This window comes from Ambystoma mexicanum, chromosome 5q (genome assembly GCF_040938575.1).
Source record: "Ambystoma mexicanum isolate Mex_15411 chromosome 5q, UKY_AmexF1_1, whole genome shotgun sequence".
In the NCBI taxonomy this organism is placed as follows: Eukaryota; Metazoa; Chordata; class Amphibia; order Caudata; family Ambystomatidae; genus Ambystoma; species Ambystoma mexicanum.
Genome location: NC_090933.1, coordinates 575,855,732 through 575,999,910, shown reverse-complemented (window position 1 = coordinate 575,999,910; position 144,179 = coordinate 575,855,732).

Genomic DNA, 144,179 nt, shown 5'->3' with positions numbered 1-144,179 from the left:
CCCTGCAAAGACATAATAACAAAGAAATGGAAACAGGCATTAGCACCATGGCACACAATGAGGGCTGAGAAGCAAGAGAACCAGTACTTGATTGACACATGTCCCACATGACTAAGACCCTCCCATGCATGCACCCTGACTGCGTATGAAGGGCAGGCAAATGGCACACACTGATGACACAAAGATGGAAGATGAACACATTTCCTACATGCTGCCTGGCAGTGGCATCACAGATTGGCCTGTGATTGCCAGGTGACACACACATGCCATCACACAGATGGCATGTACCATTGCTATTGAGGCAAGATGGAGAGGAGGGCAGCACTTATTCATTCAGTCCAGTTCCCGCATGTAATAGCTTTTCTAAATCAAACAGGTCTGATTTTCACCTGGAGCTGGCAGTCCTAAATGGTCCAATTGCACAGGGACATGTGTGAACATATGATATCCAGGTAACAAAGTCACTCCACTTTACCATAGCCATGCCAGACATGTGACTAGAGGACTGAGAAATGCCTAGTATAAGTGGTTGAATGCAAATAATCTGTCTGAATGAACAGAGAAAAATAAGCAACAATGTTGTGGCAAGGTGACACTTCAAGGGCAACTGGCGTGCTGTTTGGCTAGATGTCTACTGTTGGCAGAAGGGATACTGCAATGGCCAAATGCAGCTGCGCAGGATGTATTGCATGAAGCACATGGCTGACCCATACGACTCAGGCGCACACACTCTCACCTGGCACACAAACAGAAGCCCTCACACACACACCATGCACATGGATGACACACACATGCATGTGCACTCACCGGACAATGCCTCATAATCAGGCAGATCTCCCACGCCTTGGATCTGTTCCTCCGTGACGTAGGTCCCAGCGACTGACTCATGTGGAGTGAGTTCCATGTCTACTACTGGAGACCCACCTCCAGTCACTAGAGTTGCGGCATGACTTGAGGCCAGCTTCTTCTTTGCCCTGCGCTTTAGGTCATTCCAGCGCTTATAGCAATCATTGGCTGTGCGCCTCACGATTCCAAGGGCACTTACGATGTCCGCAACGGTCTGCCAGTGTGCCTGGCGTTGTGCAGGTGTGGTCTTGGATCCTGCAACAATGACCATCTCGTTATCATGTCCGGACACATACTCGACAAGTGCATTCAGTTCGTCATCCGTGAAGCTGGGCTTCCTGGACGGGCCGGACTGTGTAGCCGTGTCTGGGGCATCAGCCTGTGCCGGAAGAGCACTCTTCCTCTTCCGCTTGGAAGGTGGTGGTGATCCTGAGTGTCCTGCGCCGCTCTGGACACTAGGGGCAGGAGCCCTGGTGGGCTCTGTATCAGGTGTGTGGGATTGCACACTCAGCATGGGAGTTGGTGCAGGCATTGGCTCAAGTGTAATGGTGTCAGGGGGAATGTCAGCAGGATGGACTAGGACCAACACTGTCCTGCATGGGTGTGTGAGAGCTGGGGTGGATGGAGCCGCAGCTGCCCCTGCAGCCTCTCCGCCCTGCCTACTTGGGGCAGCAGATGACCTTGCTGCCCCAGATCCACGTGGCATGATGGCATCAACGTGCACCAGCGCACGTGTCGTAGCCCTGCTGACCTGGAAGTCAGCCATGGAGTCAGCCAGGTCTGGTGCCACAATGGGCTGGTCCAACAAGGGCTGAGCATGGATGGTGTCAGCCACATCAGCCTCAACGGGAGGGGGGGAGGGTGGGGAGATTATGGGTGCCCTTGACTGGTCCTCCACACATGGGGGGACAGGCTCACCCTGCAAGTTACGATCACGTCCCCTACCGGATCCACCACGGCCACCACTTGTGGCTCTTCCACCTTTGCCACCCTTATGGAATCCTCGCCTCCCAGCCATGGCACTGATATTAATGTGCGTATGGGAGTGGCTGTAGACTATTGTCCTGGGCAATTGGGGGTCAAAGGGGTTGGGTACCAGATGGTAATTTTACCCTAGTGCTCTAGCAAGGCTGAATGTAACCCCTGGGGAAAGATGACGGGTCACGCAATGCACAGGAGGCCCAAAAAAGGGAGATGACGTGCACGCAACCCCTCCTAGACCACGTGTGCAGAAAGAAAAACCTGCACTACGCTGTGGCACCCAGTAACACAAGAATGAACGTATGCGTGTCACACGCAGCCTAGAATGACCTCTGAAGGGGTAGGCTACACACGGGGCAAGCACAGATGTTAGATACGTGCGTGACTCACCATCTGCCAGGTAAAAGAGCGTGAAAAATGAGCGCGTTTGGTTGGCAACACCCCCGCCAAAAGAAGATATGTACGCTGTCTGAGGAGACAGGACAACAGTAGAAGGGAACACTGTTTGAGGGAACAGGCCCAGGTAAACCAGTACAAAAGAAAAAATAGAAAAAGCTGTCAGAGGTAACAGGGAGTACGAACTTGAAACGACGTGAAGTAAATCGCGTGTGAAACGACAAGAAGTACATAATTCACCCACTCGCTCGCCACGAAAAGCACGTACAAGGAATTGGTGTTCTACACGTACCTTATATGCAGGCCCACACGTACAGCGTCACTTACGCGGCGTGTACATGCTAGGCCCATTCCGTCCAATTACACGCTTTGTCACTTCTGCGTGTAGGTCCATTTGCACCAATTACACGCTTTGACACTTCTGCGTGAAGGTCCATTTGCACCAATTACACGCTTTGACACTTCTGCGTGTAGGGCTATTTCCACCAATAACACGCTTTGACACTCGGACGTGTCACGCAACTTTTTCCTACGTGTGCACGTGACTTCATAGACGCGCATACGCTAGTGACGCGTTTACGCGCTAAGGGCCTTTCATTGATTTACACGCAGACGTGTGGGATTTTCACGTGCAAAATCACTCCGTATCAAGCTGTCCACGCATTCACACACGAAAGACCACGCTCCTGCCCAGGAGGCCAAATTACTGCCCCCCAGAGCCCTGAGCACGCTCCCACCTGCCATCTGCTGCTGCCTGACTGCCTGCTGCCCACGTGCCCTGCCATTTGCTGCCTGCACATCAGCCAGGGGTGCTGTTGCTGTGACCACCCCTGCTGGAACCAAAGGCTCCCGACTGCTTTTCCTTCGCCCCACAGCCCAGCCCCAGGACCCAGTTGCCCACCCACTCCTGCCTCTGGGGTTGCCATGTCGGGCACTACAACATCTGGCACCAGTGGCAACCCCCGGCCAAGGAGGCAGAGGGGCACCAGCTTCAGTGCCAGGGAAGTTGGTGTTCTGGTGGAGCATGTCCTGGGGCAGTATGATGCCCTCTTCGGAAGGTTGCGCGCCGACAAGGAAGGACGGACTCGGATCTGGATGGACATCGTGACTGCCATCAACGCGGAGGAGGTGGCAGTCCGCGACTACGAACGTGTCAGGAAGCGCTGGGAGGACTTCAGGTCCAGGACCCTGAACAAGGCCCGGAGCCTCATGATGGCAGCAGATGCTAAGGGGCGGACGGGGCCACTTGTCGGAAGATCAGATGAGTGTCCTGGAACGCATATCCCCAGCGCTCCACATCCAGGTCCTTGAGAAGCAGACTCGTCTGGAGTCGAGCGGTAAGTGTACATGCATACTGATTGTAAGCTGTGCGTGTGGTGGTGTGCCAGGAGTGTGCAGGTTGAACATGTATTTTTATGTGGCCAAGTAGGGGGGTTGTACAGGGCTGTGAGGGTGACACATGCGAGGGGTCTCATGTGTGACACATGGATGGTGCTTGTGTGTGTGGGCTTGCATGGCACAGGATGTGGAGGAATGATTGTCAGGTGTGACATGGGTGTCGATCGAGACACTGCGACAGTTGGCGGAGGTGTACACATGCATGCAGGTTTGGTGTTGTGTGTGCATGTGTAGTGTACTCCCTATGTTGCATGTGATGTGTGGATGACCTTTGGCTGCCCATGCTGTTGTATGTGAATGGATGGTGCTGGCTGTTGCATTATGGCTGTGGTATGGCTCATGTGTGCAAGTTGAAATGACATGTGTGTTGGGGAATGTGATGCCATGTGTGAGGTTTACCAATGCCACTCATGTATAACTGTCATGTGTGTATGAGTCCATTTTACTGTGCCCTGATGCCTGTGTTTTCTTTCTCCCTGTCTGCAGCGTCAACTGATGAAGAGGGCGGAGAAGGTGCTGTGGAGCACAGCGGCAGGGGTCGCACCACCAGCCGAAGACGCAAGGCACGGATCCCCTCCCAAGTTGTGATCTCGTCGGGGAGTGAGGAGTCTGGTGCGGCGTCCCAGGCCGCAGCTGGCGAGGGGAGGTCCAAGAGGCGGAGGTCGGAGTTGGACTCCTCGGCAGCAGAAGGGGCAGCTGGGAACCCACAGGGCCCAACGGGGGAAGATGGCACGGAGTCATCCAGGTTGGTGCGGTGTTTGGTGGAGGGTGCCCCTGCACTGCTGGGGGGTGGGGGTGGTGGGAGACATGGGTGGGGGCCTGGTGGAGGCTGCCCCTGGTGGCTGGGGGGGTGGGGGTGGTGGGAGACATGAGTTGGGCATGAGTGGGGGCCTGGTGGAGGCTGCCCCTGCACTGCTGGGGGGTAGGGGTGATGGGAGACATGAGTGGGGGCCTGGTGGAGGCTGCCCCTGCACTGCTGGTGGGTGGGGGTGGTGGGAGACATGGGTGGGGGCCTGGTGGAGGCTGCCCCTGGTGGCTGGGGGGTGGGGGTGGTGGGAGACATGGGTGGGGGCCTGGTGGAGGCTGCCCCTGCACTGCTGGTGGGTGGGGGTGGTGGGAGACATGGGTGGGGGCCTGGTGGAGGCTGCCCCTGGTGGCTGGGGGGGGTGGGGGTGGTGGGAGACATGAGTTGGGCATGAGTGGGGGCCTGGTGGAGGCTGCCCCTGCACTGCTGGTGGGTGGGGGTGGTGGGAGACATGGGTGGGGGCCTGGTGGAGGCTGCCCCTACACTGCTGGTGGGTGGGGGTGGTGGGAGACATGGGTGGGGGCCTGGTGAAGGCTGCCCCTGGTGGCTGGGGGGTGAGGGTGGTGGGAGACATGAGTTGGAAATGAGTGGGGGCCTGGTGGAGGGTGCCCCTGACTGCTGGGGGGTGGGGGTGGTGGTAGACATGAGTGGGGGCCTGGTGGAGGCTGCCCCTGGTGGCCGGGGGTGGGGGTGGTGGGAGACATGGGTGGGGGCCTGGTGGTGGGTGCCCCTGGTGGCTGGGGGGTGGGGGTGGTGGGAGACATGGGTGGGGGCCTGGTGGAGGCTGCCCCTGGTGGCTGGGGGGTAGGGGTGGTGGGAGACATGGGTGGGGGCCTGGTGGTGGGTGCCCCTGGTGGCTGGGGGGTGGGGGTGGTGGGAGACATGGGTGGGGGCCTGGTGGAGGATGCCCCTGCACTGCTGGGGGGTGGGGGTGGTGGGAGACATGGGTTGGACATGGGTGGGGGACTGCTGGCAGGTGCCCCACAGTGCTGGGGGGTGGGGGTGGTAGGAGACATGGGTGGGGGCCTGGTGGTGGGTGCCCCTGGTGGCTGGGGGGTGGGGGTGGTGGGAGACATGGGTGGGGGCCTGGTGGAGGCTGCCCCTGCACTGCTGGTGGGTGGGGGTGGTGGGAGACATGGGTGGGGGCCTGGTGGAGGGTGCCCCTGGTGGCTGGGGGGTGGGGGTGGTGGGAGACATGGGTGGGGGCCTGGTGGAGGCTGCCCCTGGTGGCTGGGGTGTAGGGGTGGTGGGAGACATGGGTGGGGGCCTGGTGGAGGCTGCCCCTGCACTGCTGGTGGGTGGGGGTGGTGGGAGACATGGGTGGGGGCCTGGTGGAGGCTGCCCCTGGTGGCTGGGGGGTGGGGGTGGTAGGAGACATGGGTGGGGGCCTGGTGGTGGGTGCCCCACAGTGCTGGTGGGTGGGGGTGGTAGGAGACATGGGTGGGGGCCTGGTGGTGGGTGCCCCTGGTGGCTGGGGGGTGGGGGTGCTGGGAGACATGGGTGGGGGCCTGGTGGAGGCTGCCCCTGCACTGCTGGTGGGTGGGGGTGGTGGGAGACATGGGTGGGGGCCTGGTGGAGGCTGCCCCTGCACTGCTGGTGGGTGGGGGTGGTGGGAGACATGGGTGGGGGCCTGGTGGAGACTGCCCCTGGTGGCTGCGGGGTGGGGGTGGTGGGAGACATGGGTGGGGGCCTGGTGGAGGCTGCCCCTGCACTGCTGGTGGGTGGGGGTGGTGGGAGACATGGGTGGGGGCCTGGTGGAGGCTGCCCCTGGTGGCTGGGGGGTGGGGGTGGTGGGAGACATGGGTGGGGGCCTGGTGGAGGGTGCCCCTGGTGGCTGGGGGGTGGGGGTGGTGGGAGACATGGGTTGGACATAGGTGGGGGCCTGCTGGCAGGTGCCCCACAGCGCTGGGGGGTGGGGGTGGTAGGAGACATGGGTGTGGGCCTGGTGGTGGGTGCCCCTGGTGGCTGGGGGGTGGTGGTGGTGGGAGACATGGGTGGGGGCCTCGTGGAGGCTGCCCCTGGTGGCTGAGGGGGTGGGGGTGGTGGGAGACAAGAGTTGGGCATGAGTGGGGGCCTGGTGGAGGCTGCCCCTGGTGGCCGGGGGGTGGGGGTGGTGGGAGACATGGGTGGGGGCCTGGTGGAGGCTGCCCCTGGTGGCTGGGGGGGGTGGGGGTGGTGGGAGACATGAGTTGGGCATGAGTGGGGGCCTGGTGGAGGCTGCCCTTCCACTGCTGGTGGGTGGGGGTGGTGGGAGACATGGGTGGGGGCCTGGTGGAGGCTGCCCCTACACTGCTGGTGGGTGGGGGTGGTGGGAGACATGGGTTGGACATGGGTGGGGGCCTGCTGGCAGGTGCCCCACATTGCTGGCGGGTGGGAGTGGTAGGAGACATGGGTGGGGGCCTGGTGGTGGGTGCCCCTGGTGGCTGGGGGGTGGGGGTGCTGGGAGACATGGGTGGGGGCCTGGTAGAGGCTGCCCTTGGTGCCTGGGGGGTGGGGGTGGTGGGAGACATGGGTGGGGGCCTGGTGGTGGGTGCCCCTGGTGGCTGGGGGGTGGGGGTGGTGGGAGACATGGGTGGGGGCCTGGTGGAGGATGCCCCTGCACTGCTGGGGGGTGGGGGTGGTGGGAGACATGGGTTGGACATGGGTGGGGGCCTGCTGGCAGGTGCCCCACAGTGCTGGGGGGTGGGGGTGGTAGGAGACATGGGTGGGGGCCTGGTGGTGGGTGCCCCTGGTGGCTGGGGGGTGGGGGTGGTGGGAGACATGGGTGGGGGCCTGGTGGAGGCTGCCCCTACACTTCTGGTGGGTGGGGGTGGTGGGAGACATGGGTGGGGGCCTGGTGGAGGCTGCCCCTGGTGGCTGTTGGGTGGGGGTGGTGGGAGACATGGGTGGGGGCCTGGTGGTGGGTGCCCCTGGTGGCTGGGGGGTGGGGGTGGTGGGAGACATGGGTGGGGGCCTGGTGGAGGATGCCCCTGCACTGCTGGGGGGTGGGGGTGGTGGGAGACATGGGTTGGACATGGGTGGGGGCCTGCTGGCAGGTGCCCTACAGTGCTGGGGGGTGGGGGTGGTAGGAGACATGGGTGGGGGCCTGGTGGTGGGTGCCCCTTGTGGCTGGGGGGTGGGGGTGCTGGGAGACATGGGTGGGGGCCTGGTGGAGGCTGCCCCTGCACTGCTGGTGGGTGGGGGTGCTGGGAGACATGGGTGGGGGCCTGGTGGAGGGTGCCCCTGGTGGCTGGGGGTGGGGGTGGTGGGAGACATGGGTGGGGGCCTGGTGGAGGCTGCCCCTGGTGGCTGGGGGTGGGGGTGGTGGGAGACATGGGTGGGGGCCTGGTGGAGGCTGCCCCTGCACTGCTGGTGGGTGGGGGTGGTGGGAGACATGGGTGGGGGCCTGGTGGAGGCTGCCCCTGGTGGCTGGGGGGTGGGGGTGGTAGGAGACATGGGTGGGGGCCTGGTGGTGGGTGCCCCTGGTGGCTGTGGGGTGGGGGTGGTAGGAGACATGGGTGGGGGCCTGGTGGTGGGTGCCCCTGGTGGCTGGGGGGTGGGGGTGCTGGGAGACATGGGTGGGGGCCTGGTGGAGGCTGCCCCTGCACTGCTGGTGGGTGGGGGTGGTGGGAGACATGGGTGGGGCCTGGTGGAGGGTGCCCCTGGTGGCTGGGGGGTGGGGGTGGTGGGAGACATGGGTGGGGGCCTGGTGGAGGCTGCCCCTGGTGGCTGGGGGGTGGGAGACATGGGTGGGGGCCTGGTGGAGGCTGCCCCTGCACTGCTGGTGGGTGGGGGTGGTGGGAGACATGGGTGGGGGCCTGGTGGAGGGTGCCCCTGGTGGCTGTGGGGTGGGGGTGGTGGGAGACATGGGTTGGACATAGGTGGGGGCCTGCTGGCAGGTGCCCCACAGCGCTGGGGGGTGGGGGTGGTAGGAGACATGGGTGGGGGCCTGGTGGTGGGTGCCCCTGGTGGCTGGGGGGTGGGGGTGCAGGGGGACATGAGCAGGTGTGCAGGGTAGTCCCCTGTTTTGTGGGCTGCCTGCAGGGGCCGTGGAGGGTGTACAGGGAACACCTGTGAGGACACACCCAGCCTAATCGCGTGTGATAATTCCCACGCACCCCTGTAATACACGTACCCAGCAAAATGGCGTGTGATAATTCCCACGCACCCCTGTAATTTACGTACCCTGCCAAATCGCGTGTGAAAATTCCCGCGTACCCCTATATTACACGTGCCCTGGCTAATCGCATGTAAGACTTCACGCGTACCCCTGTAATACACGTTCCCTGGTCAATCGCATGTTGAACTTCCCGCGTACCCCTGTAATACACGTACCCTGGCTAATCGCGTGTAAAACTTCCCGCGTACTCCTGATATGAAGGTTGCCCGCTTTGCGTTCCTTGTTTGGCAGCCCTGTAAACTGGTCCAGGGTTAGCGCAGCCCTTTGCGATGATTTAGCGATGTTGATGGCTTTTCCTTGCGCGAGGGCGTTCTTGGGGGCGTTACTGGTGCTGCTGCAGGCTCGCTGCGATACTCTGCGCCACGGCTGGTTTGGGAGCATGAAATCCATGAATACGCTGTGCGCGGAAATCTGTTTTAGCGCACGTGCCTGGCGCACACAATCGCACGCGGACACTCTGCGCCAGCCGCTTGCGACACTTTTCTGCGAAATTCTATGAATTACCCTGTTAGTCTTGCTGTGGCTTGGTCACACATGGGTAGTGCAATTCCATGTACATCTAGTTTGTCTGTGGCGCTAATTTCCATAATTGGTTGCATTTCTTTGCTTAACATTATTTAATTGAATTTGAAACAGCTTGCAAGAGTTGGCATTAAGGCCATACAATTGACATTTTTGTGGGCTAAGTGTTCCATAACATCTGAAGCACATGCATTATCACCATAAATTGCATGAATGTGGCGGGTTTTCAATATTGCTTCTGCTTCTCTAGAAAGTATACCAACTCTGATACTTTTTAAGATGTTGGCATAAGTGAGATCTGCAGATTGGCGCATGTTTTCTGTTAATTCTCTGTATTGGAAATGTTGCCAAAGGTTGACATTTCCAATGCTGCCAACAGTTTTACGGCAGAGTTTGTGTCCTAATGTTTTAAAAATAGGCTCACCTTTTACAGGTGTCAATTGAAGAAGATCTCCGAAAACAATGATGTGTTTTCCTGCAAAGAGCTCTTCATAGTTTGTTTTGAGTACTTCTTGTAATCTGAGGTGAATCAAAGCCAACATTAGGTTGGACACCATGCTCTCTTCATCTATTAGTAGCATTTTTATTTGTTTTAATACTCTGCGTACTTCCATTGCAGCTTCTGCAGAAAGTTTGTAATAATCTAACTTGTTTTGGTGTTCTACTGGCAGGAGTAGTAATCGGTGTAAAGTGACACCACCTATGTTGTAGGCAGCTAAACCTGTGGGGGCAGTGACAACAGCTGACAGTTTGTTGTTTGTCAATTGTTGAAGGAACTTACTGATGATTTTGATTAGGAATGTTTTGCCAGAACCAGCTTCACCACTGACATACAATAGTATAGGTTTGTAATTTTGGCAGGTGCATTCTTTGTTTTCATGTTGCACACCATGTGCAATTTCTTTTGTTATTTCTTCAAAAATGCCACGTTGCTCTTTGTTTAGTTTTGATTGGGGTGTAGTTAAGTCTTCTTTATCATGGTGTTTTCTACTTCTATCATAGCTAATTCTGCCTCATTTGTTATTAGTGGTTCTCCCAGTGGTTCTTGGTTTCCTGTGACAGAAGGTTGACTACTGTCAGGAGTGTCCTTTTCTAGTTGGGCCTGGAGTTCCTCTTCATGTTGCTGTTCATTGTGCAACATTGTTTTGTTCTGTGCAAAGTTTACATCAGTTATACTGCTTTCATTGGCTTTGAAAGCGTCTTCATATGAGTCATAGGTATCTAGTATTTCTTCTTCTTTTCTCCATGGTTTGAAGAGTTGTAGCAGGGACATGTAATATATTTCTTTATGTTGAGGAGTCTTTAATGACAATTTGATATGATTAATTAAATTTGGTTTGGTGAGTTTTACTAAGCTGCCATCCCAGTTTGTCACTTTGTATTTACGGTTTTGCTCATCAGGTTTTATATTATTTTTGTATGTGTAGTTTTGGGCTATGTGGTATAGACACATGGTTTCCAAAGTGGTACTCCTGTTTGGGTAGTATGTGTCCAATAAATTGTTTTTTAAAATGTCTTGGCTGTTGGGATCATGTTTGTGTCATGATGCCTGCCCCCGGGAAACCAGATCAGGCCCAGCAACCCCGAAGGCAGGCATCATGCCATTTTGAGCACGCCCAAGGACCCCAGCTAGGGGCTGTTTGGGTGCAGTCCTGGCGCCTATGGCACCAGGCTCATAAACATAGAGTCAGTCCTGGCGCCATGGGGGTAGTAGCCCTTAAAGGATCAATGGTGACGCCACAGAACGCAACACATGACATTAAAAGAAACAATTCACATTTCAAGCACTTCATACTCATAGTAGAAAACCCACCTGATGCAGACCATGCTGCATACTTACCTGATGCAGACCATGCTGCATACTTACCTGGTGCAGACCATGCTGCAAAAGGCCTCAAGCCAAATGAGGCTTAGGAGGGACTATTTTACCTGAGGGACTACTTTTTACTCGGATGGGGCTATGGAAGGATACTAACCTGGGACTTCTTCCAAGGCTATTTAAACCACCCCCGAACAGCAGCACACGCTTCGTGTTATTCTGCATCCAGCAGCGTAACGCTCACCGTGCCTGCAGCAGCTTCCAGTCTTCTGCCACGCCCGCTTCAAGCCCTGAGCTCCTAGAAATAAGAAGAAAGAAGGAGAAGAGGTTAGAACAGGAGCATCACAGTAATCCTTACCTGAATCCTTGATCCATCACGCACTCGAGCTGGAAGCAAGAAGTCACACGTGCGTCACCTCGCATCTCGCGGCGCTGCGCTGAATTCACCGGCCTTCTCTGCATCTCCGCATTCCATCGCGATCTTCAGCATCTCCCGGCCGCTCGCCGACACCTAGGGAGACAAGAACAACAAGGTGAGCTAAGGGAATATAAAAGGACAAGTATGCAAGCTACCCCCCAAAGACTTACCTGATTACCACAGGGGGTGCTTAGCTCATCTCGGGTCGGCACAGCTTACACAGCATCTTCGCCGTACCCCGGCCCCTAAGGGGAAACAAAAGGACAATAAGGCAAGCTACTCCCCCAAGACTTACCTGATTTACCACAGGGGGTAATTAGCTCATCTCGGGTCGGCGCAGCTTACACTGCATCTTCGCCGTACCCCAGCCCCTAAGGGGAAAACAAAGGACAATAGGGGAAAACCACAATAGACTTACCTAAATCTTACCGGTTGCCACGTGGAACTCTTCGTGACGGCAAACCGGCAACCTGCAAGGAATCGGATAGAGTGAAGATCAGACATTTTGAACTCTTTCTACCTACCGTCTCACGGCGCCTTGCCTGGATTCTTAGAGTCAATACCGCTCTGGAACTCGCCAATTCCTCCACACCAGTGAAGTAACTGGTCATCTACGCGCCCCTGCGTTCGATGCAGGATGGAGAGCTCATCCTTCCAAACCATCAGGTGAGACTAAAGAGGAGATATCAAGAGTGATCTGTGGGAAGACAACGGGGGGTGGGGAAGGTGGATTAATGCTCAATTCCACGGGTGGTTAATCCCCTTTCTCCTTTGCAGAAGGATATTCCTGCGAGCCAGACAAACTAGGCTGAGTGGGCCAGTCCAGTCAGTCATCTCGGCGCTATGCGTCACGCTGGTGGAAACAACAGCGGCCCAGTTCCGATCGATGCCCCCGTGGGAGCCAGGTGAGCGTAACAGAATGCAAAGCCTACCCACAAAAAACCACCTGGGCATCATGGAGACTTCTGAAACTGATCAGTTGGCCCAATTATTAGGGGAATTAAGGGCCGAAGTGCACTCCCCCCGCCAAGAAACTAATGCCCTCAGAAGAGAACTAATTGTATCAAAAGAACAAACAGATGATTTGGCCAGACAACTATTGCAAGCCCAGGCTGGGCAAACACCTCTACCAGGACTCGGGGCAAGCCCAGCTCCTGTACCATCGAGTAACCCAGTGCACATAAACCTACCTGGAACCGTTCCATTGGCTCCGCCCGAACGTTTTGCCGAGACCCTAAAAGGTTCGCCGTATTTATGAATCAATGCCGCTTGCACTTTTTATGCAGACCTGGAGCCTTCCCAAATGATCAAGCCAAGGTAGCCTTTGTACTGTCATATCTCAGCGGCAGTGCAGCGGATTGGTCTATTCCACTAGTCAATCAGGATGACCCAATTCTTCGGATTTCCAGGGTTTTCAAACAAGCATGGAAAGACTATTCGCCCGACACTCCCAAGGACAGGCCCTGGATGACAAACTTTTATCCTTGCGGCAGGGGAATCAGGACCTTCTATCTTATATTGCAACCTTTAACAGATTAATAATGGAAACTGGGTAGCCTGAAGTTAAGCAAATCACATTATTCCATCAAGGGCTTCGGGGAGAACTCAAAGATGTCTTAGCCTAAATCGTGAACCCACCCCAAGACTGTGCAGAATACATAGACTTGGTGGTCCAGTTAGATCATAGACTTCAAAACAGAAAGGCTGATCGAGCCAAATTTGAAGATAGGGTGTTGGTTAAAACCCACGCTAGTCCCAAGGGAGCAGATGCCCCAGAACCCATGCAAATCGGAGGGGTTAGAGGACCCTTAACCCAAATGGAAAGAGAAAGAAGACGGCTAATGCAATTATGTCTATGTTGCGGAACTACCTGTCATTTTCTATGGAATTGCTCAGTAAAACCACCCAAGAAAACTATAGGAGCAGCAGATGAAAACCATTTGGGGACTGACTCGGGAAATGACCACGCCCGACAAGCGTAGAGGTCCGCTTGCCGAGCTTAAAGAAGGACACTCAGACCTCGCATTTCACCATACCCATGGTCCTTGTAGATCCGGAGCAGCCGTCACACATTCACGGGGTAAAAGCATACATTGATAGCGGAGCCATAGGGAACTATATGGACTATGAATTGGCTTCCAGGATGAATCTACCTCTCACCCGAAGGACCACCTCTGATGTCATCACCACAGGAGATGGAACGGAAATTGCCTCTGGGCCCGTAACTCATTCCACCACTGAGATGACATTGCTGGGTCAGGATGGGCACCGAGAGGCTATGGTGTTTGATTTAATCAAGGCCGCACAGTTTCAAGTAATACTGGGGATACCTTGGTTGGAAAAACATAATCCCTGTATTGATTGGCGAGAGAAGAGGATATCCTTCCCAGAATGTGCGCACACCTGTTATCCAAAGAAAACTTTAAACGCAGTCCTGGCCCCAGTAACTCCATCCGCCGTGCAACTACCTGCTGAATACCAAGATTTTCAGGTCGTCTTCCAAAAGGAACAGGCAAGCACTTTACCCCCTCACAGATCGTATGATTGTCAAATAGATCTCATACCCGGCGCACAACCTCCTTGCAGCAGGATCTATGCCCTTACGGAGCCTGAAAACCTTCACCTGCGCCAATACTTAGACGAATACCTTGCTAATGGCTTCATTCGCCCGTCCAAGTCCCCTGCATCTTCAGCTTTGTTCTTCGTGCCAAAAAAGGAAGGTGACCTCAGAACATGCATAGACTACCGCGCTCTGAACCAGATAACCATTAAGAATCGATACCCATTACCTTTGATCCCTGAACTACTAGACCAGGTAAAGGACGCTTGCATATACACTAAACTAGACCTTCGGGGGGCATATCATCTGGTACGTGTCAAAGAGGGCGATGAATGGAAGGCTGCTTTTCGCACCAAGTACGGGTTATTTGAGTATGAAGTGATGCCTTTCGGACTATGTAATGCACCAGCAGCCTTCCAATTCTTCATGAATGATGTCCTCCGAGAACCTATCGACGTTTGTGTTGTCGTTTACATCAATGATATCCTAGTATACTCCTTGTCAGAATCTGATCATGTAAAACATGTCCGAGCAGTTCTGGAAAAGTTACGCCAGCACAAACTATATGCTAAACTGGAAAAGTGCACCTTTCACACTACCGAAGTGGAATTCCTAGGGTTTATTCTGACCCCAAAAGGAATCAGGATGGATACGCGTAAGGTGGACGCTATTCTTAAATGGCCTTCACCAAGCTCAGTCAAAGGAGTACAAAGTATGCTTGGCTTTGCCAATTTCTACTGCAGGTTTATCCCAGACTTTTCTCACGTTGTACATCCTATTACAACGCTTCTGCGAAAAAACAAACGCTTTGTGTGGACAAAAGAAGCCGAAAACGCCTTCCAGGAGTTAAAAGCAAAATTCACATCTGCCCCTATTTTAAGACACCCACGTCCAGAACTTCCATACATAGTGGAAACAGATGCATCTAGTCTAGCCATGGGAGCTGTCCTCTCTCAAAAGGATCCCGAAACTAACCAGCTTCACCCAGTGGCATTCTGATCTAGAAAGTTTTCGGCTCCCGAATTAAACTATGCCATTACCGACAAGGAGCTGCTAGCCATCAAGTCCTCCTTCAAGGCTTGGCGGCATTACCTACTGGGTGCCAGACATACCACTACGGTCATCACCGATCACCGAAACTTGCAATATCTGAAGACAGCCAATGCCCAATCTTCGCGCCAACTCCGTTGGGCATTGTTTTTCGCTGAGTTTGATTTTGTGATAACCTATTGACCAGGTTGTAAGAACGGAAAAGCAGACGCCTTGTCCCGAATTGGGATGGGAGAAACGGACACAACCCAAGAACCCGTACCCATAATACCTGCACAGAGAGTTCTCGGTCTGACAACAGTACAGACACTGGAGGACATTCAAGAGAAGATCCAGCAACTCTTTGATCCAAGTGCCTTACAGGACTGGGCAAAGAAAGGCTTGGAGAACTCTATCACCAATGATTTACCTTATTACCAAGGCCGGCTTTTTCTGCCACAAAAGGAACTACAAGAATTAGTCATTTCCCGTTACCATGATACCTTACTGGAAGGACATCCAGGTATTGCAAAAACTAAAGCTAAAATTAAGAAACAATTCTGGTGGCCCACCTGGCGAAAAGACATTAAATTGTTTGTCATGTCTTGTGGCATTTGCGCCCAAAATAAAAGTCAAAAGAAAAGACCCGCTGGACTATTACAACCTTTGGACATCCCACCAACTCCTTGGCATACTTTGTCATTAGACTTTATCACGGATCTACCCCCGTGCAATGGCTTTTTCACCATTTTAGTTATTGTGGACCTTTTTTCCAAAATGGCCCACTTTATTCCTTTAAAAGGGATACCTTCAGCTTTAGTCCTGGCCAAAGAGTTCCTTGAAAACATTGTTCGCCTGCACAGCTTTCCATCCGTGTTGATTTCGGACCGGGGTAGTCAATTCATTTCGCATTTTTGGAGAAAATGTTGCCAACTGGTGCAGATAGATGTTAGGCTTTCCACCAGTCACCACCCTCAGATCGACGGTCAAACAGAGAGGACCAACCAGACTCTTGAGCAGTACTTGCGTTGTATGCTACATCAGTCTGAGGGTACTTGGAAAGACATTCTTTGGATTTCCGAGTATGCGTACAATAATTCTGTACACTCGGGAACTGGACAAATGGACACCATCCTCGAACCTCGGACCTTGATTCGCCCCAACACTTAGAGATGCCTGCGGTGGACCATCTCCACGCTGTTATTACACAAGCCTTTAAAGAAGCAACTGCACATTTGTGAAAGGCTAAGGAAAAATACAAGAAAGATGCGGATCTGCACAGGAGTGAAGCACCGCAATACCAGATAGGGGACCAAGTATGGTTGGCCACTAAGCACATTCCCACTCAAGGGAACACGGACCTTTAACCTTAGGTATTTAGGACCTTACTCCACCAAGGCCATCATTAACCCTGTGGCTATCAAGTTGGACCTACCTGCTCATATGCGGATTCATCCCGTCTTTCACGTGTCCCTTTTGAAGCCAGTACAACCAGGAACAAGACTAACCAAACCACCAGATCCCGTCCTCATAGATGGAGAGCCCGAATTTGAGGTTAAAAACATCTTGGACGCAAAAAGAGTGAGATCAAAACTCTTTTATCTAATCGACTGGAAAGGTTACGGACCACAGGAAAGGTCTTGGGAACCTAGTGACCACGTGCATGCACCGCAATTGGTGAAGAAATTCCACCGAGAATTTCCAAACAAACCAAAGCCAAGGGGAAGAATGACTTTAGGAGGGGCCTTGAGGGGGAGTGATGTCATGATGCCTGTCCCCGGGAAACCAGATCAGGCCCAGCAACCCCGAAGGCATGCATCATGCCATTTTGAGCGCACCCAAGGACCCCAGCTAGGGGCTGTTTGGGTGCAGTCCTGGCGTCTATGGCGCCAGGCTCATAAACATAGAGTCAGTCCTGGCGCCATGGGCGCCAGGCTCATAGTAGAAAACCCACCTGATGCAGACCATGCTGCATACTTACCTGATGCAGACCATGCTGCATACTTACCTGGTGCAGATCATGCTGCAAAAGGCCTCAAGCCAAATGAGGCTTAGGAGGGACTATTTTACCTGAGGGACTACTTTTTACTCGGGTGGGGCTATGGAAGGATACTTACCTGGGACTTCTTCCAAGGCTATTTAAACCACGCCCGAACAGCAGCACACGCTCCGCGTTATTCTGCATCCAGCAGCGTAACGCTCACCGTGCCTGCAGTAGCTTTTTTTGTCTTTTGTAGGTACTCCATTTACCAAGATAATTAAAGATTGTTGCATTGGACGATGCACTCCTAGGGTGTGCACATTTTCTTTTAGATCTAATGATAAATACACTACTTTTCCATGAATACCTTTCACTAATTCAGAGGGAGGTAATTTTGCAGTTTTTGGTTGAAGGCGTATTATTGCTTGAAATTAATGAACTGTTTGAATTTTGATGCTCTCATATAAATTAAGTTGTTGAAGGAGTTTTGGTAGTGGATGTAATTCCAAGTTATTTGAGATAGCACGTGAAGGAGTTTGGTTGTTGTCAAGTTTGGTAGTGCAGTAACTGCAAAGTATTATGGGGTCAGTTATTTGTTTTCTGCTATAAGGTAGATAGCTAATTCAAACCATTTAGAATCTTCATTGTCTTCTATTTTGTATGAAAGGTCTATAGTTTTTGTGTTACTTTTATAACACGTTCTGCGGCAACATACACACACGTGGTTTGGTACTTCAGCTGAAGTGCTTAGAAATTTTAGTATTTCTTTTTTGTATGTGTGTAGTGAAAGGTTGCCATGTGCAGTTTTGTTACGAAGTTGGTTGACAGCTAATTCATCTTGTAAGTGGGTTTCATTTCCAAAATATTTTTTCTGTATATACTCAATTTCTTCTAGTAGGTCTTTTGGTGTACCATGTAGAAGAATGTTATTTAATTTGGCTACTGCTAAAGCAGTACTTTTTGCATAATACAGTTTATAAACTAGATTACTTATACTTGCATGATGCGTTGATATCCTTTTGATATCATGGAAGGTTGTTTTGCAAGTAGCTCCTGATATGCAGGCCAACGAATGTTGATTGAGGAATAGGCGTAAAGATTTGAACATTTTTTTGGGAATGTTACACATTGACGTGCATGGCCATGTGTAAATGAGATGTTCTGATTCAGTCGAATGGAGGGGTAAATCTAAGTTTTCAGGGCATATTTTTGTAAGGAGTACTTCTTGTTCCATTATGGTATTATTAACTTTTCATAACCTCGACCACTGCTATGTATGGCAATTGTATTTGTTTGCTTTTGTTTGTACGCTTCTTCATTAAAGTATGGTTCTGTGCTTGTAGTGTGACTCCATTCACCTCCACACATATTTAAGAAGTTATTTCTGTTCACATTTCGTTTATTGAGAAGTCTTTTTTGAAATTTAGTTATTAGTTTTGTTAGTGGTTTAATTCTGTTTAACACAACAATAAATACGTTTCTTTTGAGAAGAATTGCACTGTCTATCAACGCTTCTAAGATTACTTTCCTACGATAGGTTTGAAGTGTTGAACCTGGTTTATCTCCTGTTTTTATCAGATTTTGAAGGACTTTGTGATGGAACATTTTGGCTAATATACTTTTCTTGGTATCCTTACTTTGTACTATATCAAGATTTATAGAAGACGTTTTATTTGTAGTGATATTTGATTTTCTGTTAATAGTTTTTTGGGTCGTTTTACTTTGTGATAGAGGAGGCAAAGTTTTTGCACTAGAAACTTCTTCTGTTTCACAACATGACTGTATTAGCTGTTGTGTTTCAATGTTTTTTACAAATTCTGCTATAGATGGGTGTTTATGTTGGAGACTTTTCTTTTCATTTGCTCTACTTCTGCGTCCCTTTCTACGGAGTTGCTTTTTGGTGGGCATTCTTTAGCGTCTGTTGAAAAAAATACAGAAGGTATGGGTTGGGGTTTTCTGCAATGCATGTGTGTTGTGTGCATGATTGTTTGAGTAAGATGATAAAGATGTATGTAATGTTGTGTGATTGTGAATTGGGAAGTTGAACTACTAGGGATGGGTATTCTTCAATTAATGTGTTACTAAACTGGGGTTCAGATGACATATTACGCTGTCCGTATTATTCGCTGGCAAGTTGAAAGTGTCCTAAGAACACTCACGGTGTCCTGAAATGTTCGTAAATAAACAAAATGGGGGTATCCTGAGGACGCTGTCCGTATTGTTTGCTGAGAACTTGAAAATGTTCTAAGAACACTAGCGGTGTCCTGAAATGTTCGTAAATAAACAAAATGGGGGTGTCCTGAGGACACTGTCCGTATTATTCGCTGGCAAGTTGAAAGTGTTCTAAGAACACTCGCGGTGTCCTGAAATGTTCGTAAATAAATAAAATGGAGGTGTCCTGAGGACGCTGTTCGTATTGCTCGCTGGCAAGTTGAAAGTGTTCTAAGAACACTCGCGGTGTCCTGAAATGTTCGTACATAAACAAAATGAGGGTGTCCTGAGGACGCTGTCCGTATTGTTCGCTGGCAAGTTGAAAGTGTTCTAAGAACACTCGCAGTGTCCTGAAATGTTCGTCAATAAACAAAATGGGGGTGTTCTGAGGACGCTGTCCGTATTGTTCGCTGGCAAGTTGAAAGTGTTCTAAGAACTCTCGCGGTGTCCTGAAATGTTGGTAAATAAACAAAATGGGGGTGTCCTGAGGCCACTGTCCGTATTGTTCGCTGAGAACTTGAAAATCTTCTAAGAACACTCGCGGTGTCCTGAAATGTTCGTAAATAAACAAAATAAGGGTGTCCTGAGGACGCTGTCCGTATTGTTCGCTGGCAAGTTGAAAGTGTTCTAAGAACACTCGCAGTGTCCTGGAATGTTCGTAAATAAATAAAATGGAGGTGTCCTGAGGACGCTGTCCGTATTGTTCGCTGGCAACTTGAAAGTGTTCTAAGAACACTCGCGGTGTCCTGAAATGTTCGTAAATAAACAAAATGAGGGTGTTCTGAGGACACTGTCCGTATTGTTCGCTTGCAAGTTGAAAGTGTTCTAAGAACACTCGCAGTGTCCTGAAATGTTCATCAATAAACAAAATGGGGGTGTCCTGAGGACGCTGTCCGTATTGTTCGCTGGTAAGTTGAAATTGTTCTAAGAACACGCGCAGTGTTCTGAATGTTGTTAAAAAAAATGGGGGTGTCCTGAGAATGCGGTTTCCTGAAATGTTCATAAATAAATAAAATGGGGGTGTCCTTACAACGATATGTCTGTCCGTTTTGTTCGTCGATAAGTTGATAGTGTTCTAAGAACACTCGCGGTGTCCTGAAATGCTCGTAAATAAACAAAATGGGGGTGTCCTGAGGACGCTGTCCGTATTGTTCGCTGGCAACTTGAAAGTGTTCTAAGAGCACTCGCAGTGTCCTGAAATGTTCGAAAATAAACAATATGGGGGTATCCTGAGGACGCTGTCCGTATTGTTCGCTGGCAACTTGAAAGTGTTCTAAGAACACTTGCGGTGTCCAGAAATGTTCGTAAATAAACAAAATGGGGGTGTCCTGAGGACACTGTCCGTATTATTCGCTGGCAAGTTGAAAGTGTTCTAAGAACACTCGCAGTGTCCTGGAATGTTCGTAAATAAATAAAATGGAGGTGTCCTGAGGACGCTGTCCGTATTGTTCGCTGGCAACTTGAAAGTGTTCTAAGAACACTCGCGGTGTCCTGAAATGTTCGTAAATAAACAAAATGAGGGTGTCCTGAGGACACTGTCCGTATTGTTCGCTGGCAAGTTGAAAGTGTTCTAAGAACACTCGCGGTGTCCTGAAATGTTCATCAATAAACAAAATGGGGGTGTCCTGAGGACGCTGTCCGTATTGTTCGCTGGCAAGTTGAAAGTGTTCTAAGAACACACGCGATGTCCTGAAATGTTCGTAAATAAACAAAATGGGGGTGTCCTGAGGACACTGTCCGTACTGTTCGCTGGCAAGTTGAAAGTGTTCTAAGAGCACTCGCGGTGTCCTGAAATGTTCGTAAATAAACAAAATGGGGGTGTCCTCAGGACGCTGTCCGTATTATTCGCTGGCAAGTTGAAAGTGTCCTAAGAACACTCACGGTGTCCTGAAATGTTCGTAAATAAACAAAATGGGGGTATCCTGAGGACACTGTCCGTATTGTTTGCTGAGAACTTGAAAATGTTCTAAGAACACTAGCGGTGTCCTGAAATGTTCGTAAATAAACAAAATGGGGGTGTCCTGAGGACACTGTCCGTATTATTCGCTGGCAAGTTGAAAGTGTTCTAAGAACACTCGCGGTGTCCTGAAATGTTCGTAAATAAATAAAATGGAGGTGTCCTGAGGACGCTGTTCGTATTGCTCGCTGGCAAGTTGAAAGTGTTCTAAGAACACTCGCGGTGTCCTGAAATGTTCGTACATAACAAAATGAGGGTGTCCGGAGGACGCTGTCCGTATTGTTCGCTGGCAAGTTGAAAGTGTTCTAAGAACACTCGCAGTGTCCTGAAATGTTCGTCAATAAACAAAATGGGGGTGTCCTGAGGACGCTGTCCGTATTGTTCGCTGGCAAGTTGAAAGTGTTCTAAGAACTCTCGCGGTGTCCTGAAATGTTGGTAAATAAACAAAATGGGGGTGTCCTGAGGCCACTGTCCGTATTGTTCGCTGAGAACTTGAAAATCTTCTAAGAACACTCGCGGTGTCCTGAAATGTTCGTAAATAAACAAAATAAGGGTGTCCTGAGGACGCTGTCCGTATTGTTCGCTGGCAAGTTGAAAGTGTTCTAAGAACACTCGCGGTGTCCTGAAATGTTCTTCAATAAACAAAATGGGGGTGTCCTGAGGACGCTGTCCGTATTGTTCGCTGGCAAGTTGAAAGTGTTCTAAGAACACTTGCGGTGTCCTGAAATGTTCGTAAATAAACAAAATGGGGGTGTCCTGAGGACGCTGTCCGTATTGTTCGCTGGCAACTTGAGAGTGTTCTAAGAGCACTCGCGGTGTCCTGAAATGTTCGTAAATAAACAAAATGGGGGTGTCCTGAGGACGCTGTCCGTATTGTTCGCTGAGAACTTGAAAATATTCTAAGAACACTTGCGGTGTCCTGAAATGTTCGTAAATAAACAAAATGGGGGTGTCCTGAGGACACTGTCCGTATTGTTCGCTGGCAAGTTGAAAGTGTTCTAAGAACACTCGCGGTGTCCTGAAATGTTCATCAATAAACAAAATGGGGGTGTCCTGAGGACGCTGTCCGTATTGTTCGCTGGTAAGTTGAAATTGTTCTAAGAACACGTGCAGTGTTCTGAATGTTGTTAAAAAAAATGGGGGTGTCCTGAGAATGCGGTTTCCTGAAATGTTCGTAAATAAATAAAATGGGGGTGTCCTTACAACGATATGTCTGTCCGTTTTGTTCGTCGATAAGTTGATAGTGTTCTAAGAACACTCGCGGTGTCCTGAAATGCTCGTAAATAAACAAAATGGGGGTGTCCTGAGGACGCTGTCCGTATTGTTCGCTGGCAACTTGAAAGTGTTCTAAGAGCACTCGCAATGTCCTGAAATGTTCGAAAATAAACAACATGGGGGTATCCTGAGGACGCTGTCCGTATTGTTCGCTGGCAAGTTGAAAGTGTTCTAAGAACACTTGCGGTGTCCTGAAATGTTCGTAAATAAACAAAATGGGGGTGTCCTGAGGACACTGTCCGTATTATTCGCTGGCATGTTGAAAGTGTTCTAAGAACACTCGCAGTGTCCTGGAATGTTCGTAAATAAATAAAATGGAGGTGTCCTGAGGACGCTGTCCGTATTGTTCGCTGGCAACTTGAAAGTGTTCTAAGAACACTCGCGGTGTCCTGAAATGTTCGTAAATAAACAAAATGAGGGTGTCCTGAGGACACTGTCCGTATTGTTCGCTGGCAAGTTGAAAGTGTTCTAAGAACACTCGCGGTGTCCTGAAATGTTCATCAATAAACAAAATGGGGGTGTCCTGAGGACGCTGTCCGTATTGTTCGCTGGCAAGTTGAAAGTGTTCTAAGAACACACGCGATGTCCTGAAATGTTCGTAAATAAACAAAATGGGGGTGTCCTGAGGACACTGTCCGTACTGTTCGCTGGCAAGTTGAAAGTGTTCTAAGAGCACTCGCGGTGTCCTGAAATGTTCGTAAATAAACAAAATGGGGGTGTCCTCAGGACGCTGTCCGTATTATTCGCTGGCAAGTTGAAAGTGTCCTAAGAACACTCACGGTGTCCTGAAATGTTCGTAAATAAACAAAATGGGGGTATCCTGAGGACGCTGTCCGTATTGTTCGCTGAGAACTTGAAAATGTTCTAAGAACACTAGCGGTGTCCTGAAATGTTCCTAAATAAACAAAATGGGGGTGTCCTGAGGACACTGTCCGTATTATTCGCTGGCAAGTTGAAAGTGTTCTAAGAACACTCGCGGTGTCCTGAAATGTTCGTAAATAAATAAAATGGAGGTGTCCTGAGGACGCTGTTCGTATTGCTCGCTGGCAAGTTGAAAGTGTTCTAAGAACACTCGCGGTGTCCTGAAATGTTCGTACATAAACAAAATGAGGGTGTCCGGAGGACGCTGTCCGTATTGTTCGCTGGCAAGTTGAAAGTGTTCTAAGAACACTCGCAGTGTCCTGAAATGTTCGTCAATAAACAAAATGGGGGTGTCCTGAGGACGCTGTCCGTATTGTTCGCTGGCAAGTTGAAAGTGTTCTAAGAACTCTCGCGGTGTCCTGAAATGTTGGTAAATAAACAAAATGGGGGTGTCCTGAGGCCACTGTCCGTATTGTTCGCAGAGAACTTGAAAATCTTCTAAGAACACTCGCGGTGTCCTGAAATGTTCATAAATAAACAAAATAAGGGTGTCCTGAGGACGCTGTCCGTATTGTTTGCTGGCAAGTTGAAAGTGTTCTAAGAACACTCGCGGTGTCCTGAAATGTTCTTCAATAAACAAAATGGGGGTGTCCTGAGGACGCTGTCCGTATTGTTCGCTGGCAAGTTGAAAGTGTTCTAAGAACACTTGCGGTGTCCTGAAATGTTCGTAAATAAACAAAATGGGGGTGTCCGGAGGACGCTGTCCGTATTGTTCGCTGGCAACTTGAGAGTGTTCTAAGAGCACTCGCGGTGTCCTGAAATGTTCGTAAATAAACAAAATGGGGGTGTCCTGAGGACGCTGTCCGTATTGTTCGCTGAGAACTTGAAAATATTCTAAGAACACTTGCGGTGTCCTGAAATGTTCGTAAATAAACAAAATGGGGGTGTCCTGAGGACACTGTCCGTATTATTCGCTGGCAAGTTGAAAGTGTTCTAAGAACACTCCCGGTGTCCTGAAATGTTCGTAAATAAATAAAATGGAGGTGTCCTGAGGACGCTGTCCGTATTGTTCGCTGGCAAGTTGAAAGTGTTCTAAGAACACTCGCGGTGTCCTGAAATGTTTGTCAATAAACAAAATGGGGGTGTCCTGAGGACGCTGTCCGTATTGTTCGCTGGCAACTTGAAAGTGTTCTAAGAGCACTCGCAGTGTCCTGAAATGTTCGTAAATAAACAAAATGGGGGTGTCCTGAGGACACTGTCCGTATTGTTCGCTGGCAAGTTGAAAGTGTTCTAAGAACACTCGCGGTGTCCTGAAATGTTCATCAATAAACAAAATGGGGGTGTCCTGAGGACGCTGTCCGTATTGTTCGCTGGTAAGTTGAAATTGTTCTAAGAACACGTGCAGTGTTCTGAATGTTGTTAAAAAAAATGGGGGTGTCCTGAGAATGCGGTTTCCTGAAATGTTCGTAAATAAATAAAATGGGGGTGTCCTTACAACGATATGTCTGTCCGTTTTGTTCGTCGATAAGTTGATAGTGTTCTAAGAACACTCGCGGTGTCCTGAAATGCTCGTAAATAAACAAAATGGGGGTGTCCTGAGGACGCTGTCCGTATTGTTCGCTGGCAACTTGAAAGTGTTCTAAGAGCACTCGCAATGTCCTGAAATGTTCGAAAATAAACAACATGGGGGTATCCTGAGGACGCTGTCCGTATTGTTCGCTGGCAAGTTGAAAGTGTTCTAAGAACACTTGCGGTGTCCTGAAATGTTCGTAAATAAACAAAATGGGGGTGTCCTGAGGACACTGTCCGTATTATTCGCTGGCATGTTGAAAGTGTTCTAAGAACACTCGCAGTGTCCTGGAATGTTCGTAAATAAATAAAATGGAGGTGTCCTGAGGACGCTGTCCGTATTGTTCGCTGGCAACTTGAAAGTGTTCTAAGAACACTCGCGGTGTCCTGAAATGTTCGTAAATAAACAAAATGAGGGTGTCCTGAGGACACTGTCCGTATTGTTCGCTGGCAAGTTGAAAGTGTTCTAAGAACACTCGCGGTGTCCTGAAATGTTCATCAATAAACAAAATGGGGGTGTCCTGAGGACGCTGTCCGTATTGTTCGCTGGCAAGTTGAAAGTGTTCTAAGAACACACGCGATGTCCTGAAATGTTCGTAAATAAACAAAATGGGGGTGTCCTGAGGACACTGTCCGTACTGTTCGCTGGCAAGTTGAAAGTGTTCTAAGAGCACTCGCGGTGTCCTGAAATGTTCGTAAATAAACAAAATGGGGGTGTCCTCAGGACGCTGTCCGTATTATTCGCTGGCAAGTTGAAAGTGTCCTAAGAACACTCACGGTGTCCTGAAATGTTCGTAAATAAACAAAATGGGGGTATCCTGAGGACGCTGTCCGTATTGTTCGCTGAGAACTTGAAAATGTTCTAAGAACACTAGCGGTGTCCTGAAATGTTCCTAAATAAACAAAATGGGGGTGTCCTGAGGACACTGTCCGTATTATTCGCTGGCAAGTTGAAAGTGTTCTAAGAACACTCGCGGTGTCCTGAAATGTTCGTAAATAAATAAAATGGAGGTGTCCTGAGGACGCTGTTCGTATTGCTCGCTGGCAAGTTGAAAGTGTTCTAAGAACACTCGCGGTGTCCTGAAATGTTCGTACATAAACAAAATGAGGGTGTCCGGAGGACGCTGTCCGTATTGTTCGCTGGCAAGTTGAAAGTGTTCTAAGAACACTCGCAGTGTCCTGAAATGTTCGTCAATAAACAAAATGGGGGTGTCCTGAGGACGCTGTCCGTATTGTTCGCTGGCAAGTTGAAAGTGTTCTAAGAACTCTCGCGGTGTCCTGAAATGTTGGTAAATAAACAAAATGGGGGTGTCCTGAGGCCACTGTCCGTATTGTTCGCAGAGAACTTGAAAATCTTCTAAGAACACTCGCGGTGTCCTGAAATGTTCATAAATAAACAAAATAAGGGTGTCCTGAGGACGCTGTCCGTATTGTTTGCTGGCAAGTTGAAAGTGTTCTAAGAACACTCGCGGTGTCCTGAAATGTTCTTCAATAAACAAAATGGGGGTGTCCTGAGGACGCTGTCCGTATTGTTCGCTGGCAAGTTGAAAGTGTTCTAAGAACACTTGCGGTGTCCTGAAATGTTCGTAAATAAACAAAATGGGGGTGTCCGGAGGACGCTGTCCGTATTGTTCGCTGGCAACTTGAGAGTGTTCTAAGAGCACTCGCGGTGTCCTGAAATGTTCGTAAATAAACAAAATGGGGGTGTCCTGAGGACGCTGTCCGTATTGTTCGCTGAGAACTTGAAAATATTCTAAGAACACTTGCGGTGTCCTGAAATGTTCGTAAATAAACAAAATGGGGGTGTCCTGAGGACACTGTCCGTATTATTCGCTGGCAAGTTGAAAGTGTTCTAAGAACACTCCCGGTGTCCTGAAATGTTCGTAAATAAATAAAATGGAGGTGTCCTGAGGACGCTGTCCGTATTGTTCGCTGGCAAGTTGAAAGTGTTCTAAGAACACTCGCGGTGTCCTGAAATGTTTGTCAATAAACAAAATGGGGGTGTCCTGAGGACGCTGTCCGTATTGTTCGCTGGCAAGTTGAAAGTGTTCTAAGAACTCTCGCGGTGTCCTGAAATGTTCGTAAATAAACAAAATGAGGGTGTCCTGAGGACGCTGTCCGTATTGTTCTCTGGCAAGTTGAAAGTGTTCTAAGAACACTCCCGGTGTCCTGAAATGTTCGTAAATAAACAAAATGAGGGTGTCCTGAGGACGCTGTCCGTATTGTTCTCTGGCAAGTTGAAAGTGTTCTAAGAACACTCGCGGTGTCCTGAAATGTTTGTCAATAAACAAAATGGGGGTGTCCTGAGGACGCTGTCCGTATTGTTCGCTGGCAAGTTGAAAGTGTTCTAAGAACACTCGCGGTGTCCTGAAATGTTCGTAAATAAACACAATGGGGGTGTCCTGAGGACGCTGTCCGTATTGTTCGCTGGCAACTTGAAAGTGTTCTAAGAGCACTCGCGGTGTCCTGAAATGTTCGTAAATAAACAAAATGGGGGTGTCCTGAGGACGCTGTCCGTATTATTCGCTGGCAAGTTGAAAGTGTTCTAAGAACACTCGCGGTGTCCTGAAATGTTCGTAAATAAACAAAATGGGGCTATCTTGAGGACGCTGTCCGTATTGTTCGCTGAGAACTTGAAAATGTTCTAAGAACACTTGCGGTGTCCTGAAATGTTCGTAAATAAACAAAATGGGGGTGTCCTGAGGACACTGTCCGTATTATTCGCTGGCAAGTTGAAAGTGTTCTAAGAACACTCGCGGTGTCCTGAAATGTTCGTAAATAAATAAAATGGAGGTGTCCTGAGGACGCTGTCCGTATTGTTCGCTGGCAAGTTGAAAGTGTTCTAAGAACACTCGCGGTGTCCTGAAATGTTCGTAAATAAACAAAATGAGGGTGTCCTGAGGACGCTGTCCGTATTGTTCGCTGGCAACTTGAAAGTGTTCTAAGAACACTCGCGGTGTCCTGAAATGTTCGTAAATAAACAAAATGGGGGTGTCCTGAGGCCACTGTCCGTATTGTTCGCTGAGAACTTGAAAATGTTCTAAGAACACTTGCAGTGTCCTGAAATGTTCGTGAATAACCAAGATGGGGGTGTCCTGAGGACACTGTCCGTATTGTTCGCTGGCAAGTTGATAGTGTTCTAAGAACACTCACGGTGTCCTGAAATGTTCATAAATAAACCAAAAGGGTGTGTCCTGAGGACGCTGTCCGCATTGTTCTCAAGCAAGCTGAAAGTGTTCTAAGAACAATTGCGTTGTTCTGAAATGTTCGTAAATAAACAAAATGGGGGTGTCCTGAGGACGCTGTCCGTATTGTTCGGTGGCAAATTGAAAGTGTGCTAAGAACACTCATTATGTCCGCGGACATTAAAAGTTCCAAAAGGCATTGTTAAAATGTTTGACTTTATGGGTGTGATATGCTGCTTTGGTTGTGGCCAGGGCATAGATTCTTGGGAGCATGGCCATATATTATTCCACCTCACAGTATAGAAACATTTATGCCGACAAATAGATCAGCATAACACAACAATGGCAACTTAATTGATCTCATTTCCCATTGTGTGTCACAGCCCAACTTATATAAGTTTCTGTCCTCTGTGTTATGCTGATCTATTTGTTGGCATAAATGTTTCTATACTGTGAGGTGGAATGTTTTTAACATGTATATGACTATTTTATGTATATATGTTTTTTAAACAATTTTTGTATTACTTGTGCTGAATTAGAGATTAATATATTAAAAATGATATTTTTTGACAATACTGTTTTATGTTCATTGAGAATACATAATGCAGCCTATATTGGTTTAGCGGCTGTTATTTAATATTGCTTTCTGAAGAGATATGTTCATTGTTTGATATAGTTTGTTGTATATTCCTTCCTTTTGTTGAAATACATGTTATACATCCTCACTTAGTAGGAGGGATTATCACCAGAGCGTGGGGTTACCCCTGTAGAAGGGTATCAGTGTATTTCATACAACATGAACTCCATCTGCAAAGGAGACGGCCTTGTGAAGACATGAGGAAGGAACCTGCAAATTAGGAGGAAGACATGGATGCACAAGCACATATCAATACACCATGCAGTGTACAATACAACAACAATACCCACTAGGGATGTACACACAGTATTGACTACAGACTGCCCACACAGCTCATGGGAGCCCAATGTCACTGTGTAAGTCACAGTCACTTGGTCACACCCTTTGCAAGCCCAATGAAACGGGAAGCAGGAGGGGTGTGTGTGTCACAAACCCAAGCATCTAACCCAAACTCAGGACAAGCCTGCATGTGCCCAGACGGAATACGGTGGATGCCCACGGGAGCCACACAAGGCAACACACTGTAGAAAAAAAAATAAAAAATGGCCATGTGGGGGGAGAGGGTGTGAGGCCACCCAGGAGGTTCGAGGACAGGGTGCACACCAACACCCACCTGCGTGGCCTGCACGGCTATAGGATTGTGGGAGAACTGCTGTTGCTCTCTTCACCCTCTGCTGCTGCATCAGGAGGTGGTGGCACTATGGGAGGCAGCCCACGCAAAACCTTGGTATGGTCCTCCATGGCAGCAAGCATGAGGGTCTGGAAGGTCTGATTCTAGAGGATTAAAGTGCGGAGATCCCCATGCAGCACATCACGGGTTGCCTGCACTTCTGCACGCATGGCCTCGCGGGATGCCCGGATCTCCTCACGTGTTCCCTGCAGCTCAGCTGAGGGCGAACGTGTGAGCTGCTCCAGCTGCTGTTCTGCCCTAACTTTTCGGGAAGCCTCAAGTTCAAGCAGACTCTGCCTGAGGGTATGGAGTTCCACCATCAGGGCTTCCCTGTGGCCCTGTGACTCTATTGGTATGGATTCACGCAGAGTCTCCAGTGCCGCCCGTCGGTCCCTGTTGGACACCAACATGTCTTCCCTGTGTGATTGGCAAATGGAGTCTGTTGCCTGCTGTTGTTGCTCCATCTGCCTTTCAGGGGGGATAATGGAAGTGACCACCCCCTCCATTGCCTGAGTCATCATTTCTACTGATGCTGCCTGTTGGGTTGCCATACCGTACATGGAGTTTTCCCAAACAGTATTGCCTGGTGGCGCACACGGCCACCGCGGCGGCGGGCACCACACCTGTTCGAGTCAAGGCGATCTGCACCTTGCTGTGCTGGCACTGCCTGAGGCTGCAGGACTGCATTCCCCCTCTGATCTGCTGGCCCAGGAACAGGATCAGATGATGTGGAGTGTGACCCTGCATCCATAACCGCCAAAGGCGGACCTACCAACACTGACATCCCCATAGAGGGTTCTACCCCTGGTGCAGATGGGTTGGACAGAACAGAACCCTGCCCGAAGCACTCAGCTGCGACAGCACATAAGTCTCATCATCTGACTCAGCACCTGAATAGAGGTCTTGGGAGCTGCACCCAGAGGCACCCCTCGACAGTATAGTCTGCAGTACCAAAGTGTTTTCACCCACCACGTCCCCCACTGGTGCCTGGTCGTGGCTGAGAATCCTCCTGGGTCTCGACCATCTCCAGAACCTCACCAGCATCAAGTGCATCGTCACCTGCAAAAACATGAAATACAAGAAATGGAAACAGGCATGAGCAGCATAGCACACACATAGGCCTGACAAGACAGAGATCCTGTACATGGTTTACACTTGTCCCACATGATTATAACCCTGGCATACATGCACTGTCAATGATTTTGAAGGGGAGTTAAAAAGGCAGACAATGAGTACACCTAGATGGAAAAGCAACACATTCGCAGCATGTCGTGTAGCACTGGCATCACACATCAGCCTGTGAGTGGCATGTCCAATACACATACATGATACATGCCAGCACACAGATGTCATGTAGCATAGCCATGCTAAATTAGACAACTACAGCGATATGTCAGTGAATGAGTACTGTCACACATCCATGTCACATGGACATGATGAGAAGATGAATGCAAAATAGTGTTGCACAATATACATGTGCCACACACTGCAACACATCCAGTGTACAATTAGACAGTGATTGTAGGCAGATGTACACATCAATGGTTGGTCACTTCAACATGACAGGAAACAACTATCATGTTCCACATTCAAACAGGCCCTAAAAATAAATTTCAGCAGGCCAATACTCAATCAGCCTCAATGGTCTAATCATTCACATAACAAGGCAACAAATGAGGGCCAATGTGGGGTGTAATCAATGACAGAAGCATGTCACATATGTGGCATTGGGGCTGGAAAATGTGTTGCAAAAATTGGAGAATTGAAACAATCAGCCTGAATGAACACTGAAAAATTCAGAACAAAGTTGTAGCAAGATGACTGTTCAAGGGCAACTGAAGTAATGTGGCGCTAATTGGCTACTGTGGGCAGAAGGGATACTGTCATACCCAAATCCAAGGCCGGTGAATGTTTTGGAGGAAGCACATGGGTAACCCATACCACTCAGGAGTACACACCCTCACCTGGCACTCAATCAGAACCTGTCACCCAAACATCATACACATGGATTACACACACATGCATGGGCACTCACGGGACAATGCGTCGTAATCTGCTAGGTCTCCCATGCCTTGGATCTGTTCCTCTGTGGAGAGGGTTCCAGCAACGGACTCACCGCCAGTCACCAGAGTAGAGGCATGATTTGAGGCCAGCTTGTTATTTGAATGGTTTAATTATTCACATAACCAGGTAACTAAAGTGGCACAATGTGGGGTGTAAACAATGACAGAAGCATGTCACATATGTGGCATTAGGGATGAAAAAAGCATATGAAAAATGGGATAATCTAAATAATCAGCCTGAATGAACACAGAAAAAATCAGAACAATGTTGTTGCAAGATGATAGTTCAAGTGCAACAGCAGTAATGTGGGGCTAATTGGCTACTGTGGGCAGAAGGGATACTGTCATACCCAAATCAAAGGCACGTGAATGTATTGGAGGAAGCACATGGGTGACCCATAACACTCAGGAGTACACACCCTCACCTGGCACTCAATCAGAACCCATCACCCAAACAACATACACATGGATTACACACATATGCATGGGCACTCACCGGACAATGCCTCGTAATCAAGTAGCTCTCCCACGCCTTGGATCTGTTCCTCTGTGACAAAGGTCCCAGCAACAGACTCATGTTCAGTGAGTTCGTTGTCCTCTGGTGGAGACCCACCGCCAGTCACCAGAGTAGCGGCATGATTTAAGGCCAGCTTGTTCTTCGCTCTGTGTTTCAGGTCATTCCACTGCTTGTAGCAATCATCAGCTGTACGCCTCACAAATCCAAGGGCACTTATGCGGTCCGTGATGGTCTGCCAGTGTGCCCTACGTTGACCAGGTGTGGTCTTGCACCCTGCAGTCACCACCATTCCGTGGCTATGTGCTGACACATAGGTCACAAGTGCATCAAGTTCGGGGACATTAACGCTAAGCTTCCTTGACGTGCCGGACTGTGTAGCCGTGTCTGGGGTCTCAGCCTGTAGTGCCAGAGCACCCTTCTTCCACTTTTTCAAAGGTGGAGCAGAGCTGAGTGGCTTGCGCCGCTCTGGTCAGTAGGGGCTGAAGCGCAGGTGGACTGGGTTCTGGGAGTGTGTGAAGGCACAATGACCATAGGTCTTGGTGCAGGCATTGGCTGAAGTGTGATGTTGGCAGGGGCAACGTCAGTTTGATGGATAAGGGCCAACACTGTCCCTGCAGCCTCCCCACCCTGCCTACTTGGGGCAGCAGAAGACATTGCTGCCCCAGATCCACGTGGTCTGGTGACACCAACTTGCACCGGCACACGTGGCTTAGACTTGCTGACCTGGAATTCAGCCTGGGAGTCATCCTGTGCTGGGTCAGGTGTCACAATGGGCCGGTCCAACAAGGGCTGAGCTGGGATGGTGTCAGCCACGTTTCCCTCAATGATGAGGGGGGAGCATGGGTGTCCCTGATTGGTCCTCCAACCATGAGGGTCTAGGGGCACCCTGCAAATCCTGGCCACGTCCCTTACCACGCCCACCATGCCCACCTTTTGGAGGTCGGCCACCTTTGCCTCCCTTACGGCTTGATTGCCTCCCAACCATGGCACTGATGTTGTTGTGCGTATGGGAGTTGTAGTAAACAATTGTCCTGGGCAATTGGGGGTGAAAGGGGTAGGGTACTAGATGGAATTCGTACCCTAGTGCTCTAGCAAGGCTGTCTGTGACCCCTGGGGGAAGATGACGGTTCACGCAACCCACAGGCACCTCAAAAACAAAAAGTAACGTGCACGCAACCCCTCGTAGACCACGTGCATGGAAAAATAAACCCGCACTGCGCTGTGGCACCCAGAAACACAAAAATTAGCGTACGCATGTTACACGCAGCCTACAATGACCTCTGAAGGGGTACGCAACAAACGGGGCAAGCACAGTTGGTAAATGCGTGCGCGACTCACCATCTGCCTGGAACAAGAATGTGAAAAAAAGCATGTGTGCGCGTTGGCAACACCCCCGCCAAAAGAAGAATTGTACGCTGTCTGAGGAGACAGGACAAAAGAAGAAGTGAACGCTGTTTGAGGAAACAGGCCCAAAAAAATAAAAAGAACGACGTCAGAGGTAACAGGGAGCATGAACTTGAAACGCTGTGAAGTAATCGCGTGTGAACTGACAGGGAGTACAGAATTCACCCACTCGCTCTCCATGAAAAGCACGCACAAGGAAATGGGGTCCTAAACGTACCTTTTAAAGCGACCCACACGTACAGCGTCACTTAAGTGTGTACGCGCTAAGGCCCTTTCCTCCAATTACATGAGCTGACACTGGGACGTGCAGTTTTTGGATATGTACGATGAACATGCACCCGTGTTGATGGAAACGCCCGCGCGCGTCACGTCACTTACGCGCGAAGGCCCTTTCCACGGATTACACGCATTCACACGCAGACGTGCAGTTTTTTCACGTGCGCTGAACCACTATGCCCACGTCACGAGGGAAACGCCCGCGCACGTAATGTCACAGAAGCGCTTACGCGCTAAGGGCCTTTGGTCCAATGGAATCGCGTACGTGTGCTGGCGCTTTTACGCGCTAAGGGCCTTTCCTCCAATTACACGCTGACGTGCAATTTTTTCACATGCCAAATCACTCCGTATCAAGCTGGCCACGCAACAACACACGGAAGACTACACTCCTGCCCAGAAGGCCGAATTAATGCCCCCAGAGCCCCGAGCACGCTCCCACCTGCCATCTGCTGCTGCCTGACTGCCTGTTGCCCACGTGCCCTGCTATTTGCTGCTTGCACGTCAGCCAGGGGTGCAGTTGATGTGACCACCCCTGCTGGAACCGAAGACTCCCGACTAGGATACCATCGGTCCACAGCCCAGCCCCAGGACCCAGTTGCCCACACACTACTGCCTCTGGGGTTGCCATGTCAGGCACAACACCATCTGGCACCACTGGCAACCCCCAGCCAGAGAGGCAGAGGGCCCCCAGCTTCACTGCCAGGGAAGTTGGTGTCCTGGTGGAGCAAGTCCTGGGGCAGTATGATGCCCTCTTTGGAAGTTTGCGCGCCGACTATGAAGGACGGACCAGGATCTGGATGGACATTGTGACTGCCATCAACGCGGAGGGGGTGGCAGTCCGCGACTTACAACATGTCAAGAAGCACTGGGAGGACTTCAGGTCCAGGATCCTCAACAAGGTCCGGCGCCTCTTGAAGGCAGCGGATGCCAAGGGGCGCCGGGGCCACCTGTCTGACCACCAAATGAGGGTCCTGGAACACATATGCCCAGCGCTCCACGTCCAGGTCCTTGAGAGGCAGACCTGTCTGGAGTCGAGCGGTAAGTGTACATGCATACTGATTGGACGCTGTGCATGTCATGGTGTGCCAGTAGTGTGCAGGTTGCACATGTGTTTATGCAGGGCCATGTAGGGATGTGTATGTAGAGGGACGTGAGGCTGACAAATGTGAGTCCTCTCAGGTGTGAGACACATCGATGGTGTATGTGTTGGTAAGCAGTCAGGCCAAATGCAGATGTGGGAGCGCACATTTATGAATTTCTGTGTATGTACGTTGGCATGGTTGTGGTACACCCATGGATGGTGGTTCCAGCTGCATGTATCTGCACTGTGTACATGTGCATGTGTGTGTATTTGACAAGTGTGCAACTGTGATGCAACATGGATGCATGTGACACTGATATGTAGAAGGCTGAATGCCAGATGTGACATGGAAAGCGATCTCATCACTGTGACAGTTGGTAGAGATGTACACATGTATGTAAGTCTGGTGGCATGTGTGCATCTCTTGTGCACTCCCCGTGTTTCATGTGATGTAAGGCTCACCTTCGGCTGCTCATGCTGTTGTATGTGTATGGATGGTGCTACCTGGTGCAATATTGCTGTGGAATTGCTCATGTGTGTGAGTTGAAATGACATGTGTGTTGGGGATTGTGATGCCATATCTGAAGTGTGACACTGCCACTCATGTGCAACTGTCATGTGTGTATCAGTCCATTTTACAGTGCCCTGATGCATGTGTCCTATCTCTCCCTGTCTGCAGCGTCAACTGATGAAGAGGGCGGAGAGGGTGCTGTGGAGAAAGGTGGCAGGGATCGCGCCGCCAGACGGAGACGCAAGGCCTGGCTCCCCTCCCAGGTTGTCATCTCATCAGGGAATGAGGAGTCCGGTGCCGCGTCCCAGGCCGCGGCTGCTGAGGGTTGGTCCAAGAGGCGGAGGTCGGAGTTTGACTCCTCGGCAGCAGAAGGGGCAGCTGAGACCCCACAGGGTCTGACGGAGGAAGATGGCACGAGTCATCCAGGTTGGTGGGGGTTTGGTGGAGGAGGAGGCTGTGAAAGGGACAAACATGGGGTCTGGAAGTGGGGATTCCACTGGTGCTAGTGGTACAGTGCAGGGGCAGGGACAGGAGGCAGCACAGGCCGCCGCGGAGGTGGCTGTGTATAATCCTGTCCCCAATCCTGTGACTGCATCATCCTGCACCAGCAAGGATGCCTACGTCCAGACCCATTTTCAGGGAGGGGATCCGCTTACAACAACTGGCCTTCCTCTCCCTGCGGACGTGGCTATCCGGGACCGGGTTGAGCCTGTCCTGAGTGGGATGGTGTTGCGTCAATGGGGCATGCAAGGTGACCTGCAGTGTTTTCATGACGACACTGCACGTCATCTCGAATGCCTCGTTGACCACGTTGACCTACTGGGATGGGTCAACAGGGCCGGATTCCTCTGTTTGCTGGACCTTGTTCCGACCCCCTCCTCACCTGAACCCCCTATGCGTCAGTCGTCCTCCATGCCATCTTCCCACCCATGTATCACCAAGGTACCCTGTAGATTTGCCTCTGACCCTGCGGACAGGCTGGTGGACACATCCCTGCCACAGTCGGGAGTCGGATGTCGAGCAGAGGTGGCCACCTCAACAACTGCACCCCAGCCAGAGGAGGACGTGCAGGCAGCAAGAGCAGGGGCACAGGCACAGCAGCAGCAGCAACAAGGAGGGAGCCATGATGGCTCGGGGCCTTCAACATCCGAGGGGCAGGCATTGGCCAGAGGGCAGGAGGACCCAGGATTGGAAGTGTCTTCCATGTGGCAGCGGTTGGGCCACGCCATAGATGCGGAGCGGCAGCGGGCAGAAGAGGCACGGCTCACGATGGTCAGGGCGGAGAACTCCATGAGGAGGGCACTGAGGCGGGCCGAGTGCCCCGAGGCAATTCACAGGGAGTTGGAGGTGAACATGTCATCGTCCCTGCGAACCCTCGGGTCATGGAAGAGGACTGCCTCCAGGACATCGAGCGGGAGTTCGATGATGCCCTGGCCCGGGACATCGAAAAGTGAGCCGTCGGACTAGCCCACTGCCATTGTAAATAGTTTTTAGAGATAGGTTTCCTTTTCCTTTTCCTTTGATTTGTGGTGAATGGACTATGCCACACACATCTGTATATATTTATTTTATTAGGTAGTTTCTTAGGTAGGTTTAATTTCTTTCGTTGGCTCATGGACCCTTGACAATGGATTGTACATAGTTGGACAATGGATTTATTTTGAACTTTTTCTTTTGATTTCACCATGGATCAATGGATTTTTCTTTTTACGTTTCCTTTGGATTTGCGTTGGTGGAGGGAGAGTTTTGACTATTTTTCTTTCGGATTACTTTGGATTCGTTGTACTTTTGCACATGCTTTTCATTTCATGTTTGCTATTTTGTTATGCTTTCATTTAATTGTTTTATTTTTGTACATAATACATTTTCATATTTTAGTTCAATGTGTGGGATTCGCTCATTGGGTTAATGCATGTGAAAATGTGGGTTTACACAATCAATGTCAACCAGTGTGTGTGTGTGACGGACATGTGTTGATGTACATACATGCCATTTGGTTTGTTTCAGGTAATGGGCATTTGAATGTGGGGTGTATGTTATGCTTGGTTGGTTATTTGGGCAGGGGTGGCGTGCCATGGGATTTTGTTGGCCATGAGGGCCATGATTGTGGGTTATGTTGACATGTTGAGGGGGGAATGAGTGGGGGCCTGCTGGCAGGTGGCCCTCACTGCTGGGGGCTGGGGTTGCTGGAGGACATGAGTGGGACATGAGTGGGGGCCTGCTGGCAGGTGCCCCTCACTGAAGGGGGGTGGGGGTGCAGGGGGACATGAGTGGGGGCCTGCTGGCAGGTGCCCCTAACTTATGGGGGGTGGGGCTGCTCGGGGACATGAGTGGGGGCCTGCTGGCAGGTGCCCCTCACTGATGGGGGTGCTGGGGGACATGAGTGGGACATGAGTGGGGGTCTGCTGGCAGGTGCCCCTCACTGATGGGGGGTGGGGGTGCAGGGGGACATGAGTGGGGGCCTGCTGGCAGGTGCCCCTCACTGATGGGGGGTGGGGCTGCTGGGGGAAATGAGTGGGGGCCTGCTTTTAGGTGCCTATCACTGGTGGGGGGTGGGGTGTAGGGGGACATGAGTGGGGGCCTGCTGGCAGGTGCCACTCACTGATGGGGGGTGGGATTCTGGGGGACATGAGTGGGGCCTGCTGGCAGGTGCCCCTCACTGATGGGGGTGGGAGTGCTGGGGGACATGAGTGGGGGCCTGCTGGCAGGTGCCCCTCACTGATGGGGGGTGGCGGTCCAGGGGGACATGTGTGGGGGCCTGCTGGCAGGTGCCCTTCACTGATGGGGGTGAGGGTGCTGGGGGACATGAGTTGGTGATCATTAGTGCAACGTGATACGTGGCCTGGCTGGGGGGCATGGCCATGGTGGACGGGCTGCTTGCGCGACATGTCCAGGGGTGCAGGGTAGGCCCCTGTGGTGTGGGCTGCCTACAGGGGCCGTGGAGGGGGTAGAGGGGACACCTGGGAGGACCCACACTGCCAATTCACATGTAGGACTCCCCGCGCACCACACTGGATACACGTAACCCGCTCTGACAGGGCCAATGGCATGTGAAAGTTCCCATGCACCCCAGTAATACACGTACCCCGCTCGCACAAGGGCAATAGCATGTGAAAGTTCCTGCGCACCCCACTAACACACGTACCCCGCTCACACAGGGCCAATTGCGTGTGAAAGTTCCCGCGCACCCCAGTAATACACGTACCCCGCTCGCACAGGGCCAATCGCGTGTGAAAGTACCGGCGCACCCCAGTAACACACGTACCCTGCATGCACAGGGCCAATCGCGTGTGAAATTTCCTGTGCACCCCAGTAACACACGTACTCCGCTCGCACGGGGTCAATCGCGTGTGAAAGTTCCCGCGCACCCCAGTAACACATGTAACCCGCTCGCACAGGGCCAATCGCATGTGAAAGTACCCGTGTACCCCAGTAACACACGTACCCCGCTCGCACAGGGCCAATCGCGTGTGAAAGTTCCTGCGCACCCCAGTAACACACGTACTCCGCTCGCACAGGGCCAACGCGTGGGAAACTCCCCGCGCTGGTGTGTACATGTATTCGGAGGGGTGCGCGGCGAGTTTTACTGGCGTTTTTGTGATTCGGGGCCTGTGCGCCATGTACGGGATTTGAGCGCTGTGCATGGCACACAGGGAGGGGTTGGGGGCGTAACTGGCTCTGCTGCAGGGTCGCTGTGACACTCTGCACCACGGCTGGTTTTGGAGGCTAAAAACCATGAATACGCTGTGCGCGGAAATGGATTTTAGCGCACACGGCTGGCGCAGAAAGTTGCACGCGCTCTATGAATTACCCTGTATACGTGTTGTCAGGATTGTTTGTTGCGTTTCTATGAAGTACTAACATTTGCAGACACAATTGGTCTGTACAGTGTAAGTAAATGTTGTCAACAATTGGTGGCAATTGAAATAGAATATTCATTGCTACATTTGCATAGCAACTTACTCCAACTATAATTTGAGAGTTTAAATGGACCAGGTAGTTCTGTATCTGATTGATTTTTTTTAGTTTGTCTTCCTTCTTTGACAAAGTACCTGGTTTACTTTCCCTAATTGGTTCTTTTATGTTTTATGGTACTTGATGAAGTTTTAGTTTCTTTTACTCTCTTTGGAGGATTTGCAGTGACATCCTGTTGCATTTCTGTTTGATTTAGTTTTCTTTTACAACGTTTTACTTTTTGTGGAACAGAATATGTATTTAGATGGGGGGTGTATAGTTAGCGAAGTCTATTGTATTCTAAAATGCAAGGAATATCAGCGTTTACTTTACTTGCATCTGAGTTGATTAGAAACAGACCGTCAAGTGTACATAAGCATGATAGTGCTACGTAGCTCATGCCTTCTTTAAAGACTGTGTTACCAATGTCTATCATTGCTTTGTCTAGGGTAAGACCTTGTGATTTATGAATGGTGACTGCATATGCAAGAGTTAGAGAAAATTGTTCTCTGTGTACATACATGTCTTTGAAGAGAAGGAATCGAGCTGTTGAGTGTCCTATTCTTTTTACTTCTGAAAGTCTGTCAAAGAGAATATTGACAAAGTGAATTTTGTTGTCACGTGGGTATGTTTGAAAGCCAACAACTGTACCCAGTGCTCCATTAACTAGTCCTTGGTCTACGTCAAGGTTACGTTTAAGCATTACTCTGCAATTTAAGGATAATTTTAATATCTTTTCCAACCCAGCTGTGTTGGAGATTGAATTTTCTAAACTATTTAGTTTTGTTGTGGCTTGCTCACACATGGGTAGTGTCATATCATGTACATCTAGTTTGTCGGTGGCGCTAATTTCCATTATTGGTTGCATTTCTTTATTTAACATTATTTAATTGAATTTGAAACAACTTGCAAGAGTTGGCATTAAGGCCATACAATTGACATTTTTATGGGCTAATTGTTCCATAACATCTGTAGCAAATGCATTATCGCCATAATGTGCATGAATGTGCCGGGTTTTCAATATTGCTTGTGCTTCTTTAGATAGTATACTAACTCTAATACTTTTTAAGATGTTGGCATAAGTGAGATCTGCAGATTGCCGTATGTTTTCTGTTAATTCTCTGTATTGGAAATGTTGCCTAAGGTTGACATTTCCAATGCTGCCAGCAGTTTTACGGCAGAGTTTGTGTCCTCATGTTTTAAAAATAGGCTCACCTTTTACTGGTGTCAATTGAAGAAGATCTCCAAAAACAATAATGTGTTTTCCTGCAAAGAGCTCTTCGTAGTTTGTTTTGAGTACTTCTTGTAATCTGAGGTGAATCAAAGCCAACATTAGGTTGGACACCATGCTCACTTCATCTATTAGTAGCATTTTCATTTGTTTTAACCCTTTCAGTGCCATGGGTATTTCTCCCTACTGCCAGGGCCTTTTTTGGTGATTTTGGTATGTGGCCATTCAATGGCTTGTAACTTTTTTGTTACATGAGATATCTTGGCCAAATTTGGCTCCTTTTTTTCCCACATGTAGGCGGTCATAACACCACCCAGGAATCCCAGGTTGCTGTAGGGGGGTGAGAGAAAATAAGCAAAAAGTGCTAAAATTTGGGGTTTTTTCAAAAAATGCCAATAAAATGATGTACAAAGAAGCCTGTGGTTTTTTCCTTGTAAGAGCTAGGAACAAATGGGTTGCTGTGCTGAGTTCCCCAATTTCGCGGCTTTCAGGAACAGGTTGAGTGGAAATGGAAAAAAAAATATTTTGATGTGGTTATCAACCGTTTTGTGAGAGGTAGGCGATTTTTGCCATTTTTGCCAATTGGACATGCATGGACGGAATGGAAGAAAAGGGCAGGAAAGCCAAATTGGAGGACAGCAAGGCATATATTTCTGAAAAGTAAACAAAATTCCAAGTTTAGGAAGGGGTGATTTGCATAGGTCAGGCAACAACTATGTAGGGGAAACTGCCATCGAATGGGGGAAAAGCGGGAAAATGACTGAAAAAAAGGTATGTGTTGGACATGGTTGGCTTGGTACGGCAATGGCTTCTATGAATTTTGAGAAAAGCAATGCTCAGCTACATTCCCCTGACTCTTGCAGTTAGGAGAGCATACAATTTTTGTAGTGTTTTTACAAAACAAGCAAGACCACAAGCCAAACACTGAGCCATGGTACACAGGAGTTTTATGCTCACGGCCTGACCAGACGCACTTAGCATGTGTAAATTGGGAAAACCAATGTGGTGAGGAACGGCAGCCATACATTTTTTGGCTAAAGCAGCGACTAAATGTAGGTCACATTTGGGAAAAGAAAGGGTTGTGAGACAAAGAGCACCAGCAAATGGGTCAAAACGTTATGAAAAAAAGGAACCCCATGCATTTCCGAAAAGAGGACACCCGTGGGAATCCGCAGAGGTATGATTTGCGCACATCGCCCCAGAATTTATTACCCAGACAGCCCTGCAAAGTCCGAAATGTGGGGAAAAAAATGTTTTTCCGCACATTTTGCTCGACACACCCATCGAAACGCCCCCAACAACACATGGCCTACCGTCCCGCGTTCCCACAGGTGTCCCGATGAAAACGTCCCCACATGTGTGGGTGCACCTACCTGGCCGCCAAGGAGAAAGCCTAAAACACAAGTAACCCCAAGTCTGTTTTCAGAGCGAAATCTCAGACATTCTGCCGACCGGCACAACGTACAGATATGGGCCTCGGGTGTCCAAGCCACCGAGGAAAACAGGGAACCCCATGCATTTCCGAAAATAGGACATCCGTGGGAATCCACAGAGGAATGATTTGCGCACATCGCCCCAGATTTTATTACCCAGACAGCCCCGCAAAGTCCGAAATGTCGGGAAAAAAATGCTTTTTCCGCACATTTTGCTCAACGCGCCCATTGAAACACGCATCCAACAACACATGGCCTACCGTCACACGTTCCCACAGCTGTCCCGATGAAAACGGTACCTCACATGTGTGGGTGCACCTACCTGGCCGCTAAGGGGAAAGCCTAAAACACAAGTAACCCCAAGTCTGTTTTCAGAGCGAAATCTCAGACATTCTGCCGACCGTCACAACGTACAGATATGGGCCTCGGGTGTCCAAGCCACCGAGGAAAACAGGGAACCCCATGCATTTCCGAAAAGAGGACACCCGTGGGAATACGCAGAGGTATGATTTGCGCACATAGCCCCAGAATTTATTACCCAGACAGCCCTGCAAAGTCCGAAATGTTGGGAAAAAAACGCTTTTTCCGCACATTTCGCTTGACGCACCCATCGAAACACGCCCCCAACAACACATGGCCTACCGTCACGCATTCCCACAGGTGTTCCGATGAAAACAGTACCTCACATGTGTGGGTGCACCTACCTGCCCGCCAAGGGGAAAGCCTAAAACACAAGTAACCCCAAGTCTGTTTTCAGAGGGAAATCTCATACATTCTGCCGACCGGCACAACGTACAGATCTGGGCCTCGGGTGTCCAAGCCACCAAGGAAAACAGGGAGCCCCATGCATTTCCGAAAAGAGGACACCCATGGGAATCCGCAGAGGTATGATTTGCGCACATCGCCCCAGAATTTATAACCCAGACACCCCCGCAAAGTCCGAAATCTGGGGAAAAAAACGCATTTTCCGCACATTTAGCTCGGCACACCCATCAAAACACACCCCTAACATCACATGGCCTACTGTCCCATGTTCTCACAGGTGTCCCGATGAAAACGGTACCCCACATGTGTGGGTGCACCTACCTGGCTGCCAAGGGGAAAGCCTAAAACACAAGTAACCCCAAGTCTGTTTTCAGAGCGAAATCTCAGACATTCTGCCGACCGGCACAATGTACAGATATGGGCCTCGGGTGTCCAAGCCACCAAGGAAAACGGGTAACCCCATGCATTTCCAAAAAGAGGACACCCGTGGGAATCCGCAGAGGTATGATATGCGCACATTGCCCCAGAATTTATTACCCAGACAGCCCTGCAAAGTCCAAAATGTGGGGAAAAAAACGTTTTTTCCACACATTTTGCTCGACGCAACCATCGAAACACGCCCCCAACAACACCTACCGTCACGTGTTCCCACAGGTGTCCCAATGAAAACAGTACCTCACATGTGTGGGTGCACCTACCTGCCGCCAAGGGGAAAGCCTAAAACACAAGTAACCCCAAGTCTGTTTTCAGAGCGAAATCTCAGACATTCTGCCGACCGGCACAACGTACAGATTTGACCCTCGGGTGTCCAAGCCACCGAGGAAAACAGGGAACCCCATGCATTTCTGAAAAGAGGACACCCGTGGGAATCCGTAGAGGTATGATTTGCGCACATCGCCCCAGAATTTTTTACCCAGACAGCCCCGCAAAGACCGAAATGTCGGGAAAAAAACACTTTTTCCGCACATTTCACTCGACGCACCCATCAAAACACGCCCCCAACAACACATGGCCTACCGTCACGCGTTCCCACAGGTGTCCCAATGAAAACAGTACCTCACATGTGTGGGTGCACCTACCTGGCCGCCAAGGGGAAAGCCTAAAACACAAGTAACCCCAAGTCTGTTTTCAGAGCGAAATCTCAGACATTCTGCCGACCGGCACAACGTACAGATATGGGCCTCGGGTGTCCAAGCCACCAAGGAAAACAGGGAAACCCATGCATTTCCGAAAAGAGGACACCCGTGGGAATCCACAGAGGTATGATTTGCGCACATCGCCCCAGAATGTTTTACCCAGACAGCCCCGCAAAGTCTGAAATGTGGGGAAAAAAATGCTTTTTCCGCACATTTTGCTCGACACACCCATCGAAACAAGACCCCAACAATACATGGCCTACCGTCACACGTTCCCACAGGTGTCCCGATGAAAACGGTACCTCACATGTGTGGGTGCACCTACCTGGCCACCAAGGGGAAAGCCTAAAACACAAGTAACCCCAAGTCTGTTTTCAGAGCGAAATCTCAGACATACTGCCGACCGGTACAACGTACAGATATGGCCCTCGGGTGTCCAAGCCACCGAGGAAAACAGGGAACCCCATGCATTTTGGAAAAGAGGACACCCGTGGGAATACGCAGAGGTATGATTTGCGCACATCGCCCCAGATTTTATTACCCAGACAGCCCTGCAAAGTCCAAAATGTTGGGAAAAAAATGCCTTTTCTGCACATTTTGCTCATCGCACCCATCGAAACACGCCCCCAACAACACATGGCCTACCGTCACGCGTTCCCACAGGTGTACCGATGAAAACGGTACCTCACATGTGTGGGTGCACCTACCTGGCCGCCAAGGGGAAAGCCTAAAACACAAGTAACACCAAGTCTGTTTTCAGAGGGAAATCTCAGACATTCTGCCGACCGGCACAACATACAGATATGGGCCTCGGGTGTCCAAGTCACCGAGGAAAACAGGGAACCCCATGCATTTCCGAAAAGAGGACACCCGTGTCGAATCCGCAGAGGTATGATTTGCACACATCGCCACAGAATTCATTACCCAGACAGCCCTGCAAAGTCCGAAATGTGGGGAAAAAAATGCTTTTTCCGCACATTTCGCTCGACGCACCCATCGAAACACACCCCCAACAACACATGGCCTACCGTCACGCGTTCCCACAGGTGTCCCGATGAAAACGGTACCTCACATGTGTGGGTGCACCTAAATGGATGCCAAGGGGAAAGCCTAAAACACAAGTAACCCCAAGTCTGTTTTCAGAGCGAAATCTCAGACATTCTGCCGACCGGCACAATGTACAGATATGGGACTCGGGTGTCCAAGCCACCAAGGAAAACGGGGAACCCCATGCATTTCCGAAAAGAGGACACCCGTGGGAATCCGCAGAGGTATGATTTGTGCACATCGCCACAGAATTCATTACCCAGACAGCCCTGCAAAGTCCGAAATGTGGGGAAAAAAATGCTTTTTCCGCACATTTCGCTCGACGCACCCATCGAAACACACCCCCAACAACACATGGCCTACCGTCACGCGTTCCCACAGGTGTCCCGATGAAAACGGTACCTCACATGTTTGGGTGCACCTACCTGGACACCAAGGGGAAAGCCTAAAACACAAGTAACCCCAAGTCTGTTTTCAGAGCGAAATCTCAGACATACTGCCGACCGGCACAACGTACAGATATGGCCCTCGGGTGTCAAAGCCACCGAGGAAAACAGGGAACCCCATGCATTTCAGAAAAGAGGACAACCGTGGGAATACGCAGAGGTATGATTTGCGCACATCGCCCCAGATTTTATTACCCAGACAGCCCTGCAAAGTCCGAAATGTCGGGAAAAAACGCCTTTTCTGCACATTTTGCTCAACGCACCCATCGAAACACGCCCCCAACAACACATGGCCTACCGTCACGCGTTCCCAAGGGTGTAAAGATGAAAACGGTACCTCACATGTGTGGGTGCACCTACCTGGCCGCCAAGGGGAAAGCCTAAAACACAAGTAACCCCAAGTCTGTTTTCAGAGGGAAATCTCAGACATTCTGCCGACCGGCACAACATACAGATATGGGCCTCGGGTGTCCAAGTTAACGAGGAAAACAGGGAACCCCATGCATTTCCGAAAAGAGGACACCCGTGGGAATCCGCAGAGGTATGATTTGCACACATCGCCACAGAATTCATTACCCAGACAGCCCTGCAAAGTCCGAAATGTGGGGAAAAAATGCTTTTTCCGCACATTTCGCTCGACGCACCCATCGAAACACACCCCCAACAACACATGGCCTACCGTCACGCGTTCCCACAGGTGTCCCGATGAAAACGGTACCTCACATGTGTGGGTGCACCTACCTGGATGCCAAAGGGAAAGCCTAAAACACAAGTAACCCCAAGTCTGTTTTCAGAGCGACATCTCAGACATTCTGCCGACCGGCACAATGTACAGATATGGGACTCGGGTGTCCAAGCCACCAAGGAAAACGGGGAACCCCATGCATTTCCGAAAAGAGGACACCCGTGGGAATCCGCAGAGGTATGATTTGTGCACATCGCTCCAGAATTTATTACCCAGACAGCCCCGCAAAGTCCGAAATGTGGGGAAAAAAATGCTTCTTCCGCACATTTCGCTCGACGCACCCATCGAAACATGCCCCCAACAACACATGGCCTACCGTCACGCGTTCCCACAGGTGTCCCGATGAAAACGGTACCTCACATGCGTGGGTGCACCTACCTGGCTGGCAAGGGGCAAGCCGAAAACGCAAGCAACCCCCAATCTGTTTGTAGAGGGGAATCTCAGCCATTCTGCCGACCGGCACAACATACAGATATGGGCCTCGGGTGTCCAAGCCACAAAGGAAAACAGGGAACCCCATGCATTTCCGAAAAGAGGACACCCGTGGGAATCCGGAGAGGTATGATTTGCGCACATCGCCCCAGAATTTATTACCCAGACACCCCCGCAAAGTCCGAAATGTGGGGAAAAAAATGCATTTTCCGCACATTTCGCTCGGCGCACCCATCGAAACACGCCCCCAACAACACATGGCCTACCGTCACGCATTCCCACAGGTGTCCCGATGAAAATGGTACCTCACATGTTTGGGTGCACCTACCTGGCTGGCAAGGGGCAAGCCGAAAACGCAAGCAGCCCCTAGTCTGTTTGCAGAGGGGAATCTCAGCCATTCTGCCGACCGGCACAACATACAGATATGGGCCTCGGGTGTCCAAGCCACCAAGGAAAACAGAGTACCCCATGCATTTCCGAAAAGAGGACACCTGTGGGAATCCCCAGAGGTATGATTTGCGCACATCGCCCCAGAATTTATTACCCAGACACCCCTGCAAAGTCCGAAATGTGGGGAAAAAAACGCATTTTCTGCACATTTCGCTCGACACACCCATCGAAACACGCCCCAAACAACACATGGCCTGCCGTCACGCTTTCCCACAGGTGTCTCGATGAAAACGTACCTCACATGTGTGGGTGCACCTACCTGGCCGCCAAGGGGAAAGCCTAAAACACAAGTAACCTCAAGTCTGTTTTCAGAGGGAAATCTCAGACCTTCTGCCAACCGGCACAACGTACAGGTATGGGCCTCGGGTGTCCAAGCCACCGAGGGAAACCGGGAACCCCATGCATGTCTGAAAAGAGGACACCCGTGGGAATCCGCAGAGGTATGATTTGCGCACATCGCCCCAGAATTTATTACCCAGACAGCCCTGCAAAGTCCGAAATGTGGGGAAAAAAATGCTTCTTCCGCACATTTTGCTCGACGCACCCATCGAAACACGCCCCCAACAACACATGGCCTACCGTCACGCGTTCCCACAGGTGTCCCGATAAAAACGGTACCTCACATGTTTGGGTGCACCTACCTGGCTGGCAAGGGGCAAGCCGAAAACGCAAGCAGTCCCCAGTCTTTTTGCAGAGGGGAATCTTAGCCATTCTGCCGACCAGCACAACATACAGATATGGGCGTCGGGTGTCCAAGCCACCAAGGAAAACAGGGAACCCCATGCATTTCCGAAAAGAGGACACCCGTGGGAATCCGCAGAGGTATGATTTGCGCACATCGCCCCAGAATTTATTACCCAGACACCCCCGCAAAGTCCGAAATGTGGGGAAAAAACGCATTTTCTGCACATTTCGCTCGACGCACCCATCGAAACACGCCCGCAACAACACATGGCCTACCGTCACGCATTCCCACAGGTGTCTCGATAAAAACGGTACCTCACATGTGTGGGTGCACCTACCTGTCCGCCAAGGGGAAAGCCTAAAACACAAATAACCCCAAGTCTGTTTTCAGAGGGAAATCTCAGACCTTCTGCCGACAGGCACAATGTACAGATATGGGCCTCGGGTGTCCAAGCCACCGAGGAAAACAGGGAACCCATGCATTTCTGAAAAGAGGACACCCGTGGAAATCCGCAGAGGTATGATTTGTGCACATCGCCCCAGAATTTATTACCCAGACAGCCCTGCAAAGTCCGAAATGTGGGGAAATAAATGCTTCTTCCGCACATTTCGCTCGACGCACCCATCGAAACACGCCCCCACAAAACACATGGCCTACCGTCACGCGTTCCCACAGGTGTCCCGATCAAAATGGTACCTCACATGTGTGGGTGCACCTACCTGACCGCCAAGGGGAAAGCCTAAAACACAAGTAACCCCAAGTCTGTTTTCAGAGGGAAATCTCATGCATTCTGCTGACCGGCACAACGTACAGATCTGGGCCTCGGGTGTCCAAGCCACCAAGGAAAACAGGGAGCCCCATGCATTTCCGAAAAGAGGACACCCTTGGGAATCCGCAGAGGTATGATTTGCGCACATCGCCCCAGAATTTATAACCCAGACACCCACGCAAAGTCCGAAATGTGGGGAAAAAAACGCATTTTCCGCACATTTAGCTCGGCACACCCATCAAAACACGCCCCTAACAACACATGGCCTACCGTCCCATGTTCCCACAGGTGTCCCGATGAAAACGGTACCCCACATGTGTGGGTGCACCTACCTGGCTGCCAAGGGGAAAGCCTAAAACACAAGTAACCCCAAGTCTGTTTTCAGAGCGAAATCTCTGACATTCTGCCGACCGGCACAATGTACAGATATGGGCCTCGGGTGTCCGAGCCACCAAGGAAAACGGGAACCCCATGCATTTCCAAAAAGAGGACACCCGTGGGAATCCGCAGAGGTATGATATGCGCACATTGCCCCAGAATTTATTACCCAGACAGCCCTGCAAAGTCCAAAATGTGGGGAAAAAAACGTTTTTTCCGCACATTTTGCTCGACGCAACCATGGAAACACGCCCCCAACAACACCTACCGTCACGCGTTCCCACAGGTGTCCCGATGAAAACAGTACCTCACATGTGTGGGTGCACCTACCTGCCGCCAAGGGGAAAGCCTAAAACACAAGTAACCCCAAGTCTGTTTTCAGATCGAAATCTCAGACATTCTGCCGACCGGCACACCATACAGATATGACCCTCGGGTGTCCAAGCCACCGAGGAAAACAGGGAACCCCATGCATTTCTGAAAAGAGGACACCCGTGGGAATCCGCAGAGGTATGATTTGCGCACATCGCCCCAGAATTTTTTACCCAGACAGCCCCGCAAAGTCCAAAATGTCTGGAAAAAACACTTTTTCCGCACATTTTGCTCGACGCACCCATCAAAACACGCCCCCAACAACACATGGCCTACCGTCACGCGTTCCCACAGGTGTCCCAATGAAAACGGTACCTCACATGTGTGGGTGCACCTACCTGGCCGCCAAGGGGAAAGCCTAAAACACAAGTAACCCCAAGTCTGTTTTCAGAGCGAAATCTCAGACATTCTGCCGACCGGCACAACGTACAGATATGGTCCTCGGGTGTCCAAGCCACCAAGGAAAACAGGGAAACCCATGCATTTCCGAAAAGAGGACACCCGTGGGAATCCACAGAGGTATGATTTGCACACATCGCCCCAGAATGTTTTACCCAGACAGCCCCGCAAAGTCTGAAATGTGGGGAAAAAAACGCTTTTTCCGCACATTTTGCTCGACACACCCACCGAAACAAGACCCCAACAACACATGGCCTACCGTTACGCATTCCCACAGGTGTCCCGATGAAAACGGTACCTCACATGTGTGGGTGCACCTACCTGGCTGCCAAGGGGAAAGCCTAAAACACAAGTAACCCCAGGTCTGTTTTCGGAGCGAAATCTCAGACATTCTGCCGACCGGCACAATGTACAGATATGGGCCTCGGGTGTCCAAGCCACCGAGGAAAACAGGGAACCCCATGCATTTCCGAAAAGAGGACACCCGTGGGAATACGCAGAGGTATGATTTGCGCCCATCGCCCCAGATTTTATTACCCAGATAGCCCTGCAAAGTCCGAAATGTCAGGAAAAAAAGGCCTTTTCTGCACATTTTGCTTGACGCACCCATCGAAACACGCCCCCAACAACACATGGCCTACCGTCACGCGTTCCCACAGGTGTCCCGATGAAAACGGTACCTCACATGTGTGGGTGCACCTACCTGGCTGCCAAGGGGAAAGCCTAAAACACAAGTAACCCCAAGTCTGTTTTCGGAGCGAAATCTCAGACATTCTGCCGACCGGCACAATGTACAGATATGGGCCTCGGGTGTCCAAGCCACCAAGGAAAACATGGAACCCCATGCATTTCCGAAAAGAGGACACCCGTGGGAATCTGCAGAGGTATGATTTGCGCACATCGCCCCAGAATTTATTACCCAGACAGCCCTGCAAAGTCCGAAATGTGGGGAAAAAAACGCTTTTTCTGCACATTTCGCCCGACGCACCCATCGAAACACGCCCCCAACAACACATGGCCTACCGTCACGCGTTCCCACAGGTGTCCCGATGAAAACGGTACCTCACATGTGTGGGTGCACCTACCTGGCTGGCAAGGGGCAAGCCGAAAACGCAAGCAGCCCCCAGTCTGATTAGAGAGGGGAATCTCAGCCATTCTGCTGACCAGCACAACGTACAGATATGGGCCTCGGGTGTCCAAGCCACCAAGGAAAATGGGGAACCCCGTGCATTTCCGAAAAGAGGACACCCGTAGGAATCCGCAGAGGTATGATTTGCGCACATCGCCCCAGAATGTATTACCCAGACACCCCCGCAAAGTCCGAAATGTGGGGAAAAAAATGCATTTTCCGCACATTTCGCTCGACGCACCCATCAAAACCGCCCCCAACAACACATGGCCTACCGTCACGCATTCCCACAGGGGTCCCGATGAAAACAGTACCTCACATGTGTGGGTGCACCTACCTGGCCGCCAAGGGGAAAGCCTAAAACACAAGTAACCACAAGTCTGTTTTCAGAGGGAAATCTCAGACATTCTGCCGACCGGCACAACGTACAGATATGGGCCTCGGGTGTCCAAGCCACCGAGGAAAACAGGGAACCCCATGCATTTCCAAAAAGAGGACACCCGTGGGAATCCACAGAGGTATGATTTGCGCACATTGCCACAGTATTTATTACCCAGACAGCCCTGCAAAGTCCGAAATGTGGGGAAAAAATGCTTTTTCCGCACATTTCGCTCGACGCACCCATCGAAACACGCCCCCAACAACACATGGCCTACCGTCACGCGTTCCCACTGGTGTCCCGATGAAAATGGTACCTCACATGCGTGGGTGCACCTACCTGGCTGGCAAGGGGCATGCGGAAAACGCAAACAACCCCCAGTCTGTTTGCAGAGGGGAATCTCAGCCATTCTGCCGACCGGCACAACATACAGATATGGGCCTCGGGTGTCCAAGCCACCAAGGAAAACAGGGAACCCCATGCATTTCCGAAAAGAGGACACCCGTGGGAATCCACAGAGGTATGATTTGCGCACATCGCCCCAGAATTTATTACCCAGACACCCCCTCAAAGTCTGAAATGTGGGGAAAAAAATGCATTTTCCGCACATTTCGCTCGGCGCACCCATCGAAACACGCCCCCAACAACACATGGCCTACCGTCACGCATTCCCACAGGTGTCCCGATGAAAACGGTACCTCACATGTGTGGGTGCACCTACCTGGCTGGCAAGGGGCAAGCCGAAAACGCAAGCAACCCCCAGTCTGTTTGCAGAGGGGAATCTCAGCCATTCTGCCGACCGGCACAACATACAGATATGGGCCTCGGGTGTCCAAGCCACCATGGAAAACAGGGAACCCATGCATTTCCGAAAAGAGGACACCCGTGGGAATCCGCAGAGGTATGATTTGCGCACATCGCCCCAGAATTTATTACCCAGACAGCCCTGCAAAGTCCGAAATGTGGGGAAAAAAATGCATTTTCCGCACATTTCGCTCGACGCACCCATCAAAACTCGCCCCCAACAACACATGGCCTACCGTCACTCATTCCCACAGGGGTCCCGATGAAAACGGTACCTCACATGTGTGGGTGCACCTACCTGGCCGCCAAGGGAAAAGCCTAAAACACAAGTAACCCCAAGTCTGTTTTCAGAGGGAAATCTCAGACATTCTGCCAACCGGCACAACGTACAGACATGGACCTCGGGTGTCCAAGCCACCGAGGAAAACAGGGAACCCCATGCATTTCCGAAAAGAGGACACCCGTGGGAATCCACAGAGGTATGATTTGCGCACATCGCCCCAGAATTTATTACCCAGATGCCCCCGTAAAGGCCGAAATATGGGGGAAAAAAAGCATTTTCCGCACATTTCGCTCGGCGCACCCATGGAAACACGCCCCCAACAACACATGGCCTACCGTCACGCGTTCCCACAGGTGTCCCGATGAAAACGGTACCTCACATGTGTGGGTGCACCTACCTGGCTGGCAAGGGGCAAGCCGAAAATGCAAGCAACCCCCAGTCTGTTTGCAGAGGGGAATCTCAGCCATTCTGCTGACCGGCACAACATACAGATATGGGCCTCGGGTGTCCAAGCCACCAAGGAAAACAGGGAACCCCTTGCATTTCCAAAAAGAGGACACCCGTGGGAATCCGCAGAGGTATGATTTGCGCACATCGCCCCAGAATTTATTACCCAGACACCCCCGCAAAGTCTGAAATGTGGGTAAAAAAAAGCATTTTCCGCACATTTCGGTCGGCGCACCCATCGAAACACGCCCCCAACAACACATGGCCTACCGTCACGCGTTCCCACAGGTGTCCCGATGAAAACGGTACCTCACATGTTTGGGTGCACCTACCTGGCTGGCAAGGGGCAAGCCGAAAACGCAAGCAGTCCCCAGTCTTTTTGCAGAGGGGAATCTCAGCCATTCTGCCGACCAGCACAACATACAGATATGGGCCTCGGGTGTCCAAGCCACCAAGGAAAACAGGGAACCCCATGCATTTCCGAAAAGAGGACACCCGTGGGAATCCGCAGAGGTATGATTTGCGCACATCGCCCCAGAATTTATTACCCAGACACCCCCGCAAAGTCCGAAATGTGGGGAAAAAACGCATTTTCTGCACATTTCGCTCAACGCACCCATCGAAACACGCCCGCAACAACACATGGCCTACCGTCACGCATTCCCACAGGTGTCTCGATAAAAACGGTACCTCACATGTGTGGGTGCACCTACCTGTCCGCCAAGGGGAAAGCCTAAAACACAAGTAACCCCAAGTCTGTTTTCAGAGGGAAATCTCAGACCTTCTGCCGACAGGCACAATGTACAGATATGGGCCTCGGGTGTCCAAGCCACCGAGGAAAACAGGGAACCCATGCATGTCTGAAAAGAGGACACCCGTGGAAATCCGCAGAGGTATGATTTGTGCACATCGCCCCAGAATTTATTACCCAGACAGCCCTGCAAAGTCCGAAATGTGGGGAAATAAATGCTTCTTCCGCACATTTCGCTCGACGCACCCATCGAAACACGCCCCCAACAACACATGGCCTACCGTCACGCGTTCCCACATGTGTCCCAATCAAAACGGTACCTCACATGTGTGGGTGCACCTACCTGACCGCCAAGGGGAAAGCCTAAAACACAAGTAACCCCAAGTCTGTTTTCAGAGGGAAATCTCATGCATTCTGCTGACCGGCACAACGTACAGATCTGGGCCTCGGGTGTCCAAGCCACCAAGGAAAACAGGGAGCCCCATGCATTTCCGAAAAGAGGACACCCTTGGGAATCCGCAGAGGTATGATTTGCGCACATCGCCCCAGAATTTATAACCCAGACACCCCCGCAAAGTCCGAAATGTGGGGAAAAAAACGCATTTTCCGCACATTTAGCTCGGCACACCCATCAAAACACGCCCCTTACAACACATGGCCTACCGTCCCATGTTCCCACAGGTGTCCCGATGAAAATGGTACCCCACATGTGTGGGTGCACCTACCTGGCTGCCAAGGGGAAAGCCTAAAACACAAGTAACCCCAAGTCTGTTTTCAGAGCGAAATCTCTGACATTCTGCCGACCGGCACAATGTACAGATATGGGCCTCGGGTGTCCAAGCCACCAAGGAAAACGGGAACCCCATGCATTTCCAAAAAGAGGACACCCATGGGAATCCGCAGAGGTATGATATGCGCACATTGCCCCAGAATTTATTACCCAGACAGCCCTGCAAAGTCCAAAATGTGGGGAAAAAAACGTTTTTTCCGCACATTTTGCTCGACGCAACCATCGAAACACGCCCACAACAACACCTACCGTCACGCGTTCCCACAGGTGTCCCGATGAAAACAGTACCTCACATGTGTGGGTGCACCTACCTGCCGCCAAGGGGAAAGCCTAAAACACAAGTAACCCCAAGTCTGTTTTCAGAGCGAAATCTCAGACATTCTGCCGACCGGCACACCATACAGATATGACCCTCGGGTGTCCAAGCCACCGAGGAAAACAGGGAACCCCATGCATTTCTGAAAAGAGGACACCCGTGGGAATCCGCAGAGGTATGATTTGCGCACATCGCCCCAGAATTTTTTACCCAGACAGCCCCGCAAAGTCCGAAATGTCGGGAAAAAAACACTTTTTCCGCACATTTTGCTCGACGCACCCATCAAAACACGCCCCCAACAACACATGGCCTACCGTCACGCGTTCCCACAGGTGTCCCAATGAAAACGGTACCTCACATGTGTGGGTGCACCTACCTGGCAGCCAAGGGGAAAGTCTAAAACACAAGTAACCCCAAGTCTGTTTTCAGAGCGAAATCTCAGACATTCTGCCGACCGGCATAAGGTACAGATATGGTCCTCGGGTGTCCAAGCCACCAAGGAAAACAGGGAAACCCATGCATTTCCGAAAAGATGACACCCGTGGGAATCCACAGAGGTATGATTTGCGCACATCGCCCCAGAATGTTTTACCCAGACAGCCCCGCAAAGTCTGAAATGTGGGGAAAAAAACGCTTTTTCCGCACATTTCGCTCGACACACCCATCGAAACAAGACCCCAACAACACATGGCCTACTGTCACGCGTTCCCACAGGTGTCCCGATGAAAACGGTACCTCACATGTGTGGGTGCACCTACCTGGCCACCAAGGGGAAAGCCTAAAACACAAGTAACCCCAAGTCTGTTTTCAGAGCGAAATCTCAGACATACTGCCGACCGGCACAATGTACAGATATGGCCCTCGGGTGTCCAAGCCACCTAGGAAAACAGGGAACCCCATGCATTTCCGAAAAGAGGACACCCGTGGGAATACGCAGAGGTATGATTTGCGCACATCGCCCCAGATTTTATTACCCAGACAGCCCTGCAAAGTCCGAAATGTCAGGAAAAAAACGCCTTTTCTGCACATTTTGCTCGACGCATCCATCGAAACACGCCCCCAACAACACATGGCCTACCGTCACGCGTTCCCACAGGTGTCCCGATGAAAACGGTACCTCACATGTGTGGGTGCACCTACCTGGCTGCCAAGGGGAAAGCCTAAAACACAAGTAACCCCAAGTCTGTTTTCAGAGCGAAATCTCAGACATTCTGCCGACCGGCACAATGTACAGATATGGGCCTCGGGTGTCCAAGCCACCAAGGAAAACGGGAACCCCATGCATTTCCAAAAAGAGGACACCCGTGGGAATCCGCAGAGGTATGATTTGCGCACATCGCCCCAGAATTTATTACCCAGACAGCCCTGCAAAGTCCGAAATGTGGGGAAAAAAACGCTTTTTCTGCACATTTCGCCCGACGCACCCATCGAAACACGCCCCCAACAACACATGGCCTACCGTCACGCGTTCCCACAGGTGTCCCGATGAAAACGGTACCTCACATGTGTGGGTGCACCTACCTGGCTGGCAAGGGGCAAGCCGAAAACGCAAGCAGCCCCCAGTCTGTTTAGAGAGGGGAATCTCAGCCATTCTGCTGACCGGCACAACGTACAGATATGGGCCTCGGGTGTCCAAGCCACCAAGGAAAATGGGGAACCCCGTGCATTTCCGAAAAGAGGACACCCGTAGGAATCCGCAGAGGTATGATTTGCGCACATCGCCCCAGAATTTATTACCCAGACACCCCCGCAAAGTCCGAAATGTGGGGAAAAAAATGCATTTTCCGCACATTTCGCTCGACGCACCCATCAAAACCGCCCCCAACAACACATGGCCTACCGTCACGCATTCCCACAGGGGTCCCGATGAAAACAGTACCTCACATGTGTGGGTGCACCTACCTGGCCGCCAAGGGGAAAGCCTAAAACACAAGTAACCACAAGTCTGTTTTCAGAGGGAAATCTCAGACATTCTGCCGACCGGCACAACGTACAGATATGGGCCTCGGGTGTCCAAGCCACCGAGGAAAACAGGGAACCCCATGCATTTCCAAAAAGAGGACACCCGTGGGAATCCACAGAGGTATGATTTGCGCACATTGCCACAGTATTTATTACCCAGACAGCCCGGCAAAGTCCGAAATGTGGGGGAAAAATGCTTTTTCCGCACATTTCGCTCGACGCACCCATCGAAACACGCCCCCAACAACACATGGCCTACCGTCACACGTTCCCACTGGTGTCCCGATGAAAATGGTACCTCACATGCGTGGGTGCACCTACCTGGCTGGCAAGGGGCATGCGGAAAACGCAAGCAACCCCCAGTCTGTTTGCAGAGGGGAATCTCAGCCATTCTGCCGACCGGCACAACATACAGATATGGGCCTCGGGTGTCCAAGCCACCAAGAAAACAGGGAACCCCATGCATTTCCGAAAAGAGGACACCCGTGGGAATCCACAGAGGTATGATTTGCGCACATCGCCCCAGAATTTATTACCCAGACACCCCCTCAAAGTCTGAAATGTGGGGAAAAAAATGCATTTTCCGCACAATTCGCTCGGCGCACCCATCGAAACACGCCCCCAACAACACATGGCCTACCGTCACGGGTTCCCACAGGTGTCCCGATGAAAACGGTACCTCACATGTGTGGGTGCACCTACCTGGCTGGCAAGGGGCAAGCCGAAAACGCAAGCAACCCCCAGTCTGTTTGCAGAGGGGAATCTCAGCCATTCTGCCGACCGGCACAACATACAGATATGGGCCTCGGGTGTCCAAGCCACCATGGAAAACAGGGAACTGCATGCATTTCCGAAAAGAGGACACCCGTGGGAATCCGCAGAGGTATGATTTGCGCACATCGCCCCAGAATTTATTACCCAGACAGCCCTGCAAAGTCCGAAATGTGGGGAAAAAAATGCATTTTCCGCACATTTCGCTCGACGCACCCATCAAAACACGCCCCCAACAACACATGGCCTACCGTCACGCATTCCCACAGGGGTCCCGATGAAAACGGTACCTCACATATGTGGGTGCACCTACCTGGCCGCCAAGTGAAAAGCCTAAAACACAAGTAACCCCAAGTCTGTTTTCAGAGGGAAATCTCAGACATTCTGCCAACCGGCACAACGTACAGACATGGACCTCGGTTGTCCAAGCCACCGAGGAAAACAGGGAACCCCATGCATTTCCGAAAAGAGGACACCCGTGGGAATCCGCAGAGGTATGATTTGCGCACATCGCCCCAGAATTTATTACCCAGACACCCCCGCAAAGTCCGAAATGTGGGTAAAAAAAAGCATTTTCCGCACATTTCGATCGGCGCACCCATCGAAACACGCCCCCAACAACACATGGCCTACCGTCACGCGTTCCCACAGGTATCCCGATGAAAACGGTACCTCACACGTGTGGGTGCACCTACCTGGCTGGCAAGGGGCAAGCCGAAAACGCAAGCAACCCCCAGTCTGTTTGCAGAGGGGAATCTCACCCATTCTGCCGACCGGCACAACATACAGATATGGGCCTTCGGTGTCCAAGCCACCAAGGAAAACAGGGAACCCCATGCATTTCCGAAAAGAGGACACCTGTGGGAATCCACAGAGGTATGATTTGCACACATCGCCCCAGAATTTATTACCCAGACGCCCCCGTAAAGGCCGAAATATGGGGGAAAAAAAGCATTTTCCGCACATTTCGATCGGCGCACCCATCGAAACACGCCCCCAACAACACATGGCCTACCGTCACGCGTCCCACAGGTGTCCCTATGAAAACGGTACCTCACATGTGTGGGTGCACCTACCTGGCTGGCAAGGGGCAAGCCGAAAACGCAAGCAACCCCCAGTCTGTTTGCAGAGGGGAATCTCAGCCATTCTGCCGACCGGCACAAGATACAGATATGGGCCTTCGGTGTCCAAGCCACCAAGGAAAACAGGGAACCCCATGCATTTCCGAAAAGAGGACACCCGTGGGAATCCACAGAGGTATGATTTGCGCACATCGCCCCAGAATTTATTACCCAGACACCCCCGCAAAGTCCGAAATATGGGGGAAAAAAAGCATTTTCCGCACATTTTGCTCGGCGCACCCATGGAAACACGCCCCCAACAACACATGGCCTACCGTCACGCGTTCTCACAGGTGTCCCGATGAAAACGGTACCTCACATGTGTGGGTGCACCTACCTGGCTGGCAAGGGGCAAGCCGAAAATGCAAGCAACCCCCAGTCTGTTTGCAGAGGGGAATCTCAGCCATTCTGCTGACCGGCACAACATACAGATATGGGCCTCGGGTGTCCAAGCCACCAAGGAAAACAGGGAACCCCATGCATTTCCAAAAAGAGGACACCCGTGGGAATCCGCAGAGGTATGATTTGCGCACATCGCCCCAGAATTTATTACCCAGACACCCCCGCAAAGTCTGAAATGTGGGTAAAAAAAAGCATTTTCCGCACATTTCGGTCGGCGCACCCATCGAAACACGCCCCCAACAACACATGGCCTACCGTCACGCGTTCCCACAGGTGTCCCGATGAAAACGGTACCTCACATGTGTGGGTGCACCTACCTGGCTGGCAAGGGGCAAGCCGAAAACGCAAGCAACCCCCAGTCTGTTTGCAGAGGGGAATCTCAGCCATTCTGCCGACCGGCACAACATACAGATATGGGCTTTCGGTGTCCAAGCCACCAAGGAAAACAGGGAACCCCATGCATTTCCGAAAAGAGGACACATGTGGGAATCCGCAGAGGTATGATTTGCGCACATCGCCCCAGAATTTATTACCCAGACACCCCCGCAAAGTCCGAAATATGGGGGAAAAAAAGCATTTTCCGCACATTTCGCTCGGCGCACCCATGGAAACACGCCCCCAACAACACATGGCCTACCGTCACGCGTTCCCACAGGTGTCCCGATGAAAACGGTACCTCACATGTGTGGGTGCACCTACCTGGCTGGCAAGGTGCAAGCCGAAAATGCAAGCAACCCCCAGTCTGTTTTCAGAGGGAAATCTCAGACATTCTGCCAACCGGCACAATGTACAGACATGGACCTTGGGTGTCCAAGCCACTGAGGAAAACAGGGAACCCCATGCATTTCCGAAAAGAGGACACCCGTGGGAATCCACAGAGGTATGATTTGCGCCTATCGCCCTAGAATTTATTAACCAGACACCCCCGTAAAGGCCGAAATATGGGGGAAGAAAAGCATTTTCCGCACATTTCGATCGGTGCACCCATCGAAACACGCCCCCAACAACCCATGGCCTACCGTCACGCGTCCCACAGGTGTCCCTATGAAAACGGTACCTCACATGTGTGGGTGCTCCTACCTGGCTGGCAAGGGGCAAGCCGAAAACGCAAGCAACCCCCAGTCTGTTTGCAGAGGGGAATCTCAGCCATTCTTCCGACCGGCACAACATACAGATATGGGCCTTCGGTGTCCAAGCCACCAAGGAAAACAGGGAACCCCATGCATTTCCGAAAAGAGGACACCCGTGGGAATCCACAGAGGTATGATTTGCGCACATCGCCCCAGAATTTATTACCCAGACACCCCTGCAAAGTCCGAAATATTGGGGAAAAAAAGCATTTTCCGCACATTTCGCTCGGCGCACCCATGGAAACACGCCCCCAACAACACATGGCCTACCGTCACGCGTTCCCACAGGTGTCCCGATGAAAACGGTACCTCACATGTGTGGGTGCACCTACCTGGCTGGCAAGGGGCAAGCCGAAAATGCAAGCAACCCCCAGTCTGTTTGCAGAGGGGAATCTCAGCCATTCTGCTGACCGGCACAACATACAGATATGGGCCTTGGGTGTCCAAGCCACCAAGGAAAACAGGGAACCCCATGCATTTCCAAAAAGAGGACACCCGTGGGAATCCGCAGAGGTATGATTTGCGCACATCGCCCCAGAATTTATTACCCAGACACCCCCGCAAAGTCTAAAATGTGGGTAAAAAAAAGCATTTTCCGCACATTTCGGTCGGCGCACCCATCGAAACACGCCCCCAACAATACATGGCCTACCGTCACGCGTTCCCACAGATGTCCCGATGAAAACGCTACCTCACATGTGTGGGTGCACCTACCTGGCTGGCAAGGGGCAAGCCGAAAACGCAAGCAACCCCCAGGCTGTTTGCAGAGGGGAATCTCAGCCATTCTGCCGACCGGCACAACATACAGATATGGGCCTTCGGTGTCCAAGCCACCAAGGCAAACAGGGAACCCCATGCATTTCCGAAAAGAGGACACCCGTGGGAATCCGCAGAGGTATGATTTGCGCACATCGCCCCAGAATTTATTACCCAGACACCCCCGCAAAGTCCGAAATATGGGGGAAAAAAGCATTTTCCGCACATTTCGCTCAGCGCACCCATGGAAACACGCCCCCAACAACACATGGCCTACCGTCACGCGTTCCCACAGGTGTCCCGATGAAAACGGTACCTCACATGTGTGGGTGCACCTACCTGGCTGGCAAGGGGCAAGCCGAAAATGCAAGCAACCCCCAGTCTGTTTGCAGAGGGGAATCTCAGCCATTCTGCTGACCGGCACAACATAAAGATATGGGCCTTGGGTGTCCAAGCCACCAAGGAAAACAGGGAACCCCATGCATTTCCAAAAAGAGGACACCCGTGGGAATCCGCAGAGGTATGATTTGCGCACATCGCCCCAGAATTTATTACCCAGACACCCCCGAAAAGTCTGAAATGTGGGTAAAAAAAAGCATTTTCCGCACATTTCGGTCGGCGCACCCATCGAAACACGCCCCCAACAATACATGGCCTACCGTCACGCGTTCCCACAGATGTCCCGATGAAAACGCTACCTCACATGTGTGGGTGCACCTACCTGGCTGGCAAGGGGCAAGCCGAAAACGCAAGCAACCCCCAGTCTGTTTGCAGAGGGGAATCTCAGCCATTCTGCCGACCGGCACAACATACAGATATGGGCCTTCGGTGTCCAAGCCACCAAGGAAAACAGGGAACCCCATGCATTTCCGAAAAGAGGACACCCGTGGGAATCCGCAGAGGTATGATTTGCGCACATCGCCCCAGAATTTATTACCCAGACACCCCCGCAAAGTCCGAAATATGGGGGAAAAAAGCATTTTCCGCACATTTCGCTCAGCGCACCCATGGAAACACGCCCCCAACAACACATGGCCTACCGTCACGCGTTCCCACAGGTGTCCCGATGAAAACGGTACCTCACATGTGTGGGTGCACCTACCTGGCTGGCAAGGGGCAAGCCGAAAATGCAAGCAACCCCCAGTCTGTTTGCAGAGGGGAATCTCAGCCATTCTGCTGACCGGCACAACATACAGATATGGGCCTCGGGTGTCCAAGCCACCAAGGAAAACAGGGAACCCCATGCATTTCCAAAAAGAGGACACCCGTGGGAATCCGCAGAGGTATGATTTGCGCACATCGCCCCAGAATTTATTACCCAGACACCCCCGCAAAGTCCGATATGTGGGGGAAAAAACGCATTTTGCGCACATTTCGCTCAACGCACCCATCTAAACACGCCCCCAGCAACACATGGCCTACTGTCACGCATTCCCACAGGTGTCCCGATGAAAACGGTACCTCACATGTGTGGGTGCACATACTGGCCGCCCAGGGGAAAGCCTAAAACACTGCTATCCCCCACAAAGGGTTTGGGGAGGCAATCGACAGATTTAGGCCTGGGGTGCTTCAGCCACCAAGAAAAACAGGAACCCCCCTCATTTCCGAAAAGAGGACACTCGTGGGAATCCGCAGAGGTATGATTTGCGCACATCGGCCCAGAATTTATTACCCAGACAGCCCTGCAAAGTCCGAAATGTGGGGAAATAAATGCTTCTTCCGCACATTTCGATCGACGCACCCATCGAAACACGCGCCCAACAACACATGGCCTACCGTCACGCGTTCCCACAAGTGTCCCGATCAAAACGGTACCTCACATGTGTGGGTGCACCTACCTGACCGCCAAGGGGAAAGCCTAAAACACAAGTAACCCCAAGTCTGTTTTCAGAGGGAAATCTCATGCATTCTGCCGACCGGCACAACGTACAGATCTGGGCCTCGGGTGTCCAATCCACCAAGGAAAACAGGGAGCCCCATGCATTTCCGAAAAGAGGACACCCGTGGGAATCCGCAGAGGTATGATTTGCACACATCGCCCCAGAATTTATAACCCAGACACCCCCGCAAAGTCCGAAATGTGGGGAAAAGCGCATTTTCCGCACATTTAGCTCGGCACACCCATCAAAACACGCCCCTAACAACACATGGCCTACCGTCCCATGTTCCCACAGGTGTCCCGATGAAAACAGTACCCCAAATGTGTGGGTGCACCTACCTGGCTGCCAAGGGGAAAGCCTAAAACACAAGTAACCCCAAGTCTGTTTTCAGAGCGAAATCTCTGACATTCTGCCGACCGGCACAATGTACAGATATGGGCCTCGGGTGTCCAAGCCACCAAGGAAAACGGGAACCCCATGCATTTCCAAAAAGATGACACCCGTGGGAATCCGCAGAGGTATGATATGTGCACATTGCCCCAGAATTTATTACCCAGACAGCCCTGAAAAGTCCAAAATGTGGGAAAAAAACGTTTTTTCCGCACATTTTGCTCGACGCAACCATCGAAACACGCCCCCAACAACACCTACCGTCACGCGTTCCCACAGTTGTCTCAATAAAAACAGTACCTCACATGTGTGGGTGCACCTACCTGCCGCAAGGGGAAAGCCTAAAACACAAGTAACCCCAAGTCTGTTTTCAGAGCGAAATCTCAGACATTCTGCCGACCGGCACAACGTACAGATATGGGCCTCGGGTGTCCAAGCCACCAAGGAAAACAGGGAAACCCATGCATTTCCGAAAAGAGGACACCCGTGGGAATCCACAGAGGTATGATTTGCGCACATCGCCCCAGAATGTTTTACCCAGACAGCCCCGCAAAGTCTGAAATGTGGGGTAAAAAACGCTTTTTCCGCACATTTCGCTCGACACACCCATCGAAACAAGACCCCAACAACACATGGCCTACCGTCACGTGTTCCCACAGGTGTCCCGATGAAAACGGTACCTCACATGTGTGGGTGCACCTACCTGGCCACCAAGGGGAAAGCCTAAAACACAAGTAACCCCAAGTCTGTTTTCAGAGCGAAATCTCAGACATACTGCCGACCGGCACAACGTACAGATATGGCCCTCGGGTGTCCAAGCCACCAAGGAAAACAGGAAACCCCATGCATTTCCGAAAAGAGGACACCCGTGGGAATACGCAGAGGTATGATTTGCGCACATCGCCCCAGATTTTATTACCCAGACAGCCCTGCAAAGTCCGAAATGTCGGGAAAAAAACGCCTTTTCTGCACATTTTGCTCGACGCACCCATCGAAACACGCCCCCAACAACACATGGCCTACCGTCACGCGTTCCCACAGGTGTCCCGATGAAAACAGTACCTCACATGTGTGGGTGCACCTACCTGGCCGCCAAGGGGAAAGCCTAAAACACAAGTAACCCCAAGTCTGTTTTCAGAGGGAAATCTCAGACATTCTGCCGACCGGCACAACATACAGATATGGGCCTCGGGTGTCCAAGCCACCGAGGAAAACAGGGAACCCCATGCATTTCCGAAAAGAGGACACCCGTGGGAATCCGCAGAGGTATGATTTGCACACATCGCCACAGAATTTATTACCCAGACAGCCCTGCAAAGTCCGAAATGTGGGGGAAAAAATGATTTTTCCGCACATTTTGCTCGACGCACCCATCGAAACACACCCCCAACAACACATGGCCTACCGTCACGCGTTCCCACAGGTGTCCCTATGAAAACGGTACCTCACATGTGTGGGTGCACCTACCTGGCTGCCAAGGGGAAAGCCTAAAACACAAGTAACCCCATGTCTGTTTTCAGAGCGAAATCTCTGACATTCTGCCGACCGGCACAATGTACAGATATGGGCCTCGGGTGTCCAAGCCACCAAGGAAAACGGGAACCCCATGCATTTCCAAAAAGAGGACACCCGTGGGAATCCGCAGAGGTATGATATGCGCACATTGCCCCAGAATTTTTTACCCAGACAGCCCTGCAAAGTCCGAAATGTCGGGAAAAAAACACTTTTTCCGCACATTTCGCTCGACGCACCCATCAAAACACGCCCCCAACAACACATGGCCTACCGTCACGCGTTCCCACAGGTGTCCCAATGAAAACGGTACCTCACATGTGTGGGTGCACCTACCTGGCCGCCAAGGGGAAAGCCTAAAACACAAGTAACCCCAAGTCTGTTTTCAGAGCGAAATCTCAGACATTCTGCCGACCGGCACAACGTACAGATATGGGCCTCGGGTGTCCAAGCCACCAAGGAAAACAGGGAAACCCATGCATTTCCGAAAAGAGGACACCCGTGGGAATCCACAGAGGTATGATTTGTGCACATCGCCCCAGAATGTTTTACCCAGACAGCCCCGCAAAGTCTGAAATGTGGTGTAAAAAACGCTTTTTCCGCACATTTCGCTCGACACACCCATCGAAACAAGACCCCAACAACACATGGCCTACCGTCACGCGTTCCCACAGGTGTCCCGATGAAAACGGTACCTCACATGTGTGGGTGCACCTACCTGGCCACCAAGGGGAAAGCCTAAAACACAAGTAACCCCAAGTCTGTTTTCAGAGCGAAATCTCAGACATACTGCCGACCGGCACAACGTACAGATATGGCCCTCGGGTGTCCAAGCCACCAAGGAAAACAGGAAACCCCATGCATTTCCGAAAAGAGGACACCCGTGGGAATACGCAGAGGTATGATTTGCGCACATCGCCCCAGATTTTATTACCCAGACAGCCCTGCAAAGTCCGAAATGTCGGGAAAAAAACGCCTTTTCTGCACATTTTGCTCGACGCACCCATCGAAACACGCCCCCAACAACACATGGCCTACCGTCACGCGTTCCCACAGGTGTCCCGATGAAAACAGTACCTCACATGTGTGGGTGCACCTACCTGGCCGCCAAGGGGAAAGCCTAAAACACAAGTAACCCCAAGTCTGTTTTCAGAGGGAAATCTCAGACATTCTGCCGACCGGCACAACATACAGATATGGGCCTCGGGTGTCCAAGCCACCGAGGAAAACAGGGAACCCCATGCATTTCCGAAAAGAGGACACCCGTGGGAATCCGCAGAGGTATGATTTGCACACATCGCCACAGAATTTATTACCCAGACAGCCCTGCAAAGTCCGAAATGTGGGGGAAAAAATGATTTTTCCGCACATTTTGCTCGACGCACCCATCGAAACACACCCCCAACAACACATGGCCTACCGTCACGCGTTCCCACAGGTGTCCCGATGAAAACGGTGCCTCACATGTGTGGGTGCACCTACCTGGCTGCCAAGGGGAAAGCCTAAAACACAAGTAACCCCAAGTCTGTTTTCAGAGCGAAATCTCAGACATTCTGCCGACCGGCACAATGTACAGATATGGGCCTCGGGTGTCCAAGCCACCAAGGAAAACGGGGAACCCCATGCATTTCCGAAAAGAGGACACCCGTGGGAATCCGCAGAGGTATGATTTGTGCACATCGCCCCAGATTTTATTACCCAGACAGCCCCGCAAAGTCCGAAAAGTCAGGAAAAAAACGCTTTTTCCGCACATTTCACTCGACGCACCCATCGAAACACGCCCCCAACAACACATGGCCTATTGTCCTGCGTTCCCACAGGTGTCCCAATGAAAACAGGCCCTCACATCGGTGGGTGCACCTACCTGGCTGGCAAGGGGCAAGCCGAAAACGCAAGCAACCCCCAGTCTGTTTGCAGAGGGGAATCTCAGCCATTCTGCCGACCGGCACAACATACAGATATGGGCCTCGGGTGTCCAAGCCACCAAGGAAAACATGGAACCCCATGCATTTCCGAAAAGAGGACACCCGTGGGAATCTGCAGAGGTATGATTTGCACACATCGCCCCAGAATTTATTACCCAGACAGCCCTGCAAAGTCCAAAATGTGGGGAAAAAAACGCTCTTTCCGCACATTTCGCCCGACGCACCCATCGAAACACGCCCCCAACAACACATGGCCTACCGTCACGCGTTCCCACAGATGTACCGATGAAAACGGTACCTCACATGTGTGGGTGCACCTACCTGGCTGGCAAGGGGCAAGCCGAAAACGCAAGCAGCCCCCAGTCTGTTTAGAGAGGGGAATCTCAGCCATTCTGCTGACCGGCACAACGTACAGATATGGGCCTCGGGTGTCCAAGCCACCAAGGAAAATGGGGAACCCCATGCATTTCCGAAAAGAGGACACCCGTAGGAATCCGCAGAGGTATGATTTGCGCACATAGCCCCAGAATTTATTACCCAGACACCCCCGCAAAGTCTGAAATGTGGGGAAAAAAATGCATTTTCCGCACATTTCGCTCGACGCACCATCATCACACGCCCCCAACAACACATGGCCTACCGTCACGCATTCCCACAGGGGTCCCGATGAAAACAGTACCTCACATGTGTGGGTGCACCTACCTGGCCGCCAAGGGGAAAGCCTAAAACACAAGTAACCCCAAGTCTGTTTTCAGAGGGAAATCTCAGACATTCTGCCGACCGGCACAACGTACAGATATGGGCCTCGGGTGTCCAAGCCACCGAGGAAAACAGGGAACCCCATGCATTTCCAAAAAGAGGACACCCGTGGGAATCCACAGAGGTATAATTTGCGCACATTGCCACAGTATTTATTACCCAGACAGCCCTGCAAAGTCAGAAATGTGGGGAAAAATGCTTTTTCCGCACATTTTGCTCAACGCACCCATCGAAACACGCCCCCAACAACACATGGCCTACCGTCACGCGTTCCCACAGGTGTCCCGATGAAAATGGTACCTCACATGCGTGGGTGCACCTAACTGGCTGGCAAGGGGCATGCGGAAAACGCAAGCAACCCCCAGTCTGTTTGCAGAGGGGAATCTCAGCCATTCTGCCTACCGGCACAACATACAGATATGGGCCTCGGGTGTCCAAGCCACCAAGGAAAACAGGGAACCCCATGCATTTCCGAAAAGAGGACACCCGTGGGAATCCGCAGAGGTATGATTTGCGCACATCGCCCCAGAATTTATTACCCAGACACCCCCTCAAAGTCTGAAATGTGGGGAAAAAAATGCATTTTCCGCACATTTCGCTCGGCGCACCCATCGAAACACGCCCCCAACAACACATGGCCTACCGTCACGCGTTCCCACAGGTGTCCCAATGAAAACGGTACCTCACATGTGTGGGTGCACCTACCTGGCTGGCAAGGGGCAAGCCGAAAACGCAAGCAACCCCCAGTCTGTTTGCAGAGGGGAATCTCAGCCATTCTGCCGACCGGCACAACATACAGATATGGGCCTCGGGTGTCCAAGCCACCATGGAAAACAGGGAACTGCATGCATTTCCGAAAAGAGGACACCCGTGGGAATCCGCAGAGGTATGATTTGCGCACATCGCCCCAGAATTTATTACCCAGACAGCCCTGCAAAGTCCGAAATGTGGGGAAAAAAATGCATTTTCCTCACATTTTGCTCGACGCACCCATTGAAACACGCCCCCAACAACACATGGCCTACCGTCACGCATTCCCACAGGGGTCCCGATGAAAACGGTACCTCACATGTGTGGGTGCACCTACCTGGCCGCCATGGGAAAAGCCTAAAACACAAGTAACCCCAAGTCTGTTTTCAGAGGGAAATCTCAGACATTCTGCCAACCGGCACAACGTACAGACATGGACCTCGGGTGTCCAAGCCACCGAGGAAAACAGGGAACCCCATGCATTTCCGAAAAGAGGACACCCGTGGGAATCCGCAGAGGTATGATTTGCGCACATCGCCCCAGAATTTATTACCCAGACAGCCCTGCAAAGTCCGAAATGTGGCGAAAAAAATGCATTTTCCTCACATTTTGCTCGACCCACCCATTGAAACAAGCCCCCAACAACACATGGCCTACCGTCACGCATTCCCACAGGGGTCCCGATGAAAACGGTACCTCACATGTGTGGGTGCACCTACCTGGCCGCCAAGGGAAAAGCCTAAAACACAAGTAACCTCAAGTCTGTTTTCAGAGGGAAATCTCAGACATTCTGCCAACCGGCACAACGTACAGACATGGACCTCGGGTGTCCAAGCCACCAAAGAAAACAGGGAACCCCATGCATTTCCGAAAAGAGGACACCCGTGGGAATCCGCAGAGGTATGATTTGCGCACATCGCCCCAGAATTTATTACCCAGACACCCCTGCAAAGTCCGAAATGTGGGTAAAAAAAAGCATTTTCCGCACATTTCGATCGGCGCACCCATCGAAACACGCCCCCAACAACACATGGCCTACCGTCACGCGTTCCCACAGGTGTCCCGATGAAAACGGTACCTCACACGTGTGGGTGCACCTACCTGGCTGGCAAGGGGCAAGCCGAAAACGCAAGCAACCCCCAGTCTGTTTGCAGAGGGGAATCTCACCCATTCTGCCGACCGGCACATAATACAGATATGGGCCTTCGGTGTCCAAGCCACCAAGGAAAACAGGGAACCCCATGCATTTCCGAAAAGAGGACACCCGTGGGAATCCACAGAGGTATGATTTGCGCACATCGCCCCAGAATTTATTACCCAGACACCCCCGTAAAGGCCGAAATATGGGGGAAAAAAAGCATTTTCCGCACATTTCGATCGGCGCACCCATCGAAACACGCCCCCAACAACACATGGCCTACCGTCACGCGTCCCACAGGTGTCCCTATGAAAACGGTACCTCAAATGTGTGGGTGCACCTACCTGGCTGGCAAGGGGCAAGCTGAAAACGCAAGCAACCCCCAGTCTGTTTGCAGAGGGGAATCTCAGCCATTCTGCCGACCGGCACAACATACAGATATGGGCCTTCGGTGTCCAAGCCACCAAGGAAAACAGGGAACCCCATGCATTTCCGAAAAGAGGACACCCGTGGGAATCCACAGAGGTATGATTTGCGCACATCGCCCCAGAATTTATTACCCAGACACCCCCGCAAAGTCTGAAATATGGGGGAAAAAAAGCATTTTCCGCACATTTCGCTCGGCGCACCCATGGAAACACGCCCCCAACAACACATGGCCTAACGTCACGCGTTCCCACAGGTGTCCCGATGAAAACGGTACCTCACATGTGTGGGTGCACCTACCTGGCTGGCAAGGGGCAAGCCGAAAATGCAAGCAACCCCCAGTCTGTTTGCAGAGGGGAATCTCAGCCATTCTGCTGACCAGCACAACATACAGATATGGGCCTCGGGTGTCCAAGCCACCAAGGAAAACAGGGAACCCCATGCATTTCATAAAAGAGGACACCCGTGGGAATCCGCAGAGGTATGATTTGCGCACATCGCCCCAGAATTTATTACCCACACACCCCCGCAAAGTCCGATATGTGGGGGAAAAAACGCATTTTCCGCACATTTCGCTCGACGCACTCATCGAAGCACGCCCCCAGCAACACATGGCCTACTGTCACACATTCCCACAGGTGTCCCGATGAAAACGGTACCTCACATGTGTGGGTGCACATACTGGCCGCCAAGGGGAAAGCCTAAAACACTGCTATCCCCCACAAAGGGTTTGGGGAGGCAACCGACAGATTTAGGCCTGGGGTGCTTCAGCCACCAAGAACAACAGGAACCCCCATGCATTTCCAAAAAGAGGACACTCGTGGGAATCCGCAGAGGTATGATTTGCGCACATCGGCCCAGAATTTATTACCCAGACAGCCCTGCAAAGTCCGAAATGTAGGGAAAAAACGCTTTTTCCGGACATTTTGGTCGACGCACCCATGAAAACACACCCCCAACAACACATGGCCTACCGTCACGCGTTCCCACAGGTGTCCCGATGAAAGCGGTACCTCACGTGTGGGTGCACCTACCTGGCCGCCAAGGGGAAAGCCTAAAACACAAGTAACCCCAAGTCTGTTTTCAGAGGGAAATCTCAGACATTCTGCCGACCGGCACAACGTACAGATAGGGGCCTCGGGTGTCCAAGCCACTGAGAAAAACAGGGAACCCCATGCATTTCCGAAAAGAGGACACCCGTGGGAATCCGCAGAGGTATGATTTGCGCACATCGCCCCAGAATTTATTACCCAGACACCCCCTCAAAGTCTGAAATGTGGGGAAAAAAATGCATTTTCCGCACATTTCGCTCGGCGCACCCATCGAAACACGCCCCCAACAACACATGGCCTACCGTCACGCGTTCCCACAGGTGTCCCGATGAAAACGGTACCTCACATGTGTGGGTGCACCTACCTGGCTGGCAAGGGGCAAGCCGAAAACGCAAGCAACCCCCAGTCTGTTTGCAGAGGGGAATCTCACCCATTCTGCCAACCGGCACAACATACAGATATGGGTCTCGGGTGTCCAAGCCACCATGGAAAACAGGGAACTGCATGCATTTCCGAAAAGAGGACACCCGTGGGAATCCGCAGAGGTATGATTTGCGCACATCGCCCCAGAATGTATTACCCAGACACCCCCTCAAAGTCTGAAATGTGGGGAAAAAAATGCATTTTCCGCACATTTCGCTCGGCGCACCCATCGAAACACGCCCCCAACAACACATGGCCTACCGTCACGTGTTCCCAGAGGTGTCCCAATGAAAACGGTACCTCACATGTGTGGGTGCACCTACCTGGCTGGCAAGGGGCAAGCCGAAAACGCAAGCAACCCCCAGTCTGTTTGCAGAGGGGAATCTCAGCCATTCTGCCGACCGGCACAACATACAGATATGGGCCTCGGGTGTCCAAGCCACCATGGAAAACAGGGAACTGCATGCATTTCCGAAAAGAGGACACCCGTGGGAATCCGCAGAGGTATGATTTGCGCACATCGCCCCAGAATTTATTACCCAGACAGCCCTGCAAAGTCCGAAATGTGGGAAAAAAAATGTGTTTTCCGCACATTTCGCTCGACGCACCCATCGAAACACGCCCCCAACAACACATGGCCTACCGTCACGCATTCCCACAGGGGTCCCGATGAAAATGGTACCTCACATGTGTGGGTGCACCTACCTGGCCGCCAAGGGAAAAGCCTAAAACACAAGAAACCCCAAGTCTGTTTTCAGAGGGAAATCTCAGACATTCTGCCAACCGGCACAACGTACAGACATGGACCTCGGGTGTCCAAGCCACCGAGGAAAACAGGGAACCCCATGCATTTCCGAAAAGAGGACACCCGTGGGAATCCGCAGAGGTATGATTTGCGCACATCGCCCCAGAATTTATTACCCAGACACCCCCGCAAAGTCCGAAATGTGGGTAAAAAAAGCATTTTCCGCACATTTCGATCGGCGCACCCATCGAAACACGCCCCCAACAACACATGGCCTACCGTCACGCGTTCCCACAGGTGTCCCGATGAAAACGGTACCTCACACGTATGGGTGCACCTACCTGGCTGGCAAGGGGCAAGCCGAAAACGCAAGCAACCCCCAGTCTGTTTGCAGAGGGGAATCTCACCCATTCTGCCGACCGGCACATCATACAGATATGGGCCTTCGGTGTCCAAGCCACCAAGGAAAACAGGGAACCCCATGCATTTCCGAAAAGAGGACACCCGTGGGAATCCACAGAGGTATGATTTGCGCACATCGACCCAGAATTTATTACCCAGACACCCCCGTAAAGGCCGAAATATGGGGGGAAAAAAGCATTTTCCGCACATTTCGATCGGCGCACCCATCGAAACACGCCCCCAACAACACATGGCCTACCGTCACGCGTCCCACAGGTGTCCCTATGAAAACGGTACCTCACATGTGTGGGTGCACCTACCTCGCTGGCAAGGGGCAAGCTGAAAACGCAAGCAACCCCCAGTCTGTTTGCAGAGTGGAATCGCTGCCATTTTGCCGACCGGCACAACATACAGATATGGGCCTTCGGTGTCCAAGCCACCAAGGAAAACAGGGAACCCCATGCATTTCCAAAAAGAGGACACCCGTGGGAATCCACAGAGGTATGATTTGCGCACATCGCCCCAGAATTTATTACCCAGACACCCCTGCAAAGTCCGAAATATGGGGGAAAAAAAGCATTTTCCGCACATTTCGCTCGGCGCACCCATGGAAACACGCCCTCAACAACACATGGCCTACCGTCACGCGTTCCCACAGGTGTCCCGATGAAAACGGTACCTCACATGTGTGGGTGCACCTACCTGGCTGGCAAGGGGCAAGCCGAAAATGCAAGCAACCCCCAGTCTGTTTGCAGAGGGGAATCTCAGCCATTCTGCTGACCGGCACAACATACAGATATGGGCCTCGGGTGTCCAAGCCACCAAGGAAAACAGGGAACCCCATGCATTTCATAAAAGAGGACACCCGTGGGAATCCGCAGAGGTATGATTTGCGCACATCGCCCCAGAATTTATTACCCACACACCCCCGCAAAGTCCGATATGTGTGGGAAAAAATGCATTTTCCGCACATTTCGCTCGACGCACCCATCGAAGCACGCCCCCAGCAACACATGGCCTACTGTCACACATTCCCACAGGTGTCCCGATGAAAACGGTACCTCACATGTGTGGGTGCACATACTGGCCGCCAAGGGGAAAGCCTAAAACACTGCTATCCCCCACAAAGGGTTTGGGGAGGCAACCGACAGATTTAGGCCTGGGGTGCTTCACCCACCAAGAAAAACAGCAACCCCCATGCATTTCCAAAAAGAGGACACTCGTGGGAATCCGCAGAGGTATGATTTGCGCACATCGGCCCAGAATTTATTACCCAGACAGCCCTGCAAAGTCCGAAATGTAGGGAAAAAACGCTTTTTCCGGACATTTTGGTCGACGCACCCATGGAAACACGCCCCCAACAACACATGGCCTACCGTCACGCATTCCCACAGGTGTCCCGATGAAAGCGGTACCTCACATGTGTGGGTGCACCTACCTGGCCGCCAAGGGGAAAGCCTAAAACACAAGTAACCCCAAGTCTGTTTTCAGAGGGAAATCTCAGACATTCTGCCGACCGGCACAACGTACAGATATGGGCCTCGGGTGTCCAAGCCACCATGGAAAACAGGGAACTGCATGCATTTCCGAAAAGAGGACACCCGTGGGAATCCGCAGAGGTATGATTTGCGCACATCGCCCCAGAATTTATTACCCAGACAGCCCTGCAAAGTCCGAAATGTGGGGAAGAAAATGCATTTTCCGCACATTTCGTTCGACGCACCCATCGAAACACGCCCCCAACAACACATGACCTACCGTCACGCATTCCCACAGCGGTCCCGATGAAAACGGTACCTCACACGTGTGGGTGCACCTACCTGGCTGGCAAGGGGCAAGCCGAAAACGCAAGCAACCCCCAGTCTGTTTGCAGAGGGGAATCTCACCCATTCTGCCGACCGGCACATCATACAGATATGGGCCTTCGGTGTCCAAGCCACCAAGGAAAACAGGGAACCCCATGCATTTCCGAAAAGAGGACACCCGTGGGAATCCACAGAGGTATGATTTGCGCACATCGCCCCAGAATTTATTACCCAGACACCCCCGTAAAGGCCGAAATATGGGGGAAAAAAAGCATTTTCCGCACATTTCGATCGGCGCACCCATCGAAACACGCCCCCAACAACACATGGCCTACCGTCACGCGTCCCACAGGTGTCCCTATGAAAACGGTACCTCACATGTGTGGGTGCACCTACCTGGCTGGCAAGGGGCAAGCTGAAAACGCAAGCAACCCCCAGTCTGTTTGCAGAGGGGAATCTCAGCCATTCTGCCGACCGGCACAAGATACAGATATGGGCCTTCGGTGTCCAAGCCACCAAGGAAAACAGGGAACCCCATGCATTTCCGAAAAGAAGACACCCGTGGGAATCCACAGAGGTATGATTTGCGCACATCGCCCCAGAATTTATTACCCAGACACCCCCGCAAAGTCCGAAATATGGGGGAAAAAAAGCATTTTCCGCACATTTCGCTCGGCGCACCCATGGAAACACGCCCCCAACAACACATGGCCTAACGTCACGCGTTCCCACAGGTGTCCCGATGAAAACGGTAGCTCACATGTGTGGGTGCACCTACCTGGCTGGCAAGGGGCAAGCCGAAAATGCAAGCAACCCCCAGTCTGTTTGCAGAGGGGAATCTCAGCCATTCTGCTGACCAGCACAACATACAGATATGGGCCTCGGGTGTCCAAGCCACCAAGGAAAACAGGGAACCCCATGCATTTCATAAAAGAGGACACCCGTGGGAATCCGCAGAGGTATGATTTGCGCACATCGCCCCAGAATTTATTACCCACACACCCCCGCAAAGTCCGATATGTGGGGGAAAAAACGCATTTTCCGCACATTTCGCTCGACGCACCCATCGAAGCACGCCCCCAGCAACACATGGCCTACTGTCACACATTCCCACAGGTGTCCCGATGAACACGGTACCTCACATGTGTGGGTGCACATACTGGCCGCCAAGGGGAAAGCCTAAAACACTGCTATCCCCCACAAAGGGTTTGGGGAGGCAACCGACAGATTTAGGCCTGGGGTGCTTCAGCCACCAAGAACAACAGGAACCCCCATGCATTTCCAAAAAGAGGACACTCGTGGGAATCCGCAGAGGTATGATTTGCGCACATCGGCCCAGAATTTATTACCCAGACAGCCCTGCAAAGTCCGAAATGTAGGGAAAAAACGCTTTTTCCGGACATTTTGGTCGACGCACCCATGGAAACACGCCCCCAACAACACATGGCCTACCGTCACGCGTTCCCACAGGTGTCCCGATGAAAGCGGTACCTCACATGTGTGGGTGCACCTACCTGGCCGCCAAGGGGAAAGCCTAAAACACAAGTAACCCCAAGTCTGTTTTCAGAGGGAAATCTCAGACATTCTGCCGACCGGCACAACGTACAGATATGGGCCTCGGGTGTCCAAGCCACTGAGAAAAACAGGGAACCCCATGCATTTCCGAAAAGAGGACACCCGTGGGAATCCGCAGAGGTATGATTTGCGCACATCGCCCCAGAATTTATTACCCAGACACCCCCTCAAAGTCTGAAATGTGGGGAAAAAAATGCATTTTCCGCACATTTCGCTCGGCGCACCCATCGAAACACGCCCCCAACAACACATGGCCTACCGTCACGCGTTCCCACAGGTGTCCCGATGAAAACGGTACCTCACATGTGTGGGTGCACCTACCTGGCTGGCAAGGGGCAAGCCAAAAACGCAAGCAACTCCCAGTCTGTTTGCAGAGGGGAATCTCACCCATTCTGCCAACCGGCACAACATACAGATATGGGTCTCGGGTGTCCAAGCCACCATGGAAAACAGGGAACTGCATGCATTTCCGAAAAGAGGACACCCGTGGGAATCCGCAGAGGTATGATTTGCGCACATCGCCCCAGAATTTATTACCCAGACACCCCCTCAAAGTCTGAAATGTGCGGAAAAAAATGCATTTTCCGCACATTTCGCTCGGCGCACCCATCGAAACACGCCCCCAACAACACATGGCCTACCGTCACGCGTTCCCAGAGGTGTCCCAATGAAAACGGTACCTCATATGTGTGGGTGCACCTACCTGGCTGGCAAGGGGCAAGCCGAAAACGCAAGCAACCCCCAGTCTGTTTGCAGAGGGAATCTCAGCCATTCTGCCGACCGGCACAACATACAGATATGGGCCTCGGGTGTCCAAGCCACCATGGAAAACAGGGAACTGCATGCATTTCCGAAAAGAGGACACCCGTGGGAATCCGCAGAGGTATGATTTGCGCACATCGCCCCAGAATTTATTACCCAGACAGCCCTGCAAAGTCCGAAATGTGGGTGAAAAAAATGCGTTTTCCGCACATTTTGCTCGACGCACCCATCGAAACACGCCCCCAACAACACATGGCCTACCGTCACGCATTCCCACAGGGGTCCCGATGAAAACGGTACCTCACATGTGTGGGTGCACCTACCTGGCCGCCAAGGGAAAAGCCTAAAACACAAGTAACCCCAAGTCTGTTTTCAGAGGGAAATCTCAGACATTCTGCCAACCGGCACAACGTACAGACATGGACCTCGGGTGTCCAAGCCACCGAGGAAAACAGGGAACCCCATGCATTTCCGAAAAGAGGACACCCGTGGGAATCCGCAGAGGTATGATTTGCGCACATCGCCCCAGAATTTATTACCCAGACACCCCCGCAAAGTCCGAAATGTGGGTAAAAAAAGCATTTTCCGCACATTTCGATCGGCGCACCCATCGAAACACGCCCCCAACAACACATGGCCTACCGTCACGCGTTCCCACAGTTGTCCCGATGAAAACGGTACCTCACACGTGTGGGTGCACCTACCTGGCTGGCAAGGGGCAAGCCGAAAACGCAAGCAACCCCCAGTCTGTTTGCAGAGGGGAATCTCACCCATTCTGCCGACCAGCACATCATACAGATATGGGCCTTCGGTGTCCAAGCCACCAAGGAAAACAGGGAACCCCATGCATTTCCGAAAAGAGGACACCCGTGGGAATCCACAGAGGTATGATTTGCGCACATCGACCCAGAATTTATTACCCAGACACCCCCGTAAAGGCCGAAATATGGGGGGAAAAAAGCATTTTCCGCACATTTCGATCGGCGCACCCATCGAAACACGCCCCCAACAACACATGGCCTACCGTCACGCGTCCCACAGGTGTCCCTATGAAAACGGTACCTCACATGTGTGGGTGCACCTACCTCGCTGGCAAGGGGCAAGCTGAAAACGCAAGCAACCCCCAGTCTGTTTGCATTGTGGAATCTCTGCCATTTTGCCGACCGGCACAACATACAGATATGGGCCTTCGGTGTCCAAGCCACCAAGGAAAACAGGGAACCCCATGCATTTCCAAAAAGAGGACACCCGTGGGAATCCACAGAGGTATGATTTGCGCACATCGCCCCAGAATTTATTACCCAGACACCCCCGCAAAGTCCGAAATATGGGGGAAAAAAAGCATTTTCCGCACATTTCGCTCGGCGCACCCATGGAAACACGCCCTCAACAACACATGGCCTACCGTCACGCATTCCCACAGGTGTCCCGATGAAAACGGTACCTCACATGTGTGGGTGCACCTACCTGGCTGGCAAGGGGCAAGCTGAAAATGCAAGCAACCCCCAGTCTGTTTGCAGAGGGGAATCTCAGCCATTCTGCTGACCGGCACAACATACAGATATGGGCCTCGGGTGTCCAAGCCACCAAGGAAAACAGGGAACCCCATGCATTTCATAAAAGAGGACACCCTTGGGAATCCGCAGAGGTATGATTTGCGCACATCGCCCCAGAATTTATTACCCACACACCCCCGCAAAGTCCGATATGTGTGGGAAAAAACGCATTTTCCGCACATTTTGCTCGACGCACCCATCGAAGCACGCCCCCAGCAACACATGGCCTACTGTCACACATTCCCACAGGTGTCCCGATGAAAACGGTACCTCACATGTGTGGGTGCACATACTGGCCGCCAAGGGGAAAGCCTAAAACACTGCTATCCCCCACAAAGGGTTTGGGGAGGCAACCGACAGATTTAGGCCTGGGGTGCTTCAACCACCAAGAAAAACAGCAACCCCCATGCATTTCCAAAAAGAGGACACTCGTGGGAATCCGCAGAGGTATGATTTGCGCACATCGGCCCAGAATTTATTACCCAGACAGCCCTGCAAAGTCCGAAATGTGGGGAAGAAAATGCATTTTCCGCACATTTCGTTCGACGCACCCATCGAAACACGCCCCCAACAACACATGACCTACCGTCACGCATTCCCACAGCGGTCCCGATGAAAACGGTACTTCACATCTGTGGGTGCACCTACCTGGCCGCCAAGGGAAAAGCCTAAAACACAAGTAACCCCAAGTCTGTTTTCAGAGGGAAAACTCAGACATTCTGCCAACCGGCGTACAGACATGGACCTCGGGTGTCGAAGCCACCGAGGAAAACAGGGAACCCCATGCATTTCCGAAAAGAGGACACCCGTGGGAATCCGCAGAGGTATGATTTGCGCACATCGCCCTAGAATTTATTACCCAGACACCCCTGCAAAGTCCGAAATGTGGGTAAAAAAAAGCATTTTCCGCACATTTCGATCGGCGCACCCATCGAAACACGCCCCCAACAACACATGGCCTACCGTCACGCGTTCCACAGGTGTCCCGATGAAAACGCTACCTCACACGTGTGGGTGCACCTACCTGGCTGGCAAGGGGCAAGCCGAAAACGCAAGCAACCCCCAGTCTGTTTGCAGAGGGGAATCTCACCCATTCTGCCGACCGGCACAACATACAGATATGGGCCTTCGGTGTCCAAGCCACCAAGGAAAACAGGGAACCCCATGCATTTCCGAAAAGCGGACACCTGTGGGAATCCACATAGGTATGATTTGCGCACATCGCCCTAGAATTTATTACCCAGACACCCCCGCAAAGTCCGAAATATGGGGGGAAAAAAGCATTTTCCGCACATTTCGCTCGGCGCACCCATGGAAACACGCCCCCAACAACACATGGCCTACCGTCGCGCGTTCCCACAGGTGTCCCAATGAAAACGGTACCTCACATGTGTGGGTGCACCTACCTGGCTGGCAAGGGGCAAGCCAAAAATGCAAGCAACCCCCAGTCTGTTTGCAGAGGGGAATCTCAGCCATTCTGCCGACCGGCACAACAGACAGATATGGGCCTCGGGTGTCCAAGCTACCAAGGAAAACGGGGAACCCCATGCATTTCCGAAAAGAGGACACCCATGGGAAGCCACAGAGGTATGATTTGCGCATATCGCCCCAGTGTTTATTACCCAGACAGCCCTGCAAAGTCCAAAAAGTCGGGAAAAAAACGCTTTTTCCGCACATTTCGCTCGACGCACCCATCGAAACACGCCCCCAACAACACATGGCCTACCGTCCCGCGTTCCCACAGGTGTCCCGATGAAAACGGCACCTCACATGCGTGGGTGCACTTACCTGGCTGGCAAGGGGCAAGCCAAAAACGCAAGCAACCCCCAGTCTCAGCCAGAATGGCTGAGTCTGTTTGCAGAGGGGAATCTCAGCCATTCTGCCGACCGGCACAACATACAAATATGGGCCTCGGGTGTCCAAGCCACCAAGGAAAACAGGGAACCCCATGCATTTCCGAAAAGAGGACACCTGTGGGAATCCCGAGAGGTATGATTTGCGCACATCGCCCCAGAATTTATTACCCAGACACCCCCGCAAAGTCCGAAATGTGGGGAAAAAATGCATTTTCTGCACATTTCGCTGGACGCACCCATCGAAACACGCCCCCAACAACACATGGCCTACCGTCACGCATTCCCACAGGTGTCCCGATGAAAGCGGTACCTCACATGTTTGGGTGCACCTACCTGGCTGGCAAGGGGCAAGCCAAAAACGCAAGCAGCCCCCAGTCTTTTTGCAGAGAGGAATCTCAGCCATTCTGCCGACAGGCACAATGTACAGATATGGGCCTCGGGTGTCCAAGCCACCAAGGAAACAGGAAACCCATGCATGTCCGAAAAGAGGACACCCGTGGGAATCCGCAGAGGTATGATTTGCGCACATCGCCCCAGAATTTATTACCCAGACAGCCCTGCAAAGTCCGAAATGTGGGGAAAACAATGCTTCTTCCGCACATTTTGCTCGACGCACCCATCGAAACACGCCCCCAACAACACATGGCCGACCGTCAAGCGTTCCCACAGGTGTCCCGATGAAAACGGTGCCTCACATGTTTGGGTGCACCTACCTGGCTGGCAAGGGGCAAGCCGAAAACGCAAGCAGCCCCCAGTCTTTTTGCAGAGGGGAATCTCAGCCATTCTGCCGACCAGCACAACATACAGATATGGGCCTCGGGTGTCCAAGCCACCAAGGAAAACAGGGAACCCCATGCATTTCCGAAAAGAGGACACCCGTGGGAATCCGCAGAGGTATGATTTGCGCACATCGCCCCAGAATTTATTACCTAGACACCCCCGCAAAGTCCGAAATGTAGGGAAAAAATGCATTTTCTGCACATTTCGCTCGACGCACCCATCGAAACACGCCCCCAACAACACATGGCCTACCGTCACGCATTCCCACAGGTGTCTCGATGAAAACGGTACCTCACATGTGTGGTCGCACCTACCTGTCCGCCAAGGGGAAAGCCTAAAACACAAGTAACCCCAAGTCTGTTTTCAGCGGGAAATCTCAGACCTTCTGCCGCCAGGCACAATGTACAGATATGGGCCTCGGGTGTCCAAGCCACCGAGGAAAACAGGGAACCCATGCATGTCCGAAAAGAGGACACCCGTGGGAATCCGCAGAGGTATGATTTGCGCACATCGCCCCAGAATTTATTACCCAGACAGCCCTGCAAAGTCCGAAATGTGGGGAAATAGATGCTTCTTCCGCACATTTCGCTTGACGCACCCATCGAAACACGCCCCCAACAACACATGGCCTACTGTCACGCGTTCCCACACGTGTCCCGATGAAAATGGTACCTCACATGCGTGGGTGCACCTACCTGGCTGGCAAGGGGCATGCGGAAAACGCAAGCAACCCCCAGTCTGTTTGCAGAGGGGAATCTCAGCCATTCTGCCGACCGGCACAACATACAGATATGGGCCTCGGGTGTCCAAGCCACCAAGGAAAACAGGGAACCCCATGCATTTCCGAAAAGAGGACACCCGTGGGAATCCGCAGAGGTATGATTTGCGCACATCGCCCCAGAATTTATTACCCAGACACCCCCTCAAAGTCCGAAATGTGGGGAAAAAATGCATTTTCCGCACATTTCGCTCGGCGCACCCTTCGAAACACGCCCCCAACAACACATGGCCTACTGTCACGCATTCCCACAGGTGTCCCGATGAAAACGGTACCTCACATGTGTGGGTGCACCTACCTGGCTGGCAAGGGGCAAGCCGAAAACGCAAGCAACCCCCAGTCTTTTTGCAGAGGGGAATCTCAGCCATTCTGCCGACCGGCACAACATACAGATATGGGCCTCGGGTGTCCAAGCCACCATGGAAAACAGGGAACTGCATGCATTTCCAAAAAGAGGACACCTGTGGGAATCCGCAGAGGTATGATTTGCGCACATCGCCCCAGAATTTATTACCCAGACACCCCCGCAAAGTCCGAAATGTGGGGAAAAAAATGCATTTTCCGCACATTTCGCTCGACGCACCCATCGAAACACGCCCCCAACAACACATGGCCTACCGTCACGCATTCCCACAGGGGTCCCGATGAAAACGGTACCTCACATGTGTGGGTGCACCTACCTGGCCGCCAAGGGAAAAGCCTAAAACACAAGTAACCCCAAGTCTGTTTTCAGAGGGAAATCTCAGACATTCTGCCAACCGGCACAACGTACAGACATGGACCTCGGGTGTCCAAGCCACCGAAGAAAACAGGGAACCCCATGCATTTCCAAAAAGAGGACACCCGTGGGAATCCGCAGAGGTATGATTTGCGCACATCGCCCCAGAATTTATTACCCAGACACCCCCGCAAAGTCCGAAATGTGGGGAAAAAAATGCATTTTCCGCACATTTCGCTCAACGCACCCATCGAAACACGCCCCCAACAACACATGGCCTACCGTCACGCATTCCCACAGGGGTCCCGATGAAAACGGTACCTCACATGTGTGGGTGCACCTACCTGGCCGCCAAGGGAAAAGCCTAAAACACAAGTAACCCCAAGTCTGTTTTCAGAGGGAAATCTCAGACATTCTGCCAACCGGCACAACGTACAGACATGGGCCTCGGGTGTCCAAGCCACCGAGGAAAACAGGGAACCCCATGCATTTCCGAAAAGAGGACACCCGTGGGAATCCGCAGAGGTATGATTTGCGCACATCGCCCCAGAATGTATTACCCAGACAGCCCTGCAAAGTCCGAAATGTGGGGAAAAAAATGCTTTTTCCGCACATTTCGCTCGACGCACCCATCGAAACACGCCCCCAACAACACATGGCCTACCGTCACGCGTTCCCACAGTTGTCCCGATGAAAACAGTACCTCACATGCGTGGGTGCACCTACCTGGCTGGCAAGGGGCATGCCAAAAACGCAAGCAACCAACAGTCTGTTTGCAGAGGGGAATCTCAGCCATTCTGCCGACCAGCACAACATACAGATAAGGGCCTCGGGTGTCCAAACCACCAAGGAAAACAGGGAACTCTATGCATTTCCGAAAAGAGGACACCCGTGGGAATCCGCAGAGGTATGATTTGCGCACATCGCCCCAGAATTTATTACCCAGACACCCCCGCAAAGTCCGAAATGTGGGTAAAAAAAAGCATTTTCCGCACATTTCGGTGGGCGCACCCATCGAAACACGCCCCCAACAACACATGGCCTACCGTCACGCGTTCCCACAGGTGTCCCGATGAAAACAGTACCTCACATGTGTGGGTGCACCTACCTGGCTGGCAAGGGGCAAGCCGAAAACGCAAGCAACCCCCAGTCTGTTTGCAGAGGGGAATCTCAGCCATTCTGCCGACCGGCACAACATACAGATATGGGCCTTCAGTGTCCAAGCCACCAAGGAAAACAGGGAACCCCATGCATTTCCGAAAAGAGGACACCCGTGGGAATCCACAGAGGTATGATTTGCGCACATCGCCCCAGAATTTATTACCCAGACACCCCCGCAAAGTCCAAAATATGGGGGAAAAAAAGCATTTTCCGCACATTTCGCTCGGCGCACCCATGGAAACACGCCCCCAACAACACATGGCCTACCGTCACGCAATCCTACAGGTGTCCCGATGAAAACGGTACCTCACATGTGTGGGTGCACCTACCTGGCTGGCAAGGGGCAAGCCAAAAATGCAAGCAACCCCCAGTCTGTTTGCAGAGGGGAATCTCAGCCATTCTTCTGACCGGCACAACATACAGATATGGGCCCCGGGTGTCCAAGCCACCAAGGAAAACAGGGAACCCCATGCATTTCCGAAAAGAGGACACCCGTGGGAATCCCGAGAGGTATGATTTGCGCACATCGCCCCAGAATTTATTACCCAGACACCCCCGCAAAGTCCAAAATATGGGGGAAAAAAAGCATTTTCCGCACATTTCGCTCGGCGCACCCATGGAAACACGCCCCCAACAACACATGGCCTACCGTCACGCAATCCTACAGGTGTCCCGATGAAAATGGTACCTCAAATTTGTGGGTGCACCTACCTGGCCGCCAAGGGAAAAGCCTAAAACACAAGTAACCCCAAGTCTGTTTTCAGAGGGAAATCTCAGACATTCTGCCAACCGGCACAACGTACAGACATGGACCTCGGGTGTCGAAGCCACCGAGGAAAACAGGGAACCCCATGCATTTCCGAAAAGAGGACACCCGTGGGAATCCGCAGAGGTATGATTTGCGCACATCGCCCTAGAATTTATTACCCAGACACCCCGCAAAGTCCGAAATGTGGGTAAAAAAAAGCATTTTCCGCACATTTCGATCGGCGCACCCATCGAAACACGCCCCCAACAACACATGGCCTACCGTCACGCGTTCCCACAGGTGTCCCGATGAAAACGCTACCTCACACGTGTGGGTGCACCTACCTGGCTGGCAAGGGGCAAGCCGAAAACGCAAGCAACCCCCAGTCTGTTTGCAGAGGGGAATCTCACCCATTCTGCCGACCGGCACAACATACAGATATGGGCCTTCGGTGTCCAAGCCACCAAGGAAAACAGGGAACCCCATGCATTTCCGAAAAGCGGACACCTGTGGGAATCCACATAGGTATGATTTGCGCACATCGCCCTAGAATTTATTACCCAGACACCCCCGCAAAGTCCGAAATATGGGGGGAAAAAAGCATTTTCCGCACATTTCGCTCGGCGCACCCATGGAAACACGCCCCCAACAACACATGGCCTACCGTCACGCGTTCCCACAGGTGTCCCAATGAAAACGGTACCTCACATGTGTGGGTGCACCTACCTGGCTGGCAAGGGGCAAGCCGAAAATGCAAGCAACCCCCAGTCTGTTTGCAGAGGGGAATCTCAGCCATTCTGCTGACCGGCACAACATACAGATATGGGCCTCAGGTGTCCAAGCCACCAAGGAAAACAGGGAACCCCATGCATTTCCAAAAAGAGGACACCCGTGGGAATCCGCAGAGGTATGATTTGCGCACATCGCCCCAGAATTTATTACCCACACACCCCCGCAAAGTCCGATATGTGGGGGAAAAAACGCATTTTCCGCACATTTCGCTCGACGCACCCATCGAAGCACGCCCCCAGCAACACATGGCCTACTGTCACACATTCCCACACGTGTCCCGATGAAAACGGTACCTCACATGTGTGGGTGCACATACTGGCCGCCAAGGGGAAAGCCTAAAACACTGCTATCCCCCACAAAGGGTTTGGGGAGGCAACCGACAGATTTAGGCCTGGGGTGCTTCAGCCACCAAGAAAAACAGGAACCCCCATGCATTTCCGAAAAGAGGACACTCGTGGGAATCCGCAGAGGTATGATTTGCGCACATTGGCCCAGAATTTATTACCCAGACAGCCCTGCAAAGTCCGAAATGTAGGGAAAAAATGCTTTTTCCGCACATTTTGGTCGACGCACCCATGGAAACACGCCCCCAACAACACATGGCCTACCGTCACGCGTTCCCACAGGTGTCCCGATGAAAACGGTACCTCACATGTGTGGGTGCACCTACCTGGCCGCCAAGGGGAAAGCCTAAAACACAAGTAACCCCAAGTCTGTTTTCAGAGGGAAATCTCAGACATTCTGCCGACCGGCACAACGTACAGATATGGGCCTCCGGTGTCCAAGCCACTGAGGAAAACAGGGAACCCCATGCATTTCCGAAAAGAGGACACCCGTGGGAATCCGCAGAGGTATGATTTGAGCACATCGCCCCAGAATTTATTACCCAGACAGCCCTGCAAAGTCCAAAAAGTCAGGAAAAAAACGCTTTTTCCGCACATTTCGCTCGACGCACCCATCGAAACACGCCCCCAACAACACATGGCCTACCGTCCCGCGTTCCCACAGGTGTCCCGATGAAAACGGCACCTCACATGCGTGGGTGCACTTACCTGGCTGGCAAGGGGCAAGCCAAAAACGCAAGCAACCCCCAGTCTCAGCCAGAATGGCTGAGTCTGTTTGCAGAGGGGAATCTCAGCCATTCTGCCGACCGGCACAACATACAGATATGGGCCTCGGGTGTCCAAGCCACCAAGGAAAACAGGGAACCCCATGCATTTCCGAAAAGAGGACACCTGTGGGAATCCCGAGAGGTATGATTTGCGCACACCGCCCCAGAATTTATTACCCAGACACCCCCGCAAAGTCCGAAATGTGGGGAAAAAAACGCATTTTCCGCACATTTCGCTGGGCGCACCCATCGAAACACGCCTCCAACAACACATGGCCTACCGTCACGCATTCCCACAGGTGTCCTGATGAAAACGGTACCTCACATGTTTGGGTGCACCTACCTGGCTGTCAAGGGGCAAGCCGAAAACGCAAGCAGCCCCCAGTCTTTTTGCAGAGGGGAATCTCAGCCATTCTGCCGACCAGCACAACATACAGATATGGGCCTCAGGTGTCCAAGCCACCAAGGAAAACAGGGAACCCCATGCATTTCCGAAAAGAGGACACCCGTGGGAATCCGCAGAGGTATGATTTGCGCACATCGCCCCAGAATTTATTACCCAGACACCCCCGCAAATTCCGAAATGTGGGGAAAAAATGCATTTTCTGCACATTTCGCTGGACGCACCCATCGAAACACGCCCCCAACAACACATGGCCTACCGTCACGCATTCCCACAGGTGTCTCGATGAAAATGGTACCTCACATGTGTGGTTGCACCTACCTGTCCGCCAAGAGGAAAGCCTAAAACACAAGTAACCCCAAGTCTGTTTTCAGAGGGAAATCTCAGACCTTCTGCCGACAGGCACAATGTACAGATATGGGCCTCGGGTGTCCAAGCCACCAAGGAAAACAGGAAACCCATGCATGTCCGAAAAGAGGACACCCGTGGGAATCCGCAGAGGTATGATTTGCGCACATCGCCCCAGAATTTATTACCCAGACAGCCCTGCAAAGTCCGAAATGTGGGGAAAAAAATGCTTCTTCCGCACATTTTGCTCGACGCACCCATCGAAACACGCCCCCAACAACACATGGCCGACCGTCAAGCGTTCCCACAGGTGCCCCGATGAAAACCGTACCTCACATGTTTGGGTGCACCTACCTGGCTGGCAAGGGGCAAGTCGAAAACGCAAGCAGCCCCCAGTCTTTTTGCAGAGGGGAATCTCAGCCATTCTGCCGACCAGCACAACATACAGATATGGGCCTCGGGTGTCCAAGCCACCAAGGAAAACAGGGAACCCCATGCATTTCCGAAAAGAGGACACCCGTGGGAATCCGCAGAGGTATGATTTGCGCACATCGCCCCAGAATTTATTACCTAGACACCCCCGCAAAGTCCGAAATGTAGGGAAAAAATGCATTTTCTGCACATTTCGCTCGACGCACCCATCGAAACACGCCCCCAACAACACATGGCCTACCGTCACGCATTCCCACAGGTGTCTCGATGAAAACGGTACCTCACATGTGTGGTCGCACCTACCTGTCCACCAAGGGGAAAGCCTAAAACACAAGTAACCCCAAGTCTGTTTTCAGCGGGAAATCTCAGACCTTCTGCCGCCAGGCACAATGTACAGATATGGGCCTCGGGTGTCCAAGCCACTGAGGAAAACAGGGAACCCATGCATGTCCGAAAAGAGGACACCCGTGGGAATCCGCAGAGGTATGATTTGCGCACATCGCCCCAGAATTTATTACCCAGACAGCCCTGCAAAGTCCGAAATGTGGGGAAAAAAATGCTTCTTCCGCACATTTTGCTCGACGCACCCATCGAAACACGCCCCCAACAACACATGGCCGACCGTCAAGCGTTCCCACAGGTGTCCCGATGAAAACGGTACCTCACATGCGTGGGTGCACCTACCTGGCTGGCAAGGGGCATGCGGAAAACGCAAGCAACCCCCAGTCTGTTTGCAGAGGGCAATCTCAGCCATTCTGCCGACCGGCACAACATACAGATATGGGCCTCGGGTGTCCAAGCCACCAAGGAAAACAGGGAACCCCATGCATTTCCGAAAAGAGGACACCCGTGGGAATCCGCAGAGGTATGATTTGCGCACATCGCCCCAGAATTTATTACCCAGACACCCCCTCAAAGTCCGAAATGTGGGGAAAAAATGCATTTTCCGCACATTTCGCTCGGCGCACCCTTCGAAACACGCCCCCAACAACACATGGCCTACTGTCACGCATTCCCACAGGTGTCCCGATGAAAACAGTACCTCACATGTGTGGGTGCACCTACCTGGCTGGCAAGGGGCAAGCCGAAAACGCAAGCAACCCCCAGTCTGTTTGCAGAGGGGAATCTCAGCCATTCTGCCGACCGGCACAACATACAGATATGGGCCTCGGGTGTCCAAGCCACCATGGAAAACAGGGAACTGCATGCATTTCCAAAAAGAGGACACCTGTGGGAATCCGCAGAGGTATGATTTGCGCACATCGCCCCAGAATTTATTACCCAGACACCCCCGCAAAGTACGAAATGTGGGGAAAAAAATGCATTTTCCGCACATTTCGCTCGACGCACCCATCGAAACACGCCCCCAACAACACATGGCCTACCGTCACGCATTCCCACAGGGGTCCCGATGAAAACGGTACCTCACATGTGTGGGTGCACCTACCTGGCCGCCAAGGGAAAAGCCTAAAACACAAGTAACCCCAAGTCTGTTTTCAGAGGGAAATCTCAGACATTCTGCCAACCGGCACAACGTACAGACATGGACCTCGGGTGTCCAAGCCACCGAGGAAAACAGGGAACCCCATGCATTTCCGAAAAGGGGACACCCGTGGGAATCCGCAGAGGTATGATTTGCGCACATCGCCCCAGAATGTATTACCCAGACAGCCCTGCAAAGTCCGAAATGTGGGGAAAAAAATGCTTTTTCCGCACATTTCGCTTGACGCACCCATCGAAACACGCCCCCAACAACACATGGCTTACCGTCACGCGTTCCCACAGTTGTCCCGATGAAAACGGTACCTCACATGCGTGGGTGCACCTACCTGGCTGGCAAGGGGCATGCCAAAAACGCAAGCAACCAACAGTCTGTTTGCAGAGGGGAATCTCAGCCATTCTGCCGACCGGCACAACATACAGATAAGGGCCTCGGGTGTCCAAACCACCAAGGAAAACAGGGAACCCTATGCATTTCTGAAAAGAGGACACCCGTGGGAATCCGCAGAGGTATGATTTGCGCACATCGCCCCAGAATTTATTACCCAGACACCCCCGCAAAGTCCGAAATGTGGGTAAAAAAAAGCATTTTCCGCACATTTCGGTCGGCGCACCCATCGAAACACGCCCCCAACAACACATGGCCTACCGTCACGCGTTCCCACAGGTGTCCCGATGAAAACGGTACCTCACATGTGTTGGTGCACCTACCTGGCTGGCAAGGGGCAAGCCGAAAACGCAAGCAACCCCCAGTCTGTTTGCAGAGGGGAATCTCAGCCATTCTGCCGACCGGCACAACATACAGATATGGGCCTTCAGTGTCCAAGCCACCAAGGAAAACAGGGAACCCCATGCATTTCCGAAAAGAGGACACCCGTGGGAATCCACAGAGGTATGATTTGCGCACATCGCCCCAGAATTTATTACCCAGACACCCCCGCAAAGTCCAAAATATGGGGGAAAAAAAGCATTTTCCGCACATTTCGCTCGGCGCACCCATGGAAACACGCCCCCAACAACACATGGCCTACCGTCACGCAATCCTACAGGTGTCCCGATGAAAACGGTACCTCACATGTGTGGGTGCACCTACCTGGCTGGCAAGGGGCAAGCCAAAAATGCAAGCAACCCCCAGTCTGTTTGCAGAGGGGAATCTCAGCCATTCTTCTGACCGGCACAACATACAGATATGGGCCCCGGGTGTCCAAGCCACCAAGGAAAACAGGGAACCCCATGCATTTCCGAAAAGAGGACACCCGTGGGAATCCCGAGAGGTATGATTTGCGCACATCGCCCCAGAATTTATTACCCAGACACCCCCGCAAAGTCCAAAATGTGGGGAAAAAAACGCATTTTCTGCACATTTCGCTCGGCGCACCCATCGAAACACGCCCCCAACAACACATGGCCTACCGTCATGCATTCCCACAGGTGTCCCGATGAAAACGGTACCTCACATGTTTGGGTGCACCTACCTGGCTGGCAAGGGGCAAGCCGAAAACGCAAGCAACTCCCAGTATGTTTGCAGAGGGGAATCTCAGCCATTCTGCCGACCGGCACAACATACAGATATGGGCCTCGGGTGTCCAAGCCACCAAGGAAAACAGGGAACCCCATGCATTTCCGAAAAGAGGACACCCGTGGGAATCCGCAGAGGTATGATTTACGCACATCGCCCCAGAATTTATTACCCAGACACCCCCGCAAAGTCCGAAATGTGGGGAAAAAAATGCATTTTCCGCACATTTCGCTCGGCGCACCCATAGAAACACGCCCCCAACAACACATGGCCTACTGTCACGTGTTCCCACAGGTGTCCCGATGAAAACGGTACCTCACATGTGTGGGTGCACCTACCTGGCTGGCAAGGGGCAAGCCGAAAACGCAAGCAACCCCCAGTTTGTTTGCAGAGGGGAATCTCAGCCATTCTTCTGACCGGCACAACATACAGATATGGGCCCCGGGTGTCCAAGCCACCAAGGAAAACAGGGAACCCCATGCATTTCCAAAAAGAGGACACCCATGGGAATCCGCAGAGGTATGATTTGCGCACATCGCCCTAGAATTTATTACCCAGACACCCCTGCAAAGTCCAAAATGTGGGGAAAAAAACGCATTTTACGCACATTTCGCTCGACGCACCCATCGAAACATGCCCCCAGGAACACATGGCCTACCGTCAGGCATTCCCACAGGTGTCCCGATGAAAACAGTACCTCACATGTGTGGGTGCACCTACTTGGCCGCCAAGGGGAAAGCCTAAAACACTGCTATCCCCCCAAAGGGTTTGTGGAGGCAACCGACAGATTTAGGCCTAGGCTGCTTCAGCCACCAAGAAAAACAGGAACCCCCATGCATTTCCGCAAAGAGGACACCCGTGGGAATCCGCAGAGGTATGATTTGCGCACATTGCCCCAGAATTTATTACCCAGACAGCCCTGCAAAGTCCGAAATGTGGGGAAAAAAATGCTTCTTCCGCACATTTCGCTCGATGCACCCATCGAAACATGCCCCCAACAACACATGGCCTACCGTCACGTCTTCCCACAGGTGTCCCAATGAAAACGGTACCTCACATGTGTGGGTGCACCTACCTGGCCGCCAAGGGGAAAGCCTAAACACAAGTAACCCCAAGTCTGTTTTCAGAGGGAAATCTCAGACATTCTGCCGACCAGCACAACGTACAGATATGGGCCTCGGGTGTCCAAGCCACCGAGGAAAAAAAGGAACCCCATGCATTTCCGAAAAGAGGACACCCGTGGGAATACGCAGAGGTATGATTTGCGCACATCGCCCCAGAATTTATTACCCAGACAGCCCTGCAAATTCCGAAATGTGGGGAAAAAAATGCTTTTTCCGCACATTTCGCTCGACGCACCCATCGAAACACGCCCCCAACAACACATGGCCTACCGTCACGCGTTCCCACAGGTGTCCCGATGAAAACGGTACCTCACATGCGTGGGTGCACCTACCTGACTGGCAAGGGGCATGCCAAAAACGCAATCAACCCCCAGTCTGTTTGCAGAGGGGCATCTCAGCCATTCTGCCGACCGGCACAACATACAGATATGGGCCTCGTTGTCCAAGCCACCAAGGAAAACAGGGAACCCCATGCATTTCCGAAAAGAGGACACACGTGGGAATCCGCAGAGGTATGATTTGCGCACATCGCCCCAGAATTTATTACCCAGACACCCCCGCAAAGTCCGGGGCACAAACTTGTGATAAGTAGGTAATAAAACCCACTTACTACACAATTGCATTATTATACACAAATCACAAAGAGACAACACCACATACAAATATAAATATATACAAGGGAATTGAAGTAGGAAAAAGAAACAGCAATAGTAGCAGAAAGTGTGGGTAATAACTGATTACCTTTATGGAGAGAAATGATTGCTCTGTTTCAAAGCTTTTACTTACCCTATCTATATATATCACATGATGTGTCTGGACCCTAAGGAAAATAGTGTGAGTACAACATATAAAAATATGAGCATATACAGGGAAAGTACAGTAATAAAAAAACATCAAAAGTATCAGAAAGTGCTGATAAATCTACTGATAATTTTAATGCACAAAAAGGAATGCTGTCTTTCAAGGTTCTGACTTCTCCTATGTATATGTTTCATATGATATGACTGGACCATAAGGGAATTATTCTAAGAACATACTTGAAGGATAAGTCTACGAATATAGTAATTTACAATTTTTAGTTCCTGACTGTTACTGAAGAAAATCATGTGGCCTAGATATGTCAGGAAAGTAAAAAAAGGGAGAGCCAGCCACATGATGTCATCAGTGATGTCATCAATGACATTTGTGATGTCATCTTTGATGTCCTGGGTGTTAGTGTTAGCAGTGCACGGTGGCAGCGCGAGTTATGGTTGCTTATCTTACCATAACTGCTGAATTTCAGGGGTTTTTCGGTTTTACTTTGAACCATAACGTCCCTTTAACAAAGTTTTTTCACTGAATTTCATAGGTTTTTAGTAGCGCAACTTAACCATAACGTCCCTTTAACAAAGTTTTTCTTACTGAATATATATATCTATATATATATTCAGTAAAAAAACGTTGTTCAAGGGACATTATGGTAAAGTTGCACTAATACAAACCTATACAATTCAGTGAAAAAGCTTTATTTTAATTATATGTTATGGAACTAATTCATTACTAGAGTGTGTTTATGACTTTATACCCAACCAGTATATTGACCATGCCTTACTTAGTTTGGAACTGACGAGGACACAGGTCAGGCAAAAGGAATTGGGAATTGGAGAGGCAGAAGTCCATCAAATTGTCTGGTCACATTGTAACATACAGAAAGCTTGTACACCTTTGTGGAATATGAATCTTGCTGCCCCATATATTTTATACAAAGCCACTGAAGAATCGTTTTATGTTATGGCACATAAAACCGGGAAAGTAAGGGGAGGGTTACATTTTCACTGTTCACTGATCATTTATAATATGAGAGAGTGGTTTCTATTATTAAAAAAAAATGCCAACCTTTATTTAATTCTGTCAGAACATAGCATCACTAGGGCCATATCCCACATTACAGTCATTATATCACGTAAGCTCAGATTACAATATTTGAAGAAAATCATAGCACATAACAATTTGACAGTTTGGTTCCAGCTGTGAAGTATAATTAAGTGCCATAAGCGTTTAAAGTGCATTTCTGTTGCCATAATAGGAGCGGAACTGCATCCACGTATTACGAGGTCTAGTATTTAGAGGGAGAGTGGTTTTGTACAAGTGTTCACATTCTTGGGCCCAGGTTAGTGCCGCTAGCCATTCCTTCATATCGGGGGGAGGGAGATTGTCTTTCCAGTGTACCAGAATGCTTCTCTTGGCTATCATACAGGCAGTGTTTGCAAAACTACGAAGGTCCTTATTGCGAATCGGCAGCCATATTCTAAATAGTGGTCCTATTGGGTCGAATTCCAGTGGGGTTCCTATTGTTTCCACTATTGTTTTGTTTACACGGTACCAGAATTCTCCTAGCTTGGAGCACGCCCAGAACATATGTAGATGGTCTGCTAACTCTTGTGTACATCTAGGGCAGCCGAGGGGTTGCGAGTGTCGCATTTTGGAGCGACTAGTCGGTGTATAATAAAGCCTGTTCAGGATTTTAAATTGTATAAATTTGTATCTAAAGTTGATGGAGATTTTTCTAGTTTGGGTGCATATGTGTGTCCACTGCTCTTCTGTGAGTTCACGGTCTAGTTCCCGGGCACACCCTGTTCTTGCTCTCAAGTTCGATGAGAGCTCTGGGCCTTCCGATATACTGAGGGAAGGATATTTTTGCAGTCTCCTGAATTTGCTATGTAAGCTAAGCAGGGAGATTCTGGGGCTCGTTTGGGTAGGCTGGCCATTTTGTCGAGATGGCCGAGTGTATCCTGTAGTATTGGAGCTGGTTCCCGCTAGCGTTGGTGTGACCCGGTTTTCAGGTCTCATGAGTGATGAATCTTCCTTACAGGAAGACGTCAGCCAGGTATTTATAGCAGTATGCAGCAATAAAATCGTGGCAAAAATGTAGTCTTTACAAAGAATCATGGCAAAAATGCCATGGTTTGACCCGGTAAAGGTGTACCCCATTGTATCATTTACGGGGAGCAGGGGTTGCTGGGGTGTCCCCCACATCCTTTACATGGATTGCGGTGGCAAACCACAGCCTTTTTGCCACGATTTTTTGTGTAAACGGCCATTTTTGCCGTGATTTTAACACATGGAACCTTTATAGCCTAGTTTGCCACATTGCAGCAAGATTGACTTATCCCATGTAGGTTTGAGTTTGGGGAATTTCCAAAGGGGTAGCCAGCGATAGTATGGTTTATCCGCTCCTGTGAGGGAGAACAACATTTTCCATGCCCTAAAAGTGGACTTTACCAGATCTAATGGGAATTCCCCTCAATATTGTTGGTTAAGTACAAGCGTTTTTAGGTCTGGTTCCCTTGCGACCATTGCCTCTAGATCAGGGGTCTCCAACCTTTCCGTTAGCTAGAGCTACTTGTAGTGGAGGCCAACAGTTGAGAGCTACTAGCGGGCGATATCGGGGTGGGGATATTTATAAACCTTGGAATTTTTACCAATATTTTTTTGGCTCGATTATTTCCCCTCTATAAACAGATGGAATAACATATGCCTTCACGAATATATTAAGAACTTCAAAAACCTCTTTGTTGCATTATTTATTTATTAGTAGCTGTCTCAAAAAGACATATATTTGTTGGACTACCACACAAATATCCTGTAATTTTTGTGCCCCTTCCTTTGCGTTTTATGCAGGCTTTCTACATGCTAGGCACACTATTGTTTTCCAAATGTGCATTTCACACTTACATAAAAAAAAAACAAAAGTAATTTCCAAATTGAAAAATGTTGCTTGCGTTCACAAGTTTTCTTTGAAATGTTTTTTTTGTCAGACACCACACATACTGTGTTATTTGCCAGTAAGATAGCTCAGCGGGTTGAGCGCTCGCTGCTGCGATCTGAGCGTGATCTGCAGGTCGCAGGTTAAAATCCCAGCAAGGCCAACTCAGCCTTTCATCCTTCTGGGGTGGATACATGAGTACCAATTTCAGTTGGGTGATATTGCATGTAAATATGTGCTCTGTAAAGCGCTTTGGATTAAGGCACTATATAAATAACACATCATTATCATTATTTGTGTGCCCCTCTGTGTTTTAGCACAAGTTATATTTATAAAGATGTTATATGCTTGTCAAACTGGTTAATCACAAATAAATGCTTCTGTTATGCTGACAGCAGTTTTTAGGAAATTAAACTGTGGGTTCATGGGTGCCAACTTTTGATTTTCACAGGGGCAGAAATATCCCCACCTCAGCCCTGAATATAAGCAAGCAACCAGCCCAACCCATACCCTGGCCAAACACATTGCATAATTCTTTTTTTATAATGCATTGCAAAAAGTCATATGATTAACAACCTGTAGTTTTGAATATGTAACATCTCAGCATCAGTCTTTCAACCTGCTGAACTACCCTGGGAGGCTTCTACTGTACAGCGTGTCTATGGATTGCTTAATGTACTAAAAGTGGGTGTACCTGTGTCATGGAAGTGATTTAAAGTGGAAATGTACGGTGTGGAATTTGGAAAGAAACCACCTGAAAGAAATTGCACCATTTTTTAAATATTATTTTGAACATTTCCAGGCGAGCGGCAGTGCTACTGTGATATTTTCATTGCGTGGTCGCAATGATCCTGCCCCAGCCCCTCCAACATCTCTGGCAAACAAGAGCAGCTTGCTTAAGAAAGACTGTTGTGGTGGCGCACAAGGCCAACTGTGGTACTGCAGGTGGCCTGCAGAAGCATAACGTGATACTGATATTTGTCAGTGGATTTACAAGCAGTTCCAAGTGGCACAGTAGCCAAGCTCTCTGCCTGCAATTGGGCCGACTAGGGTTCGGATCCTGAACATAGGTGCAAAAAACACCATTAAATAATATAACTTAGGATAAATGTTTATTTTTTGGTATCTTCTGCGCGAGCTACTAGTAGCCCGCGATCGACTGTTTGGCGACCTCTGCTCTAGATTGACGTGTGGAGGAGGGGTTGTTGTGGTGTACCAGTGTGATGCAAACTGGGCTTGGGTTGCTACCCAGTACGGTTACAGATTCGGAGCATTGATTCCCCCTTTCTCATATGGGAATGTCATGTCCACCCACTTCTTTCTCACCGCTCCCGAATGCCAGAGGAATTGTGCAATTCTACCATGTATTTGTGCAAAGTATGCTTTCCCAGACCAGGCCGGGACATTGGCACATACATACAACATCTTGGGGAGCAAGATCATTTTGGTCAGTGACAGTTTGGCAGCGGGGGACAGCGGGAGGGATACCCAAGTGTTCAATTTGGATTCTGTGCAGTCCCCCAGTGTAGCATAGTTGTCCTAGAGAAGTGAACTGTGGGATCTTCAAATCGTGACCCACAGCTATTTCATGTGATCATGTGATCAGGTGCTCAGCAGAGGGATAATAGCTCCTGGCAGTTGGGCATGCTATCGGTAAGGGGGAATATCTTCAATTTTGAAGCATTTATAGTGAAGCCTGAGAGTTCACAGATGTTTGTGATGTCTTGCAATACCGGGGTTAGGTTAGTCAGTGGGTCTTTTATGAAGAGCATGACATCATCTGCATATAGCAAGATGATTTCAGGACTTCCTGTCAGATGGAGCCCCCTGTGTCCATGGTTTTCCCTAATATATTCCGCCATTTGTTCGATGGCCAGTGCAAAGAGGATGGGAGAAAATGGGCAGCTCTGACGGGTTCCTCTTTCTAGTTGGAAGGAGGAGAAGGTGTGCGAGTTAACCTGGACCCTGGTTAAGGGTTGTATGTATAAAAATGTCATATATTGTTGCATCTTGGGGCCAATTCCCATGGCCTCCAGTGTTAAGGCAATAAAGAGAAGGGGTACCTGTTTTAAAGTCCCTAGTTCTACAGGTCAATCTAACAAAAATATCACAGGATTTGAACTAGTAGACCAAATACAAAGATGACGGAGTACACAAGTGGTTTTAGCTTGGTTTACAATTCCCAAGTTTATTTTCTTTAAATATGCAAAAAATGCAGTGTTAAGAACATGTAGTCCCAGGCTACCATATAAAAAGCATACTGGGCATCAATCGTGAGCACTACTGCATGGATGTCGGGGTCCAATCTGGTGATTATATTAAACAGACACCTGATACTGAGTGCAGTAGACTTGCCAGGAACAAAACAAGCCTGGTCAGATTTTACCAGGTGGGGAATTAGGGTGAGAAGCCTATTAGCTAGGACCGTGGCAAATATTTTGGTATCGCAGTTTATAAGGGAGAGGGGCCTGTAGGAGCCACACTCATTTTTAGACTTATCTGGTTTCAACAATACCATAATTACAGCCTCTCTTAGGTATTCAGGGAGGATGTGGCCTCCCATACCTGCAGGAGAATCGTCACCAGAGTTGATGCATATTCCTGGTAAAATGTGGCTGTCAGGCTGTCTCTGGGCTGGGGGCTTTACGCCTGGGCAGCATGGATATGACTTCCATTATCTCCTCGATCGTAATTGGGAGCTCCAGCTTATACCTGGATTGAGAGTTCAGTGAGGACAGTGAGATTCTCTGAAGGAAGGCCCAGAATTCTGGTTCGCCCTTGGGGGGGCGCTGAATATAGTGTATGATAACAATCCCTGAATACCGCTACTACCTCAGAGTCCGCCCATCTATTGTTTCCCTGTGTGTCAAGTATACATTCCACCTGTTCATGGTTGCGCTCGGAGCGGACCACTCTCGCCAAAGGTTCTGCCTGGCCTGTCTCCCTCACTGTATCTCCTAGCAGCTGCCGGACAGGTAAAGAAGAGGGATTCCCTGGTGGCGTGGCTGTTACATTTTTCTAGCTTGTCGTGGATTTGGGCTAACAATGCGGGATCTGAGGTCAAGATAGATAGAGTGGTTTCTAAGTGCAGGATCGGGATTCAAACCTGTTTTGTGCTGTGTTGTCTTGCTTCCAAGACAACACATTGCCCCTGAGCTATCCTTCCACACCAAATGTAGCCACTGACAAACAGAAGTCTCAACCGTATGACCCAGAAATACAAGTGGCTAAACAAAATTCAAGGCACTCCACTCTGATGATCATTTCTGAAGAGACAATAAAGGGCAAAAACGCTTATCATAATTGGTAGAAAAGACACAAAGCTGCTGGTTTTAATAAGAACTGGCAAAGAATGATTTGAGCCGTGCATAGTAGGAGCCCTCAGTCTATATGGCAAGTCTTAACATTGGCTAGGGGCCCCGAGAGTGTTACCATGATAAATGTGAGAGCTGCACTTGAATGGGGGGAGCATATTCTGGTAAAGATGGGCATTGTATGTGGTCTCTGATTTTTAATAGGAAAGATCTGTGTGTATGCATAGGAACGTTAAACATCTCAAGGGCACCTGGACCTAACAGTTTAGCAGTCCCTAATGGTTGGGATGGCCATTGTTATACTTGTTTAAAAGGGCCTGTGATGAACGTGTTACATCTTCTTATACCTGCTTCTTGGAAAAGCTCAATCTTGGTTCCTGTGTTTACATCTGGAGACAGACTGAGACCTGAGCACTATAGATTAGTTTCCATGCTGGATGTCACAGGCAAGATATTTGTGTCTTATGTAGCTTATGTGTTGGACGAGCTACAAGCTTAGGTTGACACCAATCATATGCTGTGCCCTTTTCAGACTGGCTTTTGGCCTGGGGCAAGTACCATCCATAGCATAAGATTATTAGATGATTCTGTCTTACAAACAGGCTACAAGCTTTGTGGATTTCCGTGCAGCATTTGACCAGGTCAATCACTATACTCTGTGGTAAAAATGTAGGGAACTGAAATACGCAGTGCTACATAGTAACACCACCAGTGACATACGTTTGGGAAATGATGGTGCCCTTTTTGAGCCCATGAAAGTGAACATGGGAAAGTACACAGAGCAGTTAAGCAGGGGTACATCTTGGCTCCACTGTTATTTAACTTACATATAGCAGATTTGGCAATACAATTGGAGTGACATGGTAAATGCCACACACGAATATAAGCTACTCCAGTAACTACAAAGGTTTATGCAGATGATCTAGTAATGTTCGATCAGATGTTTTTGGGCATGAAATCAATGACAAATGAGTAAGAGAGATATGCTGTTGCCAATGACCTATCTGTGAATCAGGGTAAGACTAATGTAATGTTGTTTTTCTCAAAAAAAGTGAGTCGTCCTGCTATGACAGCAAGGCTGGGGGATATCAAATACATGGATACCTATAAATAATTGGGTCTTGAAGTCTCTAATGATAGAACGATATGCTAGAATCATAGAAATATAGACCAGGAAAGCAAAGCAATTAATTGTACATATTCGCAGATTTGCAGGTCAGCAGTCAGGATATTCAATGGCCGGTATAATAATATTGTACAAAAGTGGTTCTGCCCGACTATACGATACTGCCTGGAGGCACTGGCAATGCATGATCAGCATTGGCTAAACAAGCATGAGGGGCTTTATTGCCGGAGTATCCTGGGACTACCAAGATTTACTCCTATGGAATTTCTATGTCTGCAATTCTGGTTAATATCCCTACGAGGTCTCACTTTAAAAAAAAAGAGGGGCTCTACTCACTGGTGCCCTTTGTTAGCATTAATGGGGAAAAGCTATGTATTCAGATTTATTTTTGATTGCTTTTATTTTAACTGTGAATTATGTTGATTTGTGAAAAGTTCCTAATGAACAAAAATACAATAAAGTAGTATTATTAACAATGTTATGGAATGTATCAAACACAATGAAAGCCAAGAGTCCAATCTATGGACTTTCCCTTCCCCTGCACACTCTAAAACTGAAAATCAGTCAGAATTTAAACAGTATATTCCATAAGCAAGTTACAATAGATTCAATAATGTAGCATAATTATTCAAATGTGCAGCGTGATGACATGTCTGCGATCGGTGTCCGTGCCCACAGGCATTTTGAAACTGCATTTTCATCCACTCTAGGAAGTTTGAAGTTGAAAGTGTACCCTTCCAGAGCTCCTACAGCCATTCTCGGTTGACCTCCTAACTTTTCACGACTTTCCAAGGCTTATTTTAGACTTCTGAGTCTGTGTAGAGGAGAGAAATCCAAGGACGCTTCCTCTGAAGGGACCCACTCATTACTGTTAGTCATTCTTAATCTGACAATCCAGGGGGGAGCATCTGCAGGAAGAACTTCTTGCAGACTAATAGCAAACCTGCTGTTTCCCTTCAAATGGCAACAGTCATGACCATCCCTCCTCCCCAGGCGCCACCACCACCACCACGAGCTGGAGTGCCTGAACAGATGAGCAGGTGCTCTGATGCAGAGGAGGATCAAAAGGACGAGGAATATGAGGTAGATGAAGTACCTACCTCCAGCACCCAGAAAGAATCAAGGGTGTGGTATTTTTTGACAACCGTTGCAAAAGGCTCGGACTGCCTGTGTAAAATGCACACACACTTAGTTGTGGACAACACGGTCAGTACTCATTCTGTACCGCCTCCATGCACCGTCACACCCGCACATTCCACCCGGGTGCACTGAGAAAGGCTGTTCCTTTCTCAAGGAGTAGGCTATCTTCATATACACCATCTTTCTCAACCGCTCCTGCCACCACACAGTACACTCCTGTGGGAAGAGGATTCCACTGGCTGCCTCGCAAGCCATGCAAGAGGCTTATGAGCCTTACCTTTCTAGGACAACAGTACTCTGTATATACTGTGACACACCACTCTGCAGAAGTGAGCAGTTTCAAAGTGCTTTTGAGGCTGTAGTCAAGGAGCATGAGAAACACTGCCCCCTAACTTAGATTTAAGGCAGGCCCAACATCTTCCCCTGTCCACCTGTCCCTCAGTATTTGTGGCTGGTGCCTCTTCCCTCCCTTTCCTCCCCACCTTACCTCGTTGCCTCTCCTGAAAAAACAAAAACAAAAAATACAAAATCAAAAAATTGCTTAAATAAAGGTTCCATTTTGAGCCACCTTTCAGAGTTAAAAAATAGAACCAAAAAATAATAATCTTATAGACTACATCTGTTTACATTTTACAGTAAAGTAGTTACATTCAATAAGATTATGCAACATTTCCATTAGCATTTTGTTCTATGCCAATGAGAATAATGGACAATGTTCTGTCCCAAATACTTTTCTCCAGCATATAATAACCATATCTTCCTAAGCATATTTTGTCACTGAATAGTCCACAGACAGTAATAATAGTATGCGGACCTCTGGAAAATTGCAGGGGGTGTGGGTTAAAATCAATTAACTTGTTTTGGTTAAGAAATTGTGGCTCTTAAATTAGCCTTTTTATTTTTTTGATTGTTTTAGTTTTAGTTTTATATACTGAACTAACAGACAGATCTATTGTACTTAATTGATGTTTGGAACATTCACAAAAATAGCTTCTAAATTTTTTTCTGTTTCTCCTTTTTATTTACTACACCTGCTAACAAATACTTCAATATATATGTTACATGTTCACATAAACTGTTGCAGTGCATTCTGAACATTGGAAAGACAAATTTGATTTCCAACATCAGTCAAATTAACTCCCTCTCTTAAAAAAATATTCACACCATCAAACTTGATATTTTCATTCTCAAAAGATCTAATTCCAACATCCTGTGCAAAACCACATACAGCTTTATTTACATTCTGCCTGGACGTTTCAATTTGTGGACAAAACAAGTTAGAAAGTGTCCACATATTCAATAGTGCTATCCGAGAAAAAATGAGTTCCAACCTGGAAACAGTTCATTAACTGTGTAAATGTCTCCTTCATAGCAAACTGTAAGGATAGTCCAGTCACATTGCTCAAACTGTTCCCTCAACAGTGAACTATATTGATGCCTGGATGCTTCAAAGTAAACATGGTCTTGCAAATCATTAGCAATTCTGCCCACTCCATAACAAGAAGCTAAAAGTTCTTCTAATCCAAGGTTCAAAGATAATCCACACTGCTTAGAGTACACATTTAATCAATGGACCATTCAGACACTCAGATTCTTCATAGCCATAGCCATTTTCACTGCACATAACAAGCAAAACACTTGCTACCCTGTCTTCCTGTATAACACAACCACAAAATCTGATTGACTAATCCCCCAATCTCTTTTGGCGTTCACAAATGTCCACATCTCAGCAGTCCTATTTCCATGACAGGCATCCATAAAAGACCCGGATGGCACGTGCGTATCGCACTACTGCAGTGTGCGTGGATACCATAGCACACAGCAGCCTTTCCACCCTTTTTACTTTTATGTTTCTAACACTCCCTCATTGGCTGCTTTCAAGCACTCACACATCCATCCACAAATCACATCCAAAAACCTTACATGTAACCCTGTCATCTCACTTAAACACTTCAGGTGTACATTTCAACTCTGACGGCCTTATTACGAGTTTGGCGGTAGCCATGGAGCTACTAGCTCCATGGCTGCTGACAAACCGGGCTCCTTTACCGGGTTCCCAAAATGGGGAATTAGCGGCCCATTCCGAGTTCGGAGGGCCCGGTAATTCCTACCTCTGGGAACCCGGGGCCGGACCTTCCCCATTCCCATCTGAGCCCCCATAGGGCTCAATGGGAATGGGAGAGGGAGCTAACAACGGGCCGATTACGACCGGCCCATTGTTAGCTCCCTCTTCCCTTCGCGGGTCCCGGTAAGGATGCCTGGTTTTACCAGGCATCCTTACCGGGTCCCGCGAGGGGACCTCGTAATTTCACGGAACGGGTTTAACGGGTCCGCCTCCATGAGCGGAGCCCGTTAACCCATTCTGCAAAGGTCGTAATGAGGCCCGAGAGTACATAATTTCAACTGTTAGTCACAGACTCCTGCATCAAAAACTAATGTAAAAGCAATGTCTACATCTAACCATACATAGTACAGGTATGCTCATATTTTTTTAAGTATTTTTTTAAATACCTCAATGAAGATATATTTACAGTGTTCCAGCAACTAACCCAGTAATAAGCATCCCAATAAGCATATTCTCCTTTTTAACCATTGCTATCAAATGACATATATTGCAATATTCTGCACCTGGTCACATCACGTGGCATTTAATTACACATACTGCTAACATATTAATCTTCGCCACACCAACTGCCACTTAACAGTGTTCTAAAAACCTTTTGCATCTACATTTTCCTTACTTGTAGAAACAAGTTACAAACAGTGCTTCTGTAAATGCACATATGCATTTTTTTACTTTCAAACAAATTCTCCTAAGAAGAAACATTTTAAAACAAACAACATATTGCATTTTTCCTTAAATATAAATATCATACTTTCCTAACTTTCTCATCACATCCCTGATAGTGCCACCATTCTCCAACTGCTCATACATATGTGTTCACTGCCTAATTATCTGTATGGAACGTTTCTGCTTAAGCACAAAATACTGCTCCTTTGCAACCACTACTATAAGACACCATGCGCTGCTCCAACTTCAAACTACTATTGCATTACCACTACATCACAGTTTCCCTATTATTTATAAACACTGAAAATACATTGCATCACAAACAAAGCACTTTTATTATTGCAACCACCACCCTACTGCAAAAACATACATTGTTCAAGCATTTGTACAGCCAAACTTTGTTTCCTGTGCTGCAATAATGCACTAAATATGCATCCTTTTTACACTAGGCCAATTTGTATCTTGTTGCTTACAGTATGACAAACTGCACGTTATAGAGCAATCATTATAATGACAAAGTTAACATACTTTAGCACTCCACACATAACACAATTTTATTCACTATTTCTTAAAATAACTCCAGCTACCTTAATAAATAACAACCCTTGTTATTCAACTGACTTCACCATTACCACATATACCAACTAGCTTTCATTTACAATTACAGGAAAAAAGATTTGCAAAGACAGCTACCGAAGAAAGAACACTCTTCACTTCCTACAGAGTAAGTAGATTACTATACCATGTTTATCTCTCTAGTTGTAACAATGTACCTTTACTATACATTAGCCTACCAAGTTCTTTTCTACTTAACAATATTGTATTTCACTCTTATTCATTCTAATGCAGGATTCACACTCTTTCTATTCCAATTGAAACATTGCTCTTTAGTCAATACACCACCAATTCCTTACTGCCTTAGAACACATCCATCTCTCATTAACTTCTTTGCCATCATTTCATTTCCTTACTCTTCCATAGCCCTTTCCATGCAGGGTCCTTAATTCCAACCAAACAATGTTCACACTCATTGCATTCCAAATCACTAATGCACATTAGCACACATACACACACTTGCTCACCCCTTTTCAATTACACCCCCACACACATCATAACTATGCACTTAATCAAACCATTACAGAAACCTCTGTTTTCCCCAACATGTGATACGTTTTCTACTTATTCAATCACACCACCACTCCCATACTCACTAACAACAGTAGTGCTTAACACATTCGATTATCAATATCAATAGTTTATTAAACATTCCTCATCATGTAAATATACTTATTTTATACAACATCACCCCATTTCAATCTCACATTTACCCAAGCCCATCACACCGATACAGCCTTTTATTCTTACAACCTTCCCAACCACACCTATCATCCCACTACACAATTGAACAAAAGTCTATTTACCTGTATAATAAAACCCACCACCCATGCATAATACATGCATAAACATTCCACAAGTTTCAAACACAAACTTTCTTTTTCCCCAACAAACAGAACAGAATGCCTACTAAAAACCAACTGTGTGGAAAACAAAGAAAATATAGAGCAGATCAAAATAAAAACAAGCCATATAGTCTTCCACCTGTAAAACAATGTATAGAAAACTTTAAAACAGAAAAGTTAGTAAGCTAAATCAACAAGACTAAACCAGCCACTAAAAAAAGCAAGGCCCTTCTTGCATACATTAAAAAGTAAAAAATATGTACAAACAAAAGCACACCAACAAATGAACCTAACATTATATTTACCAATGTTAGCATAGCCACAATAAAACATTCCAAAAAATTGATTTTGCAAAAGAATTTCCACTGTAGAGTTCTTAACAATCTTATAAAAAAGCTAAAAAGTCACGATCTATCCTTAAAAATTACTGCAGAAAACTAGTCCTCGAAGCTCTAAATCACAGCGCATTCCTACTTAAAAAAACATTGTTTATATTAGTTTCAAACAGAATGAAACCACTAAATAAATTGATCAATAAATTACAAAATGTACTTCTAAACATGTGCAATGTAAATATAGATACCTTTTCAAACTTCTGTGAAGGTGAATGGATTCACACAAGCAGCACATTACCATATTTCAATGAAGAGGCTTATAAACAAGAACAAAAAACACAATTGCCATGGACCACAATGGCCGAGGCAATGAATTTGTAGGAGACACCTTTATAGCAAAAGAGACCTGTATAAAAAACACATGCCCAACAAACTTTGAACCAAATGTTCCTTTTGCCCCAAAAAACCATCCAGTATTCAAATGGACATGCAGCTCAATATGTAGCGTACCCCAACAATCCTTCAAATCTTTACGACAATTACTCAATCACTTAATGAAACAAAAAGACAAATGTGGAAGCCAAACAGTTCAAACCATGGACTCCTGCTCAGTACGCATCCACATTGGACTGCAAGGACATTCATTAGCCTGCATTTAAGGAACTGCTTGCAAAAGCACCTTCCACCACATCAAAATATTTACAACACACCATTCCATGAAACCTTGTGCATAGACTGCACTATGCAAAAAGACCTGCTCTCGAACAGTCAAAGAACTCATTAAAAAAATAGAGCACATCCAAAGTAAATACTTTGGAACAGAAGTTGACTGAGATAATTCAGTAACTTTAAAAAACATGAGCAAAAACCTCCTAACACACGCATACAAAAAGGAAACACATCTTCTGAAGTACCAGAGTATGTGTCTATTGTCACAGAACCTTTTATAAAAAAAAGGGCACAACAATAGTAGAGATTGAATCCAAAATAGAGTACAATCAGGAATCCCAATGGTTCCAATTAGGTTAATATCTAACAGCAGAAAATAAGTACAAAATAAGTGACGGCTCAATACTTTGCACATACTTCAATAGAAAGCTTGACAATAACCAAATGCCATCACGTGCTATCTTACTTGCCACTTCCAAAAGCACTTAACTTGTATGAGAGCATTATGATCCAAACAGTACAGCCATGTCATGCTACAATATGCCTTCAACCCAAAACTACCCAATTGCCTCTATCCAAGTTACTAAAAGGCATTTGTGGAAAGTAGTATATTTTCCATTATATCTTAAACAAAATGTATAAACTATAGGAGTATGACGGCCAATAGATCAATCTTTGATTGCACTAGTTAATGGTGTACCAACAAAAGGCAGATCAATTTGGCAACAACTTGTCAACTTAAAGAAAATACACCTCCTACAATATCTCAAATTAAACAATGAATACTACAGATATATAAACATAGAGGAAAACTTAAGAGAGACTTCCCAAATAATTGAAGATGCACCACAAGGTGTCCAATTTGAACATGTAGATCATGTAGATCATGTTACTGCAGCCAACATTTTAGACCAGTATACAATTCACCCACTACATTCCAAAAACACCATAGAAGATGCATTAGAAACATATCAAAGTCGTCAAGTCTGCGGAACCCCAATAAACATTTGAGAGGAAAGTTTAGAAGCACATTCCTTTCCTCTACCCTTTCATACAGGAAAAGGAGGAAGATCTGACAAAATATCCACACAAATAAATACATCAGAATATCACTCTTTACAAATGTAATCTGAAGACCGAAGATTCAGACAAAATGTAGAATACATTTTCCACCTCCTCTATGAAAGCAAACTAGCAACTCTATGTTATCTATACATAAAAAACAGGGTCTAATTTCTTAAACATGTCCACTATCCAAACTGCTTCAAGAGATAAAAGAAAAACATGAAGTTTTCCAGTCAAGTATCACAAATCTCTTGGCAAAACTGCATGGTACAAAAGAATACTGGTTCCGAAGTCACGCTGATTTAGGTTGTATGCTAAGTAATGTAGGGGAGAGCAGGTCAATAGGACCCCCCTCTAGACTACATCTCCTACCCAGTTGAAGACTCATGACTCGTCGGCAGCCCCCGCACCCCAGGGCCCGGGAGGCGAGCTGGCTGTGGATCGTCACGTGAGGCTGCACGACCACACATATGGCACAACACAGACACCATTTTGTACTAGACAACTCCATTTTGTCAAAGACGCTAAAACCTAACACAGGCAGAACAACTTGGACACATAGAAAGCTGCAGCCTGACCCTTGCTTGACCACGCTCACAGAGGCCTGTACTTCCCCCGGCCTCCACCTCATGGTAGATCCGCTGAGAGCTCGTTCTCACGAGCAACCAGACACGAAAAAACAACAAAATAAACACTGTATCGTTTAACCTTCCGCAGTACATCATTGCCCCAGTCATGACTGAGCTCATTAGGAAGTAACCAAAACCATCCCAATCCTGCATGCCCTGACCCTGTACCAAGCCTTCTAAGTTGGACTGTGTGGCGCCCCTAACCCCCGCTAACCGTCGAGGCACCTTGTATTGTGTGGTAACCATTTTTGTGATGTTTGTCGTGTTGACTAACGTTTGCTGCTATTGTGTAGAAGAGTGGCCATATGAGATGTGATAGCTTTTTGACAGCCCCTGTACATAATGCAATAATGAACTGTTGAAATGTATGTAGGCCCACCAAGGGCTTTTCCGCCCCCGGAACAAGGGGTCCCCCCATTACAAAATTATTTCGAAACCAGGAGAAGGGCGTACCGCAAATATTGTATACTGCCCTACCATCGGCAGTATACAATATTTCGAAGAGACAACTCAGTGAACAAGAGACCCAAATTTTGGAGAAGGGTCTCTCGTTTGTACCTATGAGAAACCCCTCCAAAATGGAGGTAGAGATAGAATTACGCGGTCTATTTCGTAAAATACGATTGCGGGATTTTTTGGGGAATCAGGCCCAGGACAACGATGATGATGGCCTTCATACCACTTTGAAATGTAAATCTACTTTTACTCCTACTTTACAAATGGTTTCTGATGAGACAGCGGTATTTGAAAAGGTGGTCCTTAAAGACTTTAACTCCTGCTATAATACACTTAATAACTATAGCAGAGGCTCTTGTTTCAATTTTGGTAGACAAGATTGGGCCAGCCTTCAAGAACTTAAGTCTGATACTTCCATAATCATAAAGCAAGCAGATAAGGGCGGTGGAGTGGTTATTATGGATTCTGTCCAATATGATAATGAAATTCTGCGTCAGCTTGATAACCCAGCTATATATAGGAAACTTCAGGGTGATCCTACAGAGAGCATCAGAGCCCAAATCGTAGCGATTGCTCAACGAGCATTGGAAGGTGGCTCTATTAATGATAAGGAGTTCCTTTTCCTCACTATTAAGGGAACTAGGACTCCCCTTATCTATGTACTTCCTAAGATACATAAGGACTTACACAATCCGCTGGGACGTCCTATTGTTTCATTGTGTGGCTCCATATTAGAACCCATTGGCCAATTTCTAGACTATTTTCTGAAGCCATTGGCGGCTTCCACTGAAACATACCTTGCTGACACCACTGATGCCATTAAGCACCTTGAGGGTTTTCCTTTTAACCCTGATTTTGACATTCTTATGACTTTAGATGTGGAGTCATTATATTCCAATATACCACAAATGGAATCTTTAAAAGTAATGAAGGATTTTCTGGATTTACGGTCAGGTATTCAATTAGTTCCAACTGAAATATTAATAGATTTGCTTGAGGTAGCTCTCTCACGCAACTATTTTCGCTTCAAGTCTTCTTACTATTTACAAGTGAAAGGAACAGCGATGGGGGCAGCTTTTGCCCCTAATTACGCTACACTCTTTATGTGGAACTTTGAAAGTAGGTGTATTTTGTCAGACACTAATCCCTTTAGAGATGCCATCAAATTGTATAAACGTTACATCGATGATATAATTATAATCTGGGAAAAAAATTTTATGTCTTTCCTTTAGGGTTTTTAACCCAAGGTTTGCACCTTTTGGACTTTTCTTTTGGCACGACCTAACATCGTCTAAGGCCCTTATGTTTGGAATGTTTCCAGTTCTATCTACAATTTAGTCCATTGGTGACATGACCAGATTCTGAAACATTCAATACTTTAAGGTTAGTGACAGAAGGAAATTTAGTGATCTACCCCTTGTGGAGACAGGGGATACTGTGTGTTAGTATTTGAAGTTTGAGATAATCTTGTGATATCTCACAAGCTTCGTATCTTTGTCTCTCTAGATGTAAATTCATTTTCATCTTCAGTCCTGTTTGGGTGGCGGATTCGAAACAAGTATAATTTTCGGCACCATATGTGGACTAACTTAGGTGAATATATATCTCTAGGTTTTCTTTTAATGGCTAGAGGTGGCGAGTATTAGGAGGCTCTTTCATTTCATGTTTTACTCTAACATATGTTTTTGTGTTTTTTCTTATTTGTTTGTTTTAATGTGTTTCACCAAGGGTTAAGGCTTCTAACAGACTTCAAGATCTACAATCAAGTCTTTTGAATTGTCTAAAGTTTCACCTCTGAGAACTACTGTGTTATTGTTAAAAGTTTAGCATTAATATTTGCATTATATAGTGCGCCCTGAAGAAGGCGACTACTGGCTCACTTAACTGAGCCAGATAGGTTGATTTCGCCGAAACTGTAATGTCATTTGAAGACCATGTATGTACAGTAGGCACTTAGCACTTTTTTGTACTTAGCACTTTATTCCATTGGCAGCAATTTCCTTTTTAACAGCATCTTTATTATTCGAATGAAATTCAAAAATATGAGACAGTGATGCTTTATCTTGATTAGGCACTCATTACTCTTTTGCACTTAGCACTTTATTCCATTGGCAGTCATTTTCTTTTCAACAGCATCTTTATTATTCGAATGAAATTCAAAAATATGAGACAGTGATGCTTTACCTTGATTAATACTGGGTCATGAATTGTGGTAATTAAATTGCGATTGAATGGTTTAATGTATTAGATTTGACAAGTATTTTATACTAACATTAATTCATCTATTTTATTGTTGTTATGTTGTTTATGTATTATGCAATTTTATAATGTTTTGTGATGATTATTAAAATATGAAAATATGAATCTGTTATGATTGGGCCACTTTTCTTTTCCACCTCTATTCCTATAATTGGGTACTTAAATTAATATAGTACTCTTCCATGTGAACTCTCCCCCCCTGGGTTTTTTTTTGTCATATTGTTGCTCCCCAGTTCCATGGTTTAGGGGATACCCATCTTGTGTGATGTATTATTAGTGCAACTGTGTGTTGCATGGGTTAATAGAAAGGTTAATTTGAAGTTTGAGACAATGCTTAGGGTATTTACCCGTATTGCCGGGCACAGTATCCCTTTTCTTGCATTGTAGATCCTTTTTTCCTTCATCTTAGCTGCAGATTTTACATAAATAATTCTTGTGCGATTCTTTGACCATGGCAGCTGTTGATGTGGTCTCGTTTAGTGAAGAACAGTTGGCGGATGCCATTAATGTTCCATCATTTTTTGATAACATTGAGGGGACTATTGGCCTTAACGATGGTTCTATGATTACTAGTGATAGTATTATTAAATTGAAAAAGAAAAAATTTCAAACAGAGATGCATAGCCACTTGTTGACAGAATATTTAAAAAAGAATATCATCCCTCAGGGTCTCTTGGTTAGAAATGAGCCATGTTTATTCATAGACGATGAAGAATATAAAACACTGTTCTCAGGAGTCGCGACTAAATGTAGTCGCGACTGGATGTTGCTGACAATAAATACTGCCCTCAAAAAAAGTTCCATCATTGGGGATGAAATAGATAAGGCAGAAACAACATTTGCTCTTGATACCACCATCATCAATATAAAGGAGAAATTGGAGCTTATAGAAAAACATACCAAGGACTTTGTTAAAATCACTACTAGTAAAAAGATGGGCAAATTAAAAAAGGATATTCTAGCCTTTTCTAAGGAGGCGGCCTATCCCTACTTGTCCTCAGATTATCAGGGCCCAGGACATTGGCGAGATTCAAATAACCCTCAACATGGTACTATTCATTCTCACAAGAGAGTTACTTTTTCGGATACATCATCCGATGGCAGAGGATCATATCCCACTAAAAATCTTCGAGGTAATAGGGATAGAGGCAGGAATTGGAATAGAGGATATAATCGAGGCCGAGGACGGCCTCATTGGCATTATCAAAACTCTACTCGCCAGGCTGATTTTGTTCCTCAAGGGCCACATACCCCCTTTCCTCCACCTAATCTCCCTTTTCCGCCCCCGGAACAAGGGGTCCCCCCATTACAAAATTATTTCGAAACCAGGAGAAGGGCGTACCGCAGGTAGCCCTACCATCGGCAGTATACAATATTTCGAAGAGACAACTCAGTGAACAAGAGACCCGAATTTTGGAGACGGGTCTCTCGTTTGTACCTATGAGAAACCCCTCCAAAATGGAGGTAGAGATAGAATTACGCGGGCTATTTCGTAAAATACGATTGCGGGATTTTTTTGGGAATCAGGCCCAGGACAACGATGATGATGGCCTTCATACCACTTTGAAATGTAAATCTACTTTTACTCCTACTTTACAAATGGTTTCTGATGAGACAGCGGTATTTGAAAAGGCGGTCCTTAAAGTCTTTAACTCCTGCTATAATACACTTAATAACTATAGCAGAGGCTCTTGTTTCAATTTTGGTAGACAAGATTGGGCCAGCCTTCAAGAACTTAAGTCTGATACTTCCATAATCATAAAGCAAGCAGATAAGGGCGGTGGAGTGGTTATTATGGATTCTGTCCAATATGATAATGAAATTCTGCGTCAGCTTGATAACCCAGCTATATATAGGAAACTTCAGGGTGATCCTACAGAGAGCATCAGAGCCCAAATCGTAGCGATTGCTCAACGAGCATTGGAAGGTGGAGCTATTAATGATAAGGAGTTCCTTTGCCTCACTATTAAGGGAACTAGGACTCCCCTTATCTATGTACTTCCTAAGATACATAAGGACTTACACAATCCGCCGGGACGTCCTATTGTTTCATTGTGTGGCTCCATATTAGAACCCATTGGCCAATTTCTAGACTATTTTCTGAAGCCATTGGCGGCTTCCACTGAAACATACCTTGCTGACACCACTGATGCCATTAAGCACCTTGAGGGTTTTCCTTTTAACACTGATTTTGACATTCTTATGACTTTAGATGTGGAGTCATTATATTCCAATATAGCACAAATGGAATCTTTAAAAGTAATGAAGGATTTTATGGATTTACGGTCAGGTATTCAATTAGTTCCAACTGAAATATTAATAGATTTGCTTGAGGTAGCTCTCTCACGCAACTATTTTCGCTTCAAGTCTTCTTACTATTTACAAGTGAAAGGAACAGCGATGGGGGCAGCTTTTGCCCCTAATTACGCCACACTCTTTATGTGGAACTTTGAAAGTAGGTGTATTTTGTCAGACACTAATCCCTTTAGAGATGCCATCAAATTGTATAAACGTTACATCGATGATATAATTATAATCTGGGAAAATTTTTTTATGTCTTTCCTTTAGGGTTTTTAACCCAAGGTTTGCACCTTTTGGACTTTTCTTTTGGCACGACCTAACATCGTCTAAGGCCCTTATGTTTGGAATGTTTCCAGTTCTATCTACAATTTAGTCCATTGGTGGCATGACCAGATTCTGAAACATTCAATACTTTAAGGTTAGTGACAGAAGGAAATTTAGTGATCTACCCCTTGTGGAGACAGGGGATACTGTGTGTTAGTATTTGAAGTTTGAGATAATCCTGTGATATCTCACAAGCTTCATATCTTTGTCTCTCTAGATGTAAATTCATTTTCATCTTCAGTCCTGTTTGGGTGGCGGATTCGAAACAAGTATAATTTTCGGCACCATATGTGGACTAACTTAGGTGAATATATATCTCTAGGTTTTCTTTTAATGGCTAGAGGTGGCGAGTATTAGGAGGCTCTTTCATTTCATGTTTTACTCTAACATATGTTTTTGTGTTTTTTCTTATTTGTTTGTTTTAATGTGTTTCACCAAGGGTTAAGGCTTCTAACAGACTTCAAGATCTACAATCAAGTCTTTTGAATTGTCTAAAGTTTCACCTCTGAGAACTACTGTGTTATTGTTAAAAGTTTAGCATTAATATTTGCATTATATAGTGCGCCCTGAAGAAGGCGACTACTGGCTCACTTAACTGAGCCAGATAGGTTGATTTCGCCGAAACTGTAATGTCATTTGAAGACCATGTATGTACAGTAGGCACTTAGCACTTTTTTGTACTTAGCACTTTATTCCATTGGCAGCAATTTCCTTTTTAACAGCATCTTTATTATTCGAATGAAATTCAAAAATATGAGACAGTGATGCTTTATCTTGATTAGGCACTCATTACTCTTTTGCACTTAGCACTTTATTCCATTGGCAGTCATTTTCTTTTCAACAGCATCTTTATTATTCGAATGAAATTCAAAAATATGAGACAGTGATGCTTTACCTTGATTAATACTGGGTCATGAATTGTGGTAATTAAATTGCGATTGAATGGTTTAATGTATTAGATTTGACAAGTATTTTATACTAACATTAATTCATCTATTTTATTGTTGTTATGTTGTTTATATATTATGCAATTTTATAATGTTTTGTGATGATTATTAAAATATGAAAATATGAATCTGTTATGATTGGGCCACTTTTCTTTTCCACTTCTATTCCTATAATTGGGTACTTAAATTAATATAGTACTCTTCCATGTGAACTCTCCCCCCCTGGGTTTTTTTTTGCCACCAAGGGACTTGAGCCAGACTTTATCATGATATAATATGTATTGCCCTCTTTTGCACACCAACCAATCTAACACTACCTCATGTTCGTATGTCAACTGCTGTTATGAAATATTGTGCTAAATGACAAAGTCACCCATCTTATATGCTTACTAATGAATATAGGTGCACAACCCAGAAGCCCCCAAGTATTGTCACCTGCCCCTTGCCAATGGTACGATACACTGCCCTGTGCAGGGAGACTCAGAACTGCAAGGTCGTCTCCCCCCTCCTCCCTCCCAGGCTCGCCGGGGATAGCTGGTGTTCGAACAGCACCGCCTCACCTCCCCTCCCAATCTTGCTGGACCCGCTTCAAGCCTCCACCTCCCCCATGTCAGAGACCGCCACAGCCTGACTCTATGAATTACGAGCTACTAGGTCCTAAATCCCAAGGTCTCCCGGGCACCGGTTACATGCCCCCCATGGCCCATTGGTATCCCAGTTCACCCCAAGTTAATGGCCCTCGAAGGGGGGCGCCCAACCCTGTACCAACAGGTCCTAATACCATCCCTCACCACACCCATCAGGAGAGGACGGTCAAGTAACCCCTCCTGTGCCCCTGACCCCACACATGGAGTCATGGGATTAACATGTTTGAACCTAAGGTGTCCTTACAACAGATGTATTGGGGTACTTCCTATTATATATCAATGTCCCTGTCTCATTCTCGATCTGAGGTTAATGTATTACAAGAGTTACAAGACAACTGAAATTGTATAGCATGATGAATGAATGTAAATGTGTGGCCACAAGGGCAAAGTATCAGAGTCGCCACTTATTATCACTACAACTCATGTCCGGCCCAGCACTCCACCCCGATGAGCCCAGCTGACCCATCCAACCCGCGTGGCACCGCACGGATGTCCGCCAATCCTGGTGCAGCAACTGTATACAATGTATGCCACCTAGCCATCACCACCCAATCCCTAAGACTATGTGCCACCTATAGCTTGTGTCATACGTGACATAGTTTTGTAATAAGGAAGACTGTCTTTGCTATTGTCAGACAGAGCACTCTCGGAGTTTGCAGAATCCTTTGCATGCCCTATATTGGTTTAGATAAAAACCCTTTTGATCTCACCTGCTCTTGGTCTTGGTCTCATTCACTCCTGGGTTGTGTCCGTTATTGCCTCTCACTAAGGGGGGTGCATTTTTGGGGACGCTTACATTCAGTGGTGACCCCATAGACGTGATTTATTTTAAAAATTGTCGCTCTCACGATAGCCGCCCACCTACGGCAACTGGTACGCAGAGACGTGCGCACGCAGTTAGGGCGAGAGTGTACGGCCCGTTTGAAAAAACCCTTAGTACCGCTCGCCGGAGCCGGGTGGGGCCATTGAGTGCGAGGCCGCGCCGCTTGGACGGACCAAGTCCAAAGAGTCTCGGATCAAGACGGGCACGTGAGTATTAAGTGCGAGCGATACTAAAAGTGGAAAAAATTGAGAGGACAAGGGAAAATAAGTTGAGGACATAGAGGGGACTTTCAATTTCTAATACTTTCTCTTTCTTTGCATATGGCCATTAGGATACAAAAGTGAAAAAGGGAAAAGAGGACGGGAACCTAACTCTGCAAGGGGGTAGAAGGCGGCGCCGCGTAGTGCTATCTCGACTAGTGCTGGGAATAAGTAAAACAATGGAAAAATAAATTTAGGTTGTCTAAGTAAAGAGACACAGTAAATAAGTTAGAACTAGCCTTTCTTTCTCTTCTCCTTCTTATTTGGGGTAAAACAAGGTCCGCATAAGGGAATAGAAAAAAAAAAAAGAAAAAATAAATTAAAAAAAATAATAATAATAATAAACAAAAGAGGTTGTGTGAGGGTTAGAGGGTGTCGCCGTAGAGAAAGGCGAAGGGCCAGGCAGGGAGGGTAAATGCTATGCGTGTATGCTGAAGTATGATGAATGTCTGTCGTATGTTGTGCACATTGTGTTTTTATGATTTCTTGCAATCGATTGTCTATATAAATTACTACTGATTTAAGTGATTCCCAGGTGATGTGGTCAATGACAATGTGACCTGGTAAGATTTGACAGAGAAATGTTTTTGTTTGAGTAAAAGTATAAGTTGATCGTTAGGAACTGACAATGAGTAGAGCCCCACATATACAGTTACACACGTATAGTGATAGAAGAGATTGACTCAAGAGAATAGAGTAACACAGGTCTGAACACGGGGGCTGAGACACCCTTAGCACAAATTTGTAGAAGTTTACCGAGACATGCGGAAAGAATAACTAAGTACCATGACCAGTGGGTCACAGAGCTGAAGGGGGAGGGTCTCCCCAGGTCTGGCCACAAGGAGGGTCCTTTGATAAGAGCGTTCTGGATATGGTGGCCACCTGCATATTCTTAAAATACAAGGGAAAACATTTTCATAACAGGAGAGAAATACTAGATCTGTGGCGATTATTCGAGGAAATACGCCCCACCGAAGAAAATAGACACCACACTCAATCAACCTGCCCTCACTGCCACCCCATCAGCAAGAGCAGAAGGTGGTAAGGAGGATGGGGGGAAAGAGGGATCGGTAGAGGTAACCCGGTTGTACCCACTCTTGAATAAGCCTGCACTTGCTGAAGGTTATAGTGACCCCACATATGTGCCCACCAGCACCCCTGCCCCCACAGCACGACCAACAGCACCACTACCATATGATTGTCCCCAAACAAGTGAGCAGGTGAGTACACCATCAGTGAACATATGTAAACTAACAGAAGACTTAGATACATGACTCTCAATAGCCAGAGAAGAGCTATCAAGGATGCAAAAGCATATGTGAACAAAGTGAGCCAGGCACGACAAGATCAGAGCGATTGTCCCAATCACACACCCTAGATAAATCAAATAAGGAGGGGTGGAAAAAGGTGGAGATACTATTCAGGATACAGGAGGAGCCCACAAGGATAGCAGAGTTGGGAGCACACAACCTTGGAAGGGAGTGCAGAGGGGAAGAAGTGGTGGAGGAAGGGAGAGAAGAGCCATGGTGTGATATAGAAGAGGACGAGCAAGAAGCTGGGAGATTAGGAATGGCCACAGGGGGTGATTTAGTGGAGTTTGGGGAGATACCATTGGGAAGAGCAATGGAACAAGAATGGACAGGGATATTAAGGAACAGGATGGGGAGGATGGCCCTGGTGGGAAAGAAAGAGTCAAAGGTGAGTATTGGAAGAGAAAGCAAGGGACGCCTACAACTCCCACTGATACATCGGGGGGCGGGAAGACCAAATTACATACCCTGGGCACAAATAGATAAGGCTAATTTACTAAAATCATTGCCCCCACTATCTGGAGGAGCCAGTAAGTGGATATATGCCTTTGAGAAGCATACCGCGGGCGTATCCCTGGCCACAGGAGATGTCAGAGTTCACTTGTGTCAGCAGTAGGTGACCAATCAGACCGGGTGTGGGCAAAAGCAGGTTTCCCGGGAATAAAATTGGACAGTGACAGACATGATGGCGCTGCTTTCAATACAGTGCAAGCACGAGTTTGGGACGCGTTGAGGGAAACATTCCCAGACACGCCAGATTTACAGTCAGTGATGCAATGCACCATGAATGATGGGGAAGAGGCTATGGATTACATTTTTCAGAGTGCAGGAGATGTGGAGAGCTGAAACGGGTATGCCGTATGACCAATCAACATCCTTATTTTACTTCATAATAAAGAGGGGGCTCCCAAAAGAAGTTCAAAAAGCACTTGACAAAATAGCAGGGATCGAGGCAACAGGATGGCCAGAAATACAGAGCATAATAGTTCACCATTGCAAAAGAATTAAAGAGAGGGAGAAGGAGATGGTACAGAAAAGGCTGGCAGATGAAGCTAAACTAATACAAACAAAACTAGTGAAGGTCGCTGCAGCTGTAGCAGCACTCCCCCACGACAGAGACGCAGAGGAGGAGGAGGGACTGGTAGCGATACAGGGGAGGATGGCTGCAAATTGGGCAGTCAACGGGCAAAGACAGTGGAATGGACAGGAGGACTAGGGAGGGCAGCAGTGGCAAGTGTGGCACCCCAGCAACAGGAGAGGTGGGTACAGGGGGTGCCGAGGAGGTGGACAGGGATTTGAAGGTAATGGCGGAAATAGGGGACCAGGACCCAGAGGGGGGCAAGGAAACTGTTGGAATTGTGGGAGGTGGGGACATTTCTCACGCGAGTGTAGAAGCAGACCAAACCCAGTTTACCAAGATGATCAGTATTGCGAGCACCCCCATCCAGGGAACCCATACGGATTGCCCCGGGAAGGGGGGAGAGAACAGCAAGACCAAAGAGGGCAAGAGCAATATAGGGAACGACCACATAATGTTCAACAACACCCACAAAGTAGTGAACACCTCCCCTACACACAAACAACCCCTTCACCACAACACCGAATGGCGCACCTGGCCCATATGGAGGAGTAGCAGTAGTGTCAGGTAATGTTTTCAGCCAAGGGGGAATGACAAGATACCCAGCATAGGACAGCCCACAGGGAGCACTTGCGTGTCCAATCCTATCGACGACTTTCACTGCAACTGAGAAGTCATTGATAGGGACAGAGATAGGGAATAAGCAATTCATCTTTATGGTGGATTCTGGAGCCGAGAAGTCATGTATACGTGAAGGCGGGTTTCCGCTATCTAATCGTAAATTGGAGACGCTGGGGTTCTCTGGGGCGGTGGTCGAAGTTCCTTACACAGAAGATTTGGATGTAACAGTAGGGGGAAAAACAGTAAGGGCACCCCTATTGTATTATGAGCAATCCCCTGTCAACCTACTGGGGAGGGATCTCCTCAGCAAGCTTAACATGACTATTTCGTTTACCAGAAGAGGAGGGATTGTTTGCTCAAGCCCAGGGAAGTGCTCCATGCGTGTAATGCTAGTGATATATTCGCGAGCAACATGCCCAGAGGTGCGCGGCATACCGGTGGACCCAGATAAGTTCCTCCATGAGTTAAAAACATTGGCCCGGGTGGTCCCAGAGTTAAAGAAAGCTGGAGTGGAGGGTGCCAGCAGAATTTGTTTTTCGTCCAATAGCCCGCCCAGAGATAGTGCCAGGGACAGTCATGTTACTGGACATACATGCAGTACAATCTCGGCCAAAAGAATAGCTGTAATTGCAATGGACATACACGGGTGCGAGTGGAGTACAGTGTTATGCATAAATGCCGACAATGCACTTCAAGATTTGTCAGACGAGGAGCTTTTCACAGACTCAGAGAGTGATGGAGAAATCATAATGGAGATAGCGATCCCTTGTGAAATAATGATAGCGCTAAGACAGGTGCCAGTACAGCTAATGGCGGTAGTGGGGGCCCCACCATCGTTTTTCAATGATGACATGCAATCAGTGCCCTGCCAATTATGGACAGCAGGTCAACATGACATAGGGCTACCACACAGGGTCACTCCAGTAAAAATCACCCTCAAACCTGGAGCTATACTGCCCCGGGTGAAACAATACCCCCTGTCCCGGGAAGCAGAGGAAGGGATAAAAGAAACAATAAGTGCCCTACTGACACAGGGGATAATAGTACCTTCAAACTCCCCGTGTAACACATGTATTTACCCCATCAGAAAAGCAAAAGGAGGGGCATGGAGGATGATCCAAGACCAACGCCCACTTAATGACTTTCTGAATGTCATCCAGAAAGAGTTCCCGTTGGTCCCAAATCCTGCATCCATTCTCTGCAGCATCCCAAAAGATGCATCCCACTTTACAGTTGTAGATCTGAAGAATGCATTCTTTTCAATATCGCTCGCAGAAGAGTGTAGATACCTGACAGCATTCACCCTAGGGGGGAGGAGGTATGAACACTGCAGATTGCCCCAGGGTTATTGTGAAAGTCCCAGCATATTCAACAGAATATTGCATGAAGATCTTGGAAACATGACAGCAGACAGCACGATAATTCAATACGTGGATGATCTGCTGATCTGCATTAAAAACGAGGCCGAATGTAGAAAAGACTCCATTGCCCTCTTGACATTGCTAGCCCAAAAGGGGTACAAGGTTGACAGAGAAAAGTTGCAATACTGTCAACGTGAAGTGCTGGACCTGGGGCAATTGATTTCAAAAGATGGCAAGAGAATAATTCCAGACAGAGTAGCAGCCATTTCAGCTGTAGGAAGACCAAAAACAGTGAAGGTCATGCAACAATTCCTAGGGATGTGCAACTACTGCCGTGCATGGATTTTAGATTATGCTTCATACACACGCCCCTTACTTCAGGCACTCAAAGAAGCACAGAAAGACAATACAGAGATCCAGTGGGACTCAGAAGTGTGCGACGCATCTAACTCACTCAAAGAACTAATATCAAGTGCACCAATACTCGCGAATCCAGACTATTAACGCGAGTTCTACCTGTTCTCACACTGCAAAGGAACGCTCATGACAGAAGTCTCAACACAACAAACATCATTGGGACACAAGCCTCTGGCATACTACAGTGGAAAACTAGACGCAGTAATGCAGGGACACTTTGCGTGCGAACAGGCCCTTGCAGCTGCTGCGTTCGCCATTGAGAAAAGTGCCACAATAGTAATGGGGTGCTCAGTGACACTGTACGTGGAACATTCCTTGTTCGCCATACTAGAACGATCCAAAAGCACACTGACCACACAGAGAGCCACTTCATATGAGGTGTGATGCTGGAAATGCATCAGAGGGACAGGGCCTCTGAATCCTTGTTCTTTACTGCTTTTTATCGTGTGTTCTGTCATGTTTTCTGCCCAGGAGTCCATGTGGGACTCCTGGCAGCGCAGCTCTCTCTTTTGGTTTGGTGAACAGACCCATGGGATACCCTTATGGCACCCATGGGTAGGGGTACAACCCTGTGCCCCTAGTGTATGTTTTTGGGCACCTGTGGGTGGCCCACAGAGCAGGGTATGGGCTGGTGGCAGCTCCATGCTGAATTTGACAGGTGCTCTGGGTGTCCTCCATTTTGGGATACCCAGGCCCTGCCATTGGGATCAGTTGATTCCTGATAGGAAACAAGATGGCCCCTGTGGCCTCTTGCTTTCTATTGCCTGTTACCTTGTTTCCCAAAGTCCTGGGAAGCCCTGACTCTGTCCCTTCCCCCTGACTGGCTGTTGAGTGGAAGTTCCATATATGGTGTTGTTGTGAAGGCCCAGCTAGACTGACTGGAGCCTTCCCAGTGACTGTATGTTGTGGGTACCTCCTGTGGGTGGGACCTGGGTGAATGGAGTGTGTGACCAATATACACTCCTTGTTGTGGTTGTCTGGTTTCTGGCATGAGAGACAAAGACTGAGACAGCCCTGCCCGAAACTGGCCTGAATGCAGTGTGCAGTGTTGAATGGCTGGGTACTTGTCCCAATCCACATTCCTTGTTGTGAGTGTCTGAAAGGGAGGAGTGTGGCCTGAATGCACTGGGTGCCTGATTGGCTGACTGACTGCATGAATGCCCTCCTTTATGATTGGCTGCTGAGTGTGTGCCAGCAGTGTGGATGAGAGACAGAATAGTATATCTGGGGACCTCTCACCACTGGTAGGGGGTTCAGGGAACGTTCAGAAGCATTCAGAAGCGTTCTGAAGCTGAGTCTCCACTCTAAGAGTAACTGGAACTGCTGATCCTCGACGTCCAGCTGGAAGAAGAAGACTTGCTGTTGCATTTGCTTCGACCGATCCGAAGGCTGCCGAAATCGTCGAAGACTGACCCGAGAGAGGACCTGGTAAGGCGCCCTCTTCCCGTGCTCCGAGGGACCATCGAGCACCGCTCCATCTTCGCCGAAGCGCCCTGGAAGACAGACCCTCGAAAGGCTGCCGACCCGAGACGGGACCGCCGAGGAGATCGAAGTGAAGCACCCGGACATCGCTGCCGTCGAAGTCCATTGCCGTCGACCAGGGTTCGCAGGTTTGTGTAACCGCTGGAGGCCCGTCGAAGTTGTGTTGCCCAGCCGTGGGAACCACTTGACGCCGTGCCGCCGACGACCGGAGCCGTCCGCTCCTTTGTCTAAGAACATTCGAATCGAAGGACTCCCTCGTCCGCACCGTCGACCGCTTTATCCTGCCGGAGAAAGTCGAGGACGACCAACGCGCCGAGGAGAAACCTGCCGGTGGGTTTCCCGCCACCCGAAGACCACAAAGACTCGAACGACTCGACGCCTTCGCTGGGCCTCCGTCTCCACAATCTTTGCGGTCCAGAACTATTGTCACCGAGGTGCCCCGCACGCCTCTGCCTTGCAGGACGCCGACGCTCGGACGCCGACGAGCACCGCTCGGACGAAGCTGCCGCCTCATCGACGCCGTTCTACCCTGTTTGTCGACGGACGTTCAACGCCCCGTGTCTCCCGCTTGAAAGGGAAGGCATTCAAGAAGGGCCGTCGATTCCCCATCGCCGAACACCGAGTTCCTCGACGCTTCTCGACGCCTCTCGACGATCCGTGACTCCCGCTTGAAAGGGGCTCGCTCAAGAAGGATCTGTCGACGCCTCTTCGAAGAACTCGACTCCACCAGGTACATTGGGGGGGTAAAAACATTATAGGAAGGAATAAGACTTGCAGAACAATATATGGACTGGGCTTGTGCTATATCTTTATTTTACAGGTTGCCCAGGTGGGGGGATCTCCACACAGAACTGTCTCTAGTGGTAGGGGCCAGTATTCTGCCTATTGCTCAACCATCGTATTTTCTCTCCTCTCTCTATTGCTGGTTTCACTCTATTGATCTGTGTGACATTGTTACAGTATTGTTGATGCACTTTAATGAGATCTAATACAAAGGGTGGTACCACTTTAGAATTGTATATATTTGCCATTGTTGATTTTCCTAAGTACAAAGTGAGTTATTATGATAAGTGTACATACCTTGAATATTGATTATATAAAGACTGTGTTCTAACCAATACAGTGTGTGGACATTCCTTTGTGGGGGCTTGGGGACTACATTGTACTTAAGAACCAGCCTGCATCACCTCCTGAGAAGCTAGGCCTTGATTGCTCGTCCATTGCTACCGTAATAGAGAATCTTGGCTGGGGTCTTCTGTGCCTCTCTTCTACCATATAGAGAGCAGAAGTACAGATACCCCCTACCGGTCTTCTTCACACTGGTGGCAGCGGTGGGATGCTTATGGTTTTAAGAATCAGTGTATAACCGTGCCACTTACAAAAGATATCCGCACTTTATTAAATTAAGGTTTAGTTGTGTACAAGATAACTGCATTACAAACAATGGAGTCTATTGCAAATGGCAAATTGACTCGGATGAGCTTGGAGGCTCTCCAGAGTGCTTGTGAAGCCAGGAAGTTAGACTTTGTGGATAAGTCTAGGGCTGAGCTGATAGCTGCCCTGGTGGACTACCAGACTGATGGTGAAACTCTTGATGAGGGGGGGAATGCAACCAATGAGGACTCTGCCCCTGGGGTTTCTGCTGAATCTGTTTCTGGGAATGCCGCCATTCCTGCTGCCTCTGTTCCAAACCCCAGCAATTCCTTGGAGCTTGAGTTATTAAGGATGAAATTGGCCTTTGAATACCGCAAGTTGGAAATAGATGCTGAACTTAAGAAAGAGGAGTTGGCTCAACAAGTGGAGCTCAGAAATAAGGACCTTGAACTCAAGAGCCAGGACACTGAATGTAAGAGAATCCAGCTAGAGAAAGCTAGAGTGGAGACTTCAGTTAAAACCAGTGAGAGTGTCAGGTCCCCAGCCACCAAGTTTATGAAAGATTTGGTTGGTGTATTTGTGGAGGGTTCAGATATCCTCCAATGGATTGAAGCGTTTGAAATGGCTTGTGCGATTCATGATGTTGATAAAAGAGATTGGGCTAAGTGTTTGTTAAGCAGAGTGCCTCAAACTGGATATGACTGTATTCTGAAGCTGAGTGTGGAAGAAAGGGGTCAGTATGAGTGTATGAAGTCTGCTTTGATTGCCAAGTTTGGCAAGACACCTACCCAATACCTTAGAAGGTTCAGGGATTTTAAGAAAAGAGAGAATGTGTCTTGGGTTGACTGGGTGAGTGCTGCGCACATGAACATGATGGGGTGGATCGATGGATACAAGGTTAAGACTTTTGTTGAATTGTCCCACCTCTTGTTTTTTGAGCATTTTTCTGAAGCCTGTTCACCAGAGCTGCATCAGTATGTGGCTGACCAGAACATTTTGGACCCCTTTAAGCTGGCCAGGTTGGCTGACAAGTGGGTCTCCCACCGGGTGTCCCCTAAGGACTCCAGTGGGAAGGACAAGGACAAAGAAAAGGGGGCCTCTCAGAAAGCTGAGGAGTCCCACAAGCAGTCACAGTCGGGTAAACCTAAACCTTCCTCTCCCAAGACCCAAAAATCTAGTGGGGATAAGTCATCTGTGGGTGGGAATAAGAGTAGTGGTCCACCTGCTGCAAAGCAGGCTCCCAGTGGTTCCAGTACCGTACCCCGCACTCCTGGCACTTGTTGGGACTGTGGGGCTCTGGATCACAAAAGGGGTGACTCCAAGTGTAAAGGTAAGGCACTTGGAGTACAGGCTGTCAGCCTGACCTACCCTTACCCCGTGTCTGAGGTGGAGGCCACTGTCCTGCCCTCCTCTACCGGGATCACATTTGGTGCTCTGGTAGAGATTTCCTTAGTGTCCCTTGGGGCCTGGGACCAGTATGCAGAAGTACTGGCGACTATCCCACAGAACACCCGTAGGTTTTTGAGAAGTGTCCTCTTGAATGGCCAGCCTTCTACTGGTTTGAGAGACACTGTGGCAAGCATGACAGTGGTGGACAGGACCCTGCTCAAGCCAGAGGACTATGTAGGTGCTCCTCTGCAAACCACCAGGTTAGCTGGTGGGCCTCCCAAATTATCACCTGTAGCCTTAGTCACACTCATGATTGGAGACAAGACAGCAAAGCTTCCTGTCCTGGTTCAGGACAATGTCCCTGCTAACATTCTGTTAGGAAATGATCTAGTAGAGTTGGGGTTGATCTCGGATGGTCTTCCCATGACTGCTGCTGCAGTCACTAGGCCACAGGTGACACTGGGTCTGGCTGTGGGTCAGGTACCCGAGCCAAAGGCGAGGCCTAAGGCAAGAAGAAGGAAGACCAAGAAGGCCACCTCTGTGGAGGGAACACCTTCTCTTCCTGCTGTTCCGACAGCACCCATTGGGATCCATGCTCCGGACGGGCTGGGTCCAGTGGAAAACCCAAACTCAACTCCTGTGGGAGAAGAGACAGAAGACTCTCCTGTGGGAGAGGTTCTCAACCCGGAGGATCATCCCGACCTTCAATGCTTGTTAGCTAAAGGGGGACCCTCCCGGGCAGACTTCTGTAAGGGACAGAGAGAGTGCCACTCTCTCGAGGGACTGAGGAAACAGGCCCTGTCCCAGGCACAAGGAGAACTGCCTAGGACATTCCGGATTTATTGGGAGGGTGAGCTCCTTGTTAGTGAGCCCACTAAGCCTGAACCTGGTGCCCTCAAGAGGTTGGTGGTACCCCAGGTTTACAGGCCCTTCCTACTGCAGTTGGCGCATGAGGTGCCCTTGGCTGGTCATCTTGGGACCAAGAAGACTAAGCAGAGGCTCTCTGCCCATTTCTACTGGCCACGGATGGGAGTAGAGGTGGAGTCCCACTGCAGGACCTGCCCAACTTGTCAGTTGTCTGGCAAGACTGGAGGTAGTGTCATTGCCCCACTGCAGCCATTGCCAGTGGTTGGCACACCATTTGAGAGGGTGGGCATCGACATCGTCGGTCCCCTTGACCCTCCCACTTCAGCTGGACATCGGTTCATCCTGGTCTTGGTAGATCATGCCACCAGGTACCCTGAGGCAATAACCCTTCGGACTGTTACTGCCAAGGTGATTGCCAGGGCTCTCCTGGGCATTTTCACCCGTGTTGGATTCCCCAAGGAGGTTGTCTCTGACAGAGGATCCAACTTCATGTCTAGTTACATGAAAACCATGTGGAAAGAGTGCGGGGTAACCTACAAGTTCTCCACCTCTTACCACCCCCAGACCAATGGTCTGGTTGAGAGATTTAATAAAACTCTCAAGGGCATGCTAGGGGCTTTGGAAGAACCCCTAAGGAGGAAATGGGATCTCCTCATGCCATGCCTGCTGTTTGCATACAGAGAGGTACCTCAAGAGGGTGTTGGTTTCAGCCCGTTTGAGTTACTCTTTGGACATCCCGTGAGGGGGCCCCTCGCCTTGATCAGAGAAGGCTTGGAAGCCACCCCTCCAGGTCCCGCCAGGCAAGTGGGGGACTATGTGTTTGGCCTCAGACGGAGGATGACACAGATGATGGGTCAGGCAACAGCAAATCTCAAGGCCAGCCAGGAATTGAATAAGTACTGGCATGACCTTAAAGCCTCGCAAGTGGATTGGACTCCGGGACAGGAAATCCTTGTGATGGAGCCTACCAAGCCTAGAGCTCTGGCAGACAAGTGGACTGGACCCTTCAGGATCATCTCCAAGATGGGCGAAGTCAATTATCTGGTTGACATGGGAGCCTCTGGAGTAGCCCCTCAGATATTCCATGTCAACAGGCTCAAGCCTTTCCACCGGCGAGCAGAAGTCTCATGTCTCTTGCTAGCTTCAGGGCAAGAAGAGGATGAGAGTGAGCCCCTTCCTGATTTGCTGCATAGCAACCCTCAGGATGGCTCAGTGGAGGGAGTACATCTCTCTCCGGATTTGACAACAGAGCAACAGAGGGCCTGCAGGGCTTTACTCCAACAGTATGCCTCTCTGTTTTCACTGACGCCAGGCCTTAGACCGTGGTGTATGCATGAAATTGACACTGGGGACAGTGTGCCTGTCAAAAGCAGGTGCTACCGTATGTCAGATACCGTCAAGAACCACATCCAGGCTGAGGTCGCCAAGATGTTGGATCTGGGTGTTATTGAACCCTCAACCAGTCCCTGGTCCAGTCCAGTGGTCCTTGTCCCCAAGGCAAGTTCCCAGGCGGGTACCAAGGATTGGAGGTTCTGTGTGGACTACCGAGGAGTCAATGCCGTCACCAAAACTGAAGCGCACCCATTGCCCAGGGCTGATGAGCTTTTGGACACCATAGGTGCTGCCAAATTTGTGAGCACCTTTGACCTTACCTCAGGCTATTGGCAAATAGCTCTGACGGACCATGCCAAGGAAAAGACGGCCTTCTGAACACCTGAGGGACTCTACCAGTTTAGGGTCATGCCTTTTGGGTTGAAGAATGCCCCTGCCACCTTCCAGAGATTGGTCAACCATGCGCTCAGTGGGCTGGAAGCCTTTTGTGTGGCTTACTTAGACGACATTGCCGTCTACAGTTCCACCTGGGAAGAGCATTTGACACATCTGGATAAGGTGTTGCAGGCCTTGAAAAGGGCTAACCTCACTATCAAGGCCACCAAGTGCCAGATAGCTCAGGGGAAAGTTACCTATCTTGGTCATGAGGTAGGAGGGGGTCAAATCCAACCTCTCTCCAGTAAAGTACAGGATGTACAGAACTGGGAGACTCCCACTACTCAAACCCAGGTGAGAGCCTTTTTGGGCCTCACTGGGTACTATCGCAATTTCATGGCAGACTATGGAACCATAGCTGCACTCCTGACAGCTCTAACTTCACCCAAACAGCCTAGGAAGGTTAATTGGACCGAAGACTGTCAGAGGGCCTTTGATGGCTTGAAAGAAAGTCTGTGTAGGGCACCTGTGTTGTGTGCGCCTGACTACAGCCGACCCTTTATCGTCCAGACTGATGCCTGCGACACCGGAATTGGAGCTGTCTTGTCCCAGTTAGATGACAAAGGGAGAGAACACCCTATCATATTCATCAGTAGACAACTCAAGGGTAGAGAACTTAGGTGGACTACTGTTGAAAAGGAGTGTTTTAGCATAGTTTGGAGCCTTAGGCGTTTTAGGCCCTACCTTACGGGGTCTACCTTCAAGGTCCAAACAGATCATAAGCCCCTGAAGTGGCTTATGCAAATGAAGGGTGAGAATCCGAAATTGCTCAGGTGGTCCATTAGCCTGTAAGGGCTAGACTTCACCATAGAGCACAGACCAGGGAAGAGTCACGATAATGCAGATGGCCTTTCCAGAAGGTATGTTGACCGTCTGGATGTGGGTGTCTATCCCGTGGGAGATTAGACACCCTCCACCTCAGTCTGGGGGGGGCGACTGTGATGCTGGAAATGCATCAGAGGGACAGGGCCTCTGAATCATTGTCCTTTACTGCTTTTTATCGTGTGTTCTGTCATGTTTTCTGCCCAGGAGTCCATGTGGGACTCCTGGCAGTGCAGCTCTCTCTTTTGGTTTGGTGAACAGACCCATGGGATACCCTTATGGCACCCATGGGTAGGGGTACAACCCTGTGCCCCTAGTGTATGTTTTTGGGCACCTGTGGGTGGCCCACAGAGCAGGGTATGGGCTGGTGGCAGCTCCATGCTGAATTTGACAGGTGCTCTGGGTGTCCTCCATTTTGGGATACCCAGGCCCTGCCATTGAGATCAGTTGATTCCTGATAGGAAACAAGATGGCCCCTGTGGCCTCTTGCTTTCTATTGCCTGTTACCTTGTTTGCCAAAGTCCTGGGAAGCCCTGACTCTGTCCCTTCCCCCTGACTGGCTGTTGGGTGGAAGTTCCATATATGGTGTTGTTGTGAAGGCCCAGCTAGACTGACTGGAGCCTTCCCAGTGACTGTATGTTGTGGGTACCTCCTATGGGTGGGACCTGGGTGAATGGAGTGTGTGACCAATATACACTCCTTGTTGTGGTTGTCTGGTTTCTGGCATGAGAGACAAAGACTGAGACAGCCCTGCCCGAAACTGGCCTGAATGCAGTGTGCAGTGTTGAATGGCTGGGTACTTGTCCCAATCCACATTCCTTGTTGTGAGTGTCTGAAAGGGAGGAGTGTGGCCTGAATGCACTGGGTGCCTGATTGGCTGACTGACTGCATGAATGCCCTCCTGTATGATTGGCTGCTGAGTGTGTGCCAGCAGTGTGGATGAGAGACAGAATAGTATATCTGGGGACCTCTCACCACTGGTAGGGGGTTCAGGGAACGTTCAGAAGCGTTCTGGAGCTGAGTCTCCACTCTAAGAGTAACTGGAACTGCTGATCCTCGACGTCCAGCTGGAAGAAGAAGACTTGCTGTTGCATTTGCTTCGACCGATCCGAAGGCTGCCGAAATCGTCGAAGACTGACCCGAGAGAGGACCTGGTAAGGCGCCCTCTTCCCGTGCTCCGAGGGACCATCGAGCACCGCTCCATCTTCGCCGAAGCGCCCTGGAAGACAGACCCTCGAAAGGCTGCCGACCCGAGACGAAACCGCCGAGGAGATCGAAGTGAAGCACCCGGACATCGCCGCCGTCGAAGTCCATTGCCGTCGACCAGGGTTCGCAGGTTTGTGTAACCGCTGGAGGCCCGTCGAAGTTGTGTTGCCCAGCCGTGGGAACCACTTGACGCCGTGCCGCCGACAACCGGAGCCGTCCGCTCCTTTGCCTAAGAACATTCGAATCGAAGGACTCCCTCGTCCGCACCGTCGACCGCTTTATCCTGCCGGAGAAAGTCGAGGACGACCAACGCGCTGAGGAGAAACCTGCCGGTGGGTTTCCCGCCACCCGAAGACCACAAAGACTCGAACGACTCGACGCCCTTGCTGGGCCTCCGTCTCCACAATCTTTGCGGTCCAGAACTATTGTCACCGAGGTGCCCCGCACGCCTCTGCCTTGCAGGACGCCGACGCTCCGACAACGACGAGCACCACTCGGACGAAGCTGCCGCCTCATCGACGCCGTTCTACCCTGTTTGTCGACGGACGTTCGACGCCCCGTGTCTCCCGCTTGAAAGGGAAGGCATTCAAGAAGGGCCGTCGATTCCCCGTCGCCGAACACCGAGTTCCTCGACGCTTCTCGACGCATCTCGACGATCCGTGACTCCCGCTTGAAAGGGGCTCGCTCAAGAAGGATCTGTCGACGCCTCTTCGAAGAACTCGACTCCACCAGGTACATTGGGGGGGTAAAAACATTATAGGAAGGAATAAGACTTGCAGAACAATATATGGACTGGGCTTGTGCTATATCTTTATTTTACAGGTTTCCCAGGTGGGGGGATCTCCACACAGAACTGTCTCTAGTGGTAGGGGCCAGTATTCTGCCTATTGCTCAACCATCTTATTTTCTCTCCTCTCTCTATTGCTGGTTTCACTCTATTGATCTGTGTGACATTGTTACAGTATTGTTGATGCACTTTAATGAGATCTAATACAAAGGGTGGTACCACTTTAGAATTGTATATATTTGCCATTGTTGATTTTCCTAAGTACAAAGTGAGTTATTATGATAAGTGTACATAACCTTGAATATTGATTATATAAAGACTGTGTTCTAACCAATACAGTGTGTGGACATTCCTTTGTGGGGGCTTGGGGACTACACTGTACTTAAGAACCAGCCTGCATCACCTCCTGAGAAGCTAGGCCTTGATTGCTCGTCCATTGCTACCGTAATAGAGAATCTTGGCTGGGGTCTTCTGTGCCTCTCTTCTACCATATATAGAGCAGAAGTACAGACAACCCCTACCGGTCTTCTTCACACGAGGTAATTCTATCAAGCGCCAACATACATGTAGTAAGGTGTAAAGTAGTGAACCCTGCAAGATTCATTTTAGAACCATGCACTGTGGAGGATGTACAAGCACATGACTGTGCAACATATCAAGGAGAGGAAAAGAGGGCAACAATAGTGAGTGAAAACGCACTAGCTGAAGGTGAAATATGTTTCATAGACGGTTCAGCCTCCATAAATTCAGAAACAGGAGAAAAACATGTAGGGGTGGCTGTCGTACAATTGGAAGAAGGTGAGTATGAAGTGCTAATACAGCAGCGCCTGCCCGCCCATTTCTCAGCACAAGCGGCAGAGCTGATAGCATTGATTGAATCGCTGCGTGCTGAAAAGGGGTGTGCAGTCACAATCTACACAGACTCAGCATACATGACCACAATGGTACATGGTGGGCTTGCAAGGTGGGGGAGAAGGGGGTTTAAGAGGGCTGATGGGTCTCCGGTGCAACATGCAGAACTCTTGAAAGAACTTATAGAAGCCTTGAAAGATCCCACTGCACTGGCAATAGTGAAATGCCAAGCCCATACTACCAACAACGATTTTGTCTCGTTGGGAAACGCAGCAGCGGACGACGCTGCCGCCAAAGAGGCATCCTATTTTGTAAAAGAAAGGACAGGTGAGTACTTAGTGAGGAAGGAAACAGTGGAGGACCTCCCAGACGGTTACAACACCATGCCCATATCACAAATATTAAAGCTGCAGAAGAGGAAAAAGAACTGTGGGAAAAGAGGGGGTGCAGCCAGTCAGCAACTGATTTATTGTGGCGACAAAACAACACAGGGAAGCTGGTCATGCCCACTAAATTATTAGAAGTGGCATTCCAGCAGTTGCATTTTCCCGCACACAATGCAAAACAACACATTGCCGCAGAAGTACAAGTACACTGGTTCGTCCCTGGGTTGCAAGAACAACTTTCAAAATTGGCAATGGAATGTAGAACGTGCCAGATATACAATTCAGGCATGACTCTAAGAACACTAAGAGGGACAGTACCCAAGCCAATAGGCTCATTCAGAGAGCTGCATATTCACTATGCAGAAATGGGGGAAAGGTTCAATGGAGCTAGGTACATGATAGTGGTAGTGCGCCCCTTCTCAAGGTGGGTTGAGGCAGGACCATGTGAATGTCCTGATGCGAAGTGTGCTGCAAAGTTTCTGGTGAGAGAGGTATTCCCCTGCTGGGGAATTTGAGACGTAATTCGCTCAGACAATGGCACGCACTTCGTTAATGATATCTTTAAGGAAGTAACATCAATGTTGGGCATAAAACACAAATTGTGCTCGATTTATCACCCGCAAAGTAACGGCGAGGTGGAAAAAATAAACGGCCTGCTGAAAGGAAAGACGAATGCACACAGCAAACTCAACCCTTCGCAGACATTCTGATGCCCACAGGAGCACAACTGCACTGGGAGAAGAATTTAATGAGTACCTGACAAAACTTAATAAAGCAGCCCGCATGATAACAAGGCAGCTCGCACCACCATTCACAGGCGAGGAAGAAGCAGACGCATCAGATACAGAAAAAGAAACACCAACAGGACAGCTAGAGCCAGGAGACATGGTTTGTGTCAGAAGCTCTGTACGTAGGTGGAATGCCCCAAGATTTCATGGCCCATACGAGGTGGTGTATTGCACGCCCACAGCTGTAAAGGTAAAGGTCCTGAGGTATTGGATACATTTAACAGACGTCAAAGGGCTTATGACAGCGTCACACAGGTGAATAGCACAGAAGGTGAAAATGTACAAGAAGCACAAGAGTAGAACAATGACAAAATAGCCAAACTGAATGTCTCCGCGTGATGTACAAAAAGGGTGAATGACAATGTATGACAAATATATTTAACGTGTGTTAAGATTTAAAAGTAAAATGTAAATAAGTGAAATCTCTCTCTCTCTCTCCCTCTCTTTCTCTCTTTCTCTCTCTTCCTTCTCTTTCACTCCTATTTCTATCTTCCACTCCTTACCTACACTATCGGAAATTGAGAAATTTGAATTTGAATATAACTGTATGCTTAATACACCTTTATGTTTTAACATATAGGAGAAACCATGGCAATGAACAGGCAGCCCGCAACAGATAGGGATAGGGAAATTAGGAATAGAAATGTAACTTTTGATTTGCAGACTTGTTCGTATGAATGTGGTTTAACTGTTTGTGCAATTCTATTTTTTACTATCATGTGTGGGCTCGTAATTTACTGGGCCGTTGCATTTATCTCCATTGAGATAAATGATAATAGTAATAATAATAATAATAAATGAGGGGGGAGGTAATGGAACCATCATGAGGAATGCAATGAAACCGTTTAAGGAGAGTTATTATTTGATATGGGATGGTTTCCAGCTGGTATGGGGGTACGGCCCTCACCCCGACCAGGCTAAGCAGCATAATGATACCACTAACAGCCCAACCACACTCCCAAAGCCCCAACTCAATGCAGAAAATGTCAGTGTATATGATTTAAATGATCGCAATCCCTCTGCTATGTCATGGCTATATGAAACCACTGCTACCCTACCCACCCCAGCAACCAGTCAACCAATAGAAAATGTTTACATCACAGATAGAATGAAAGAAAATGCAGAAATGACTAACAACTTCATGACCCTGTATGACGAGTGGGAAAAGGGAGCTCGGGGGAAAGGGATACACTACTACGAGCACCCAAGAATGCGAAATAATTCCTTAAAAGCAGTAGAAGGAGGAGGGAAGTGGGTAGGAAAAAATATGACGAATACTCCGGCCTGGGGCTGGACACAGTAGAAGATCCCAGACACCAACACCAATCAAATAAATGGTATGTAGACATGAGTTCCCCAGCTAAGCAAACAACTAACGAAAGTTGCTTTGTATGCTCATTGATTCTCCATGCTTCGGGCACACCTAAGGTCTTGATGCCACGAGAACTGCCTCTCACAAATGCCCAATGTCTCCTTCATCTCACTCTGTGTAGAATTAAGAACACCTTCCAGGCACACATGGTATCGTTCGAAATGATGCAAAATGAGAAGACATGCTACTCAAGAGCCAAAGGAGTGGTGTGCTTGAAAGAACCATTTTTCATCATAAAAGGAACACTATTCTCTGAAAACAAGTGGAAGGATGACGTGATAACGTGTAAGGCTGAAGCACTGCGAGGGTTGCCAACCAAAAAGCTACAATGGGTCGAGAAAACCTGTACCACAATCTGGACAGAACACATAGCCAAACTGACATGGGTGAGCACCATAGACAAACCGTTCAAGCTGCAGAAAGAAATCTCAAATGAACTTTGCTTCCTGGGAGAAGGAAAAAATGATCTGGAAAGAAACACAAACTGCAATAAAACACTCATAATACCAGACATGAAAAAGGGAACAGCCGCCCTGATGGACACTTACTGGGTCTGTGGCAAGCGGGCGTACATGCACCTCCCACCATCATGGAGGGGCACGTGTTCCCTGGCAACGCTGCACTCAGCCCTAATGGTGATCCCGGAGAGCCACATCGGAGAAGGAAGCAGGACATTGGTCCGATTAGCAGCCAACGCCCAACCCACTGAGGAGCCACCGTTGTATGCCCTTCAGAGGGCCACATCGAAGGGGGCGTGTCCCGGAAACGAAGGTCATCAAACTATATATCAAAAGCCTCCTCAGAGCTATTAGCACAGATCCCAGACAGGTACAGGTTATTCAGTTCAGCAGAGACTTTTTTCGCCTCCCTTGTCCCGAGCATCCAGGAACAAACGAATGCGAAGTGGCTGCAGATCACGTGCTGGGAGTTGATCCAACTGGCAAACGACACTGAAGAAGGGTTCAACGTGATCAAGGTGGAGCTAAGGGCCCTGAGACTAATGACAATGCAAAACAGGTATGTCGTAGACCTGTTGACGGCGACGGATGGAGGTGTTTGCCGAAAAATCGGGAGCGCGTGTTACACATTCGTGCCTTCTGAAGACGCAGATAATGGGACACTATTGCATGTTATCACCGCAGTGCACAACTTGGGGGAACGCATGAAGAAAGAAGGCGGCGCAGAGTCAACCACATGGTGCGACAACATCTTTTCATGGGTGCCTTCCTGGATGGGACTCGCCGTCAAAATGCTGATGCCCCTCATCGTGTTATTTCTATTGATTTGTTGCGTGTGCCAGCTGGGTCTTCGCTGCTGCGCAGGCGCAGTCCCCAGTGGAGCAATGATGATGGTGACAATGGGCAACACTAGAGGAGTGGCACAAACGCAACAGGGCGTACACGTACAGACTGGTGAGAACTCTGAGCCAAAGTTTATAATGGTGCCAATATACTATGATGGGGATATAGTAGATAGGTTATATCATACAACAATAAAAGAGCCCCTGGAACTAGAATGGTACACAGAAGTATGGGTAGACCTGGAGGGAGATGGGAGATGCACATATATGACCTGCACGCCAGATGAGTATGCTAGAAGGGGAGAAAGCCTCCGGGGAGTATGTAGAGCGTGGATGCCAATAAAGGGGACACCAGCATGGGAAGAAGCAGTAATGGATGAAAAGGAATGCGAGCGGCTAGGGGAATTACGGTATTCGTTACTTAAGTAACGAAAGGGGGGAAATGTAGGGGAGGGCAGGTCAATAGGACCCCCTCTAGCCTACATCTCCTACCCAGGTGAAGACTCATGACTTGTCGGCAACCCCCACGCCCCAGGGCCCAGGAGGCGAAGTGGCTGTGGATCGACACGTGAGGCTGCACGACCACACATATGGCACAACACACACACCATTTTGTACTAGACAACTCCATTTTGTCAAAGGCGCTAAAACCTAACACAGGCAGAAAAACTTGCACACATAGAAAGCTGCCGCCTGACCCTTGCTTGACCGCACTCACAAAGGGCTGCACTTCCCCCGGCCTCCACCTCATGGTAGATCCGCTGAGAGCTCGTTCACACGAGCAACCAGACACGAACAAACAACAAAATAAACACTGTATCGTTTAACCTTCTGCAGTACATCATTGCCCCAGTCATGACTGAGCTCATTATGAAGTAACCAAAACCAGCCCAATCCTGCATGCCCTGACCCTGTACCAAGCCCTCTAAGTTGGACTGTGTGGCGCCCCTTACCTCCGCCCACCCCCGAGGCACCTTGTATTGTGTGGAAACCATTTTTGTGATATTTGTCACGTTGACTAACGTTTGCTGCTATTGTGTAGAAGAGTGGCCATATGCAATGTGATAGCTTTTTGACAGCCCCTGTACATAATGTTATAATGAACTGCTGAAATGTATGTAGGCCAACCAAGAGACTGGAGCCAGACTGTATCATGGTATAATATGTATTGGCCTCTTTTGCACACCCACGAATCTAACACTACCTCATGTTCGTATGTCAACTGCTGTTATGAAATATTGTGCTAAATGACAAAGTCACCCTGCTTATATTCTTACTAATGTAAATATATGTGCACAATCCAGAAGCCCCCAAGTGGTGTCACCTGCCCCTTGCCAATGGTACGATACACTGCCCTGTGCAGGGAGACAGGCTCAGAGCTGCAAGGTCATCTCCCCCCTCCTCCCTCCCAGGCACGCCGGGGATAGCTGGTGTTCGAACAGCACAGCCTCGCCTCCCCTCCCAATCTTGCTGGACCCGCTTCAAGCATCCACCTCCCCCATGTCAGAGGGTGCCACAGCCTGACTCTATGAATTACGAGCTACCAGGTCCTAAATCCCACTGTATCCCGGGCAACGGTTACATGCCCCCCACGGCCCATTGGTATCCCCGTTCACCCCAAGTTAATGGCCCTCGAAGGGGGGCACCCACCCCTGTACCAAAAGATTGTAATACCATCCCTCATGCACTCATCAGGATAGGACGATCAAGTAGCCCCTCCTGTTCCCCTGACCCCACACATGGACTCATGGGTTTAACATGTTTGAATCTAAGGTGTCCTTACAACAGATGTATTGGGGTACTTCCTATTATATATCAATGTCCCTGTCTCATTCTCGATCTGAGGTCAATATATTACAAGAGTTACAAGACAACTGACATTTTATAGCATGATGAATGAATGTAAACATGTGGCCACAAGGGCAAAGTATCAGTGTCGCCACTTATCATCACTACAAGTCATGTCCAGCCCAGCACTCCACCCCGATGAGCCCAGCTGACCCATCCACCCCGCATGCACCGCACGGACGTCCGCCAATCCTGGAGTAGCAACTGTATACAATGTATACCACCTAGCCATCACCACCCAATCCCTAAGACTATGTGCCCCCTATAGCTTGTGTCATACGTGACATAGTTTTATAATAAGTAGGACTGTCTTTGCTATTGTCAGACAGAGCGCTCTCAGAGTTTGCAGAGTCCTTTGCATGCCCAATATTGGTTTAGATAAAAACCCTTTTCATCTCACCTGCACTTGGTCTTGGTCTCATTCCCTCCTGTTATTGCCTCTCACAAAGGGGGATGCATTTTTGGGGAAGCTTACATTCAGTAACCAAGGCCCACTCACATGGTTTGTTACTGTAAGTTGTGAAGAATAGATATGGGAGGTCTTGCATGACTTCCTACGTACTGAAAACCAAAATTAAAAAAAAGATATAAAAACACCAGGAGAACTCTGTTCTACGGACCCTGTCATTGTATCTAGGTAGTTTCATGATCGCTTCATTGCCATTCTGCACTTCATCTGCAATAAAATGACCCTGCCACACCGGAGAATTAAAATACTTCCTTTGGAGAAAAGAATATCAATACAGAGGAGCACCACACATCCACATCATTTTCCGGATAAAAGATGCTCAAAGATTTGGCCATGACAGTGATGCCAATGTTTTGCAATTTATTGAAAAATACATTTGTGATGCTGGAAATGCATCGGAGGGACAGGGCCTCCGTATACTTGTCCTTTACTGCTTTTCATCGTGTGTTCTGTCGTGTTTTCCACGCAGGAGTTCATGTGGGACTCCTGGCGGTGCAGCTCTCTTTCTTTTGGTTTGGTGAACGGACCCGTTTGATACCCTTATGGCACCCCTGGGTAGGGGTACAACCCTGTGCCCCTAGTGTATGTTTTCGGGCACCTGTGGGTGGCCCACAGAGCAGGGTATGGGCTGGTGGCAGCTCCATGCTGAATTTGACAGGTGTGCCGAGTATCCTCCATTTTGGGATCCCTGCCATTGGGATCAGTTGATTCCTGATGGAAAACAAGATGGCCCCGGTGGCCTCTTACTTTCTATTACCCATTACCTTGTTTTTCCCAAAGTCCTGGGAAGCCCTCACTCTGTCCCTTCCCCCTGACTGGCTGTTGGGTGGAAGTGCCATATATGGTGTTGTTGTGAAGGCCCAGTCAGACTAGCTGGAGCCTTTCCGGTGATGTATGTTGTGGGTACCTCCTGTGGGTGGGACCTGGGTGAATAGAATGCGTGACGAATATGCATTCTGTGTTGTGGGTGTCTAGTATCTGGTGGTTGACATAATGACTGAGACAACCCTGCCCGAAACCGGTATGAATGCAGCTTGGAGTGTTGAATGGCTCGGTACTTGTCCCAATACACATAACTTGTTGTGAGTGTCTGGAGAGAAGTGAATGGCCTGAATACCTCATGTGCCTGATTGGTTGCCTGCCTGCATGAATGCCCGTAGTCGTGATTGGATGCTTGAGTGTGACCCAGCGGAATGAATGGGAGATCAACAGTATATCTGGGGACCTCTCACTGCTAGGAATCTTGTTCAGAAGCTGAAGTCCACTACGACGAGTAACTGGATTAACTGACGCTTGACCTTGAAGCCCTGCTGGACGAGAAGAATTGCTGTTGCTCTCCTTCACAATCTGAAAGCTGTTGTGCCTCCAAGGACTGACCCAGAGAGGACCTGGTAAGGCGCCCTCTTCCGGAGCTATGAGGGACCATCGTGCACAGCTGATCTTTGCCAACGCTCCCTGTTAGACAGACCTACGACAGGCTGCCGACCCAATATGGGGACTGCTGCAGAACTCCAAGGAGAAGCACCCGGACTGTTGTCCGCCACTGTCGACGACCGCCGTCGCCGACCGGAGCCGCCATGCTCCCGTTTGCCTAAGAACTTTCATTGCTCATCGGACGCTCTCGTCTGCATCGTCATCCGCTTGTCTCCCGCTGGAGAAGGCCCGACCGTCGACGCACCGAGGAGTATCCACTGGTGGGTTTCCCGCCACCTACAGACCGCAGAGACGCCGACGACTCGACGCCCTTGCTGGGCCTCAGTTCTTCATCATCTCTTTGCGGTCCAGAACTATTGTCACCGAGGTGCCCCGCACGCCTCTTCCTTGCAGGACGCCAACGCTCTGTCGTCGACGACCACCGCTTGGAACAAAGCTGCCACTTCCCTGCCATAGTTCACTCTGTTCACCATCGGACGTTCGACGACCCATGACTCCCGCCTTAAAGGGAGGGCACTCAAGAAGGGCCGTCGATTCCCCGACACCGAACGCCAAGTTCCCCGACACCTCTCGACGATCCATGGCTCCCGCCTGAAAGGGAGGCACTCAAGAAGGATCGGTCGGTGCATTGTCGGAGAACTCTACTCCACCAGGTATATTGGGGGGGTAAGACCTTAACAGGAAGAAGTAAGACTATTGAACATTTGGACTGGGCTTGTGCTATATATCTTTATTTACAGGTTGCCCAGGTGGGGGGATCTCCACACAGAACTGTGCCTAGTGGTAGGGGTCAGCATCCTGCCTATTGTTTCAACCGCCTTGCGTTCCTTCCTATCTCTATTGCTGGTTTATTCGTTATTGATCTGTGTGCCATTTTAACCGTACAGTTGATGCACTTAAATGAGATTTGATAACATTAGTGTTACCACTCTAGACGTGTATATATTTATCATTATTGACTTCCAAGTACAAAGTGCGTTATTGTGATCGTGTACATACCTTTGAATATTAATTATATAAAGACTGTGTTTTCAGTAATACAGTGTGTGGACATTCCTTTGTGGGGGTTCGGGGACTACACTGTACTTAAGAACCGGCTCGCATCACCTCCTGAGAAGCTAGGCCTTGATTGCTCGTCCATTGCTACCGTAATAGAGAATCTTGGCTGGGGTCCTCTGTGCCTCTCCTCTACCATATAGAGAGCGGAAGTACAGACGCCCCCCATCGGGTCTTTACACTGGTGGCAGCGGTGGGATGCTTATGGTTTTAAGAATCAGTGTATAACCGTGCCACTTACAAAATATCTGCACTTTATTCGATTAAGGTTTGGGTGTGTACAAAATAACTACATTACAAGCAATGGAGTCTATTGCAAATGGTAAATTGACTCGGATGAGCTTAGAGGCTCTCCAGAGTGCTTGTGAAGCCAGGGAATTAGACTTTGTGGATAAGTCTAGGGCTGAGCTGATAGCTGCCCTGGTGGACTACCAGACCGATGGTGAAACTCTTGATGAGGGGGGGAATGCAACCAATGAGGACTCTGCCCCTGGGGTCTCTACTGAATCTGTTTCTGGGAATGCCGCCATTCCTACTGCCTCTGTTCCGAACCCCAGCAATACATTGCAGCTTGAGTTATTAAGGATGAAATTGGCCTTTGAATATCGCAAGTTGGAAATAGATGCTGAGCTTAAGAAAGAGGAGCTGGCGCAACAAGTGGAAATCAAGAATAGGGATCTTGAAGTCAAAGACAAGGACACTGAATGTCAGAGAATCCAGCTAGAGAAAGCTCGAGTGGAGACTTCCGCGAAACCCAGTGAGAGTGTCAGGTCCTCAGCCACTAAATTTATGAAGGATTTGGTTGGTGCGTTTTTGGAGGGTTCTGATATCCTCCAATGGATTGAAGCGTTTGAAATGGCTTGTGCAATTCATGATGTTGACAAAAGAGATTGGGTTAAGTGTTTGCTAAGCAGAGTGCCTCAAACTGGATATGACTGTATTCTGAAGCTGAGTGTGGAAGAACGGGGTCAGTATGAGTGTATGAAATCTGCTTTGATTGCCAAGTTTGGCAAGACACCTACCCAATACCTTAAAAGGTTCAGGGATTTTAAGAAAAGAGAGAATGTGTCTTGGGTCGACTGGGTGAGTGCTGCACACATGAATATGATGGGGTGGATTGACGGTTACAAGGTGAAAACTTTTGTTGAATTGTCCCACCTATTGTTTTTTGAGCATTTTTCTGAAGCCTGTTCACCGGAGCTGCGTCAGTATGTTGCTGACCAGAACATTTTGGATCCCTTTAAACTGGCTAGGTTGGCTGACAAGTGGGTCTCCCACCGGGTGTCCCCTAAGGACTCCAGTGGGAAGGACAAGGACAAAGAAAAGGGGGCCTCTCAGAAAGCTGAGGAGTCCCAAAAGCAGTCACAGTCGAATAAACCTAAACCCTCCTCTCCTAAGACCCAAAAATCTAGTGGGGATAAGTCATCTGTGGGTGGGAATAAGAGTAGTGGTCCACCTGCTGCAAAGCAGGCTCCCAGTGGTTCCAGTACCGTACCCCGCACTCCGGGCACTTGTTGGGACTGTGGGGCTCTGGATCACAAAAGGGGTGACTCCAAGTGTAAAGGTAAGGCACTCGGAGTACAGGCTGTCAGCCTGACCTACCCTTACCCCATGTCTGAGGTGGAGGCCACTGTCCTCCCCATCTCTACAGGAATCACTTTTGGTGCTCCCGTAGAGATTTCCTTAGTGTCCCTTGGGGCCTGGGACCAGTACGCGGAAGTACTGGCGACTATCCCACAGAACACCCGTAGATTTTTGAGAAGTGTCCTCCTGAATGGCCAGCCTTCTACTGGTTTGAGAGACACTGAGGCAAGCATGGCAGTGGTGGACAGTACCCTGCTCAAGCCAGAGGACTATGTAGATGCTCCTCTGAGAACCACCAGGTTAGCTGGTTGGCCTCCCAAATTATCGCCTGTAGCCCGAGTCACACTCGTAATTGGAGACAAGACAGCAAAGCTTCCTGTCCTGGTTCAGGACAATGTCCCTGCTAACATTCTGTTAGGTAGCGATCTAGTCGAGATGGGATTGATCGCGGATGGTCTTCCCATGACTGCGGCTGCGGTCACTAGATCACAGGTGACACCGGGTCTGGCTGTGAGTCAGGTACCCGAGCCGAAGGCGCGGCCTAAGGCACGACGAAGGAAGAGCAAGAAGGCCACCTCTGTGAGGGAGCCCCTTCTCTTCCTGCTGTTCCTACAGCACCCATTGGGATCCATGCTCCGGACGGGCTCAGTCCAGTGGTAAACCCCGTCTCAACTCCTGTGGGAGAAGAGCCAGAAGACTCTCCTGTGGGAGAGGTTCTCAACCCAGAGGATCATCCCGATCTTCAATGCTTGTGAGCTGAAGGGGGACCCTCCCAGGCAGACTTCTGTAAAGGACAGAGAGAGTGTCCCTCTCTCGAGGGTCTGAGGAAACAGGCCCTGTCCCAGGCACAAGGCGAAGTGCCTAGGACTTTCCGGATTTATTGGGAGGGTGAGCGCCTTGTTAGTGAGCCCACTAAGCCTGAACCTGGTGCCCTCAAGAGGTTGGTGGTACCCCAGGTTTACAGGCCCTTCCTACTGCAGTTGGCACATGAGGTGCCCTTGGCTGGTCATCTTGATACCAAGAAGACTAAGCAGAGGCTCTCTGCCCATTTCTACCGGCCTCGGATGGGAGTAGAAGTGGAGTCCCACTGCAGGACCTGCCCAACTTGTCAGTTGTCTGGCAAGACTGGAGGCAGTGTCATTGCCCCACTGCAGCCATTGCCAGTGGTTAGCACACCATTTGAGAGGGTTGGCATCGACATTGTCGGTCCCCTTGACCCTCCTACATCAGGTGGACATCGGTTCATCCTGGTTTTGGTAGATCATGCCGCCAGGTACCCTGAGGCTATACCCCTTTGGACTGTTACTGCCAAGGTGGTTGCCCGGGCCCTCCTGGGCATTTTCACCCACGTTGGATTCCCCAAGGAGGTTGTCTCTGACCGAGGATCCAACTTCATGTCTAGTTACATGAAAACCATGTGGAAAGAGTGCGGGGTAACCTACAAGTTCTCCACTTCTTACCACCCCAGACCAATGGTCTGGTTGAAAGATTTAATAAAACTCTCAAGGGCATGCTAGGTGCTTTGGAAGAGCCCCTAAGGAGGAAATGGGATCTTCTCCTGCCATGCCTGATGTTTGCTTACAGAGAGGTATCTCAAGAGGGTGTTGGTTTCAGCCCCTTTGAGTTGCTCTTTGGACATCCCGTGAGGGGGCCCCTCGCCTTGATCAGAGAAGGCTTGGAAGCCACCCCTCCCGGTCCCGCCAAGCAAGTGGGGGACTATGTGTTAGGCCTCAGACGGAGGATGACACAGATGATGGGACAAGCAACGGCGAATCTCAAGGCAAGCCAGGAATTGAACAAATACTGGCATGACCTTAAAGCATCGCAAGTGGAGTGGACTCCGGGACAGGAGGTCCTCGTGATGGAGCCTACCAAGCCTCGGGCATTGGCAGATAAATGGACTGGACCCTTCCGGATAGTCTCCAAGATAGGCGAAGTCAATTATCTGGTTGACATGGGAATCCCATGTTAATAGGCTCAAGCCGTTCCACAGGCGAGCAGAAGTCTCATGTCTCTTGATGGCTTCAGAGCAAGAAGAGGATGAGAGTGAGCCCCTTCCTGATTTTCTGCATAGCAACCCTCAGGATGGCTCAGTGGAGGGAGTGCAGCTCTCTCCAGATTTGACAACCGAGCAGCAGAGGGCCTGCAGGACTTTGCTCCAGCAGTATGCCTCTCTGTTTTCGCTGACGCCAGGCCTTACACCATGGTGTAAGCACGAGATTGACACTGGTGACAGCGTGCTTGTCAAGAGCAGGAGGTACCGAATGTCAGATACGGTTAAGAACCACATCCAGGCTGAGGTCGCCAAGATGTTGGATCTGGGTGTTATTGAACCCTCAACCAGTCCCTGGTCCAGTCCAGTGGTCCTTGTCCCCAAGGCAAGTTCCCAGGCCGGTACCAAGGATTGGAGGTTCTGTGTGGACTACCGAGGAGTCAATGCCGTCACCAAAACTGACGCGCACCCACTGCCCCGGGCTGAATCCAACCTCTCCCCAGTAAGGTACAGGATGTACAGGACTGGGAGACTCCCACTACTCAAACCCAGGTGAGAGCCTTTTTGGGTCTCACTGGGTACTATCGCAATTTCATGGCGGACTATGGAACCATAGCTGCACCACTGACAGCTCTGACTTCACCCAAGCAGCCTAGGAAGGTCAATTGGACTGAAGACTGTCAGAGGGCCTTTCAAGGCTTGAAAGAAAGTCTGTGTCGGGCACCCGTGTTATATGTGCCTGACTACAGCCGACCCTTTATCATCCAGACGGATGCCTGCGACACCGGAATTGGAGCTGTCTTGTCCCAGTTAGATGACAAAGGGAGAGAACATCCTATCATATTCATCAGTAGATAACTCAAGGGTAGAGAACTTAGGTGGGCTAATGTTGAAAAGGAATGTTTTAGTATAGTTTGGAGCCTTAGGCGTTTTAGGCCCTACTTTACGGGGTCTACCTTCAAGGTCCAAACAGATCATAAGCCCCTAAAGTGGCTTATGCAGATGAAGGGTGAGAACCCGAAACTGCTCAGGTGGTCCATTAGCCTGCAAGGGCTAGACTTCACCATAGAGCACAGACCAGGGAAGAGTCACGATAATGTAGATGGCCTTTGCAGAAGGTATGTTGACTGTCTGGATGAGGGTGTCTATCCCGTGGGAGATTAGGCACCGTCCACCTCAGTCTGGGGGGGCGACTGTGATGCTGGAAATGCATCGGAGGGACAGGGCCTCCGTATCCTTGTCCTTTACTGCTTTGCTTTTCATTGTGTGTTCTGTTGTGTTTTCCGCGCAGGAGTTCATGTGGGACTCCTGGCGGTGCAGCTCTCTTTCTTTTGGTTTGGTGAACAGACCCATGGGATACCCTTATGGCACCCCTGGGTAGGGGTACAACCCGTGCCCCTAGTGTATGTTTGTGGGCACCTGTGGGTGGCCCACAGAGCAGGGTATGGGCTGGTGGCAGCTCCATGCTGAATTTGACAGGTGCGCGGAGTATCCTCCATTTTGGGATACCCCGGCCCTGCCTTTGGGATCAGTTGATTCCT